Here is a 144,179-nt window from a genome sequence, read left to right as displayed (position 1 = left end):
GGAGGAGAGAGACCTAATATTTAATAATCCACATTTCACTGTTTTACTCTTTGGTTCAGATGTGGATACTGTACTGTTCTTTCTTTGTAATTGTTTATGTTTAAGTTGTTTGTTGCTGGTTTTTAGTTTGTTTTTTGTCTTTTTGGAAGCTGACACAGTCTCTATGGAGATGGGTTTTTGGGGGGGTAGCAGGAGGAGAGAAGCTGCAGAGAGGCGTGTAAGACTGCAACTCTGCTTCCTGGTCCCAACTCTGGATAGTCATATTTTGGGGGGTTTAATAAATTTGTCCATGTTTCTAGAAATGAGAGCTGCTCCATCCAAAGTGGGATGGATGCCGTCTCTCCTAACAAGACCAGGTTTCCTCCAGAAGGTTTGCCAATTATCTATGAAGCCCACATCGTTTCTGGGACACCACTCAGACAGCCAGCAATTTAAGGAGAACATGCGGCTAAACATGTCACTCCTGGTCTGATTGGGGAGGGGACCAGAGAAAACTACAGAGTCCGACATTGTTTTAGCAAAGTTGCACATCGATTCAATATTGATTTTAGTGACCTCCGATTGGCGTAACCGGGTGTCATTACTGCCGACGTGAATTATGATTTTACTGAATTTACGTTTACCCTTAGCCAGCAGTTTTAAATTTCCTTCAATGTCGCCTGCTCTGGCCCCTGGAAGACAATTGACTATGGTTGCCGGTGTCTCTAGCTTCACATGTCTGAGAACAGAATCACCAATTACCAGAGTTTGACCCCCGGCGGGTGTGTCACCAAGTGGGGAAAAACGGTTAGACACATGAACAGGTTGGTGGTGTACCAGGGGCTTCTGTTTAGGACTATGCTTCCTCCTCACCGTGACCCAGCCGCCCTCTTTCCCCAGCTGCTTGGGGTCTGCCGGGGAACAGCTAGCGGGGCCTACGCTATCTTCGGCTGCACCAGCTACAGGGGCCTGGCTAGCTACGGGTGAATGAAGGGTGCGAAGCCGAGTCTCCAATTCAGTAATCCTGGCCTCCAGAGCTGCAAATATGCTACATTTGTTGCAGATATCATTACTGCTAAAGGAGGCCGAGGAGTAACTAAACATCTGACACAATGAGCAAGAAAGTGCAGGAGGGACAGGTGAAGTAGCCATGGTGCTAACGAGTCGGCTACGAGCTAAGCTAAGCTAGCGAAACAGTACAGAGACAGTGAGTGAATAAATGGTTGGTGATATTAAAGTCCTGTTTGTGGCACATTAGTATATGTCAGGGGGCAAACTCCTCAAGATGGGTGGTGACCATGGTGGCCATTTAGAAGTTTGCCATCTTGGATACAACTCTATTTTTTTCAATAGGAAGAGGGCCATGTGACACATCAAACTTATTGGTAATGTCACAAGAAACACAATGGTGTGCTTGGTTTCAATGTAACTTTATTCTTTCATGAGTTATTTACAAGTTTCTCTTTGTTCACAACCATTGACATGTTGAAGAGGTTAACACGTGAGGAGCGGATCGAAATTGTGTTGATATCTGGTGAACGCAGTAACCGGGTCATTGCAGCAGATTTCAATGCAAGACACCCTACGAGACCACCCATCTCCCATGCTACAGTCAGCAAACTGCTTGCTAAGTTTCGTGAAACTGGTTCAGTGTTGGATTTGCCAAAATGTGGATGCAAGAAAACTGTCACTAATGAAGAAACATCAGTGGCTGTCCTAGCTTCATTCAGCAAGAGCCCACAGTGTAGCACTCGCCACATGTCACTGAAGAGTGGCATTAATCAAACATCCCTTCGGCGGATATTAGCTACTCACAAATGGCACGCTTACAAACTCCAGCTACTGCAGCATCTCAACGAGGATGACCCAGATCGGCGCACAGAATTGGCAGAATGGGCAAAACAAAAATTGGAACAGGACCCTCAGTTCACGCAGAAGATTTTGTTCAGTGATGAGGCAAACTTTTATGTGAATGGTGAAGTTAACAAACACAACCACCGCTATTGGTCTGACATTAACCCACATTGGATGGATCCCTCCAAGACTGTTGGAACAACAAAAGTGATGGTTTGGTATGGTATATGGGGTGCAACGTTAGTGGGTCCATTCTTCATCAATGGAAACCTCAAGGCCACTGGATATTTGAAATTGCTACATGATGATGTGTTTCCCTCTTTATGCACTGAAGCTGGCACGTTCCCTGAGTTTTTCCAGCAAGATGGTGCACCACCACATTATGGGTGCCAGGTCCGAGCATTCCTAGATGAACAGTTTCCTGGAAAGTGGATTGGTCGTCGTGGGCCAGTTGAATGGCCCCCAAGGTCTTCCGATCTGACCCCCTTAGACTTTTATCTTTGGGGTCATCTGAAGGCAATTGTCTATGGTGTGAAGATACGAGATGTGCAGCACCTGAAACTACGGATACTGGATGCCTGTGCTGGCATTTCTCCTGCGGTGTTGCTATCAGTGTGTGAAGAGTGGGAGAAGAGGGTTGCATTGACAATCCAACACAATGGGCAGCACATTGAACACATTTTATAAGTGGTCAGAAACTTGTAAATAACTCATGAAAGAATAAAGTTACCTTGAAACCAAGCACACCATTGTTTTTCTTGTGACATTACCAATAAGTTTGATGTGTCACATGGCCCTCTTCCTATTGAAAAAACAAAAGTTGTATCCAAGATGGCCAACTTCTAAATGGCCACCATGGTCACCACCCATCTTGAGGAGTTTGCCCCCTCACATATACTAATGTGCCACAAACAGGACTTTAATATCACCAACCATTCCCATTTTATTACGGTGTATGCATATAAATGGCCCACCCTGTAGATCTTGTTTTAACATATGGCATAGAAACTGAACATTTAACAATATTTCCTAAAAACCCTCTCTTGTCTGATCATTTCCTGAAAACATTTACATTTCCAATAATTGATTACACTGCAGTGGGGAGTAGACTTCACATCACAGTAGATGTCTTTCTGAAAGTGCTGTAACTAAGTTTAAGAATATAATCCACCCACTGTTATCGTCTTAGCTACTTTCAGTACCACTGATATTCATTTAGAGTCTTTTTCTCCAATTGATCTTTCTGAGTTAACTTCAATAATTACGTCATCCAAATCCTCATCTTTTAGACCCCATCCCTACAAGACTGCTCAAAGAAGTCCTGCCATTAATTAATTCTTCGATCTTAAATATGATCAATCTGTCTCTAAAAATCGGCTATGTACCACAGGCCTTCAAGCTGGCTGTAGTTACACTTCAGCTAATTATAGCTAAATAATAATAATTATAGCTAATCTTCTTTTCAATTCAGAAATTCTTGAAAGAGTAGTTGTCAAACAGCTAACAGATCATCTGCAGAGGAATGGCTTATTTGAAGAGTTTCAGTCAGGTTTCAGAGCTCATCACAGCACAGAAACAGCTTTAGTGAAGGTTACAAATGATCTTCGTATGGCCTCTGACAGTGGACTGATCTCTGTGCTTGTCCTGCTAGACCTTAGTGCAGCGTTCAATACTATTGACCATAATATTCTATTAGAGCGATTAGAACATGCTGTAGGTATTACAGGTACTGCGCTGCAGTGGTTTGTATCATATCTATCTAATAGACCCCAATTTGTTCATGTAAATGGAGAGTCCTCCTCACTACGGTTAATTATGGAGTTCCACAGGGTTCAGTGCTAGGACCAATTCAGTTTACATTATACATGCTTCTCTTAGGCAGTATCATCAGAAGTCATAGTGTACATTTTCACTGCTATTCAGATGACACCCAGCTCTATTTATCCATGAATCCAGATAACACACACCAATTAGTTAAACTGCAGGAATGTCTTAAAGACATAAAGACCTGGATGGCCTCTAATTTTCTGCTTCTAAATTCAGATAAAACTGAGATTATTGTAGTCGGCCCTGAAAATCTTAGAAATATGCTATCTAACCAGATTCTTACTCTGGATTCTAGGCTGGACTACTGTAATTCATGACTATCAGAACATCCTGATCCTGAAAAACTCCCTGAAAAGTCTTCAGTTAATCCAAAATCCTAGAGGGACTAGAAAAAGACAGCGTATTTCTCCTATATTAGCTTCTTCAATAATCCATGATGCATTGAGTATTTCTTCTTCAGTCACCTTTCTCAGTCACTGTTAATAGACATATCTGCACTGAATCTGCACTGTCATTAATCTCTGGCTCTCTTCCACAGCATGTCTTTTATACTGTTTTCCATCTGGTCGCGGCAGATGGCCCCGCCCCTCCCCGAGCCTGGTTCTGCCGGAGTTTTCTTCCTGTTAAAAGGGAGTTTTTCCTTCCCACTGTCGCAAAACTACTTGATTGTTGGGTATTTCTCTGTGTGCATCATTGTAGGGTCTACCTTACATTATAAAGAATTGAATTAAGATTAGGTGATTGATTTGGCCATCGAAAAAAAACTTCTTTACCCTGTTAAATTTTCTTTTCATGTATACTCTGGGTCATTATCCAATTACACTTGATTAGTTTTGAACTTACTGGTTTTGAGTGTAATCAATGGTTGCACCTTGCTGTAAACTCTTGATTCTAGACTTTGACAATGATACAGCTGCCTCCTCAAGACTGTTCTTGATTTTAGTATGTTGTGAAGTTAGAAACAATTTTGTCTTCTGTGGTCTTTCATGCCTTTTGGTTTTGCTGATACACATTCAACACTTTGAACCAACTTTAGATAACATGTCTGCTTCATTCATGACATAACAAGCGACCAGGCTTAACCTGGCTGTGAAACTGCTTGTCAGTCAGTTGTCCCATTAATTTTGTACATCTAAAGTGCTGTGATGGTGTATAAAAATTCACATATTGATTGTTTTTTTATTTGCAATTCACTGTGATGGTGTACAGATCCAAAATTTAAAAAATTGTGCCACTGTCCCAAACATTATGGAGAGCACTGATAAAAAAAATCAAGACAAAGACAGAAAATGTATAGCAAAGAAAAACTAAATAATAACTAATAAAATATAAACCCAGGACATTTCATTCAGTTCATGACTGCATTGTGAAGAGAAAAGAGAGCAAAAAAATGTAGTTGGTGAATGACACTTTACATGCAGTCAAACCCAGCACTGTTAAATCGCACGTGAAATTGTCAATTTTTCATCTGTTTGTACTCAGCTTATCCTCAAGCTCCTCAAGCCTCAAGCCTTGGGGGTGTTGGTAGGCATATGTTTGTGTCAGGGTTCCTGGGTCGTTGACCAAGTGTTTTCGGTTTTGTCATGTTCAGTTTATTTCCCACTCATTCTCATTGCCTGTGTATTGTGTTCCAGTTACCTCCATGTGTCTTTATTCAGATTAAGTTCAGCTGCTCACGCACCGGTTTTTAATCACTCATCATCCAGCCTGTATTTAAACCCTCAGCTTCTCTCTGTTCAGCGTCTTGTCGTTGATGTATTCACTGCCATCATACCCGTGTGTGTTTTCAGTTCAGCCAGCCTTTCAGTCATCCAGCCAGTCAGCGTTCATTCATGTTCTGTTCATCCACTCACTATAATAAACTTCTGTATCCTGCACCATGAGTCCTGCGTTTGGGTCATCTCTTCCTCGCATCCACACACGACCCCTGACAGTTTGCACTATGACTTAGTGTTTCTCCCCCATCTTCGAGTAGTTTCTATATTAACTTAAGTGAAGTTAGCTACTAACTAAAAGTCCTGTCTCAGAGGTATTAATTTATTCCTATAATGTAAATGAAATAATTACTAGTAGACTGCATTTTAAGGCATCCAACTTAAGCAACTGTGAAGGTCAGTGTTATGGAACTAGGGGCCCCCTTGCCAAATGTAGAGCACCATAATAAATTGTCAAAGAGTGCTCTTTAATTAACTGTATAAACAATATTTTTTTGATACAGACAAAGAATTTATAAATAGGTTTATATATTCAAATAAATGTGGCCTTTTAACACCCGCGTTGTTCTTTTTTTTTTTTTTTTTTACTGTAGCAAAAGCTTTTATTTATCAATTTTCACCATTGGCCTTTAAATTTGACCTAAAATGTTTTCTTCTTCCATCTTTAGAAAATCTACAGAAGAGGATTAGGGCCACTGAAAAAAAAAAAAAAGAATTCTGACTTTAATCTCAGAATTCAGACTTTTTTCTCAGAATTCTGACTTTAATCTCAGAATTCTGACTTTAATCTCAGAATTTTGAGGTGGGCACCTGCAGGCTTCCAGCTTCAGTGACAGCAATGTGTCCAGTTTGGCAGGTGGAGAACTAATTCACTAAATATGGTGGATATAAGTGATTTTTTTGCGTGGCCGAGGGGTCCCCGAAGATGCTATTTTATTAATGGAAGAGCAGAAGGTGAGTAACAAAAAGAGAAATAGTTTGGTGTCTCCTATTTCTACAGGAAAACAGTTAAGGTACAGTTACGGTTAGCATGCTTGTTAGCTTATAATGTTATATAGGAATGAACGTGTTTCACGATGTTACAGTATACTAGGTGAATTGACGTTTTAACTGTTGTTGATCGCAGGATCATCCCAGATGGGTTCGTTGCATTTTATTTTATTGTTCTACTATTTCAGAGTTTTTCAAGGCAGTTAAGCGGAGCTGTGTTACAGATGCTAGCCGCCTGCCAATATCACTGATATATTTGATGTGTACAAGTAAGTTACACTTAGTACAGCGGAGGGGAGAAACTGTAATGAATGTTTATGCGGATATTTCACTCAGAAAAATGGGTGGCGTTCATACACAGCCACCGACACAGCCCCGGTTGTTGTTCTGACGGTGGCCGACTGACGATCCCCTCACAACATGTTAGCTAACACAAACTAATGTTGTGCATGTAACTGTGTGTATACGTTAGTGGTACAGTGTCGGAAGAAATGAGCAAACTGTTAACTGTTTATAATGTCAGAATGACATCATCATCGCACTGTGTAATGTATGTCAGCTCAAGAAGGAAATCATATCTTATACTCTGAGCTGCCCAGTGCACTTAACGCCTACGTGTGGAAATGGTAGGCTACACTACAGTTAACTACCGGTAAAAAATAAACTTAATACAGTATTTGATTTTTTTTTATAGAACAATAAAATAAAAAGTGCTGGCTGAGGAGCGCTGCCGCGTTGAACTTTGACCTCGGAGTGACGTGACGTTTGTTCGCACAACCAATAGAAGTGCAGAAAGTCGCAAATCAGGCATATTGTTCGCATAAACACAAAAATAAATAAATAAATAACGAAATAATCCCGATATTGTGCCAAAGACTGATTTACAATGTTACTTTGTGTTCTATGTGTAATACCTTTGCTTAAATGACTAAATGGACTGTGTATTTATGACTCTGCGTTATAGTCCTGCATACATAAGTAACATTCATATGTACAGATAAAAATGTACAGAGATATGTACACAAGCGTGTACACAAAAGTCTACTGCTGATCGAGCTGCTCAGTGGTCGTACAGTCTCATGCAGAGAGCGTGGAGGTGTTGTCCGTTGCCATTCCACCACTCCAGCAGACCACAACATAAAAGACAGCAGACGCCACCACAGTGTCATAGAACATCCTTAGAAGACGTACTACCTACATCATAACCAATCAAGTTCTGCTTTTTTTAAATACAGAAGAAGATTTATTATTTACTGAAAGGCTATGCCTTAGTTTGCTTCTTTCATTATTGTGTTTCGCCCTGCATAAAATAGATAGCTTTTCTGATAACTACAGTCAGTACTCTCCTACTGGCATTAGCGGTGACCTAAGAGGCTTAACCGTAATATTGCTTTGCAGTGTAAATGTTGCAGAAAATGACTGTCTTTTCTTTCTTCTTGTGTGCAGATTGACTGTGACGTCATAGCACTGATGGATGATGCAACTTTGGCAAACTACATTCCCTCGTACGGAGACCGAATTGCCCTCTTCAATTTCTGCAAAAGCAAGCAACCACTGTCAAAAAGAAAACTAGGACTTCTGCAAAAAGTTCACCTCTCAAAGCGAGAGAAACAGTGGCTGACATGTCAGATTTGGATGACTTAATAAGACTGTATCTCAGACTTTCTTTCAGTAACAAAGAAATACTTTCAATTTTAGCACATAGTCATCAGACAATTATAAGTGTTCGAACTCTAAAGAGAATTTGTAAAAGACTTGGGCTTTTTAGAAGGAAGAATCAATCAAACTTGGAGGAAGTGCTAGCCTTTGTCCAACAAGAGATCATGACAAATGGACAGATGCAAGGTTATCGTTGGCTACATCTTCGTGCAATTCAACATGGATTTGTGGTGTCACAAGATACTGTAAGATGCATAATCAAATTGGTTGACCCTCAAGGTGTGGAACTGAGACGAGCTCGACGGTTGAGAAGACGACAGTACAGCTGCAGAAGGCCAAATGCTCTCTGGCACATGGATGGCTATGACAAGTTGAAACCATATGGTATTGCTATCAGTGGCTGCATAGATGGTTTTAGCCGCTATGTTTTATGGATGGAGGCTTATACCACAAACAATGACCCTAAATTGATTGCAAGTTATTTTCTGAAAACAGTTTCATGCATCAGTGGATGTCCAGAGAGGTTACGTGCTGACCGAGGTACCGAAAGTGGTTGTGTCGAACAAATGCAGATGTTTTTACAGAGAAACCACACAGACAGTTTTGCAGGTGAGAAAAGTTTCCTTTACGGAAGAAGTACGGCCAACCAACGTATAGAAGGATGGTGGGCTACCCTACGCAAACAGAGTGCACAATTTTGGATGAACTTATTTCAAACTTTTCAGGATGATGGCCACTTCACAGGGGATTTTTTGGACAAAAGTCTTATCCAATTCTGCTTTCTCAATCTTATTCAGGTAAAAGCATGTGCGCATGCTATGTAATGTCTTAGCTGCATAAATAGAAAATATAAATGTGGTTAGAACATTTTTTTTGTTTAAATTAAATATGAATTTTATTTCCATTTTAATATGTCTTGATGCATGCTCAATCAGCCAGGTAAGGAATGTTTTTTGACAAAACATTTCTCACACTGAAAACGCTACATCCAGATGAACAGAATCAACTTTTTGGGATTCCATTTTAATACTTTGATGGAATTGTACTCATGTTATCAGTGGAAGTAACTGCACCTTTCTCAGCACAGGTGCATGGAGCATTTTTTTTTTTTATTGCCACATGGTTTAAATTACTATGGAGTCTGTTACCTAGTGGGCCTAGGTAAAGCAATCTTATCATTTGGTTAATTCTCTATTGAAAATATATTGTAGAATCATTGCACACTGAGTATAAAGTGTTGGGCTATCTATTCAACAGTAGAATCATGCAGCACCATTCTGTGTCCATGTGCTGTTTAGTGAAAGTGCTATTTTGTTGTTGATGCTTGGTTTTACATTAATTAGAGGTCACTTTCTATGTCTGTTGATTAATGAGTTAATAAGCCTCAACTTTGGCTAAATCTACTGGTACATGGTCTGTTTCATATACTTATATTGTGTTGTTTTTCATGTAGGATGAACTTGAGGAAGTTGTGAACACATGGAACTCGCACAAAATCCGGCCAAGTGGTAGTGCAGCATCGGGTCGACCAGTAGAAATGTACTCATTTCCAGAGCTGCACAGTGCTGAGGATAGACTGAAACCTATTTCTATGGAGGATATATCTTTGTGTATGGAAGAGTGTAGCCCAAAAGGTCAACACCCCTGTGATGAAACAGTCTTTGAACTGTGTTGTCTGCTTATGGTAGAAAATGAATGGGATGCCCCAGGAGATCCACTTGGTGCTGCGGATCTGTATATTAGGTTAAGAGAAGAAATACTGCAAAGTATTTAAGGAACTTCAGTGTGTAAATGTACAAATAAATACAAAATATTTCTCTTTATCTTGATAACGTGATTTGATAGTAGGTGCCATGTCTTACAGGTACCTTTTATGCAGGTATTTCTGCACTGCATTAAATGAAAGACATCTTTTAGGTGTGACCGAACATGCCATTTTTCAGGTCATTCTCTCAGAATATTGCTGTTTATTTCTGCTGTAATGTAAATTCAGAGTGCTGATAGGTCAGCACCAACTAGTATCATTTTATGTTGATCATAGTAATAAATACAGTTTGGTTGGTATCTCTCCCCCCCCCCCCAAATTTGATTGTCTCTCTACATTCACACTACCATTAAACAGAAATGTTTATATATTACTTGAAAAAGCTGAATATTGTGATATTATCAATCAGTTATGAAACACATGTCAATCCTTTTAAAAGGCCATACATTAAACTGCATTTACAAATGTTATATTTTTGATTGAATCATAAGTGGTGTAAACCTGCCTACCAGTAAATTGCAATATAAATTTCTGTGTTTTGTTGCCAGACATGTGCATAGTATATAAAATATAAACTGACCAGCTCCCTGCTCATTGTTTTCTGTATCAACCTTTACTCTTAATATTCATGGCTGGAAACCCAGGCACCAGCATATGATATGCTAAGTGCCCGGGTTATCTGTGGTATGTTTCAGCAAACCATAGTAGCATTAACAATTCTAGGTCTTGACAACAGCATGTTTCTATAAAGTATCATTGTTAATATTTAAAGTCGTTATGCCTTTTGGGGAGCTTTTAGTGCAATTATATTAAAGCAAAGCTATTATAATCATTTACCCATATGAAGATCCATCACTTAATTATTATTGTATTTCACTTCTGTTAGTTGTAAGATATTTTAGCTGGTTTTCATGTAAAATGACCATGAGTCATTGCTATACTGATTCAGTGTGAGCTGTCGTACACAAGACTCCTTTATGTCATGAATCCTAAAATTATAAGAAACATACCAAAAATATTTTGACTTTTATTTGTAGTATCCCAGCAACAATGCAACAAAACAGTTCCTGCAAGTGGAACCAAGTTATTGTCACATTAAGTGCAACATGTTTTACATTTATATTTGTGTATCTTTATGAAATGTTTGAAATTAAAAATAAATGGTATTCTTCCATGTTACTGAGCTCATGTGTGGCAGTCTCTTGAATTCTGGCATGTTCAAATAGATAAGGAGCTTGATGAACATATTCAAAACAACAATACAAATGTACTGTGTACAGTAACATTTTATTGGAAAAAGTTTACAAGAAACCTGTTCTTGCCAATGCCAATAACATGGCTAAAACTCATAACCATATAAGCTGCCCTGTAACAAGAATTACTCAACTTTTAAAACAAACTTATAGATCTCATACAGTCTTGTTATGCATCAGTATACATCAGTGACTTACTGTAAAGATCATGAACACTGGCTATTGTGGTATCACATATTCCTTCAGTGTCATCTATGGTATAGAAATAAAAACAAGTGTGAATGGTTGAGAACATACATGCATACAAATAAAAATGCATAATTTCTGGCAGTAACGACATTTTTTCAGGTTGCTAAGATTAATACTATATCTGAGAACATGACAATTTGGCATTACAAAAGGATGCCTGAATAATCACAGCACTTGACCACTGCACTGAACTGTACAGTGTTTATTTATGATCTCATGGTCTTCAAAACAGACTGAATCCTTTAAGCAGCTTGAATCAATTGGATGGATGAATAACAGGTATGCTTAGAAACAATATGACATTAAGAAAATACTGGAATTTTAAAAAATATTTTCACCAACTTCAAATGGAACCTTTGTAATCAACAACAAATGCCAAACTTTGATACCTTAACCTACCTTAACTAAAAATTGCATATACTGTAAAGCAAAATATTTTCAGACATGACAAATGCTAAAGTATAAAATTTAGCTCTTTAGTAATCTTTCTTCATGCTTTTGCTGAAGGTTTCTGTCTTACAGCTGGAAAGCTTGGATTTGGTGAAGACAGCTCTGGATATGGTAGTAAACAGTGTACCCGTTCGTTTTGTTTTGTGACTGTATCATATAAAACTCAAAATGATAAAAGAAAATGAAATATTAGCCAAAACTGGACTTCTAACAGAGATGAGAAACTTCTAATTAAAAAAAGTATACTGTATAAGTTCAAAATACATAAAAATACATATTCCTAACATCTCTTTACAGTTATGCTCTAGTGTGCATGAGCAGTTCAAATGTAGCGCATTGCTGTGAGAGTCTAAACAATGTCCATCACCCAGACATTACTTTCAAGAACTGCATTAAATTCAGAACGAAAATCTGGGAAGTTTTCATAGCTGTTAGCTAGCTGCAGAACATTCCCACACGTGTGTCCGACTGGTCTCCTTGTAAACTCTGTCATATCTTGAAATTCCACATAAATACTGTTTGTTACTATAAGGTCAGATCCGGTGCAGAAACGCATAAATTTCTGAAGTTTAATGTTATCCAGCTCTCTGATGAATCTTTTGAGATGATTTTTCACTTCTTTTTGTTGTGGAGTCAAATCCACAGCAAATTTCAGTAGCTGGCACACTTTTTTTGAAGTTGGTTGCAGTTCAGAGAATAACTTGGTCAGTCCCTCCGGACTGAGGGAGATATGGGGGTCGATGATCTCCCTCCAGCAGTCAATAACAAACATTGGTTTTTGGACAAGCTCTTTGTGTGCTATTTCATTAAGGATTGTAGGAAGAGTCTCAGCAGTGATTCTTTTTCTACAGCCATAACTGTCAAGAACTTCCACAAGATCATCCAAGTCAACTGCAGAGAAATCTTTTACTGCTTCCATCAAAACATCACATTCTTGGCTGCTGACAAACTGTAGAAAGTGTGCTTTAAGATCACTGTAAACACCACTGAAAAGCACTTGTTCCAGAAAAGGGATTGCAAGTTTATTTGGAAAATACTGACATTCTTGGTAACCTTTCAAGAGTATTCACCCAACTGCCTTCCATTTTTCAGCAGGAAAATCATGGCGAATGAATGGCACTTTAACGGTTGCACCTAGGGTGCATCGCTCATAAAATTCATGCCAGAAGCATGTGAGTACATCTCTTAGTATTCCTGATCCAGTGCCTGGTTCTTCTGTGTTGTCTGGAAGTATGCGCTTCACATTCAGTGTTTTGCTCAAAATCTCCTCATCAGAGAAAGCAGTAATCATGTCATGTAAAGTGTCAGTATGACGTATGGTGATTGTTATTACGTTCTCTGAATTAGGTGGACTGAGGGGGACAAGAAAACCCTCATAGACTAATGTGTCTTCTGTATCTTCTTCAGCATCGAAAATTGGACCAAAAGTAATTTCTGGATCATCTAAAATTTCTGAACCAGCGATGACTTCATCAAAATTACCCCTGACTTCCCCCACTTGCAATGGATTAATGTCACTGCCACTGCTTTCTGAGACAAACACCACTTCAGATGTCTCGCTGGCATCTTCTTCAGGATCTTTTGGTTTTGTTGCAATGTAGAAGCGTAACATTGTCAGTCTCGCTGCCTCATACATATTGCCAATAGACTGGCAGGTATCATCAGTAAGGTGGTTCTGTTTAAAGTCCCAAACCTCAAACTCAAAATCTGTTTCACATCCCTTAGGAGATATGCCATCAGGAAAAAAAAGTTTCTTTCCTTCCTGAAGAATATCTTTTAATCCAGCATCAGTGGCCATTTGAATTTTTCTAGTGCCACCTCCCTGCTTCGCTCTCACCTGTTTGGCTATTTTTCCATCACAATGTATCCATCCTATCTCAACATTTCGTGTTGCTTTTTGCTTCTTTGTCTGTCTTATTCCTGCATCTGTATGTGAAGTGTTCTCCTTTGGACTTTCTTTTCTGGTTTTCATTTTCTCACGAAGTTTCTGCAGAAGTCCTAGTTTTCTTTTTGACAGTGGTTGCTTGCTTTTGCAGAAATTGAAGAGGGCAATTCGGTCTCCGTACGAGAGAATGTAGTTTGCCAAAGTTGCGTCATCCATCAGTGCTATGACGTCACAGTCAATCTGCACACAAGAAGAAAGAAAAGACAGTCATTTTCTGCAACATTTACACTGCAAAGCAATATTACGGTTAAGCCTCTCAGGTCACCGCTAATGCCAGTAGGAGAGTACTGACTGTAGTTATCAGAAAAGCTATCTATTTTATGCAGGGCGAAACACAATAATGAAAGAAGCAAACTAAGGCATAGCCTTTCAGTAAATAATAAATCTTCTTCTGTATTTAAAAAAAGCAGAACTTGATTGGTTATGATGTAGGTAGTACGTCTTCTAAGGATGTTCTATGACACTGTGGTGGCGTCTGCTGTCTTTTATGTTGTGGTCTGCTGGAGTGGTGGAATGGCAACGGACAACACCTCCACGCTCTCTGCATGAGACTGTACGACCACTGAGCAGCTCGATCAGCAGTAGACTTTTGTGTACACGCTTGTGTACATATCTCTGTACATTTTTATCTGTACATATGAATGTTACTTATGTATGCAGGACTATAACGCAGAGTCATAAATACACAGTCCATTTAGTCATTTAAGCAAAGGTATTACACATAGAACACAAAGTAACATTGTAAATCAGTCTTTGGCACAATATCGGGATTATTTCGTTATTTATTTATTTATTTTTGTGTTTATGCGAACAATATGCCTGATTTGCGACTTTCTGCACTTCTATTGGTTGTGCGAACAAACGTCACGTCACTCCGAGGTCAAAGTTCAACGCGGCAGCGCTCCTCAGCCAGCACTTTTTATTTTATTGTTCTATAAAAAAAAAATCAAATACTGTATTAAGTTTATTTTTTACCGGTAGTTAACTGTAGTGTAGCCTACCATTTCCACACGTAGGCGTTAAGTGCACTGGGCAGCTCAGAGTATAAGATATGATTTCCTTCTTGAGCTGACATACATTACACAGTGCGATGATGATGTCATTCTGACATTATAAACAGTTAACAGTTTGCTCATTTCTTCCGACACTGTACCACTAACGTATACACACAGTTACATGCACAACATTAGTTTGTGTTAGCTAACATGTTGTGAGGGGATCGTCAGTCGGCCACCGTCAGAACAACAACCGGGGCTGTGTCGGTGGCTGTGTATGAACGCCACCCATTTTTCTGAGTGAAATATCCGCATAAACATTCATTACAGTTTCTCCCCTCCGCTGTACTAAGTGTAACTTGTACACATCAAATATATCAGTGATATTGGCAGGCGGCTAGCATCTGTAACACAGCTCCGCTTAACTGCCTTGAAAAACTCTGAAATAGTAGAACAATAAAATAAAATGCAACGAACCCATCTGGGATGATCCTGCGATCAACAACAGTTAAAACGTCAATTCACCTAGTATACTGTAACATCGTGAAACACGTTCATTCCTATATAACATTATAAGCTAACAAGCATGCTAACCGTAACTGTACCGTAACTGTTTTCCTGTAGAAATAGGAGACACCAAACTATTTCTCTTTTTGTTACTCACCTTCTGCTCTTCCATTAATAAAATAGCATCTTCGGGGACCCCTCGGCCACGCAAAAAATCACTTATATCCACCATATTTAGTGAATTAGTTCTCCACCTGCCAAACTGGACACATCGCTGTCACTGAAGCTGGAAGCCTGCAGGTGCCCACCTCAAAATTCTGAGATTAAAGTCAGAATTCTGAGAAAAAAAAATCAGAATTCTGAGATTAAAGTCAGAATTCTGAGATTAAAGTCAGAATTCTGAGAAAAAAGTCAGAATTCTGAGATTAAAGTCAGAATTCTGTTTTTTTTTTTTCCAGTGGCCCTAATCCTCTTCCGTAAAAATCTCCTCTGTCTGTCAAGTTTAGGACTCTATTAACATATTACTGGCTATCAAAATGCTAATAATGTGTGGGGTCTCTTCAGTATAGTCATAATTTATTACATTTTCCATATCAGTTATAATAAATAAGAAAACAATGAAGAAAAAGATAAAATATATATTTGTATCTGCTTTGGTTTAGCTGATAATGATGAAAGATGCAAGAATATATACTATACCTGAATTTACCATATTTTACTATTTGATATGGTGAAATTTCAATCGTTAGGCTACCTCTGCAAAAGAGCTAAACCACAAGTGTTCTTTTTTGCATTTGTATGTTGTTGTGTTATTGTGTAGTGAGCCATGAGTGAGCAAGGGGTAAAAACTACAGCGAGAGAGTATTAATGGATTCTTGATTGGGCAAAAAACTCAACAGCAGCCCGGCTTATATTAATTTTGGAGGAGAAAGTGAGCGAGGGATAAGAGGAGGGAGGAATAAGAGATGTGTGATGATTTTGCAAGTCAGCTGTAGCAAAACCACACACACACACACACACACACACACACACACAAAGGGTATAGGTGTTTGTGAGGGTGTGACAGTTCTGGTTGTCCTGCTGCGTATTGTTGCTCTTTTCTTCCAACAAATAAACATCATCAAGATCCTGAAGTCTACAGAATGTGGCTGTTCAGAGATTATGGTCCCCATGGGAAAATATACACATCTAGTAGAAGAATTATCAGATTTCGGAACAAAAATAAGAACATCAACAACAACAACAAAGAAGAGCATAAATGCATAAATGACAGACCCACAGCCAGGATTTTCTGCAAAATCATGAATCATTGCTTTTTTATGGTTCACAATTGTTAGACTTTGCCGCTTAGGTTTGGGTCAAATAATGTTAACCAGCTGGACACAAGCAATGATTATCTATACACTCTATACTGAGTGTTATAGCTACTGGTTGAATCTTCAAAAAGAAAAAAAAGAAAACAAAAACTTCATGAACAATACCGGGATGTGATTGGCTGGCAGGTTTATAATGGAGCGACAAACACCTGAGCTGTGCTTTTAGCACAAACAGGGCGGGGTCTCGCCCAAACTCCCACGCTCATCCTTTATTGGTAAACAGCAGTGCTCTGTTCGCTCAATAGATTTTTTGAGTGGGAGTGATGCTGCATTTAAGAACACAGCAGCGGACTGACAAACAACAACAAGATGGGTTTAATGAAAGAGACATGAGGATGAGATGGGGGAGGGTATGGGGGTGTTTGAAGGGAGAGAGGGCTGTAATTGGTTGTTAAGATGTCAATCAGAGAAGAGACAGAGAGGCTGCAAAAGGAACGAAAAAGAGAATGAGTGGGGAGGGAAAAACAGAGGGGGGTCGTCATGGTAACTACGTAGTAATTGGTTGTTTGGATGTCAGTCAAAAAGAGTGTGATGAAAGCAGAAATAGAGAGATTTAGATGTACCTTTCATTATTTGTTCATCCATACATACGTCTTTATGTTTGCATGTATAGAAGGTAAGCTATGTTCAGGGTATAAAACTGCTCTGAATAGCTTGTTTCCCCCTTTTTTTTTTAAATGAAGTTGCACCTTGCAGTCTGTCTTTTATGCATAAGAGTAAGTGTGAGATAAATTTCAGAAGAAGGGAAAAGAATAAGTTTCTATTACAGCTGCGTTTTACCTCTAACTGATCATATACAAATACGTGTTCAAGAAGCCTTGGTGTTACAGTGGACCGTCTTTAGCATGAGAAACATAATGCTAAAAGCTGTTATGGAACAAATGGGCTTAGATTTTTTTGCATGTCACAGTATTTAAATATTGGAAAAATGTGACTTTAATTTAGTACAAAAATACAGATACACCATTTAAGTTTTAATAATCATTTCGTTATGGTTAATATCTACACCCCTTATTATTTTCAAAAGGTTTTGTAAAAGTACCAGCGATACACAGAACACAGCTATTGTGGACATCATTTGTTTTACAACATTTTAAATTTCTATGCTATGAAGAAAACCTGCTTTGTTAGTACTGTTACTAATTATGGTCAAGGCAGTAAAGTAAATTTGAATTTTAGAAAAACACGAGAGAGTGAGAGACGTAAACAAGGAGAAGAGAGAAGAGGATGAGTGAGCAGCAGTAATTGGTGTGAGGCTGTTTTGGAGGCAGATGAGGGTCGAGTTAACGAGCTGAGCCTCCAGCACCAATTAACCAACAACCTGCAAACATGAACAGAACAGAGCTGTTGCAATTAAACACGCACTCACAATTTAAGGTGAGGTGTGAGAAAGAAGAATCTGTTTTTCAGATGGTCAGATGGTTAGCATGTCACTAATATAACTAGAATAAAAATGAGAATTAAAAAAAAAAAACACCTGCCGCAGGAGCAGGAAAAATGTGTTACCCTTATGATAACTTTGGCAGAAAACAGACAAGAATAACAATTGGTCTTAATTGATTCTGTCACAGACATTATACCTAGTTAGATATATGTTAGGTTTTATTATTATAATCACAGTTTTGCAAATCAAGCATCCAAATCAGTTGCTTCATTCCATAATGGAATGCCACGTGACCACGTGCTGTGGTCACGTCCGAAGGGAGGTGGAAGAAAAAAGTTATCATATTTACAATTTAATCTTTTGTGGGAATGGCTCCACCCACTCATATTGTGTTCATTTTACAGGAACAAAGTACAAAGCACAAACATTAAGAGGAACGCAAACAGTCGGTTTTTCCCGGCACAACAATAGATGTTGAACAGTGCAAGTCCTGCTTAGACGACTTGGCATCACCCGGCAGTCCCCACAGTTCCAAAAATTTCAGCACCAATTTCGAAATATTTGGGTGCACTTGCCACCCACATATTTAAAATGTGAATGATAAAATTCTAACCTGAAAAATATCATAACCTAATTAGGGATGCTACGAAAAAACATACAGTAACAGCGAGTACAGCCAAGTACCAGTTTTTTTCTTTTGGCATGTGTTCTGTTTTTGTCATGTTTAACAAGGCAAATCATCTAAACCTTATTTAATTAAATATAAACAAGCAAAATATCAGATGCTGTTGCTGACTTGTTGGGTTTTTTGTTTTTCACACAGTGCTTTCTGCAACCCTGGAGATCGCCACCATTCAGTACTAGCTTCAGGCCTTTGGGCTTTTTTTGTGTGTGTGTGTACAACTTTATTCTGAACCTTTTAATGCTGTTACTTTTGCTGATATAAGAGCATAATCTTACTTTGATAAAACCTAAATTAGCTCTACCCCTACATGAGGATATTTGCTTTATTTTTAAAATATGTTTCACTTTTGTGTCTGCTTCAGCTTTAGGGTCACCATACCGTGACCAGGCTGATGGTCTCCTTCTTGGCTTTGGGAGACCACCAGCCTGGGTCAGAGCATGCATCAAGTGCATGAGCCAGACAAAAAGGAGCTACACATAATTGCATGCAATTTATTAAATCATTCCCAAAACAATATCCCAATAAAAAATGCAGAAACTCTTATCTCAATAAAAATATTGCATTAAACACATATATAACTTCAATTCATAATTAGTGTAAAAACAGCAGAAAGCATCTCGCACTGAAAAAACAAAGCAGACCATTAAATTCTAAATCATGTTTCACTGATCCTGCTGATTCACCTCTTCATCAACTCGACCCACAACAATTAGCTTGAATATTTAATATTTATCTTTTCCACTGTATTCTCTTTTATTTATTTTATCATGTGTTTTTATTTATCGTCCCGTCTTCTGTGAACACATAGAGTACAGACTGATTAACTGATCAAACACACACATCCACACATGTGCAATAACACTAATGTGCAATAATCTTTTCTGTCATCGTTGTATTTTTACTCAGTTGTATATAGCATTTGTATTTGTATTCTATTTTTATCTTATTGTATATTTATTTGATTTTATTCTACTGTATATAGTATTTTATTTTTATTCTATTCTGTACAGTTGTGTACTGTATTTATTCTTATTGTATCCTAATTTTTGCCTCATAACTTTTGCACTGTCCACTTCCTGCTGTGACAAAACAAATTTCCCACGTGTGGGACTAATAAAGGTTATCTTATCTTATCTTATCTTATCTTATCTTATCTTATCTTATCTTATCTTATCTTATCTTATCTTATCTTATCTTATCTGTCTGTCTACATCAATGACTGTCCTTCTGACCTGAGGAGGGCTGAAAGCTCTAATTATTAGTGCAGCAGTGTGACTCTCGTAGGTCTGTGTGTGTGTGTATGAGTATGTGTGTGCGTGTCTGTGTGTGTGAGAAACAATAAGGGCCTGTGGGAGAGATAACAGTTATTATAGCTCTCTGTGGACAACCCCCTCCACATACACACGGGTCAATTTACAGCTAGTAACTGTAGACTTACTTGTGTCCCAGTGGGCTCTATTACTGTGTGTGTTGAGCCATGGACTGATGGCCCACACACATATATGCACAAAAACAACATGGGCATTGTGGGTACAGAGGTGTGTAAACAGCATGCAAAAACATGCATGCTGCCAAGCACAAAAACATGCAGACTCTCATACAAACATGCTGTAATTTGTGTACACACTATGACAAACAATTTGTGTGTGTGTGTGTGTGTGAAGGTGCAGAGGTGAGTAAACAATCATAAAACACTCACACACAAACGCACAAAATTAAATGCATGTAAACCAGTGCAATGAACACATACACACCGCTGTAAACTGTAAATGAGACTGGTCTTTATTCACACCGCCTTGCACATAACAAACATGTTTTCTTATCACGCCGCTCAGCATCATGGGATGCTGCTCAACCTCACCATTCACCTGCCTCCTCACTGATTTGTTCAATCACTCCATGTTGCTTTCAGGAAAAAGCTGTGTCGGGTGAAGGTTTATTTTCAAAACAACGTGACAAGTGTGGAAAACGTGAGCAGCATTTTCATCAAGGTTTTTGTGTGAAGATGGAAAATGAGAAAGGCTTTACTAAACAAACAAATAATAGCAAGGTGAATGAGCTTTAAAACACTACACAGAAAGTATATACTGTAAGGTTTGATTACTGGGGCAATAAAACATTCATTTGATTCAATAAAACCTCAAATCATTTGCCTCTAGCAATAATCTTTGGGTTTTAATGAATGCACACTGACACTGGATTATACAACAAGCTGTTTTATCAGCTTTCCCTGAAGGACAGTTTCTGGGTTACACTCCTGAAAATTATGCTGTTGTTGATGAGCTATTGTATGTTGTGACATTCATATTCAGATCATATAAAAGCAGAGTCACAGTATAAAATCACAAAAATGTTCAAATATGTTGGATTACTGGTGAAGCTGTTATATTGTTGTTTTTTAGCCTTTCTATACCTCACATGAATAGTTTTTCTGGAAAATAATCAATACCTGAATCCAGAAGATCTTACAACATTGGCCTTCAGCTGCCAGACAGAAAGATGAGCCATAAATCATCGGTTTGGCCAGAATTAAAACTGATTCAACTAGCAGAAAAAAAGAGAAAAAATGCCTCATTTGTCCATCCATGGTTGACCCTGACAGAACAGTGGAGTGGCATAATGGTGCATCTTATAACCATGAGTGCTTGACTATGATTAGTCATTATTGTGCTGAATGATTTGGGTGTTTTAGGTGTCACTCTAAGAGACGTTACAGTAACTGGCACAAGAATTATACAGAAATATACAGTCATAATCAAAAATATTCATTGAGTTTGTTGTTGTCAATGACTTAATCTAGAGTGGTAACAGCAATATGAATCTTGAATTAGACCATGACTGTTTTTGTTCGGGAACAAATACATGATGGACAGACCAAAATGGCTGAATCAAAACTGAGAAAAACGTTTCATGGCACTAAAGGCTTGGTGAGTTGTGGAGTAATCTGCAGTATCTGTCAAGTAATCTTTAGAATACCTGAAAAACGAGGTTCTGGTGGTCCAAAAGAGTTTTGGAAAAGACAAGGATGTTGTCCATGTAGATGAAGATGTAGCGGTTGAAGAAATCCGAATGCGTGTGATTAACTAACACCTGGAAGTGGGAAATCACAACAGGACTCGCATCTTGTATTGTAAGGTAGAGAGCTTACAATAATAGAGAAAAAGGATCCAAAAATCAAAAGACCACCACTTGGCAACATAGGGAATGAACAACTCCCTTTTAACAGGAAGAAACCTCCAGCAGAACAAAGCTCAGGGAGTGGCTACCAGTTGGGGTGATGGGAGGAAGACAGGGCAAACTATTTAAAACTTGGATATAGACGGACAGATGAATGATCGGGCAAATGATCTGCAACTCCAATCAGCCAGTTATTAAAATACCACCAAAGATTGTGCTCCATTTCTGCCCTTGAAAGACGTAGGTTTGTCCCAAAGCTGCTGAATTTGCTGCTACATCCTGATAAAAGGTGCTTCATTTAGCTGTGAGTGGCTACAACTATTTAATTTGAAAGTCTTGACATATTTGTTTGCAAGGTCACATGAAGAATCTTCTACAGTTAAATGCTGTTCCAAGCTAACTTACCTTAAGATGAAATGAGTCATAAAGGCCTATAAACTGAGCTTGCAAAGGTGCATGTCTAAGCACACGACATTAAGGAATTAGGATCCTTTTTACAATTATTATTACTGATATTACTATTGTTTTATATATTTGATGTTTTAAATGTTGATGACAAAGAACTAGAAAAAGGAGGGATCTGATAGTAGCATAAATGAGAGAAATTGATGAAAGGTTCCCCTGTGAGAAAGGTGAGGGCATCCCAAAACGTGCTGCTGTGTTTATACCTGAATCCTTAATTAAGACACCCTTCATCAGTCGCAAATGCAACTCCACAGAGGCATACTCATCATAGAGTAGGAGAGTGTATGGACTGGATAAGAACTGTACCTGATGAGAACGAATAAGGTGCAGGTGTGTTGGCTGTTGAATGTCTGGGGATGTGGAAAGGTGGGAAGACAGTAGGGACAACTGCTGGACAATGAAATGGCAAGTCTGAAAGGGAACCACAGGTTAGAACTGACAAGTGTGAATAACTGGAAGAAAAGTACAGAAATATATGGTGAAGGCATCATGTTGCATGGTGGGTGAATTAATTCAATTAAGTTGATGGAAAGACTTGTTTGAACAGCACCTCAGGTTTTCAGAGCTGCTGCGAGTACCATAAAAACAGGTTACACTCTTACAACTATTACAGTTGGTTTCTTCATGCATAAACATTTTAGAGGTTAAATCAGCATCCTGCGTTATAATTAAAACAGGCCTCCAAAACCATCAGTTATTTACTTTATACTTTTTCATAAACGTTATTATGTAATAAATGAAATTGTGTTTCCATTCTCTTTTCAGTCAGTATCAGTATCACTGATATTAAACATGTTTGGCTTATACATTGTAGATAATGGACAGTCACCTTATTCACAGCTTGCTAATGATCATTGTTGGATTCTCTCTCTCGCTCACACACACACACACACACACACACACACACACACACACACACACACACACACACACACACACACAGAGAGAGAGAGAGCGAGAGAGAGAGAGCCAATTAAAGTTGTTTGTCAGAGTGGGAAAAAAAATTAAACATTTCTTGTTGCTCCTGTTGATGTCGCTGTGTGTTTACAGAACTGTGGCAGTGTGTGAGTAATTCTACCTTTTCTTCATTCATTTTTAAGCTCGGGGGACACACCTGGTCTTTAAAAATCACACATCTGATCTGTTACATGAATAAAACAATAATCCAAATCAGTAAATTTGGTTTATGCTTCTTAGAAGTAAAGATGACAATGAGCTTTCTGCTTTATTTATATTTCTTGTCAAATGCCTTGTGTGCTAGGCACTTCCAAGGTGGCATTGTTCTGTGACTTTACCTAACAAATGTACCAATAAACAAAAACTATTCATAATGTTTTCATAGAAGTGAAGTGACAATGTTGCTTAAGGAAAAGACAACTGCTTCTCATGTGAGCATGTTACCAACAATTTCTTTGATTGATTTATTAAAGTGCTCTCTGAGAATTCTTTCTAGCGAGACACATTAAAATTTGGGACACATTAAGGCAATGCTATAAAACCTTTCGGAAGATTTAATTATTCACAAGTTAAGGTGGTAACCAAAAATACAATAATCCCTCTAAAATAACTTTGTGGATATTAGAGAACCTGCTGGAAAAACAGCTTTATGACTAAAAAGCACCTCTACCTGGAGCAGAACTCCAAGCGCTGTTTCTGCTAAATGTCCTCCCAACAGTGAAGCATGGTGGTAGTATACTAACAATATAATGAAACAATTATCTTAATGTATGAATGCAGTAAAAGCTATAAATTAAAAGCCTACGACAGACTGGTGGCCCATCCCCAGCTGAGGTAGCTGTTGCTATCCTCATGGGGACATTTCATTGACATAATGCTTTCCCTAGTTGCTTACCCTAACCCTAACCATCAAAAACGAATGCCGAACCCTAACCCTTACCCTACACCTAACCATAACCCAATTGTAACTCTGACACTAAAACCACATTTTGAGTGTGAAAAATGCCTTCAACCCCATGGGGACCTGGATTTTGTTCCCCACTAGGGCTGTTGGTTCCAACCAATATAGTAAATTTCAGATTTTGGTCCCCACCAAGATAGGAAGAACCGGAATACTGTGGATGTAATAGTTCACATCTCACAAAGAAAAAAACGTAAAAACAATACTTAATAAATGTAGTTAAAAAACATATGATGCAAAAAGCATATGATGGGGACAAGTCTCTGAATGAGAAGTGCTTGAATGGTCTACCCCAGTGGTTCTCAAACTTTTCACAATGAGTACCACCTTATAAAATAGTTGGCTCTTGAAGTACCACCCTTATGACGGACGGACATTTTACATGAGACAATTTTATTTCTTATATGAATGTTATTTATTTTAACTGTAATAAATAGGATGTGACAAGTGATAATAATAACAACTGTACTGCATTAAAACATTCACAACAGGTGGAATATCCAATCTTTAAGTGATGACCTGATGACACCTGCTTTTGGGTCCAAAACAAAAATCATCAGGCAAAAAGAGCCCCAGTCCAAAACATTTCAAAAACCCAGCTGCACCTCCAGCAGCGGGGCACACAATCCCAAAAAGAAAAAACCGACTCACTGCAAGTCCGACGGTGGTACAACAAAGTTCTGCCAGCCGGCCCGATAGATGGTGACAGCAGGAAAACAGCTGGGGCAGCCTGGCACGGGTTCGGCGGCAGCGGCATAGCACCTCCGGCGGCCTGCAGACAACACTTATTGGTCGGCAGTTCAGAAATACAAAGTCCTCCTTTGCTCTAGACTGGTCTAGCCAAAGCCCAGACATAAACGCCAAAGAGCGTCCGTGAATGGGCCTAGAGATGATTTGGCTGATTAGTCAGGTGAGTGAGATAAACTGTTCAAACTTGGTGAGTAAACTCAAAAAAATAGCACCTTTAAACCACTGCCAAAGAAGAAATTTCTGAGAAGCGTTTTGAATATAAATAAAAGAACATGTTTTTTTTGTATAATTACCAACAAAATAAAATGAAGAATCAATCCACAGTAAGAATAACAGTAGCATTCAAATAAATTCATAAATCTTGCATTGATGAATTGTTTTGATGAATATCAACTGTTGTTTTTCTCCAGATGATTATTTCACATCATGTTTTCCTCAAATGTTTGTCTGTAAACAAGCAAAGTGTGTGTGCATAGTGGTATTGTTCATCTTGTGAGGACACAGATCTGTTTACGTAGTTAAACCGTCAAGTTTGAATTACCTTCTGAGGTCGCATCCTCAGGGTTAAGGCATTGTTTAAGGTAAGGCAAAGGGGATGTAAGGTTAGGCTTAGGTCAAGTCTTCAGGAAATGAATGTAAGCCTAAGTAATGTCCTCTGGAGTGAGGGAAACACAACGGCGTGTGTGTTTCCAGTGGGAGGTCTGTTTCTTAAACACAACACAATCACTAACAGGCTGATTAAAGCCTCACCTCCACTCTGCCTGCCTTTTCTTCTTTATTGATGTAGCATTTAAATGTTAAATATTCATTATATAGACAAAAAGCCTAATTCAACTTCGCTCTAATCACAGCAGGAAGCATACATTCATCTCACCATATGTCAGACTTTTTTTTTTCCAGTGCATTATTTCATTTTACTCTGAATAAATGCTTATTTTTGTTGGATGTTTGTGCCCTTTGGTTTGTGTATATCTGTGACATAAAATGTGTGTTGTCATTTGCAAATTGATAATTGATTCACAGCAGGATGGGTCACAGTCAGAAGCAGCCACAGCAGGATTTGCCACAGACTTGTGGTCGTCAAGTGAAATGCATAAGAAGCAAAGAGCATCTGCAGACTTTTCACAGAAGCCTTACGGTTCATATGTCAGCACTTTCACAACAAGCTGCAGCGCTGTTGTGATAATATTGACGTTTACATTGTACAAGTGAAAATGTATGAATTGACACCTGGCTTTCTCCTTACGTACTTTACTATTTTCAGAGTAAATGAGAAAAAGAGTAATGAAATGAAATAAAATAAAATAAAAATTAATAACATTTTAGTTGCATCAAAGTCAAGAGAGCAGGCTGGATTTGTTATTTTGAGTTCCTTTATAGGTTTTTTGGATGGAATTACATTTAGTAATTATTATCGAACATTATGGATGGATTGTGGATTTAAAAATGTATTTTGGTTAAGTGTAGTATTAGTTATACACTTAACCAAAATAAAAACAGAGTGCTCATTGTGAAACACACTGTCATTGCCCACATTTTAAAATTGACCTCACAGTTGGCGACAACAAAATTGAAAACATATTTTAAAAAACTGATTAGTATAAAAGTACAACAGCATCCAAATTTCCACCAGACCTGCACCCCCTCTCTATCCACTGTTCACACTGCTCTGCCTCAGTTTGCAGCCCTCAGCTCCTCATGTATCTTGTTTAGGACTGAAACCCATTCGATTTGGCTGCTGTGCTCCAGATTTTACTCTTTATTTCCTACGTTTAGTTCTACACACTTCTGCATAATTCAGCTATGGTTGCCTCATTGCTCTGCACACCCAGCATCTGAACCTGTTTTTCACCTATCAAAATAATCCCCTTGGCAGTTCTAGTGTACTGAAATCAAATGCCATCATGCCATGCTTTACTAAAATAGGTTCATTCAGAATATAGTGGGTTATACTTACTTATAAACACCAATGATGTAATTTTGACAACAGAAATGAATGAATAAAAGAAAAATAACAAAGCCTGCTAGTGAGAAGTGAACAAAATTGAGCCAAAATGCAGAAGTAGCATATGAAAAATACTACTGGTCAAAAGTTTTAGGACACCCCAATGTTTCTAGATTTTTTTTATTGGAAAAATATGCAGTTTAATGTCTCATTGCACTCTGAAATTAAAGCATAATACATATACGCAACTGGAGTTAACATTTAAAAAAAAAGAAAAAAAGAAATCATGGAATCAAATGTATTCTAAACCTTTGACTCATTAAAGTAGTCACCTTTGGCAGATATAACAGCTGAACACACCCATGGAATTGTTTCTACAATAGAAGTTATTCCTATATCTTTTGCAGAAGTTCCCATAAATGTGTGGTACTTGCTAGTTGCTTTGCTTTTTGTCATGGTCCTGGGTCATTTGACCCAGTGTTTTGTGTTCTTGTATTTTCACATCATCTTGTATTATGGTTTCTGGTTAAGTTCATTTGGTTAGTCTTGAGTTCATTTCTATATAAACTGAGACTTGTGTACTATGACCACTATGAAGCTTTGTCCTGTCAGCCGCCAATCATGCAAGCTTTTAACTTGTCCTCTGATTCACTTGTGGCTTTAGGTCTGTCAGACCTCTTCCTGTCAGTGTTTGCCCCAATTTCTGAGTGCTGTTTGATTGTGCAAGGAAACTGTGTACTGTGCACCTTGACTTTTCTCTGTAGCAAAGACATACATTTTTAAGTGTTATGATGGTCTCTCTCTTCCATTGTTAATTGCCTTTTTCTCACCATTAATTTTCAAGGCTTGATCAAACGCCACAGTGGCAGAACAGCTTTAAATTGTTAACCCATTTTGTGTTCCTTGAAAAAGGCCTTTTTTGTATAATCCTGAAACGTACATTATTTTCAGTTTGGGGGTAACCTTACCTTTTTTTTTTAACCTCTGGCAGATCACCACTGACCTTTGTAGCCATTTCAAGGTATTTGGATTTGAACAACCTAAATTGAAATAAATAATTGGGGTGTTCTAAAACTTTTGACCGGTATATAAAAAACAAGAATTCCCCTCTCGCCCCTGCAGGAGGTCTATCCTTCAAGCTTTTGTCATCTACCAGAGGCCTGGGCGCTTGAGGGTCCTTTGCAGTATTTTAGCTGTTCCTAGGACTGTGCTCTTCTGGACAGAGATCTCCAATGTTGTTCCAGGCATCTTCTGGAGCAACTCACCTAGCTTGGGAGTCACCGCACCACTGGCGTTCCAGGTATGCCCCACCTGCTAGCATCTTACACCCTGCTGTTATGTGCTGGATTGTCTCAGGGGCACTGTTACCTTCACTCTCCACATCTTCTTGAGCTCTTCTCTCCCTTAGTATTTCTCAAGCATCTTGTGTTCCTTCTTCCTGATTTTGCTGTCATTCAGTATCGCTACGTCAATAACTACAGCCGTCTTCTTCTACCTGTCTACCACCACTATGTCCGGTTGGTTAGCCACCACTATTTTGTCCGTCTGTATCTGGAAGTCCCACAGGATCTTAGCTCGGACTTTGTCATCCGACTACACTTCTCCAGCCCGAATGACATCCCGATGTCATTGCTGTATATCCTGGTAGTGTGGATCAGTGAATCGATGTCTCGTTCACTCTTGGCATACAGCTTGATGTCATCCATGTACAGGAGGTGGCTGACAACTGCTCCATTCCATAGTCGGTATGCGTAGCCAGTCTTGTTAATGATCTCACTGAGGGGGTTCAGGCCTATGCAGAACAGCAGTGGGGACAGAGCATCTCCTTGGTAGATCCCGCACTTGATGGTGACTTGTGCTATGGGCTTGGAGTTGGCCTCTAGTGTTGTACACCACATACCCATTGAGTTCCTGATGAAGGCTCTTATGGTCCTGTTGATCTTATATAGTTCTAGGCATTCCAGGATCCAGGTGTGGGGCATTGAGTCATAGGCCTTCTTGTAATCAATCCAGGCAGTGCACAGGTTGGTCAGTCTGGTCCTGCAGTCTCGGCTGACTGCTTGGTCTGCCAGTAGCTGGTGTTTTGCGCCTCTGGCATTCTTGCCCATCCCTTTCTGTGCCCCGCTCATGTATTGACCCATGTGCCTGTTCATCTTAGCTGCTATGATGCCTGACAGGAGCTTCCACGTGGTGCTGAGGCAGGTTATTGGTCGGTAGTTGGAGGGGACCGGTCCCTTCTGGGGGTCCTTGAGGATCAGGACTGTCCGGCCTTCGGTTAGCCATTCCGGGTGTCTCTCGTCAACTAGCAGCTGGTTCATTTGTGCTGCCAGGCGCTCATGGAGTGCAGTCAGCTTCTTCAGCCAGTAGGCGTGAACCATGTCAGGGCCTGGTGCTGTCCAACTCTTCATACTGGAGACCCTTTCTTGGATATCTGCCACTGTGATGGTTACTGGACCCTGTTCGGGGAGGTCGCTGTGGTCTGCCCTCAGATCCACTAGCCACTGAGCATTGCCGTTATGGGTTGCGTCCTTCTCCCATATGCTCTTCCAGTATTGCTCCGTCTCCAGCCTTGGTGGTGCTGTTCTCTTATTGTTCCCCTGCCACTGAGAGTACACCTTGCCTGGTTCTGTGGAGAACAGCTGGTTTATTCTCCTGCCTTCTATCTCTCTGGTGTACCTCCTCAAGCGGCTGGCCAAGGCTGTGAGTCGTTGCTTGGCAGTTTCCAAGGCCTCATGTATGGACAGCTTCCTGTACTTCTTAGGCACCTTCCTCATCGCGCCTTTCTGCAACTCTGATAGTTGGCTAACCTCCCTCCGTGCTACCTTGATCTTAGCCTCTAGCCTCCTTCTCCATGGAGGGTACTGCCCCTTGTGGCTGTTCAACTTGTAGCCAAGCATCTCACTGATCACTGCCGTATTGTAGATCAGCTTGTTAGTGTCGGTAATCGTGGCTGTAGGTATCGTCCGTAGTGCTGCATTAACATCATCTAGCAGACCTTCTGAGGGTACTTCGCGTAATCTTGGTAACCGGCTACGGGGGGTCCAGGTTTCAAGCTTGGCCATGATCTATGGCCATCCTATCTTTCAGGTTAGTTCCTCTCGCACTCAACGATTCTTCTCCTATCGCACTTATATATATACATATATATATATATATATATATATATATATATATATATATATATATATATATATATATATATATATATATATATATATAATTAGAAAGAGAGAGAGAGAGAGAGAGAGAGAGAGGGAAAGACAGAGCAATATATATAGAGACCAAAAATGTAGCTAAAAAATATTTTGATTATAAATTGTCAATTTGATGTGCTGTCTCTGATTCCCACAGAACACATTAACTTGTTGACAGAGGTGTAGAGTAGAGAGAATCAGTAACACGCCCATGCACATTCAAGCCATTTGTGTCTAAGGCATTTTCAGCAGTGACAAGCATACATTATTCAACCATAACTGAACAAAAGTGATCAAATGTCAAATTGAATTTGAGAACATAAAGTCATCTCCCTGACCAGCTTCATCTGTTCTTAAATGTTGCTCATAGCGCTCGCCTCCCTAGATGTGTCTTATATCTCTGTTTTTGTTCTTTGCTGTGGGATAATTGCCTGCTTTCTCTAACTTTAATTCCATCTCACTTCCTCACTTAATCTCTGGAGAATTTTTAAGTTCTACCAGCATTAATGTCAGAGTTATAGATATATCTGACAGTTCAGGTGGAGGCACAATTCATTCAGAACTGCCAAACTATTCCACCATGTCAGAATGAAATCTATGTTGCAGCTAAGACACTCGTTCTGTGTACCATTAATTACACAGAGATTTTAACTGAGATTTCAGTATTCTTTATTATAGATCTGAGAGAAGAAGAAATATAATCCACATTAAAAAAAACTATGTTCATTATGAACCAATTTCTGATTAAAAACACTACAAATCTGATGGCTTGCTTTAGACTTGTTCTTATATAGTGCTTTTCTACTCTACATGAGCACTTTATAAACCATGTGTCATTCACTTAAGCACTTTTTTTCTACACTTAAGTGCATTTTATCTAACATTAGGGATGGGTATCGAAAACCGGTTCTTGTTGAGAACCGGCTCCCACTGTTTCAATTCCTTGGAATTGTTTGCCATTTTTGCAAACGATTCCCTTATCGATTCCAGTCGCCCCAAATGACGTCACCACATTGCGGAGCGTCATTTACCTGGCAGGAAACATGGCGGCTCAAACGCTCAAAAGTTTGATTATACTTTACGAGAACGGATGACAACAGGGCAACTTGCAATACTTGCAAAGTAGATATTTCATTTAAGGGAGGAAACACTACGAATATGCAAAAGCATTTGCTCACAAAACACGCGATGACCTTAAATGAATGTCATGTTTTTAATTCCACTCCAGACTCGTGAATCTCAACCCAGCAGCAGCGGTAACGTTTGCACGTCCTCTCCCGTTAATGCGGCAGGTAAATAATCAACAACAGTGCATATTATGTTAGCGTGATCTGCCTTATTACAAAACCTGCCATTACTGTGCATTTAGGTGACCATGATGAGAGAGACAGACAGAGTCTGGCTGGCTCAGATGCTGGCAGTTCTCGCTGCAGTCTACCGGTAGAGTCTCCTTTCAGGCCAGGATAGACGAATGTCACCGAGCAGTGACTAAGTTTGTGGTAAGAGGCTTGCACCCATTTGCCACAGCAGATGATTTTCGGTAAGTGAATGTGTTTAATTGTAGGCAGGGACATTACTGGATATTCTTGTGTAATTGCTACAGAATAATTTATGTTATACTTTGTTATTGCTACAGAAGAATATTTATTTTATTGTTTTACAGTTACAATTTTTTTTCCTGGGGACCCTGTGACACCCCATTGAAGAGCCGCAGGCTGTGGATCTCTTAAGATGTCACTGTTGGGTTTGTAAGGCCATGTTACTCCTAAATTTCTATCTTGTTCAAAGAGAAGATATAAAACAAAGTTCTAAGCTTTTCGACCTTAGTGTTCTCCTTTTTTAAAAATAATCGATAAAGGATCAAATCGTTAAACAGAATCGAAAATGGAATCGGAATTGTGAAAATCTTATCAATACCCATCCCTATCTAACATTCACACTCCAGTGGATGAATTGTAGAACAGCGTGGGGTTCAGTATCTTGCTCACAGATATTTGGCATGCAGACTGGAACAGCCAGGGATCAAACCACAAACTTTCCAGTTACTTTATGACCAACTCTACCTCCTCACCTATAACCACCCCCACTTTGTAAAATACACTGATTGTCTGCGAGTCTTGTATTGTGGCTCCTTTGTGGGCTTTGAAAAGGAATCTAAATACATATTTAAAGACGTCATCTGCAATGATAACTGAGTTTATGTCCATATTAACTGTAATAAATTTACTGCTGGTCTCTGACAGCACTGAGCAGCTCCTTCAGTGGCAGGCTGCTGCACCCACGATGTGGGACGGAGAGATTTCGCAGGTCTTTCCATCCAGCTGCTGTCAGACTCCACAACATGGTCACTGCAGATGACCACACACACATCCCATACCCAATGGTAACTTTTCGTCCTGTTTCTCTGATGTGTAATAGTACCAAGTGTGCCAAGCATTTTGTTCTATTTTGTATAGTATGTTATTCTTTTCTTTTTCTTTTTTTTTTTTTTTAATCTTATTCTATTCTATTGGGACTAATAATGATCTGATAAATCTTATCTTAGGCCTATGTGAGCTAGCCATATGAACTTTTGACTCTGGTTACTTTGTATTATTTTATGTAACGTAATTTAAAACTGTTACTTGAATGAATTTTGGGCCTTATTTACTTAAAGTCTATTTAACTACATTGCTTTAAGACCTGCAGTTTTTCCCCAATTTTCCACAGAATGAAGTATTCTAATGTTTTATTTTCTCTCTCTAATAGTCCCAAACCAAAAAATTATTAATAGTGGTTTGTGGTCAAACATGGCTACCAGTTCTTTCTTCCCTTCATGCTAGAAGTATTGGAATTGTGATCTCTTCTAACATTGACATGTGACATCAGGTTGAGGACACTTGCAGGCTCTATAAAAGAGAAACAAGATGAAGAACAGAAATAATGAAAGGCACTTGACTATCTGTTATCAACAATGACTGAAGATTAGATCAAATAAATTGCAGGCATTGTCACTTTTTGCAGTGCCACGTCTACCCAGTTGTTCATCAACATATGTCAAAGGAAATGAAACATGAAAGCTGACGGCTCCTGCACAGCAGTTCAGCTGCAGGCATAGGCACTCATCAGTATTTACATAAAACTCACAGGGGAAACAGCTAGCATGGAAGAGGGGGTGGCACTGTCACCTTGATATTCACAATGATGAGTGTCTGTGTGTGTTTACATGCCCCTGTGTTAAGGTTGCAAATTGTGTTTGGTGAAACTTCAGGACTTGCTATTGTTGCTGCCTTTAGGGGGAAAAATAATGAAGCTGTTCATGCAAACACGTGATCATGAAAATGCCTCCGGAACATGATTAATTATCCTTTCATTTTCTGCATATGGATGGATAATTAAAATGACAGGGAATGAAATTAACAGAAGATCATTTCCACTTGCAGACAAAGTAAAGTATGATCATTTATACTATGTGGCTGATAGTTGTGAAAATATTAAAAAATGACGCATTGCAGATATTGCTGGGTTCATTTATAGTGAAAATACTCACCATGGGAAAATGCTTAGCAATAATAAGAACACAAAATCATGAAATATAAAACAAGTCTGATCAAGATGTCAGAAGTCCAAATAAAGAAATCTGACTATGGTGAACCACAAAGAGTTATTTATGAGGGTTTTGAACACATTCAAAGGCCTCATAAATATGTTATATTCATGTAATTTATTCATGTATATGAATTTCTTCCTGGTCATTTGCAGTTTTTCATGGTTATTTCTTCTGGTTTTCTTATTCTCTTTGCAGCCATTTTATATGTATTTGTTTTGTGCCTCTACATTAAGCACAGCCTTTTGGGGCCCTTTGTAGTCATCTTGCTTTTCAGTGTGGTAATTTTCACTTTCACTTTAGTCATTTTGCATCTTTTGTTTGTCCTTTTTGTGTGTTTCTTCAGTTGTCACATATTTTATAATAGTTGTCAGATGTCAGTCGATTTGTTTACGTAGCATACTTTTCAGTTACATAAACACATACAAGTTTAATGTGTTCATCTTGGAAACTGTCTTCATCATTCTGTTAAACATTTCTTAATTAGACCAGATATTATTATCATTTATATTTTCATTGCCTTTTAAAATTTGTGATATAATTGATGATTATAGTCATTCACAGAACACCTTGCAATCTTGCATCAGTCATTCCCAGGAAGCACTGTGGCTTACTATCCGATATACTTTTGCACACATGCGTCTTTTGCAAAACGATGAGTTTCCCCACATCTCTCCTGGGCCCCTGAAATGTGACAGTTCTTGTCTTGCAACAAGAACTTATGTCTCGTTACATGTTGCCATATAGCTATTGTGTATCAGTCATTGTGATCCACTCCACATAAGTGAAGTCATTCAAAATAAGTATTATAATCTTCTATTACTCATTTCCAGCAAGCATTGCGATCTTCTGTCAGTTATTCACAGGATGCTTTGTCTCTCGCATCATTCCCAATCGGTCATAGCAGATGGCCGCCCCTTCCCGAGCCTGGTTCTGCCGGAGGTTTCTTCCTGTTAAAAGGGATTTTTCCCTTCCATTGTCACCAGGTGTGTGCTCAAAGGGGCTTGTTTGATTGTTGGGGTTTCCTCTGTATTATTGTAAGGTTTCTACGTGATAATATAATGAGCCTTGAGGTGACTGCTGTTGCAATTTGGTGCGACATAAATAAAACTGAAAATCTACTGAAAACACATGTGATCTACATTCACAGGATGTGTCTCCCAAGTGCTTTATAACAACAAGTCTATTTGCCATTTACCATGTATTAACATAGTACACACTTGTTTTGATCTTATATTTGGCATTCCTACCATGGATTGTGATTTACTGTCAGTCCTTCACAGAAATGACCTAGAATATAAACAAGGAAGAAACACCTACTACAATCTACTAAGAGTTATTCGCAGCACACATTGTTATCTACTATCTCTCATTCATAACCTATAAACAAGAAGTTGGTTATTCACTGGTACTAGAATTGGGATCTACCACTAGTCATTAAAGATGATTTAATGTCAGTCCTTCACAGCAAATATCTAATGTATAAATAAAGAATAATCACCTGTTGTGATCTGCTAAGAGTCATTAAAGTAAAATGTCCATAAACAGTCATAGAAATACACCCGTTGAGATCTACTATCAGTTATTCACTGCATACATTGTGATTTACTGTGAACCATTTACCGAAAGCTTCCAGCACCTACGTAGAGACTAGACAGTTCTAATCTACTGTTAGGCATTCAAAGCACACACAAACATTTTCTATCAGTCAACAAAATCTGATTTCATTCTAATACGTAGCTCATAATCTCATGCTCGTGTCATCATTCCTTTTTAAAACATTCTAAGGGCATTTGATGACACAGTTGCTAGGCAACAGTTGCATGGTAACAGTAAACATCTTTTTTCTCTGATGTGGTTCCTTGATTGTCCATCTGTAGCAGAAACCTGATTTGTTTTAAACATGCAAAAATGGGCCTGCTTCCATCACTGTAACCGTTTAAAATGAGTCTTTTTCTTGCTGCTGTTGAATGGACTTTGTAAGATGAATGTTATCTTCATATTAGTATCAATTTTGCCATGAAATACATGTGACATGGTTTTGAATTTTTCTTCTTATAGGACCATTAATAGCTGATTTTTTTCTATTGCGGTACACTTTTGTTTTTCTTTGTTTGTATGTGGATGCGTGTCTGGGTGGTTATGCTTTTAAATATAGAAATGTATAAAGGATACTTGACTTAAAGTATACGTTTATTAATTAATTATAATTAATAAATATAATACATATAATTAATTATACAAATAATTAATTTAATTATTTGTATAAGTTTATTGTCACTTTTACTGTACCTCTGAAATGACTGGTTGGCAATAGTTCCTGGAAGGTGCTGTTTGGTGAAAAAACCTGAAAACACTAAAAACTTAAAAAGGTGCTCTTACCATTACTTCCATTCAAACCAAGCCTGCAGTAATATGGCAGTGGCCAAAGAAATCACAATATTTGGTTTGGAAATACACATTTTCCATAGCGACCAGTGGTTGCTGGGGGGGGGGGGGGGGGTCCACTGACCAGTATGTAGGTCTGTGTAACTAGGGATTTTGCAATCATTTTCCCCACTGACTGCCACAAATCTCCAGCAACCACTGGCAGGTTGTCAGGAATACTTATTTCTCCCAGATTACTAGCAGACACATGATTGTTCAGCAGTCTCTAGCTCTGTGTCACTGGGGCCTCCTTCACTTGTTACACGTCCAAAATGGTGGACACGATAATGCTGCATGTCTATTGGTCAAGTGGAAAGGACCAGACAATCGCTTGCATTGAAATAAAGCATTTTGTGATTTAACAATGAAATATGCCGTAAAATACAAATTAGCGTCTCCATTTAGCATTTCCATGACTCTTTTGGTCCTTGTAGAAAAAAAAGCAATGCAAATTAGTTATAGACACAAAGGCTAGCAGCCTGGATTTTGTTGCTTTTTAATCTGAACTGAACGGAATCGCCATTTTAATATGTTGGGGGAAAAAAAATCTGTATTCCTAATTTAGTTTTTGAATTCATTTACTTATTTCTTTTTAAAATATGTTGAAAATCTATTTTTTAAATCTGCATCTGAAAGTGGATTTTTTTTAGGTTTTTATTGAGTGTCTGTAAATCTTTTTTCATGTTTAATAGCTCATTAATTAATTAACAGTTGTTAGTTGATTAATAAGGTTAATTGATATTTCAAAATATTTATGTATAATCACTTTGTTTACCATCTAAAAAATGAATTATTTTACTAATTTCTAAATAAATAAGCACAATTAAACATTAATTTGTAAATGAATCACTAATGCATTAAAAGGTACACTGATGCCACAGCATAATATCGTTGCCATTTGTATAGATTGAAAAAAAAGGAAATTGGAACAAAAATATTTGTTTTTGCAACAGGCTGCTAGTAACAAAGTGCCTCAACATGTATTTTCAAACCTCAGTTTTCTGCAGTGTTGGGGAGCAACGGAGTACATGTACCGTATTTAAAATACAAAATATGAGTAACAGTATTCCCTTATCATGCGATGATAAGGTGGGGCCAGGTTTCACAATGAACACACCCGAAACTCTGGCTGATTGGGACCCACACCCAGTTTCACACCTTGGCTCAGGCGATTAGAGGATCATCAGGGGGTCCTTTTGTCCCTCTGTGGGGGGATACTCCCACTAGGTTTATATCTGGGACTCTCCACCATTTGACCTTAGAACTGAAGAAGCTTCTCGGATGAGAGGTGAAACGTCTTCAAGTAACTTAAAGAAGTCCAGACGCTTTTCTTTGCAAGCTCCTTTGACTACGATGACCTGGATGACTGAGAACCTTCACAGACACTCTTTGAAGAGAGCTAATCAAAATCATAGAGGTCATGTCCAAAATAAAAAGCAATAATGTTTCAAAAATAAACAATTATACTACCAAAAAGAAACAAAAGAAAACAAGTATTTATTAAGCACATTTTGAGAAACAGAAGAAGAAAATGGGTGATGTTCCCTTACAAAGGGATATGTAAGTAAGCATTTTAAGGTAACAACCCCCCCATTCCTAACTTTAAACAGGTCAGCAGCTATGGCAGATATTAAATGTTAACTGTGGTATATGACTGAGGTATATAAAATCTAATATTGAAGGATGCATGCACAAAAACATTTGGGACATTGTGGCTTAAGTTTTGCACAATGCTGAATAAAGAATGCGAGTACTTTGGGAGGAACAGAATATTACTGGGTGTAAGAAAACACACACACACACAAACAGGGTGTCTTATGTTTGTGTCTTTGTTTTGAATGTTTTGTGAAAGTGAAGTATGATTTCAGAAAATGTGAAAATAATTAAGACAAACTGTAACATTCAGGAGGCGTGCCCTGTGACCTGCACACTGACACGTGTGGACTTCCTGCGGAGTACTCCAATCCCCTCCTACTGCTGCCCTTTGACTACTGTTGTGCCTCGCCATGCGTCGGCATCAGCAAACTTCCTCTCAAAACATTTGCACAACAACATACAACAACGGCACCAAGTTTACTGGGAAAAGACGACAGCTTTTTAGCACTTTTTCCGCATCTCACACACCCCACGGTGACGGGAATAGCACCCATGGAGGGAGGAGGGGGCTGCAAAAATGTAACGACGGGTGGTGGGTGTCAAATCTGGCGAAGTGGAGTGTGTTCATTCTGACACAAGTGTATATGTGTGTACGCGTGTGAATAAGCGGTTTGTGTTCATTTTGCCACAATGGTGTGTGAATAACTGAGAGTAACCAAGTGGTGCGTGAGTGTGTTTTGAGGTGTTGCAGGAAGTCCAATCATCCTGAGGTTGCTCAGTGGAGCGAGGCAGACATCTACAACTTTGAAGGAGAGAGAGGGACAGGAAGGAGTCCCTGTCATGTAAAAGCAAAGACATTTACATTTCATTTTATTTGTTCAACAACTTGTGCACCCTGTTACCTTTTGTTTTTGACAATTTCATTTTGTTGGCACCTCCTGCTGAGTATTTGTTTGGGGTTTCACACATTGATGTACATCCTTAGTCTTTTGTTTTTCCAGGATGATTGCTTGTAGAGTCAGAGGGACTTAAAAAACAAGCAACTGCTGTTTGTGATGATGCAACACGGTTGTCTTATTCGTTTTGTCCATATTCTGTACATTTTTACACATCAGACTCAACTTAGTTTTGTTTGTTTCAGCCTCTTGGTATAGCTCCTCAGTTCATGGACTTCTAAACCATACTGCAGACTCTCTTTAAGCCAACTACTCAGTGGTTGCTCCCTCACGAAAAGAAAAGAAAAAAATATATATAACAAATAGGAGAGGTTTCGCTGCTCACAGCCAGAGGTACATAACTGAGAATAATGTTTTCACTGACATTATAAAAATTACTTTCATGTATGCTGATATAATGTAAAACTTTGTCCACATTTAATATGAGCTTCCATTATTTTAGCAGTGAAATAAGAAAGTGCACAGTTGCAATAGTATGACAACTTTTGCCAAGTAATTGTTTGTTTTTATCTGTGCATCCCTTCCATGATAGGAAGGTTACCTTATTTTCAACTATAACTATATGCAATTTTGTGTGTTATATAATGGGATATAATTAGCTTAGCACGAGCCTTACTTGAAGAAAAAAGGTGAGTGTGAGCAATGGTGTTTACATCAGGCAGTGCCCCTGAAATAAAATTCCTAGTGTAGTTAGCAAATGTCCAATCCATGTCAAGTTCCATGTTTATTTTTCTAAATTATAACAAACATTCAAAATGGTTCATTTAAAAATCACATCACTTTTTTGGGATGTAATTGAATGCAAAGCTAGTTCCAAAGAAAGTGCACCAACTAAACCAGAATTCTCCCATAACAGGCTTTATTTGGTCCTCTGTGCGGAATCAGGGAAATTCCCATCCCCTGCTGCTCTTCTTGTTCTCTTTCCAGCCTTTTGTTCAGTTTGTTTGATGCACTATAAAAACACCTTCAGAAACACATTTCGCTCAAACATGCACATCTCTCTGGTTTTTCATTCAATAAGGTAAGACCCCCTTGTGTCACATTCAGCTCCACACTAAATGAAACTTGCAGCGGGATTCTTGTATCGCTCCATGTGGTCCAGTTTCACCCTGGTGGCTCTAAGTTGTGACTCTCAGCCGACATGTTTTCACACCGTGGGCCTCAGCTGCTGATTTCAGGTCCTGTCAACTTTTTGGGCCCCCAGATGGACCGAGAGAACTCAAACAAACATATCTGCTCCGAGTTGTTAATGTCACAGTGTGCTTCACACATTATATGATAGTTACTATGAAGGAGACAGTTCAGTGTCCAGAGCTGCTACAGTGTTGATCTCACTTTACTATGGAAACAGTGGACAAATCTGAGATACTAGTGTAACTGATTTGTTGGTTGATTGGTTTTAATTGACTGACTGAGTTTTTCTTTAGCAGTTTTGTATACGAAACTGATTTATAAGCTGTTGAGGAAATGGCAAACAAATTATTAGCATATAAAGGTAACTGGAAGTAGATAGCTTTGCTGATGGGGAAGACACATTCTGTTGTGGGCATGCATGTATTAAGCTATTTTTATAACACACGCAAAAAGTGAGTGGGTCACTGAAGGCAAGTATTCAGGAAGAGCTGTCAGGCTTGGAGTGGGAGGATTTCCTAAAAGCAGACTGTCGAGCTGCTGACTCACCTCGTATTATGATTCAGTTAGAAAGATTCTTTCATTTGTCTCTAACTCAGAAAACAAATGTGTTGTCGAGTTCAGGGAATAAATCTATGGCTTTACAGTTAAAGACAGTTGGTAGGGCTTAGGAGATGGAAATTATGGAATGAATTTGGATCATATGGTTTATTTTCTGTGAATATCTAATTTCGAGTTGACTCTTGGTAAAATGCAAAATGTATATTTGTGCTGCTGGACATAAATGAACTGCCTCAAGAGAGAGCTGGATGGTCCAAGACAGAACCTCACATTATTAATGAACCTATTTCACATCATTCATGGACAGAGGTTACCCGCTCTGTCCATGAGTCTTCTCCTCATTACCCTTTGAGGAGTTGGTAGATCAGTAGCATACTACAAAACATTAAGAAATAACTTTATATTAACAGAAAATCACCATAGAAATGTTCAAAAAGGCCATAAAGAAACAATGTTTCTAACTTTTATATAAGTAGCCTACATTTTTGAATGCACAACTTTTAATTAGCTATTTTCATATTGTAATCAGCTTATTGCATATACCTTTTATTTATATACTGACCAAAATATAGAAAATGATCCAATTGTTGTCTGAAATACAGAATATTACCTTTAAAGGTAAAACTCTGGGAGTGGGGAGTGGGGGCAGACAGAAAGGCAAGCACACAGCACACAGAGAGGAATTTTAATGAAACGAACACAGAGAAGGGAAGCTACAGTTACACCATTTCTACCACCTTATAACAAATGTGAGAGACAAGCAATTTCAGCAGCCAACTTAAATAGAACATGGAAACTAGGAAATCCAGAGGTCAAACAAAAAAATATATTAATATTTTTAAACTAATCACAGTTTATTTGGGGGAGATTTTAAACGAAAAATGAATTCTTAAAAGTGAGTCAATGCTTTTTCTTATATTCTGTCAAATATAAATACATTGGTTAACGCTCATAATTAATAAGGCTGAAGTTTAAAATATTGAAATCAATGTGGATACAAGTACACCCTGAAGCCACACTGCTTCACAAACAAGGGTAACCACTGCAAACAAAGTATCCATATTTCACTGATAAAAGCTACTTTAGGCTTTCCCCTATTTATAAAGTGTCACCTGATATGTAAAGAGGAAAATTGCTCCAGGATGTTTAAAAGTCTGGGATTTTTTGTCATCAGAATTATTGTCTAAAGGCAAAGAAAGATGCCCAACGGATTTACTTTACCAACCCAGCCTTGCCGTATTGGTCTATTTGATTCGCCTTTTATTGTTTATTTTATTTTAACCTGCTAAATACGGGACAGACTTGACTGGGGAAAAGAAAGGGGAGAAAGAAAGACGGAAAGAAAAACAGCGGTGAAGAGGAATGGTGATAAAGAACAAAAACCAACAAAATAAGCAGACAAAAAATACATATATCAGTCACCTGGATCACCTGTTGAGAAAGAAAAAAGAGAAAAAAAAACAAATGATCTCAGTTCCTTTGATCTCAGCTGTCAGGCAAGTCAGCGTCAAGTCAGTTTAAATTCCAATTACGTTAGTTAGGCATAGTCTCTTCCTCTAGCACAGTGAAAACTCAGAGCAGCTCCTCGGGTAACGAGGTGACCAGGCTCCTGGGGTGGTTAGCCACCTGCTTCGTCATTGAGAATCGCAAAGCAATTTAGATAAGAAACTGAGCTTCAATGGAAATGCCACAACAAAGGAAGCCGCCTTTAAATCTGGTCACCTCCTTACTGTGAGGAGCTGCTCTGAGTTTTCATTGTGCTGGACAAGGAGACCATCCCTGCTTTGATCATTTCAGCTGAGTTTAATTCAGGAGCACTTTGGAACTAAACCAGACTGAACACTGACTTGTTTGACTAAAGCCAGCTATAATAAGTCGTTATAAAACCTCCACTAACACACTCACAAAAAAAGCTGATTTTGTAATCTGGATAGGTATAAATGTGCATCTAAAGACATTGTTGAACCATTAACAGCTCATAAATAAAGTTTTTTGCAATTTATATAATATTTTATTAAGAAATTGCTAAAGTATAAAAATACTGACATTAAAATGTAATATAAAAAGCAATACCAAACTATGTTTATATCCATTTATATCCATGTTTATAACTGACATACTGAGAAGGAGTCATGCTTTATAAATGATGAAGTATTACTAATACCTTATTAATGATTGTAGTTATCATAAAATGTTACCAACTTCTCCCATCGTGAAGTTTTCTGCCAAAGCATCATCTGCTACGAGTCATCAACATTGTCCTGCTTTAGCAAATGTTTCTAAAAATACGGATTCTTGCAAACTGTGCATTTTCAGCCTGGATGGATCCACGGGGAGATGAACTCTGGCACAGTGAATCGCTTGCAAGTAAATGCAGAGTGGAAAACAACATGCCAGAGCTGAGTATGATTTTAGAGATTTGTATTTATGACTGTTAAAGATGAAATGTTGTTGGATGTTACAAGCATTCTTAGCAGAACTTGTGATATAATCATAGCTGGACAGCACGTCCTCTCTGCCAGACTGAAAATGTAATCTAATCATTCCCTCTTAGTTCATTTGTCCTTCATAAGGGACACAGTGTACCTGGATCCGTTTACTTTTAAAAATGATTTATAACAAATACCCAATTCTGAAGCAAACTGTTTGCTTCTGTGAATTTGAATATGCTGTGTGAGTGTCATTGTTCTTTACTGTGCACAGAGCAAAGTTTGGCTGAAATTCCAAAACTGTCTGGGAAGTTGCTCCTGTATGGGCACGTTTCTCAGTGAGCCTGAGCCCTTGTCATGCCAGCTTCACCAAAACATTGACCTGCTCGGGGATGTTCTTGGAAACTCAGAGTGTGTTGGAGTTTCCCACAAACTCCAGCACCCCCTTGCTCTAAGAACTTACTTAATACTTTCCTGTTTTTATAGGCTCCGACACTAGTTTTTAGTGCTACGGGATGCAACATGATACCTATTTTTTAAATTGTGGTCCTTTTTAGGACAAACAATGATTGTAAAATTTACTTTGTGATTAAGAAAAAATCAGTAAATGTGCTGTGACTTTCAGTTTAGATCCAAGCTTGTCTTTTTACATCATTTAAAAACCTTTAAATGGTTTTCATGGCAGAGATGAAAACGCTCGGTTTAAGGATCACAATGGAACATTTCAGCAGGTTACATCACTGTGTCTACCTCCATCTTTTGGTATTGCTTACAGTGAGTGTATTTTTTCTCTTAACCCCTTACATACATTTAGACTTCTGGTTGTAGCTGGCATACTCAACTGCTGCCAATTATCAATTCAGGCCTACTGAATTCATAAATGACACTTGCCTCAGTTTTTTTTGACTTATTTTGTCTCCTATTGTGGTTTTCCTTGTGTTGTCATGTTCCTAGTGGTTGCTGTTTTCTTTCTGCCTGCCTCTAAGCCTGAATTTAGCATAGCACGACTTTTCCTGCCTCCCGGCTGTGCATGCATTAGACCATACTTTCAGCTCTCAAAACATGACAGTTTTTAGCTTGATTTTATAATTGGGTTATAAAACACTGTTACAGACTGCAAACATGCTCAGTAAAAATATTGGGTGTGTAACAGACTCTTATTACAGCACACGTTCTGACACGTCAGAGCAGAAAAAGGATAATCAACAAAATGAAACTAAAATTATGCAATTTAAGACTGCTGGCTACTTGTGGTTCCAAAGGCATTTAAAAATAGAATGGGAGGCAGAGCCTTCAGGCTAAAGGTTATTCAGCAAGAAACACATCCTTCCTGATTTTGTTTGTTTTTTGCACATTTGTCACATTTAAATCACCAGAAATTGCATATTAAACAAAGATAATCTGAATAAATACAAAATAAAGGGAATAATTTACAAAGGGAAAGGCTATACAAACCATCTTGGCCCTATCTGAAAAAGTAATGGTAATGGACTGATTCTTATATAGCGCTTTTCTACTCTCCCGGAGTACTCAACACGCTCTATAGAACATGCCAAATTCACCCAGTCTAACTTTCTTAGTGCTTCCTAACTACCATTCATACTCCGATGAATGCATCGGAGAGCAATTTGGGGTTAGTATCTTCCCCAAGGATACTTGGCATGCAGAGGAGCCAGGGATTGAACCACTAACCTTCTGATCTGTAGATGACCTGCTCTACCTTCTAAACTACAGCCACCTCAATTGCCCACTCTTTCTAAATAATGAATTAACTCTGATTAACCTCTGTTTTTTTTAAAGTTGAGTTAATTTTAATTGCCACAGCAAGGCCTCATTACTCCCAGAACTGTTGAAGACATCACTTAAATAAAGCGTGGAAAAATAGTATTTCAGTATTTCAAAGGCTAAAACCTGGAACAGAAGTGAACCTTTCCAGAAACCTACCAAATTAGTTCAGTGCAGGAGGTCGCAAAAAACCCTTGTAGATGACTCTAAAGAGCTGCAGGCCTCACGTTCCACAGTCAAGCTCAGAGTTTATGATTCAAGAATAAGAAAGTGACTGTGCAAACATGGGATCCACAGGAATCTATGGATGCCTGGATATAAAGTTCCAAACACTTCTAACTAAAAAGAACACAAGAACAGGCTCTTGACATCTTGATGATCCCCAAGGAAGGTTTTCACAAAGGCCAAGATAGAATTGAAAAGCTTTTTTCCCCTTTAATAAATGAAATGATAATTTAAAGAACTACATTTTGCATTTACATGAATATCTTGTCTAATATGAACATTTGTTTGATGATCTGAAAACATGTAAATGTGACAAATATCCAAATAAATAAATAAATCAGGAAGGGGGCAAATACTTTTCAAAATCACTTTGACTGCATTGGCACAGGGTCATAAAACTAACACCAATCCAAATTTTACAATCAGTTTTAGGAAATCCTTCTGACATCTCTTGTCTGATTATATTATTACAATTAAAATGATATTTTATAATAATAAGCTAATGTTCAGTGCTGCACAGACCCTAATGGCTCTACAGGCTCACTACATACAGAGGGAATTTTCATTTACCTTTATTTCTTACAGAAAGGCTTACGGTGTGTAATTATGTGCTTCCTGATAATTTAGAGGATGTTATCCATAACCAAACCAAAAGTAAAAGGAAACATATGTCAGCAAAACCTGGAAAAAAATACACAAAAAATACAGGGAAGTCCTGACGTTTTTGTAAGAGTAACAGTAATCCAATCATATGTGTTCACACATCTACAGTATGGATTCATTACATGTAACATTCATTACACTGGAGTTGCTAAAAATAAAATGTTGTACTTTTAACAGCAATATGACCAATATGAACAGCATGTTAACATGGATTTATTGTCTTTCCAGTTTCATATATGTGTTTTGTATATGTTTTTGTTAAAATGTCTGCATCTAACACATAAATGTACTGAATTTCACACTTTGCTGATAAAGTGCATGGAAAGAGAGGCAGAACCTTCACAGATGAAGATGAATAGGTAGATTTATTATTGTTGTTCAGGGGATTCAGAATCATTGAGCAGGGTTGGTAAACTTGAAATCAGACCACTTAATCCCCTATAGCCAAATTTCTTGCATGAATGTGGTCTCGCTATTTTATTTAATTACATTTCTGTATCCACTGAATCTTTTACAAGTTAATATTAATTATATTTAGTTGCTTTGACCCTGTTGGTTGTTTGCTAAGACTCTTCCTCTCTCTGGAGTCACACATTTGCACTTCCCTTTTTGGCACAATGCCTCTTATGCAAAGCTCAACTTTAAAACTCTAGCCTTAACCTAAACCTGATCCTTAGACTCAATTTGAACTCTCACCCAGCTTTTTGAACCTCTGTCCGCAAGCGAGGACCGGGATGTTCTCGTTTTCCAAAAATATCCTCCGCCTCATGCTCAGAAACTCAAATCGGTCCTCACAAAGATGGACACACAAGTACACACACATACCATATGCCACAATTCTGGCATCATCCTTGGTAATAAACGGGACTAAATGGAGGCAAGGTTGAAGCGTAGGAGGGCTGGCTGAAGTGTGTCTTTGTGTATATATATGTGCATGTCTCCTAGCAACCAGTACCCTTCACTCTCAGTCTGCAGTGAGCCGACAGAACATTATCAAGCTGCAGATGCAACAGGTGCACTGTAAAACATGCTGCTGGAATGAGGTAGAGAAGACTTTATTTATTGTCATGATTAATTTCAAGTTAATACAAATTGAATCCTTTAGTTTTAAAATTAAAATGAGCATATCTGCCTATTTTCTCTGAACCAGTCAGTCTCTGTCATCTATTTTCAAAATGTCACAAAAGAATTCCTACTGGATCAATTACTGAATGTCATTCGGTAATTGAGCTGTTAAGAGCATCATTACCTGGATTTGCTACAAATTCAAGTAAAATTCCCAACGATATCTGGCAAAGTTAAGGTGTCATGCTGCATCACATCCTCTGCCCACCAGTCCAACACAGTGCTTTACTGTAAAGTGACCCCAGTCCAACAAGCTCACCTGTTTGTTCTGCACTAAAATGTTGAGAGCTTGAATAACACAAAGTTAGTACTTAACTTTGTTTTGCAGTGAGCAGTACTGAGCTGAACATTATGCTCACTTCTCTTCTGTAATGCTAGCTAGATGCTGAAGCACCACAACCACAGCCTATGGGCATCTTCACCAAAAAATACTGTTCCAGCTCATTCCAGCCCAGTTAAACCCCTGAGCATAGAGCTATGAATGATGTATAAATTATATGGTTTTGCCTCTTTCATCACTTTACATGTGATAAGCCACCATGATGGATATGCCATCCCACCATTTAGGCTCAGTTTGATGTTCAAAGACATGCAGCGCTCTGAAATAAAAATGTCCTTCAAATGTATTAAACCTGAAATAAAGAGCCTGTTTGGGAAATGTAAGGAGTTGAAAGTACTGATATTTAAAAATAAAAATAAATACTGGAGTAAAGTGCAGATATCTGAAATTTTTATTTCAGTACAGTACTAAAGTATTTGTACTTCCTTAATTCCCACCTCTGTATTCCAGCATGTGCATATTTAGTAGATCAGCTACTACTCACCACCTGATCCTGTTGTAATTTACCTCGAACTGTAATGTTTGTTTAACCCCGAACAAGTGATTTTGATGCCAAAGTAAGACTCACACACCACTCTACAACTCCGACCTCTCTGTCATGGTTGAGGTAAGTAACTCCACAGTAGGACATTTACAATATTATTCATAGTCTAACAAACATAGACACTACTGTGGTTCTGTCCCCAGTCTGTTCTCAGACCTATTGTTTATTTAACTACTGGAAGTCCTACTTTCTATAGCTCATAAAATAAAAACAGGGGAAAAAGGTGACTAAAATGATCAAATTCATTTTTCACCTCATTTTCTTAGGTTCTGTTAATATTTTACAAATTCCTATTAAATACCATGTTTTTATGTTAATATTTTAGGTTTTTAAGCAGGAGGGTATCTCGCATTTTTATTAAATAGAGAAGTAAGAGTCTGTCAAAATTCAATAAAAAAAAATGATTATTTAGTCAGTCCATCCATCCTTTCTCCCATTCTCTTCCACTTCTCTTCCACTTATCCTTTTCGGGGGACGGGGGGGGGGGGGTTGTCTTAAGGCAAGAGGCAGGGTACACCCTGGACAGGTCGCCAGTCTGTCACAGGGCTTTTAGTCATTTAAATTCAGTTTTATTTATATAGCATGAAATCACACTAACCATCACACTTTATATTGTAAGGTAAAGACCCCACGATAATACAAAGAAAATGAATGCATCCTTACTTTGTTCTTCACCAAGTCTATTTTTTTTAATTGTATTCTATTTATTCCCTTCTGTCTGCGGAGACTGCAATCCATTAGATTTAGGTGGACAAAATTAAATTGTTTCCAGTGGCAATAATCTCTGTCTTGATTAAAGAAAATCACAGACAAAATTATGTTACATGAAAACAGATTAACTTTATTACAAATTCCATTTCTGGTACAGTCTGCCTATGCTTTTCTGCACTGCAAACCAAAAAAGAGGCTGCATACAAGAAGAAAGCAAAATTACCTTTAAAAAAAGAATCTGCACCTGAGTTAACTGCTTGACAACAACATTAAACATCCTACATAATTAATCTAATCGTAAAAAGCCATCTCAACATTACTGGGAATTAATGGGTCTACGACACTTACCCGAATCAAACCAAAGTGGGAAGAGTTTCAACCTGTGTTTTGCCTCCTCTGCACTTTACTAAAGTCACCCTAACCCCCCACCCCCCACCCCATATATCCATATTAGGGTAACAAATGCCATGTCAGCAAAAGACAAACTCAAGAGGTAATATTTCACTAGTTTTAGATTAGTATATCCAAAAATCAATTTCTCAGCCATAACTGCATATATTGTTAAGAAATTAGTAGTTGAATACAGTAATAATTACTGGGACAGTAGATGAAGAGAGGATAGACGGACTAGAGACAGAATTTGGGATTTTTGAAAATCTGCAAATATCTGGATTTACATATGTGAACAGAACGCACAGTCTCATCAGCTTCTGAAGTCTAAACCTCTCCATTCATCCATCATTCATCCACCATCCCTCAGTCCAGGACATTTCCCTCTCTCCTCTCCTTTCCTTACTCCCCTCCTCCTCCTCTCCAGCCACTGTTGACGTCCATGGCTCTGTCACCCGCATCACCGGTTTCCACGCTGCTCTCTGGTCCAGTCATGTAGTCATTATGGCTCTTCTAATTGCCTCTGTGTTCACACCCGCGCTGTTTGTCTTCTCGCGGCTCCCTTTCTTTTTTCAGTTAGTTTTATTTTAGTTAATCAGTCGTCTTTTTTGTCGGAAACTCTTTTTATCCTCTTGCACTTTTCTGACGCTTTGGGGAGTTCCGTGCGTCCGAGCCTCTCGCACCTCTCCACGGTTTAAATCCCTCCTCTGGCTGCTCCACCTGGACGTGTCGCTAATTTCCCTATTCATTCACCCGTGCGGTCGTTTCACGTCGTCGTGACTCCTAATTGTTTCTTGGCAGAGTTAGAAACCGGTGGTGAAAAGGCTCATATGAGTGCGCCTCCGCTGATCCGTGCGCCCAGCCCTCTCCCGTTCTCAGGGGGCACAAACAACACCAACACCGGCGCCGGGGGAGGGGGTGGTGGTGGTGTAGGAGGAGGAGGAGGTGGTGGTGGTGGTGTGATCTCCTTCCACATCCAGATCGGTCTGAGCCGGGAGCCCGTGCTGCTGGATGCCGCGGAGTTCAGCCTCAGTCAGGTCCGGGAGGTGGCGTGCTCCATCGTGGACCAAAAGGTAACTAAAGAGTTTAAACCAAGTTCTAAAATCAAGTTCTAAAATCCTCTAAGTCCTGGCAGAGTAATCATAATGTAAAGAAGTTACATTGGCGACATAAATCTTTCACCGGTTTAAAATTAATTAAATATAGACCATAAACACAGATATTTTCATTTCACGCTTTTCGTCTCTCTGATCTACTTTAAACGTGCCAAGTGTTTTGTTGAGGACCAAAGGAAGTGCAATAAGGAGTTTGGATTTTTCAGTGGGTTTCTTATTTGGGGGTTTCGTGACCTCACAGATGATGTCACAGTCCTCTCTGACCCAGTATATATTTTAGTTTTTTTTAAAAAAAGGGAAGTGGACACTGCACTGTATTTAAAACGAATGTGATCTACAGATCATAATTTTTTCTTGAATTTTTAAACACTTTCTGGTTTGGTTTTCTTCCCTCAATAAAACAAACAAACAAAAACATTTGAAGGTTAATGTTGTAGGTTATTGTTTGTTTTAGTTTATTTTTTAATTGGGGGTGTCAGACATATATTAATCAAATTGACCCACAACTGGGTACAAACCAGCCACTGGATTACTTTGCAAAATAGGAAGTCATCAATAATGAGTAGTCAGCCATCAATAGTGGGAAGACATCCATTTCTTAAATAAAATGCATTGCTATTCTTGGCACAGTGGTGCCAGCTTTAAGAACTACATAGAGGTCAGACTCAAAAGAGAGATTTATCTGACGTGTCAGATTTAAAAGGATTATTGAACAAGTTGTTGGATAGTTCTGGGAACTGGAGAGTAGTTCAGAAAGGGATACTGGTTATCAGAACACAAGTGGAGAATCTGTACAAGAGGAAAGAGAGTGTTATTTCTGGCCAATCTTAATATCGGAAGAATCTTGTGAAGCAATGGAATTGCCTTACTTGTGGATTATCCGGACATGAATCATAGAGGAGGTTATAAGTTACAGGCAAGTATCCAGCAAGAAGAGACAAGTGGTGGTGGAGAGTGGGAAGGCAGGTCAGTGGGGTTGGAGGCTTGAGTGGAACTCACTGGGAATACAGGTAAGTCAGAAATCACATCCACAGAGTGAGACTGTGGGTGGTGTAACAATCTGTTGTCCTTCCTGGATGATAAGGAAATTCAGAACAGGTGTAGAAGGCAGAGAGAGTCATGCCCAAGGGTAGACCAAGGGAAACATTTACTCATCAATCCTGTATCAAGAAAAAGGATTAAAAAGTGAGTGAGATGAGCAGGGAAGGGCATTAATAAGAATTTACCAATTCCAATTCCGTTATGGATATCACTTATTGATTTAATTCTTTTACTGATTCTCATTAGGTTCTCTTTGGCTTTAAGACTCACCACCATTGCTAAGCAGCATATCAAAGGCATTACAGTCATGCAGATTAATTGCGTGCTGTGTAGTCAAATGTTTGTGCATGTTGGAGGTATTTCTCATCTTTGTTGTGATCAGTGTTGGGCTCATTATTCAACAAAGTAATGTGTTACACATTACACAGACAGAGCATTCACATTCCCAACGCCTAACATACCGACGATTTGTCACGGCCCAAGGCGTGTCATAGTAACGCGAAAGCTACCCCTCCGTGTCCTTATGAAACGCTCCAGATTCCTGATTGAAGTGAATAGAAAGCTGCTCCGTGGCTTTCTATTTGCTTCCTTTTTATTCTCTTGCCAGCTTTCTATTGCAACCCTAACCCTAACCATAATCTTAAATTTATAGATTTATTCCAACCTGCTCTCATGCCTCAGAACGCGCAACATGCTGATGATTGGTCACATAGCATAGTGTTACGTGTTGGGATGAAAACGTGTTGACACAGAACAGTTTTCTTAAAAGTAATTCAAAATATTAATTCATTCCAGGAGAAAGTTGTTACACTACTGGTTACATTGAAATGAACTACAACACATTGTCTCATAATTACAATTAAACATAGTCTACAGTACCACATATCAGCACAAATCTCTATCCTAACAAGGACACACATACATGATTTTTCTCTTAGTATTTAGGTATGCAAATAAAACCAACAGCACAAAGCAAACATGAAAACCAGCACAAAGATACTTTAAAACAATCGTCATGGTGACTCTATATTAGAAACAAGAACAGGTAGAAATGGAGGCAGCAGTCTGACTGCTCATCACTTCTTGTTCTTTCTTTTTTTCCTGTAGAAGTTCAGGGTCTGGCTGCTGAGTTGGCTTTCACTCAGCTTCAACATAGCTCTTGGCTAGTTTAACAATACAGTAGCACGTTGTTTATGCTTGCAAAGAGCCAAAGTTATGTTAGCAGCATAATGCAATTGTTTCTGTCCTGGATGTAAAAATAAAAGTAATGTTCATATGCAGGTGTTTCACCTCACTGTTTTTGCACTTTTTGTAAAATAACTTTTTGAAACTGAGAACTCAGTTTTACCCTTTGAAAATACCTTCAACTTAGATGATGGTGCAACTGTGAAGGGCTTGAGAGAGTCAGAAAAAAATACAATGTCATCATAAAAAAACTTACTATGTACCAGTTATTCAGCAGCATAGACCAGAACCTTAAATCTGAGCCACAACCCTTACCTAATGAAACTGAATCAAGCAAATACCAAAAGACTGAATATTGAAAAGGCAATCTCTAAATGACGGAACAGGGGTTTTAATTTGAGAATAGACGCTGGAATTCTTGAACTGAGGATCAATGAGAAGAAATCATCCAAGAGGTGACACACAGCTGGAAGCTTAACTTTATTCAACACAATCCATCAGAGAGCTTCAAAGACTAGGTTGAAAATGACTTCTTTTACACCTGAACATTAAAGTAACAGCAAAGTAACATTTTGAATTCCAAAAGGATGCCACTGAGCCCAAGGAGCAACCTGGCTGAGTGGAAGAGATCAAAGGTGAGTGTACCCAGTTTGGGTTCTCCATCACTTGAAAGTGAAAGTCGACGGCATTTAGAAAAGGCATAACTGCGTCACATCCGTGTTGCTGGTAGATGGCCAAGGATCCGAGCTTCACGGAATTTTATGCTTTTCCTGTGGAAGGGGAGGTGATGCAGCAGACTTCCTGGTTCTATTTTGCTTGCACGTAATTGTTTTAGAAGGAGCAGAAACAGCAGGAATGGGGGTTCGTTGAGGAGGTGGACTGACTTGCAGTCCAGACTGAGTCATGTCTAATGCAGCAGCAAGCTCTCATATTTTCTCATGCACTATGATCAGGCAAGAAGATGCAGTGAAGAGTACTTCTGATGGGACACAATACAGGAGCTCCCTCTACTAGAATTTCACACAGATGAGGATTCAAATGGCTCTGGCTGATCTTGATCAGGAATAGGTTCGAGGATGTCACTAACAGAGGGACACATGATTAAAAATGTGATAGCATGACAAAAGAAAAAAATCATAAACACCACTGCATGAATGTATGAAAGGCAGAATGACAGAAGTGGTTTGTGATTTAAACCACACAGAAGTGAGTCTGATTGGCTCAGTCGAGGAAGAAGATGATTGGACTGGAACAATGATGTCAGTGTTGAGTTTGACAGTGTGGGAGAGCGGTAGTGATGTAAAGAAGCTGAACACCTAGGGAAGTGGGCAGATGATTGCAGAGCTTAATACTGAACTAACACATAGGCTTAGAATAGTAGAAAGGGGAATACTGTTGCTATGTCACTTTCCACACCTTCACAAATCAGTTTTTATACACTATACAGGTTTGTTTCCAGTACAGCAACTTTACCTCAGGAATGCTGACTAGTTGTGACAAAGCTTATATTATGATATATGCCAACAATAATAAGGATGGTGCTTTCCATTTGATTTTTTTCACCAGCAGATGAAACAAAATTTGGCACAAAAGAATTTAGTATATCACCGAGGGTAATTTGTTTAAGTTAATTGCTGTTAAAAAAAAGATTTATTGTTGACAAACAGTTTCATGAATTGTTTGTTTTAAAATAACTGTATTTACAATGTATCAGATGCTCAAATAAGGCATTCAAATGTATCCATCCTCTCAAACATGGCTGCATTTTTAGACTTTTGATACAGTGTTTTATATTTGTTACACGCAGCAGGAGATTTGAGGTGCAGCAGCAAGCCTTTGCTGCTGAACAGACTAACACATGAACACACAACATTTCTCTGATGGCATGCAGTGTGTTTAGCAGTTTTTCACTCTATGTGTAAAGCCTACAGTATGTGAGTCTGGAAAGGAGTGTTAGTCAGTTGGTGACTCACTCTGAGGCTTGTTTCTCATTGGAAACATGATTAATTCTGCCTTTGTTCACTCGCTCTGCAGGGGTTTTTCTGTTTTCCTGGCTTTTGCTTTATGAACTGAATTGAACTGCAAAGCTGTTACCGAGCACTCATAATTAAACCACGCTGACACACACACAGACAGTGTCGATGTCCTTATGAATGTGATAGATGTCCTATTTCTCACATAGGCAAGCAGAGAGAAATCTCAGAGGAGTTTATGAATGCAGGCGTGTTTTTATTCTCTTATTTCCACAAATAACAATAATGTTGTTGTAAATTACTTTTTCTCTTTCTCCAACACCTAATCAAACCAACGTCCACTCCATAAGCTACAATGTAAAACATCAAGCCCTTCAGTATCAATATAATTGCAATTAATGTCTATTATTTTATCTTAATTTTCATTTTATAAATGGGATTGGGTAATATATACCAGTGGCCCCTTAGCTGTTGTGCGTGTAATGCATTCCAACGTGTCGTGTATTGTAATCACATCACATTTTTTCAGTAATGCAGCACAAAGTTAAGTAATTACATTACAGTTAATTGTAACTGTTGACAAAAAAATTGTAACTGTTGACAGAAAGTTACAAAGTATTTTCTTCCTGTGCACTGGGTTGTATGAGCTGAGCTACAGTTTTTGGGGAGTAGAGATACAGACAGTACTTTTATTTTTATTGCACAAAAGAACAAGAATGCAATGGTAAAGTGCAAACTGCCTCTAGGACAAAAACAATTGCATTGTGTTCCTAACACAATTCTTTGCAAACATCTGCGCAGATAGCATGCTAACAAAAAGCTAGTGAAAAACCTACAGGGATGTTATAGCTGAATGTATGCTGGCCCCAGCACAGCAGCCAGGGCAAATCGAGTAATAAACACAGTGATGAGCAGTCAGGCTTGCAGCATTGTAGCCTCCATTTCTACCAGTAGAATCACTGTGGGTTTTTTGTTTTTAACTGTGCATTTTGTTGTCAGTTTTGTGTTCATAGATAACAAAAACTAAAAGAAAGATCATAAATATGTCCTCATTATTAATTATGTGACAATGGGTTGCAGGTCATTTTATGGAGTACTGTGGAAGTAATGTAACAGTAATAGACTTACTTTCACCAGTGAGACCCCAACACTCTGATCATTAGTAATATACGTCCATAATATGACAGTAATATGCCATGCACAATGACATTCTGTTGTGATAAAAATATGACTTGTGATAGAGGAACCAGTTGAATTTTGTGTTTTATTTCTATAGTGCATTTCATCATTTCAGCAGCAGAGTCACTTTATCAATTCAGTATTTACCAGGAATAATGTTAAAGTGGGAATACAATAATGGTCTTTTTATGTCTTAGGTTGATGTTAGAGTAAATAATATTTGTGGTGACTCAGGTCAAACGATTGCTTTTCTCTATTTTTAAGCTTGTTGAATGCGTGTTTTAAAGCACTCAGTTTATTTCAACTGACTAACAAAATGTTTAAGATGCTTAAGATGTGTAAGAAAAGTTAGGTTGCATTTTGCCATAGTTTTGGAATGTACTAGATGTTACCTTCCAGGTGTCTTAGAATGTACTTATGCCTTACAATTACATTACATTATATGTTCTGGCTATGTTAAATAGTAAAAATTCTGTAATAATTGACAGTGAAGATCTGATTTGTCTGCCAGCGCTTATTCAGATGAGTTCAGAAAGGGAAAGAGAATGTTGCTAGAACTAGGATCGGGATCAGAAAGGGAATAACACAGGTAGATCCTGACAGAATGATTAAAGAATCAACCAAGGAAAATTACAGAAAAAAACTGGGACATAATCTTGATGAAACTGGAATAGCGTCAGGATAGGTTTAGAAATTTTACCATTTCATGAAAAATATTAGCAGAAACCCCAATGGATTGAACAATTTAGAGCTTATTAGGTTAATTGGCAACTTCTGGTTTCTTAGAAGTAAACCTGGTCAGACATTCACAAATCTGCAAAAAAAATATAATAAAATAAAAAATTGTGGGACAAGAGATATGCAGAAATGTACGCAGAATGTTCCTCAATGTAAAACTGTAAAGACTTTGATAACCTCGTAATCAAAGTGTATAATATCATCAAAAGATTCCAAAAATCTGGAAAAATCTTTGTGTGCAGGCCTTAAAGAAAGAAAATCAAGATTTAATGCCTGTGATCTTTGGGCCACTGCATTAAAAAACAGGCATAATTCTGTCATGGAAATCACTGCATGCACTCACAGTTCATTTTGCTAGCCACAAAAATCTATTTTAAAATGGACTAAGACAGAGCTTTCACCAACTGAAAACATTTGGTTTATCATGAAATGAAAAATATGAGAAAAACACCTCGGACTGTTGAGCAGCTCTCTCAAAAGTCCAGCAACTGGTGTCAGATCCCAGACATCTATGTCCCACATAGCAAGTAGGTCTGGCCCGGATCTGGTATCAAGCCGGCACTGCTGGCTGACGTCTGGCATGGTAAGACGTATGTCATCCAGATATGGGCCAGGCCTGGCATAGATGGCAGTGTCTATGTGATGGCATGCCACATCTGGCTTGATTGTGGTTTGGGTTATGTGGCCCAGTCTCATAGAAAACAGGTCTGGCCCAGATCTGGCATCAAGCTGGCAGATCTGACTGACTGGTGTCATGGCAGGGTGTATGTCAGCCAGATTTGGGCCAGGTTTGGCAATGACGCCACTGTTTATGCAATGGCATGCTATATCTGGCCCGATTATGGTTTAGTTTATGTGGCCCAGGCTCATAGAAAACAGCTCTGGCCCGGATCTGGCATCAAGCTGGCAGATCTGACTGACTGGTGTCATGGCAGGGTGTATGTCAACCAGATGTGGGCCAGGTCTGGCAATGACCGCACTATTTATGTTCCTATTTTCCCTTTTTAGTTAGAAGACCCAAATGCCATGTTGCAATACTATACAGCTATGGTAGCCAACGTTTCAAATGCAGGTTTGACAGGTTTGTGAGTGTACACTTTATCCAAAACCTAGTGACGGTTTACCCATCTCTGCCAGTGGGTGGCTGTAACTCAGGAGGTAGAGCAGGTCACCTACTGATCGGAAGGTTAGTGGTTTGATCCCTGGCTCCTCCAGTCTGCATGTGTATGAATGTAGTTAGGAAGCACTCAGTTTAGAGAGATTGGGTGAATGTGGCATGTTGTATAGAGCACGTTCTGTAATCCAAGAGAGCAGAAAAGCGCTATAAAAGAATCAGTCCATTCCCTGTCTGAACAGAGTTTTGTCATGTTACTTTTGCACTGTTATGTTCCGGCACATTGTTATTACATGGCTTGATTAAGGTACACATTAGGCTGACATCTGGGCCAGCACAGGGCCAGCAGTGTGTCTGCAACTGGCCCGTGGCTGCACACAACTTACACATGGCCCACATACCGCAAAGAATGACGGCCCTTTGGTGGCCCAAATCAGGTTTGCCAGAGGTAGTCCACACATGGGCCGGCACAGGACCACCAGTGTGTCTGCAACTGGCCTTGTGCTGGCCCATGTGTAGGCCACCTCTGGTAAACCAGATCTGGGCCACCAAAGGGCCCTCATTCTTTGCGGTATGTGGGCCATGTGTAAGCACATTGTGTGGGCCAGATCTGGGCCATACCAATTTTGCTATGTGGGATTTTATACAGCATCCTAACTGGTTTGGATTTGGAGTTATAGCTATAGTGATCAAAGCTGCCAGCATTTTATTTCTGGGCTGAAAAGTGTGTAATTAACAAAAAGAAGTGGATTTGTTTTTTGTCACTTCTGCATGGGCTTTAATTTTCTGTCCCGGTTGTTGCTGCTTGGTTTGATGATATAAATCACCAAAACTAAACTAGCAACTACATTTTGCTCTATTCAGCGAGTAAGAAGAATGCTATTCTACATGTTCTAGACTCTGAAGGTTGATCAGAGCTACATTAATTTTTTTTTTCACATTCCTTGATACAAACACCCTTCCTTTTACATGATACAAGTAAAAACACGCAATATATACAGCTCATCATTCTGGCATTGAACATGTAGATGAAAAATGTGTCTTATTTGAACACATCTGTCCCAAATGTCTCACTAAGATATATAAATAATAATATAATAGATAATAATAATAGTATAAGGCATTTCTTTTAGTCATATGGGACATTCTTACCTTCTCAGCTTTATTATGTTATCATAATTTCTTCTTTTTTCACAATAATTGTCAAACTACTCCAAAATGGTATTTCAGTCTTTTCATCAGCTTTGGATTTCAGTAGGGATGCAGCTATGGATTTGCATATTTCTTTTTAGTCACATTTGACATTTGTAACAATGCTGATCCTTTTATGTGTATCAGCTATACTGTATAGTCTCAACTATACAAAATCTGTGTAGTTTGTGGCTTTTTGTTTCTGGCAAATTTCTTCACTGTCCAAAGCACTGGTAGCAAAAGGCGGATTAACCAGTAGTTGACTTCCACTAGATAAAAGCCAAATTTAAAGACAATCTGTCCCCTGCAAAAATGTGGCATATCATCCCAATATATTGGAAGGTACCAAATGAAATGTGACACCTGAGTGTGACGGCTAAGATGAAACATTCCTAAATTGGAAAGTCTGTTGATGACATAACCCACATAGCAAAATTGGTATGGTCCGGATCTGGCCCACACAATGTGCTTACACATGGCCCACATACCGCAAAGGATGACGGCCCTTTGGGGGCCCAGATCTGGTTTGCGAAAGGTGGCCCACACAAGGCCAGTTGCAGGCACACTGGTGGCCCTGTGCTGGCCCATGTGTGGATTACCTCTGTCAAACCTGGTCTGGGTCGCCAAAGGGGCCGTCATTCTTTGCGGTATGTGGGTCATGTGTAAGTTGTGTGCAGCCACGGGCCAGTTGCAGACACACTGCTGGCCCTGTACTGGCCCAGAACAGTTTCAGCTCTGGCCCCAAATGTCAGCATAATGTGTACCTTAATTAAGCCATGTAATAACAACATGCGTAATAGTGCAAAAGTAACATGACAAAACTCTGTTCAGACAGTGAATGGACTGATATAGCATTTTTTGAGTCTCCCAGATTACTCAAAGTGCTCTATACAACATACCACATTCACCCAAACACACACTTTCTCTTAACTGAGTGATTCCTAACTACATTCACACTCACGACATGCAGACTGGAGAAGCCAGGGATCGAACCACTAACCTTCCGATCAGCAGGTGACCTGCTCTACCTCCTGAGTTACAGCCACCCACTGGCAAAGATGAGTAAACCCTCACTAGGTTTTGGATAAAGTGTACACTCACAAACCTGTCAAATCTGCATTTGAAACGTTGGCTACCATAGCAGTATAGTATTGCAACATGGCATTTGGGTCTTCTAACTAAAATAGGAAAATAGGAACATAAATAGTGCATCATTGCCAGACCTGGCCCACATCTGGGCAAACACCCTGCCATGACTCTAGTCAGTCAGAGGTGACAGCTTGATGCCAGATCCCGGCCAGAGCTGTTTACTATGGGCCTGGGCCACATAAACCAAACCATAATCAGGCCAGATATGGCATGCCATTGCATAAACAGTGGCGTCATTGCCAGACCTGGCCCACATCTGGCTGACATACACTCTGCCATGACACCAGTCAGTCAGAAGTGCCAGCTTGATGCCAGAGGCCTGTTTTCTATGAGACTGGGCCACATAACCCAAACCACAATTGAGCCAGATGTGGCATGCCATCACATAGACAGTGCCATCTATGCCAGGCCTGGCCCATATCTGGATGACATACGTCTTATCATGCCAGAAGTCAGCCAGCAGTGCCAGCTTGATACCAGATCCGGGCCAGACCTACTTGCTATGTGGGAAGTTGTTATATTAGCATCAGCATAGCACCACAGTCTGCACAGTTTAAAAGTGATGTTGGTGTGAAAGTTTTTTTCAGTCTTGTTCAAAAACATACCATGCACTGTGGTCAATGGTAATGTAATGAACAGCTCTATGAACATTATGATATAGCATGTCAGAAAAGCCTTTGGGTTTCACCAAGGATTGGTTTTCTTACTATATACCACAGACACACACACATGCACACACACACAATGCACGCACACACACGCGCCTCTGCCACTCTGTAACAATAATAATGAAGCTGAGTGTGCTGTGTTTCTGTCGGTAGTGGTTTCTCCTTGTTGCCTGGCAACTGATGATGATTGCAGCTGTGAAGTGTCCTTCTGAAGGCCATTATGAGACACACACACTTTGAATGAGACAGAAGATGAACAGATGTATGTGTGTTTTCTGTCCATGTCATTGTCCTCGCTCTTATTTCTTTTTCATCTCCTTACTTTTTAATTATCCATTCATGCCTCTTTGTTCTTCCTTCTTCTCTTCATCTCATTTTCTCTTCCATTATTTTAAAAAATGTTTTTTTTTTTCACATTTGTAACCGATCGTTCTTGTGTTTTGTAAAATTTAATTTTCACTATCAAGTTGGAATTTTTTAAAAAGCTGTTGGACAAAGTTTAACCTGATAATGTGCATATGCACACTGCCATGGGTCTGGTCTGATGCCCTTTTATAAAATATAAATATTTTGTTTTTTGTTTTGTTTTTTAAATGAAAATCATGCAGTGATGCATAATCTGATTAACATATATTATTCATATTATTTATAGGCACGTAAGCAACCAAATTACACGTTAGACTATTTAGATGTCTTATACTTATTTGCTATTAAGTTTCAACTTTAAATTGTTTACAAAATTTACAAATAGTAATGCATTTAGACTGAGACTTTAAATCATTTTTGATAACAGTCTTGTTGTGTTGTTAAGGAGCTGATTGTAGATTTTACTCACCTTTGCAGGCACATTAATTTTTATAAATACCACACATGCAGTTTTCTGCATTGGGTTGACTTTGAAGTCGAGTTCTACATATGGATTCAAGTTCCTACAAGTAAAACAAGTGCATGCACATTTGAAGATTATTTCATGTTCTGTTTTTATAGTGACAGCCTACTCTTGTCCTCATTATGTTATAAGGATGGATTGCTGTGTTTATGTTCAAATGTAACAGCATCCATGGGCTCTTTTAACACCCCCTTGTTCCTTAGCAGCACCATCATAAATAATATAACTAAATAATATCAGTGATGGCTCAGTGACAGCAGGTCCTTAGAATTAGCTAACCTAACAGGATTCAGTTGGTATTAATGTCACTGATCATTCTTGTGCTTTTTTCTTGTGCTGAGATAAAAATAGATACGTATTTCTATATTTAATTAAGTACATGCTGGACTAAAGGGTTTGCCCCTTTCTGGTACGGCTTTTTAAGCCCGTCTGCCTAATCATAAAATCTTTACAGCACAGAGGCACGGTGGTTAGCACTGTTGCCTCACAGCAAGTAAGTCCTGAGTTTGACTTCACCGTGTGACTGGGATCTTTCTCTGTGGAGTGTGCATGTTCTTCCCATACTCTGACTTCCTCCCACAGTCCAAAGAGCTGCAGTACGTGGGGATAGGTAATTGGTGATTCTACATTGTCCATAGGTGTGATTGTGAGTGTGAATGGTTGTCTGTGTTATCCCTGGGTCACACTGGTTACCTGTTTAGGATATACCCTGCCTCTTGCCTTATGGGCTTATGTCAATAACCCTGATGAGGATAAACTGAAGAGAATGGATGGGTTAACTGACCTCAGTTAAAATATATAACTGTTATTTTTAAGTAGACATTATATATTGATATATTGATTAGACAAGATGCACACAGTTTCCATTAAAAAAAAGATCTATCCATGGGTCCATGGATCGGATCCATGAGTTATTGTTTTTTTAACCACTTATCCAATTTAGTCATGAGGGTCCTGGGCCCTTTTTCTTCTGTCATAGGGAAAAAGGTGGGGTACATCCTGGATAGGTAACCAGCTTATTATGGGGCATAGCTGAACCTAACTTACTAAAGTACTACATTCAGTATTTGTAGATTAATCTTTGACAACTCTAAAACCTGCTTGTTTCACAACAAACTGTAGATGATGAAGTAAGATGTTAAGAGGATCAGTGTTTAAGGTAAAGCAAATTAAAAATTAATGTTTGTGTTTCAAGGAAAGGTCTGGTGAGATTGGATCTCTCTAGTTAAAGAAATGTTATCAAGGTATATTAACAACATATATAAAGAATACAAAGAATAATGAAGTGCCAAGCAATTGAGCGCTTGGTGACAAATTTTGGCCTATTGATTGATAAAACTTTTTGGTTTGGTTTTATTTTTCCTTTTTTGTTTAAACAGTTGAACCTACAACGGCTGTGAAAAACATGTCAGTTGCTGAAAAAGAACAGGTAGCACACTGCAGTGTTTGTTCCTCAAACACATCCAGCCTTTGTTTATAAAGTTATGAATGCAGTTGGGTTATTCAGGGTTACTGCTGCCAATGTGGACCAAGCTATGGGGTTGTATAGGGACTGAATGGATTGTAACAACAACCAAGACATCTGATTGTCCTGAAGTATCTCTCACAGGATCCCCTGAGAGATGCAGTCATATGCCCACAAAACACATGCGGATTGGTTGGGCAAACGCCCACAAACACTCGAGAGGACACAGAGCTGGATCAGCATTTGACGGCCAGGATAAAAGTTGTATTGCTCTTCCTGAGTTCAAGGTTCAGCTAAGAGATGGACTCTCCTTTCCGGTACTGTGATAAACACCTTCTTGAGGCTGAGTAGTGTGGTTTGGCAGAGCACACCCTCCAGTCCCTCTTCTTAAAAATGGGAACCATGACCTCAGTCTGCCAATCCAGAGGCACTGCCCCAGATCTCCATGTAATATCACAAAGGGGTATCAACCAAGAAAACCCTAAAACATCCAGGACCTTTATGAACTCTTTAGAGTGAGCCTTATCCACCCAAGGGGTTCTGCTACCAAGGAGTTAACGATTTCAGTGACCTCGCCTCCAGTGATGGGCAAATCACCCACCTCATCTCCAGACTCTGCCTCTGCTACAGAAGAATTGAGGAGATCCTCAAAGTATCCCTTTGACCTTCCTGAGTTGAAGTTAACAGCACCCTGCACACATTATATACTGTGTGATTAGAGAACTGTATTCCCCTTCGGAATAACCTGATAATTTCCCTGAATTGCTTGGAGACCAGGGGAACACGCTGCTGTGGTGGTTAGCACTGTTGCCTCACACAAAGAAGGCCCTAGTTTTAAATCTATCATCTTGCTGGGCTTTTCTGTTTCCTCTTGGTACTCTGATTTCATCATATGGGCGTAGGTTAATTGGTGATTCTAAATACCCCATAGGTGTGAATGTGAGTGAAAATGGTTTTTTATTTATTTTTTTATTTATTTAAGTATTTATTGTCATTGTCAGAGAACAATGAAATTGCGTTTGGAGCTTCCGTACAACCCATAAATACAATAATAAAGAAAATAATAAATACCCCTTAAAACCCAAGTGTAAATATTTAACCCAGTGTGACTCCAGTGCGATAAGACAATCCTTAGCAACAACATAAGAACATGACAAGTAATGTTCATAAGAAATTCAGACAAAGACCTGAGAAACATGACAAAGTACAACAATGCAACCCATTCAATATTATTGTACTGTGAGATATGATGTCAGATATGATAGTTATCTATTTAAGAAAGAGGGGGGGGGGACAGGAGGGGGAAAGAGAATAAAAATATGATGCACCAATGCAGACCAGTTCAGTGCTATTAAAAAGTTGGATATGGTTATTGTCCGTGAGAGGGGGGCAGAGAGTTCAGAAGCCTCACAGCCTGTGGATACAGGCTGTTGGCCAATCTGGATGTTCTGGCCTGTATAGACCTGTACCTTCTCCCTGAGGGCAGCAGGTGGAAAAGGTGGCGCGCAGGGTGATGTTGTCTGTCTCTCTGTGTTAGCCCTGTGACAGACTAGCGACCTGTCCAGGGTGTACCCTGCCTTTCACCCTATGGCATCTGCGATAGGCTCCAGCCCCCCACCAACTCTGAATTTGATAAGTAAAAGAGAATGGATGGATGGGTGCTTCAAGATTGACCGAAAGTCTTGTTCCATGGGTCTGTGAAGGTTCTCAGTCATCCAGGTCATCGTAGTCAAAGGAGCTTGCAAAGAAAAGCGTCTGGACTTCTTTAAGTTACTTGAAGACGTTTCACCTCTCATCCGAGAAGCTTCTTCAGTTCTAAGGTCAAATGGTGGAGAGTCCCAGATATAAACCTAGTGGGAGTATCCCCCCACAGAGGGACAAAAGGACCCCCTGATGATCCTCTAATCGCCTGAGCCAAGGTGTGAAACTGGGTGTGGGTCCCAATCAGCCAGAGTTTCGGGTGTGTTCATTGGGGGCCAGGTTTCACAGTGAACACACCCGAAACTCTGGCTGATTGGGACCCACACCCACACCCAGTTTTACCTTCACTTCTGTTGTCTGCCTACTGGTTTGACAATTACTACGCGGGCGCCAGCAAGAATGTCTGCAGCCTTTCACTGACGGAAAATTCAGACTAGAACAAAGTCCAGCCCCTCCTCTAGGAGACTGGTTCTAAAACCCATGCTGTGTGTTGAGGTAAATCCAACTCTTAACCTCACACACTACCTAAGACTCCTTCCTTCTCAGCTGGGGATTGTATTGCCAAAGTTTGACCCTCAATGGCTGCAACCAAACACTGCACCCAACCCTTATGATTCCTCCTGCAGGTGGTGAGCCCATATCCTGTAAAACCAAAATATTGAATCATTTTTTCATTCATAAAAATATATTTTTTCTGCTAAGTTTAATTCACTGTCAAATTAGCATTTTTCAGTATATACAAACACTAACTTCTACTTCAGAATCTGATAGTGAGGAGTACTTTAACCCCAATACATCAGTAGTCCTAAAAATTGGAACAATGATTCAGGGAATGGTCTGGAGTAAAGAGATTAGAAAAATGAGAATACATGCCTTAAAAATTTGGGGAAATAAAATAAGCTCATGGGGAAAATTATAGAGGAAGTGACATCAGGACCTTTATCACATGTTCTTAATTTAAGAAATTTTATTTTGCTTTAGAGATATTTGTTGGGCAACAAGATGTTAAGAGAACGGTCAGTCAGGCTCCAGCATCCACGATGCTGTAGTTCAACATATTCAGCACAGGAAGTCTTGAACTGAGCTGAATTGGATAAAGAGAGCTGGAGGAGATGGAAAGGAATCGGCCCTGAATTCCTGTTGCCATGACAACAACGGCGACACCGCTGCTATGGTGACACCACACACACATAATGATGCAAGCGTGCTGATCGAAAGGAAGGTTCAGGGCAGTATGATAAAGCGTCTCCGCTTTTTTGTTCTATTATGTTCTTGCTCTTATGTACCTCATTTTCAACTTCTTTTCTCTCTGTTTCCTCTCCTCACCCTTCTCTCTCCTACAGCTATCCTTGAAATTCATCATTTAGGGTGACAGAAACTGCTAATTTCTTGCATTTCAGCTTCAAGGAGTGATGCTAATGTGGGCAAAATATCTTGTTGATGGTAGAAGTCAAACAATAATGACTAGAATGTTAACAGTAATTCAGGTACAAGGGACACTAAAGATGGACTACTGTAGAAGAAGAACACACTCGGCCAAGAAGAAGATACTGAGGGCAGTGGCTCATCAAAACTGGATAATTTGGTGTAAATGATATGAATGCAGGGAATCCTCCCCACCTTTATTCATTCTGACCGCTGCTGCTGCTGTAATGGTGCGCCGATATTGTTTTGACACACTCTGAGTCACTCTATAGACTGAGGCTCATGTTAACAGCAGCGCCTGAGCGCATGACCATGTCCATATCAGAGTGTTTTTCTGGGAATGACAGTAACTTCTCTGTACTCCCATAGCCTCCACCATAGGTGGAAATTTCAGAGTAAAATCAGGGGGACACAACTTTCCAGTATTTTTAGTAACTGTATTGGTCCCAAGCATAGAGCTTATTTAGAAAAAATAAAAACTAACATTGCTTACCAAGGTAATAGTGCCGCTGTGTGACTTTATTTTCACTCCCCAAATGTAAATATGGATAATGAGTTCATACCATTGCCAAATCCTTACTGTCACTGCTACTCAAAATCTAGTGCACAAAAAACACACAAATATACAGTGGCTGTCCTTCTCTGATATTTGCTCACACAGACAAGTTTCTGATCATGAAGGAGCCAGAAAGAAAAGGCAGAAAAATAGCTGTAGCTGCAGTGACACACTAACTGTAGGTTACTCCAATAAAACTTCCATGTCGTACATCAAATATTCAGTTTTCTGACTACCAGACAGATCCAAGAGTAGAAGAGAATGAATACTACAAGGTGTATGGCACTCGTGGGGAATTCTTATACATATGCTGAATTCATAATTGTATAATTTATAAGGAGAAAGAAAGAAAAAAAAGAAAGAAAACAATGACTTCCTAACCACATAACTGGAAAAAATTGATGCTTTCAATCACATTTCCGTGCTGTGGTATCTTAAAAAAATGTGATTTGGTCTGGCCACATATATGTAGCAATGGAAGTGACGTATGTAAAAAAAAAAATAGAAGTTTGATATAAATCTTTGTTTTCATGTATGCTATGGTGTGTGTGTCTTCTTCTACCTTGGAAGAGTGTTTGTGTGTTTTTGTGGTCGATAACAATCTCAGTGGTGTTCTACACTTGGTCAATGTGTTGCTCCTTTCAGCAGTGCCTCATCGATCTTCAACATAACAGCGAACTGCACCTTTAACTTCCTGTGGTTACACTCGGCTGCGTTTGTGCGTTTGCTCACATACACCTGTCTTTGTGGGGACTAGTTTGAGCAATTAATCTTCTGTTTGTGTTTTTAAAGTGACAACTCCATGTAGAGTCGAGGCTTGAAGTCTTACTGATTTTAACACCTTTTAGCACCTTGGCAACTCCAACACTTTTAGCGATTTAAGTGAAACATCTGAAACTTCTCCTGCAGTGTTATCGTCTTCTGTATCCAGTGATTATGAGACAGATAGTCCCTGGGCACAGACCTGTGAATTGCCCCCCACCCACCAGAGAGGAACCAAAGACTGAAATAGAAAGAACAGCTACAGATTCTAGAGTTGGGTTTCATATCTATTCCACTTTGTTGTGTGTTTCTCTGTGGTTACTTTACATCTCTTACTCATACCTTTGTGCCCCTAGTCTCTCGTTGCTTTGGTTTTTCTTATAATTTGTTTATTTGGTATTTCTTTGATTTGGTTTCCATCTCATAAACTTTTTTATTTATTTTATTATTAATTATTATTATTATTAATTTTTTCAATTTCATGGCCTGCATGGTTTCCAGCAGAACTGGTAGCAGTACAGTTAGTGGGAATAGCACTTTAAGGCAGTACAGTTGGAGTTTGATCTGACAATGGAAACAGCCAAATGCCATCCATCACTACCACAACGTCACATGATATGTAAAAGAGACGATAGTTAGCAGAAACTAAACTTTCAAAATAAAAGTAACATTGTTGTCCAGTAATAGATTATGTTGATATAATATAATATATGCAGCTTTAATACAGTTTTTGTATTCCTGAAATGGAAGCATGTCAAAAATGTAGCAGTTTGAATTAAAAGTAGTAGATTTGAATCAAATTTACTGTCAGATAGTAGGAGGACTATCAGGCTGCTGTTTGTTATTATATCATCATAACACAATTAGGAACATGAATATCTTTGATAAATTTACAACATCATTGTATTTGTGTTAATTTATTTGGTGAGATCGGTCTGTCCATCTCCTTCTGATGATAATCTCAGTCTATTATTAATCTGTTGATAGAGATCAAAGCTCGTCTCTTTCTCTGCGTCACTACTCTTCATTTTTTTGTCTCTTTTCATCAGCTCTCTCAAATTTGAATTTACTTTGACGTGATCGCAGTAGAAAGACAGGCTCGTGCTATTTTAAAAGTCTGTGTGTAAAATGTTTGATTTTCAGAGCAGTCAACTGATGACATTGTCCTGATTCACAGCTTTGTGCAGGAACCGGTTGTGCACAGATAAAAAGCTCGTACAGAGACACAAAATACCCACATGAAATGACCATAAGGAGAAAATAACAGAAAACTGTCATAAAGAGAAAAAGTGGACATACTAGATCAAATGCAGATATGCAATGACTACAAAGTTACTCAAAACTATGATAAAGAATGGTTATACAATCAACAAATCCCCATATTAGCAATTATAAAAAAGACGTAGTTACAACTAACATAACTTTTTTTGAAATACAGATTTTGCTGAGATAATATGCCTTTCTGTCTCTGTTAGTTACCAGAGTGCGGCTTCTATGGGATGTACGAGAAGATCCTCCTATTCCGTCATGATCCTACATCAGACAACGTGCTGCAGCTACTGCGCTCTGCTTCTCAGATCCAGGAGGGTGACTTGGTGGAAGCCATACTGTCAGGTAAAAGCAAGGAGGGGTACCCATGTCAGACCATTGATGTATAAAAAATAAACTGAATCCGTGCTCTGTACTTGTTTCCTTCGTAGCTTTAGTTTTTCTCCAGCCTTAAAGTCTTCTGTTATTGTTCCAGAAAACATGTTTTTTATCATTCTAAAATTAGAAGTGTGAAGGAGCTTAAGAGTCATGTGTGCACGGTAACAATGAGCTTAGGACAGACAGATAAATGACTGTACCCCTGGGAATTTTGTCCCATGTAACTGTCACTCTGTATTATATGATGGCAATATTTAGGTCATGAGGTGAGGAACAAGATCACTGGCTGTTTTCTGAGCACATCCAACTAGAAGCTCATGGCCCAAACCTTGAAGGGTTACCACAAATCAACACAAATTTTAATCAGCTTTATGCTATAATGAAATGTTTCTAGAATTTATGTAACACAGTGCTTCTACCATCACACCAGAGTTGGAGAATCAAATCGAATTCAGCCAAGTCCACACTAGCCCGGATAAATTTGAAAACAGCGTTTTCGTCTGAAAACGCTCCGCGTCCACATTATCGTTTTAGCCAATTTCACAGAGTTGTGCGTCCACATTGAAACAGCCGAAAACGCTTACATTCCAGTACTGCGCATGCGTGAAGCGCAAGATGATTCGACCTGCCTCATTTCTGTCTGCTGTTTATTTACTTTCTGGCTCTTTGAAACGTCGCTGCAAAACTTTGAGGAAAAGCACCGAGTGTTTTAAATGGACTAAGAACGAGGTGGAGTTGTCGCTGCGAGTAACACAAAAGTACAAAGTTGCAAAAACGAGTGAGAATTAAATAATTTGAAGAAAAGCTATCTGGAGCATGTACAGACTGATATTAATCTTTAATAGGGCTGTCAAAATTGAGAGCAAATAAACCAACTGCTGTATAATGCCCTCCGCCATCATTTTCGAAAAGGCTCCGGGGTTGCTGTCCACACTGCGACACGAAAACAGCATTTTCAAATGTATCCGCTTTGGAGAGCGTTTTCAATGCGCTGCATTTTCCTTGACCGAAAACGCCATCTGTGTGGACGGAAGGCCAAAATGTAGAGAAAACGATGCGTTTTCAAACGAAAACATATTAGTGTGGACAGATGTGTGATTAAAAAAAAATGCAAGCTTCATGTTCATTGGACAACAGCATGTACTGTTAGTGTAATCTGGTTGCCTGAAATGAATTAAAAAATGTCCAGATGTGTGTAATGATGATCTCATTTTGGAGAATTCTTTATTAGGCTTGTTTTTCTGGCTGTCATCCAGCTCAGGACTCAGGTGTTCACACGATGCTATGCTAATGGCCCGACAGCTGCTTCTCCCTAATTTCCTGCTTTTCTTTCACCGTCAACTGTAGTATGTGTGAAAATTTGCATATCGTTTGTCTACATTTGTGTGTGTTTGTTTTAATTAATATGTTTACATTTTTCTCTTTGTCTACAATTTTAGCTTCTCTTTAACATTTGAATAAATTTTAATGGTGATAACAAATTATATATTGTGTACTATAACACTGTACTTAGCATACTATATGTGCACAAACTTTTGAAGATAAAAAACCTCCAAAAAGCCAAAGAAGTGCAAAACAGGTGTTAGCAACATTGTTAAAAGTAATAGAGGAAATGTATGCACTAAAAAAATGGCATCCAAAGTTAAACAAGACAAACATAGAGAAAGTAACAGAGAAAGAAAAGGAATGAAAAAAAAAAATCAAATCTACACTGTAAAAAATGAATGCAAATCCATGACTGGCACCACAATCTGTTAACAGTTGGGAGCAGGTTCAAATAGTTTTTGGTTATCAAGGAAAGATTGGCGACCAGCTCCCTACTGGAAGTGTTTTCCCCCTTTCCCATTTTTCATCCATGGTTGTGATTTATCTTGAAGGAACATCTATAAAAAAAAATGTAATAAGTAATTAAATATGCTCTCCACTGTCACATAGGGTTTTTTTTCTTATATTATCAATCAAAGTCGGAAAATGCTGGTTTTTAGGTGGGAGTCTGCATGTTATTCCTCCTGGGTACATTCTCGTTGAGGGTTTAGGTATCCTACCGGAAGGAAACCCTGAGGTAGACCCAGGATTCACTAGAGAGATTAGATCTCTTAGCTGGGATGGGAATGTGTCACCATTTCCCCAGATAACCTGGAGATGTGTAGGAGGAAGGAAGTCTCAGCTTCTCTGATTAGCCTGCTGTTGTCATGACTGGTAAGTGGGGGGGAAAAAAGAAATGGATGGGATGGATGGGAATTAAAAAAAAAACTTATTCTGTGGAAAAGTATTCCCCATCAGTCTTAGCATCAGTATTCTGAGTATTTTAAGATTAGGTTTTAAGTTTCCTTTTTGATAAAGATACATTATTAAGTTACGTTGCAATAGGTGTAGGCTGCGGAAGCTTCCCAAGAGTGTTTCTCTCTTACCTTTTTCGCTCAATATGTGTTTTTACACCACTCTACATTTAATCATTAATTATTATTCATCTCAAGCTCTCTTCCACACTGTCTTTGTTCTGTCTTCCTCCCATGATCCCCAACTTTTGGCAGCAGATTGCCCCAAATGGCCTGGTTCTGCCGGAGCTTCTTCCTGTTCCCCTGGAGTTTTTCCTTCCCACAGTCACCAAAGCTTGCTTATAGGGTGTCATATGATTGTTGACTGTTTTTGTCTCTATTATTGTAGGGCCTTTACCTTACAGCATAAATCACCTGCAGGCAACAGTTGTGTCATTTAGGGTCAGTCTTTTTAAAGGGGCATGGACAAGAAGGAAATCAAACATGCTTCCAAGGATAATATCCTACCCTGGCAACAATATGGAAGCAGTTTAAAGGATGGATGCAAAGTGAGAAAATATATTTGTCTGAGAAGCGATCTCTTTATAGTTAGTGGCCAGCTGATTGTGCCACTGGGATCTGTGGTCGGTCTGGTGAACTACAAAAGCATCTGACTTAAACAGGCTCCTCTTCACACAGTACTTGTGGCCAACAGGTAGATTGTGCCATTTCAATGCTGCTAGCCAACAATGAAGAATCACTTACTGTTTAAGGGACAGAGTGAGGGTGGACAGTATGGCATTGCTTTTTAATATAAAACTCATTGCAGCACGGGCAAGTACCAGCAGTGTTGGGTCTAACACGTTATTAAGTAATGCGTTACAGTAACTACATTATTATTGTGGTAACGAGCACGGTAACTAGTTATTATGCCAAAATCAGGAACGCGTTAATTGTTATTGGGATTTAGATAGGGTCGTTATTCGTTACTTCAGGTGGTGGCTATCGCGGAGCTTCCACAGATTCAGTAACATTAGCAAGTGGTGGAGGCCAGCAGGTGGATGAGAGAAAGGGGACGCAGGAGGAAGAGAGACCCGAGGCAGCCGCTGGTCCGAGTGTGAACTGAACTTCAGGTAAGAAGTTAGGACCTGCAGTCTATCTGGGTCAGATATAAACCAAGTTTAGGTGTAGTTTATTTTCGTTGTGCTGACTTTTTCCGTACTGCGTACTAGCTAGCATGACGGAGTTTCTATACAGCTGGGTGGGTGCTATGATGTTAATGATGAACTGTTGAACGTTATTTTGTTCATAAGGTTAATTATTAGAGTTGCCAACCGTCTCGTATTCAGAGAAAATATCACGCGTTTCGTATTGAGGTGAAAAGGAACACAGTTTGCCGGTACTTCAGCTACAATGAAAAAGACACAAAGCTGGAGCTGCACAGCTGTCTCTTCTTCGCTCATTCTCTCCCCTCTCTCTCCTGTTTCTACTTCAATCATGAAAACTGATCAATGATCAGCTGATCACTTTGCGCCAGGAAGAGGAAACCAGTGGATGTCGCGTTAAACAACAGCAGCACGTTTAAGCTTGATCAGCTGTTGTTAGAGTTTATTTAATATTAATTTCTACTATCAGCTGATGTTTGCTGGAGCCACAGCTGTAAAAGCTGCTGGTCATGATATCGGTTTGGATATCTGGTGAGAGGGAAACATGAAGATGAAACCAGGAGATGTCCTTACTGAATCATCAGAGCTGAACAGGTGATGAAGAAACAGGTTTACCTTTTAGGTGACATGAATGAGTTGAAGGGAAGTTATGAACTGTTTCTGAGAGACAAATAACACCAGGATCCTTTTTTTATGTAGCTGACAGCTGGTAACTGTGCAGGGGCGGGTCTAGCAAAGTTTTGCCAGGGGGGCCAAGTAGGGCATTAACAGAGAGAGGTGGGCACAAGGAAATACTTTTCTTTCTTATTCTCATTTAAAATGTCTCGCTTTTAAAAAATAATTATCTGAATCTTACAACAAATGATTGATAGATTAATGCATATATACCATCAAAACAGTAAACTGTCACAACAGCGTTTGTTTTCATTCAAAGGCTTTATGATTTTTCCTATAATGGCGGGCCGGTCTCTAGTCAAAATGCCCGGGCCAATTTTTTGTCCCAAACCAGCCCTGTATGCAGCCCATCTTCAGTCTGGTGTTACCTACATCTTCCTATTCGGAAGGCAGAATTTCCGAGTACAATCGAAAGCACCACGACTGCAGTTTTTGTGTTGGATGTAAAAAGCGCACATGATGCTGTGACGTAGGCTAGAGTCATGGCAGCGGTCAATGACAGTCCAGGCGTGGGATTTCTCTCGTGGAAATATGCACATTATTTTTTTCTTTCTATTGTTAGGTGGCACAGTGCACTTGTGGCAAGTAAGCAAGCTAGAAGACTGGCAAAGTTATGGAAGCAACACATTAACAAGAGAATTCTGAGTAAAACCAAATTTACTTTCCCTAGTAACTAGTTACTTTGAAAGTAACGAGTAACTTGAAGTAACGGAGTTACTTTTGATAGAAGTAACTAGTAATGTAACTAAGTTACTTATTTAAAGTAACTTACCCAACACTGAGTACCAGTGACCCCCTTAGACTGCTTTTTAGTTTTATTTTCCTTGTTTTGCATTGAATTATCACTTCTGTCACTAGTTAGCTAGCATAAAAGAAAGTAAGTCTATTAGCAGCAACCAGCCAACCAACCAGGGAAATCACACTTTGTACTCACACAACAGACATGGACTGAAAAACGGAAACTTTAAACGTTTACCTTTTAAATCCAGCTTCACAGACAGTGTTAACTCTGTGACAGTTTTTCAGAGTAGGGCTTGTGTAAATTAGCTTTAATACTTGTAGTGTAGTGTAATATCCATTTCAATGGTAAATAATTATGTTATATTTGTACCAGATTTAAAGGACTGACACAAAGGAACTGCTTGCTGAAACAGAAGCAATGAAAGAACTTTAGGTGCTGAAAGTGTCAGTTACAACAAAAGGTCTAAAGCTTGGTGACATGCAGTTCAGCTGAAAATAAGAAATTGGAACTGGAAAAGGTCCTAAAGTGTAACAAATACATACACGCAACAGATGACATTCAAGCATTTAAAGACACGGAAGCGCCGAAAGTTGTGCTCAGTGGCTAGAGGTGCCAGCTGAATTAAGCACTAATGATGTGAAATCATCATTTTCTTTTTGTATCTTTTAGCATTCACGCCTGGTATTTTCCATCTTGTTTACAACACCCTACATGTTTGACTAATCCTTCGTACCTTCCTCTTCTCTGACTCAGTCCTCTTTAACTTGTCTCTCTCTCTCTCCTCCTCCGTCAGGATGCTGCCACTCAGTTAAAAACACATTTGTTAACAGCTCCGTGCCAGTCTCAGCAACAGCTGAAAATGTGGTGGAAACAAACAGGAAATTAACACAAAACAGAGATGCAAACTCCAACAGAATGCATGTTCTGTCATATAGTAAGCAGGGGTGGACTAAAACAATAATAAAGGCTCGGGTGGTACACGAAGCGAAGCAAAAAACCTTAAATGACCTCACATCTAACCCAAAATTAGCCCCCAGTCGTGCCATAGTTCAAGCCTAAGGAACTGTGTTTCATACCAGGTCACAGAACAGGGAGTAACTGTTCTTTTAATATAATGGTACCATTATGTTTGTCCATTATATTAATCTACAGTAAACAAAAGCTCTAAAGCTTGGTGAGCAAGATCTCCATAGTTGTCCACCCAGACACTTAAGCTTATTGTCCAGCATTTAGCTGCATTTGTGGTAAAGCTGTTTCACATTTTTTAAATTATTTTCTTAACTTGCCAAGTCATGGTACATTCAAGGGCCTATAATACTGTAAGTCATTACATTTTTTTCTGATTTCAATCTGGCTCATCTTTCATTCCACATCAGCTTCTCATGGACATCTGGACCATTTTCAGTATAGCTGCTATTAATAGATCACTTCATGGAAATCCTGTTATGTCCCCTTGTAATTGCGCATCTGTAATATGTGCTGGATTTTTTCCAGTGTGTGAAAACTGTAATCTTTCCACTTGATTAATTTTTGGTATGTTTACAAAGTTGCATGGAGCCAAGTGTGGAAAGAAAATGAATGAAAATGCTCACTGTGCTATCACATGCTGGCACGTACAACAGTTCAGACATTTCTGCTGACCTGTAGGAGCCGGCATTTTCAGTCTCTAATCCTTGAACAGTTGCAACAATCATGAGCCCGGTTTTCTGCCTTACCTGGAGCCTGCCGGCCTTTCAGGTTTTGAAACTGTGAAAAGCAGCTCTTATTGCTACAGATAAGAGCAGTTTTTTAGCTGCTTGCTAATCAATATCTTGTCATGTTGACTCTTAGCAGGCAAAACATTCCTGGGTCATTTTCATGACATATTTCTTCTGTGAGCAGTAACAGCATCAAAAGTAGAACACAGCACCAGCAAAAGTTATTGAATGAAATGTCTCCACATCTTTTTTTTTAATTTATTTGTTTTATTTGCAGGGTGCTGAAATGTTTATTTTACTGTACATACAGCCTATTTTGACATATGAAAGCAAACACATAAAAGTAAACTTAACACACCACACCTGCTTATGCCACCGCCGCTGGTCTACACTTTCTTCCCCTGCAGTGTTTGTTTTCTAGTTGTAGGATAACAAGTTAGCAACGAGCACTCCTAATTCTACCACACAGCCATAAACACAGGCATTTATATCCAAACAAGGGCTACCTAGGAAACCTCACTCAAACACACAAATACATGCACACACATTCACATAAGTCATTTTCTGAAGCATATAATAACAGTTTGGGAGCTTGTTCACACATCCAAACGTATGTTGGCCCTCCAAACAAAAGCCATAAACAATAATTTGAATAAATGGAGGTAATTTCCTACAGCAGAATGTCTAATCAGAGCTGTATTCTACTGGAGGACCGCGACACAGGCCGAGTGCGCATGTGTGTGTGTGCAGGGTTGTGTGTGTGGGTGTGTGTGTTAATGTGTGTGTATGTAAACGAAAACGAAAAGGCGATAGAGAATCGGAAATACATGCAGAGAGAGAGAGAGAGAAAAAGAAAGAAAATGACCGAAAACTGTGTACTATAAACTACCCATCCTGCCTTGCCAAGCCTGCTGGCCAACTTAAAAGACATTCAGTCCATCTGTGCCCACTAAGAGCCTCTCCTACCTCCAAAACATTTACAAAATACCCACTAACAACCCATTCATTAGTCTTTGTCTCTGTTGTTCTGTTTATCTCCCTCCCTTCTTCTCTCTTCCTCTATCTCCGGCTAGTTGAATATATTCTGTAGTTTTCCTTTTTTTTCCAACAAATCCCATGTGGTGCTCCAAGTATCTACTAACAAATGTGTGTGTTTATCAGAACCTGATACTGACTATTCCTTTTAGCTCCACTGTTATCCCGAAAAATCTCAGTGAGCCACACAGTTCCTTTAACTAACTCCTACTAGCAAAAGTTTGCATTACAGCAGTTATGATTTTCATCAAGGTGAAATAATTTGGGAGAAAAGAGTAAGCTCTGACATCCAAGTATTTTTGGCAATTACGCCAAGGAGAAGCAACATTATGGAGACACCATAGTAAGTGGGCCCCCTCCCCCGACACTAAACGTTGGTGGCAGTGTAGCAGAGTAAGCAGATGGTTCATGGAGAGTTTGGATGAGATGTTCTAGACAACATGGATGAGGAGGAGCTGGTGTAAAGGAGCGACAGATCACAATGAATTAGAAACAGCATGGAGTGGAAACCAACTGGCTCTGGGAACCCAGGAAGGTTGATTATTGGACAATTGTAGTGATGCTGAAATGTTGAATGATGTCCATTTAACAGCATGGGGAAAAGGAAGTGATCAGAGAACAGATCTTTGGTGAAATTGTTAATTGACAACTCACTTCTTGATCAGACTGCAGGCAAAGGTGGCTTAACTCAAAATGTGTTAGAAAACCGTGTGAAAACCATGAGTCACCTTTTCCATTTAGATTTGGTTCACTTCCATCCGTAGTCTTAGGTCTGACAGATCTGACTGTCTTGCAGTACAAACAGGTTGAACACTCACATCGGTAATAATGCTACTCCACCTATATCTGTATAATCAGCACCTGTTGCCAGCCATTACAAGCCAGTTCAGTTCCTACACACTTTCTCTGGGAGATGGATCACCTTAGTAGACTGTCTTTACAGGAAAGTCCTTTGAAGAGGTGCTGACAGATGTATGTGGTTAAGTGTCCTGTCATATTTTGGAATTTTGAACAAAATCTGCTTCAGTCAGGCCATTCAAGTCAGGATCCAAACACCCTTGTCTCCAACTCTACATCCACCCACACCCCTATACAGGAGAAGCATCCAATGCTCTACAAAATGTGCCTTCTTCCTCTATGTATTCGTCATCATGTAATCAATTAGGTGTGTTTGATGCACTTCATCTTTACAAGCATCCTCCGTGTTTACTTCTTTCTCAAATTCACAACATTTTTAAAAAGAATTCAGGCAGAAAAAAAGCAAATCAATTAATAAACAATAAGTAAGGTTATTACATATAACATATATGTGGCACATTTCAACAATAATTTTCTTACAGAATTACATCTGACTGAATCAGTCTCAGCAGACAGAATACATGATATATCCAAACCCATGCACTGGCAGTATTGAAAATTTGTATGCAGTGTGTTAATAATGTAGAAAAAAAAGATAATTTCATAATTGGTTCTGATTTGCTGCCAATTTACACTGATAGTATTAAAACTAATAGACAACAGATCAGAAAATAGATTATTGGAGTTTACTATGATAACACCATAATACTATTATCTCATCAACTTAAAGTAGGAATTTGTTGAATTTGGTTTGTACAAACATTGAGAAAGTCAAGCAAGAAGACACAATTAAGTTGGTTACGTTTTTTCATCTTTTACCACAGCCCCCTATATATTTACTTATGGCTCCTGTTATATCATGTTTTGCTACACTATCAGGGGTGCATGTTAAACCCAGCATTTTACATGGATTTCAATCAGGGTCGCATTGACTGCCTCAGTGTTTCTAGGTTTAAATGTATTCTTTTTTTCCCCCAGTCAGTGTGGTAAATGCAACGCTATTATTATCATATTAATTTGACACATCTAGAATAAATAAATATCTATTTTATCAACTACGTTATTTACAGGAAAATTTAATTTTCTTAGTTGGGAATCTGACTTGTATAACAAGTTTCAAAAATATGTGTTAACTTTTTGTAAAATACAATCTAATACGAAAATGTCAAAATTCCTATACTCTTTGAGCCAATAGGCGTTAATAATCTAAATAACGATAAACATATTTCCACCCTAACAGGTGTAATGGGAAATGTTAATCAAGCACAGGCTTTACACACCCACTCAATCCTTAAAAAAAGGTTTAATGTGAAGATATGTGAATAAGGTCTAGCATGAAACAAGCTTTAGAAATTTGGCTTGTCTTTTTCTCAAATGTATAAGAACACTAAAAGTAAAACTTTGTACATGCTCCAAAATCAAAAAATATCAGCTGTCAAAAGAAATCAAAGAAACAAGAAATTTAATGGAGTCTAAACTATAAGTAACTATTAATCCCAGTTCATGGGTAATCTCAGTTACCCATGAAGCTCTGACAGAAGTACAAAAGTAAAATAAAATAAAATCGGAGTGGTAAATGTTTCTGGTTTATCTGGTTTATCTTTTTTCAGTATTTCTTTTTTCTTTATTTCTGAGATTTTCTTTTCACATTTCTCACCCACATATTTAATCCAATAAATCGGCAAAAACAAGTTGTAAATATTACAATTACACTTTTCTAGTTCTTATGTTGAGCTGATTGGCCAAAGTTGGCTGTTTGTAGACTCAGCAGCTACTGACCAAAGTTTTCATTCCTTAAATTGCGCTCTGTTTTAATTTCTTTTTTGAATTACTACTAAACTCCTTTGGAGCTACACATGCCAGTTCTAAGTCTGAATCAGTAGTTTGGTGCCAATGACTGTAGTACAAAGTGAGCTTTAATGCTTTCTATTTAAAAACTTTAAATGTAAAGCTGCAGAGTCAGTAGCTGTTTCTACCAGAAATCCCATTCACTTTGCCCCTGTTTTCATTGTCTTTTTTTTTTTGTTTTTGCAATATCATAAAAACAGCAAAAACTGATTCTTTGTTTGACATTATGAGTGTCACAGCAGGGGTTACCGGCACTGCCTGTACACCCAACTGGGTTTTTGTCAAAACAGCTGGAGGATATTTGGGCTCAGATGGCTGCTGTGGCCAAGAGCCCAGTCACCCCAGATAAGCAGCTGCTCATCTCTGAAATAAAATTAAAAGCATGGAGAAACACTGGAAAATGTGGAGGAAAATATGGTGCCACAGATTGGTTTGTCAGCAGTGATTAAAAGTCTAACATTCAGGATTGCTATTATGTTGGAATGTTCTTATTTTTCACTTTCAGTTTTCCTTGATTTGAATATTGATATCCTTTAAGTGGGAAAATTGCTCATAACTTTATGGAGTGTTCTCAAGTCGGAAAAACTAATGTTTTGGTGACAGTTCAGATGCACTGCAACGCCATCAAATAGAAATGCTGTAGAAGGACATTAAAGAAAATGGAAGTTGAATAAAATCATTGGAAATAAGAAAAAAACACCACATAGTTTAAAAAAAAAAAAAACCCTTAAAAAAACACAACAGAAGTGTTTTAGGTGAGACAATAACATGACGAAACAGTTGTGGAAATGACAAGCTAATACTAAACAGCTTCTTACAACACTGATGAAGCCTCTGCTTTTCTTAACCATGTATCAGTGCAATCTTTCGTCACTTTCTTTAAGTTGTGTTTTGTGAGATTTTGCTTAAAGTTACTTTTATTGATCCAACTTTTTGATTCAACTTTTGTTGTGATTTGTGTGCTTTTGCAGCATTTTTCTATTTGCTGGTGTTTTCCTAAGTTGCAGTGCATTTGAACTCTCAAGTACACCATAGAGCAATGTGTATAAAAAGGGTTTCATCTGTTTATTGAAATGTGGAATGACTCATATGTATAATGTCAGAAATGGAGTTTCAAAATGTACTGTAACTGCTCCCAGTCCTTACACTAAACCACTGAACATAATTTTACTACGTATCATGAGTACTGATAGTTACGGTACAATACAGTAGTAAGTTCATCGCTAAAATTCATCACTAAATACTGCAACATGTTTGTTAAAGAACAGTACACTTTTTCATTTCATGCAACACTTCAGCTGCTTTCACTGCTGATATGTTTAATGACACTTCGGCAGACAACACATTTAGTGTGTGTATAATGTATAATGTCCACTTACACTGACTCAGGTACATCTCAGGTCGTTATCGTAGAAATCCCTTTAAAAAATTATGCTTATCCTTCATTTGAAGTGACACTTTCTCTTCAACTGCAAACTTCATAGCTGACATATGAAAATGGATTTCAGGTGATGTAACAGCATACAGTCCAGCTCACATTTCAGCTTCTTATGATTAAACCCCATTAATTTCACTGCATTCACATACCTTTTGTCTTCACTTTTCCACATCTCCAAGTTTTACATTTTATGTTGTGTTATATGTTTTCAAGTGACTCTTAACCCATGTTTTAATGAATTTCCAGGTTTATCTGCAGTTCTTTTTTTAACTGCCACTTTTACTTCCTTAGTTAATACACAAAGAAGTAAACAATGTTTAAGAAAGAATATATTTATTCTTTCTTTTAACCTTTATTTTTAACTGAAACAGTTCAACACAAATATGAAAGTACAGTGTGTACTGACATTTCAATCTCTTAAGCACTTACATTTCACGTAATGTTTTTGTTTTGCAAATATTTGAAAAACTTTTGTAATATGATTTCTGATGCATATGTACAGTCATTCATTAGTGTGTAATGTGTTACCCTCACAACAAGTGCAATTTGAGGTTCTACTTGCCTGAGGACAATTTGATGTGTGCACTGTAAGTGTCAGGGACTAAAACCACCGATCTTCTGAATAGTGAACAACTTTTGCCACCTCCTGAGCACCAGCTGCCCTAAAGTTTTGTCATGTTTACACTTTACTAGTGATGGGGAACGAAACACTTTGACATGAACAACACGAGCCGACTCCTTATTGGGAGCCGTGGGTTTTTTTTTTTTTCCCTTTCTTTCACCCTTTCTCTCTCACACTTTTTTCCTGCTTCACTCAGCACAACAGCCTTGTGCTTTGCGCTGGGCAGAGGGGGGAGGGGCGGTAGTTACACTCGCAGTAGCACAGGAACAGAGCGGGAGGGAGAGAGAGAGAAAGAGAGCCAGGGACAACAACGTCACATTAGAAAGGTATAGTAATCATCCACAACTATTTTCAGTTGCGGATGATAAAGGATTCAGAAAGTTTATTCATGTAGGCCCATATGACAGAGAATGTGCATCTTCTTTTTGTTTTCATATTTTTTCATATTTATATTTAATTGTGTTGTGGTTTGCAGTGTTTTGTGTTGTTTCACTTTAAATTTGTTTAAAAGGAAAAAGCTGAAAATTTAAATAGTTAAAGTTGAAATGTAAATAGTTGGTTTTTGTATTATATGATTTATTTATTAAATGTTATGTGGAGTGAATAAATAAAAGTATATTTACGGTGGCCCCTCGAGACAAAGAACATACAAACTTCAAAACACGTACAAACTCCAAAACACATAAAAACTCCGAAGCACGTACAAACCCCGAAGCATGTAAAACTCCGAAGCACGTACAAACCCCGAAGCACGTAAAAACTCCAAAACACAACAGAAGTGCTCCAGGATGCTAGGGGCAGTGTTGAGCTTTGTTACCTAGTGGCCACACAAGCCAGGAAGTACCAACGACCGGATTTGGTGTGTGGTAGTAACAAAAATTAACATTTTTTTTAAATTATCTGAATACATATGAGTGCTTGTGTATAAATACACAAACCATACACATATGCTTTCAATTGTGTAATTTAAGTGATCTAGGTAGCTCTGTTTTGGAAGTTCAGTTAACGCTAGAAATGTGCTTTGGAGTTTGTACGTGTTTTGTCTCTGGGGGCCACCGTATATATTTATATATAAACATATATAAATAAAACCACTTTTTTTTACATTAGTAATTCCTTTTGTGCATAATTTTATATTGTTGTCAATAATAAATTAATTAAAGCAACAAAACAACCTGAAGAGCCAGTTGGGAGCCGAAAGAGCCGGCTCTTTTTAGTGAGCCGAGCCGAAAGAGCCGGTTCTCTAAAAAGATCCGGAAATCCCATCACTACACTTTACCTGAAATTTAAGCTCAAGTCATTGCTTTTATTTTAGATTTACATTTCAGCTGACCCTTCTATACTTCTATGTTATTACTTACACTTAAACTTTTTTCAGTTTTCCATAAATGCAACTACAACTCTTTTAAGTGCATCAACCACTAGGGGGTTGATGCCCTTAAAAGAGTTGTAGTTGAATTGTAGTTGTAGTTGAATTCCAACTACAAGTTTTTGTGTCTGTCAAGTAAGCTTATATGTGTACTAGGGACACATATAAGCTTACTTGACAGACACAAAAACTTGTAGTTGGAATTCATTTATATCTTATAATTTTCTACAGCTTCAGCCACAGTAGAGGACTTCCAGATTCGTCCACACTGCCTGTTTGTCCATTCGTACCGAGCTCCAGCCTTCTGCGACCACTGTGGGGAAATGCTGTGGGGACTTGTACGCCAAGGACTTAAATGTGAAGGTAAAATATCCTACTCCCATAAGATGAAATCATGAGAACATTATGGCTGAGGTAAAATTTTAAAAAGAGACACTATCCTTTTCTCCAGGTTGTGGTCTGAATTACCACAAGCGCTGTGCCTTTAAGATCCCCAACAACTGCAGCGGGGTGAGGAGGCGTCGTCCCTCCAATGTCTCATTGACAGGCGGGATAATCAACATCGGGCGTCCACTCTCTGCTGAGCCTTCACCTCCCCACTACAGTGATGATGCTTTATTGGTCAGTACAAAAGCACAGACCTGTGGAACACAGTTTTTCAGAAATGTTGAAGTAACTTTTTTTGTTCTTTTTTTGTTGTCCAGTCTCCAGTCAGTCCTAGCATGGAGGTAAGTCCTCCCATCTTTTTACATAGAAATACTTCTCTAGGGTCACTTTTACTTATTGCATAATAGTGAACAGGCAGCCAAGTTAAATTATACTGTGCAATTCATTCTCCCATCTGTTAGTCTATTTATCATATAGTTCTTGCAGGCAACGGTAACCCCAGAGCTAAGAAACCAAACTCTAAATCTGCTGCCATAAAAAATCATTTTAAGTGTGACTTATCATGGAAAACAGGTCCACAGGCAAAAACTAGAAACTCATGAAAAACTTTGAAATGCTTTGCTTGTTTCTCCCAACAGCAGAAGAACCAGTTAGATTACTTTCCTGGTAGAGAGCGGCGATCCAGCTCACAATCATATGTTGGTCGTCCCATTGAGCTTGACAAGATCTTACTGTCAAAAGTCAAAGTTCCCCACACATTCCTGATTCACTCTTACACCCGGCCTACTGTCTGCCAGCACTGCAAGAAGCTGCTCAAAGGCCTCTTCAGGCAGGGCCTGCAGTGCAAAGGTGAGCTGTTGTTCTGAAAACCTGCTGTAGATGTTTTTCAAAGCTCTAGATGTCAAACTTAAAACTGTCTCTGCTTGTAGCACAGCTTGTCCAGTGTCCAAAACATTTTGCATTAAGATGCTTAAAGAAACCTTGTCCTTTCAGAATCATTGAGACATTTCTTTAGCTCAACCATGTAAAAACTACCAGTAGGTTTACTGTTTACTTGTTAATGTAACCATTAGATACTGTAATACAGTATAATACAGAATAATGGGATTGATGATTCGCCATGGTGCTGCATGTAATGTTGCTGTAAAAGGACTAGTAGAGAGACTGAATACTGAATGTGTGAAAACATTACCTGGATAAATAAAGACTCTACTGGTTCTACTATTAAAATATAGAGTTTAGATAATGTAGGTAGATTATTTTAAGTACCTGGGATAAATTCCAGGCAACAGAAGCAGTGTTAAGGAGAGGTGAAGAAGAGTGTGCAAATGGGGGGAGCTGTTAGAGACAAATGTCAGGGCTGATTTGTGACAGAAGGATAGTGAATGGGAAGTTTATGAGATGTTAGCGAGACTTGCTATGTATGGTTAAGACACGGTGACAAACAGATAGGAGGCCAAGCTGGTAGTGGTAGAGTAATGAAGATGTTAAGATTTTCACTGGGACTGACCAGGACAGACAAGATTAGAAATTAGTAAATTCTAGGGACAGCTCAGGTTGAGTGGTTTGTAGACAAAGTGACACAGTGCAAAGGAGGAATAGCAGATATATTCCACAATCAGTGATGGGAAGGTTACTTTTACAATGTATTCCACTACACTGTAAACCCGAATTAGTTGACTGAACTCAAAACTTTTGTGGAAACTGATTACCTCAAAAGATTTAAGTACACAAACTCATCTCTTCTAAGTATGGGGGTACTCAAAATTTGTATTTATTGTTAACCTAAAAATTTAAAATTATATTTTATTAATTGAGCTTTACTCAAAGACTGTATACTTTAATTTCAATATTTTTGTATTTCTTGTAGTTTATTATTTTGATGCAACACAATGCAATTATATTACAACCTAAACTCAAATTATATGATTATTAATTAAAAGATATTTATGTTTCAATGTTTGAGTGTAGACTACTAAAAAAAAAGTACAGAAATTCAGTTACTTTACATTTTGTTTATTTAACATTTTTTCATGAAAATTTAAAAACATCACAAATGTTTTTATAAACCCACTAACATGGACATGGGCACCATAAAGTGAGCATTATAAATTCAGTGTAGAACATTTATCTTTTTATAAAATCACAAAGGACGACATCAGTCCTAATTGCAACTTTCACAAAATACACAAAAATGCAAAACAAAAAGTCAAATACTAATCACTTTTTTTTAAATAGAAATGAAAAACAATTTTTTAAAATGGGTACAAAGACGATCAGCTTCCAAATAACCAGATAGGCAGTCAAGTATAGGAAAATTAGATAAACTGATGGAGTTAAATCCACCCAAAGCCTGTAGTAAACTTAGAGTGCTTTAAATAAAGTGCTTCAAACAAAGTGCTCAGTAACAGAGTGCATGTCCTAACAAACATTGCCTTATATTCTTTAAGAGCATGTAGGCAGGGGTTTCAGGGGTTTGCCGTCATCAAGCCCCATGAAGATATTTTGGACAAAGGCAAATGTGTGAACCAGCTTCCTGGGGTCGTCTAAATGCAGAGCATAGATCAAGCCAAACAATAAAGCAAATGCATCTGCAAATCTGGGAATATCACGCATCACCTAGTCGCCTTTCACCACAACAGCCATGCTTGAGGAAGTAAAATGGACTGGACTGGCCGTCGGTAACCACAGCGAGAAGGGCAACTGGAGTGTCAATTAGGGTCGACTCATCCAATGCGTCCGCCTGGAATAGACACAGTATCAATGGTAAATGGCCTGTATTTGTATAGCGCTTTACACATTCAGTCATCCACCCATTCACACACACATTCACACACTGGTGATGACAAGCTACATTGTAGCCACAGCCGCCCTGAGGCGCACTGACAGAGGCGAGGCTGCCGGACACTGCGGCCAGCGGGCACTCTGACCACCACCAGTATGCAACGGGTGAAGTTTCTTGCCCTACGACACAAAGACCGAAACTGTCGGAGCCAGGGCTCGAACCGGCAACCTTCCAATTACAAGACAAACTGCCAACTCTTGAGCCACGATCGCCCCAATTAAATAAGTAAGGTTGGTTTGAGAGAATGAGACAAGTGTTGCAAAAATACACTTACATTACATGTCTTAAAGAATTCTGGGTCCTCCTCCCGCAGGTATACAGGAAAGGCACGAAGCACTGCAGTGCGTTTCACGTTGATATCAGGCGCCTCCTAAAAAGGGAAAAGAAAAGTTCATTTAACGCAAAGTTTTCAGGTGTCATTCTTTGGGGAGAATACATGTTTATGAAACTGCATGACATCGGACTCTACTAAATTTTGGAGACATTTCTTTTAAGATACAACCTTTCTGTCTCTTGTGACAAAGAGTCTGTTTCTTAATCATTTGACAAAAACCCTACACAGTATTTTAAAATAGTGTTCTCCAGATCTATATAGAACATGGGGTTCAAAGCAAGGAAAAATTGTGTGTTTATCAGTGAAACTTTTAATTTGTGTTAATTTTATCATTATCAATATATGAAATCTGCACCTTAAGGGACTTAATGAATGGTTTCTTCTAAAAATTAGAAATGATTGAGTCATTTCACATCATATGAAAATATTAATTTTTAATACAAATTTGGCCCTACAAAAATGGAAACTCAGTAACAAAGATAATGGAGATTCTCTAAACACGAGCGAATATCACAGTAAAATTGTTGATTGGGATTTACACATTGGATGTATCCTCAGTGATTTGGTACAATTATACAACATTATTTTATAAGAACTGAACAACTGATGAAACAACTTACTTATGTGACCACATATGAAGTGTTATAACTTACCACAAAAGGTGAACTGTGCCACTGACCCTTGGTAGATCTGCACATGATAAAAAAAAAATGCATTATAAATACTAACACAGCTATTAATAATTAAACTGGTGGGGTACATTTAAGATGTTAATGTCACAAAATAAAATAGACTGGTAGAAAGAAGTACAAGGTAATGGTAATGGGGGGAGCCATGAAAATATATCTTTTCAACATGATTCAGTGTGACAAAGCAGGGGCATGATTAAAAAAACCCAAAAAAACAGGTCTTTTAACCTTTTTCTTTAACCGAAGAAAAAATAAAAATATTGAAAACCTTATCAGCACACTAAATATACAACACCTTGCTATATTTCAATTGTTTTAGATAGAAGTTGCCACTGCTAGCTAAGTCACTTTTGAACGATGCTAATGAGAAGAAAAACAAAAACCTGCCGAACAATGAGGCTGCTGTTGTAAAAACGACAACTTTCTTGCGTTGGCAATGGGTCGTTAAAATATCACTAAGACACTTTCTTTATGTGCAATTCTTATTAAAACTGTGTTTTAATCGGTTAAAACTGTAAAACTAACGACATCATCGGTTTGAAAAAGAGCGCGAACAACAGCGAACAACTACTCACCACCTGGGTCTGTGCTTTTTAAAACAACAGCGCATTTGAAAACAAGTTATTGGCTGCAACATATTAATATACTTGCTTTTTTTACGGAAAAAATAAACATAACGAAGGTTCCGTTTTATTTACAAGTTTCTCCAAATGTGCTCTCCAGTCGCTCGAGAAGGGCAGCCATATTGAACAGAATTTTCTGTCAACGTCGTTCAGGTTAGAAAGAAAACGTCATGACGTAGTTGACGTACACATGCGGAGCTCGGAAAAAAAAACATTTACTCAAAAATCATAATTAAGAAAGCAGTATTTACTCTTAACTTCTAAGCCATGTACAATTATAACTGTTTGAATCGTTAACAGAACAGAAAAGTTTTAAGTTCTTTCAACTTTGTGAGGAATTTCAATTGTTATATCCACAAACTTTATAAGTCAGGTAGACTGTTGGGGTTTACAGTGTACTGATTACAGAATACATGCCCCAAAATGTATTTTGTAACCTATTCTGTTACGTTACTCAATTAGAGTAACGTATTCTGAATAATTTGGATTACTTAATATATTATCAGGCAATTATGTAGGCAACTACATGAATGTGCTATTGCAGTGTGATCTTTTACTATTACTGAAGAATACTCGCCATACCAATACCAACTAGATTTTTAAATCTTAATATAAATGAGTAACAGTAGGGTGGACATTAGGTAAGGCTGCACTTTTTGCAGCAATATATTTTCAGGTCCGCGGCTCCGAACTGTTGTAAAGGGACCTCTGGCTAATACGTCGGGTTCCGTGTCGGGCTCGTAACTGGAAACTAGCTTTACTTTGTCGTCTGGGTCAACTTTGCTAGCGAGAGACAGAGAGAGGCGTTGAAAGGCTGCTCCAACGGAACTTATTGTTTCGGAGGAAAACACGAACACAGTGTACAGTCGAGTCTTAACAGCTTACTTACAACTGGGCTACACTGCCCATGAGGCTACATTCTCCAGGGCTATGCCTGTAACACTCTGCTCTGCTTCGTAATAAATAATTTGTTGAAAAATAATTTTTAAAAATATTTCTTCACATCATTATGCGGGCGCAAGTACAGGTAACATGGGCTGTGAGATTGAGACACATGCATTAGAGCCTCTTATTGTGTGTTTTGTTTGAGTTTCCACCGGTGTGGAATTACCAGAAATAGAGAGGGCATAGCCTAACATATGAAACAGGAAAAGACCGTTGTGTAATCCCTTTAATTCAAAAAACTATTCTGAATACCACCTTTTTAAACGGTAACTGTAACGGAATACAGTTACTCATATTTTGTATTTTAAATACGTAACGTCGGTACATGTATTCCGTTACTCCCCAACACTGTCCACTTTGTGATGTTGACTGGCTTTTGCTGGGAGGTTACTTAGCATTGGTGTTGTGTGACACATCTTTTTCCCAGATGTTCTTCCAATATTGCTCAGTTTCAGCTCTGGGTAGGTCTGCTCCTGTGCTATTTTTCTCTTGTAGCTTAGAGCAGCGGTTCCCAACCTTTTTTGCGCCACGGACCGGTTTATGCCCGACAATATTTTCACGGACCGGCCTTTAAGGTGTCGCGGATAAATACAACAAAATAAAACTAGTACCGGTACCGAAAAAAAGATGATTTATTCATAACACACGTGAAAAGACCCAGGAAAACCGAGTTAACGATAAAAACGATAACAAAATAATGCCGAAAACCGATAAAAACCCTGAAAACCATACATTTCACACCTGAGCCTCAACTCTCGCGGCCCGGTACCAAACGACTCATGGACCGGTACCGGTCCGAGGCCCGGGGGTTGGGGACCGCTGGCTTAGAGTACAGCCTGGATGGATCTTTGGAGAAAATCCACCCTAGTCACCAGAGCTTTGTTTAACAGTTTCTAGAACCTTGGTTATAGACATCATGTTGTACGTCCTTTCATTTAAGACGTCTGATGATGCAGTTCTATATCTCCCTGTTCCAACATAATTGCACACCAGTGCACAAATCAAGTACCATAAAGACATGGACAGTCTTGACCTCAACATGATAGAACACCTTCAGTATAAATGAGTGGGGACTGTGAGCCAAGGTGTAAGGTTGCAAAGGTTGGGCCAACATTAAACCCTATGGATTAAGAATAGGATGTCCCTCAAGTTCATAAAGGCATACGAGGAAATGCTTTTAGCAATATAGTGTGGCCTGGCCGTTTTGGAGTTTTAACTGCATCATGTCTTCATCTGTATTAAGATTTTGAACAGTTACTGTGGAGCTGATGTCAAAGCCTCTTCCTGAGCCTTGTGTTCCTCTTTCTTGTTTCTCTCTCAGACTGTAAATTTAATTGTCATAAACGATGTGCGCAAAAAGTGCCAAACAACTGCCTGGGAGAAGTATCAAAAAATGGAGGTACCTACCAACACACAAACACATTTCTTTGTTTTTGTACTATATGAACACAGAGCGTTACTTTAGCCACCGCTACAACATCCATAAACCCCATCATAACTTAAAATTTTATTTTAAAATCAGGCTTGAGACTGAATAAAAATGATGCTTTAATTTTTTTTTCATATATATATATATATATATATATATATATATTAGGGGTGCAACGATACACAAAATTCACGGTTCGGTTCGATACTTTGGTGTCACGGTTCGATATTTTTTCGATACAAAAAAAAATGTTCATGCCTTTTTAATTTGTCATTTATTAAAATTATAAATATATATTTTAACTCAAAAGTACAGTTTTTAAATTTAATGTTGCTGAAACAACAAAGTAATAAAAAAAATAAATCTATCTGATCGAGAAATCACTCATCTTTGGAAAAGAGAGTTTATTACAGAGAAATGGCTCTTACCAAAATAAAAGCTATACTATACGCTTCTTCTGGGCTATATTCTCAGCAGCATATTAAACATATCAGGTCCCCATAAGGAGAATCATGTGCTAACGGCTGTCTAAATGACTCGGGTAAAGTTTGTAGCATGCGTGCTTGTTGTTTTTGTCTGCTTCCACTTGTCTTTGCACTAGGATGCTGTCGGAGTAAATGTGCAGTCATATTCGTTGTGTTCCCACTAGTGCTGTCAGCGTTAATCTCATTGAAATGACGTTAACGCCACAACACGGCAAATCTCCGTTAACGAGCTACCGCGGATCGCCCCGTGCGTGGGGCTGGACGGCCAACACGTTAACGAGCAAACTGCGCTAACACACTAGTTCCCACCAATGTAATTGAGCATTGCGTGGCACATCCAACATACTGTTTTACTTTTGTCCATGACGCGCTTACCTTCAGGGTCATACGTCACATGAAAACCAAAATAGTTCCAAACGCCAGATCTGAATTAGGGTGGGGGAGGTTCAATTTGCCATGTTGCAACGAGAGCTTAACTTCTGTCTCGCTAGCTTGCCCTGCGCTCAGTGAATCTGCGTTCGACTACTCCGCCTAGGCTGCACTGTCGAGCGCTGATCCATTGAGCGCTCAACACAGACAGCATCGTCAGAAGGAAAGTTGATAAAATAAATTAAAAATTTTGCATTGTTCGATACATATGCGTACCGAACCGAAAGCACTGTACCGAACGGTTCAATATCGATACGAGTATCGTTGCACCCCTAATATATATATATATATATATTAAACAAAAAAAAGCTGAAGCCAAACATGCCTGAAAAGTAACTGCCTCTCAACCTAAGCCTTCCTTGGCCAAAAAAGCTGCAATCAAGTATTTGCAATAACTGGCAAACAGTCTTTAAATTGCTGTGGAAAGGTTTTAGCCCACACATCTTTGTAGAATTGTTTTAAATCAGCCATGTTGGAAGGTTTTGAGCATGAATGATTTAAAGTCATGTCAAAGCATCTGGTGAAAACTTGGACCAGTCGTGAACTTTCCCAAAAGTGGCTGGCCTACCAAAATTCTTCTAAGACTGCATCAATGATTCATGTAAGAGGTGCCAGAAGAACCCAAGATATCTAAAGAACTGCTGACATAGAAAGAATCTTCCACTGTTTTCAGCTGCTTCCTTCAGGGGTTCTCCCAGTGTTTCATCTGGCTCAGTCTCTTGCTATCCCTAGTATCCTTCTCACAACCAACCCTCTGTATATGCACTTTCACTACATTCATGTATCTTTTCTGTGCTTATCCTATTTCCCTCCTGCCTCCATGTTCAACACCCTTTGCGCAATGTAGTCACTATCCCACCACTGCACACGTCTAACATGTCTAAACCTTGCCTCTCTAGCTTTGTCTCCAAACAACTCAACCTAAGCTATCACTCTGTTGCTTTATTAATTCTTATTCCTAATTTTGTCCATTCTGTCCATTCAACCCTGACACTCATCTCCACCAACACCTTTGTGCACTGACCAATGCTCTGGATGATTGATCCCTGGTAATGGACCAGTCATGTACTTTCACTCCCTTTGCCCCGGTTTCACTGTTACTCCTACCTGTCTCTCATTCGCACATGTATTCAGTGTAAAGGGGCCAGAGCAAGAAGTGGCTCTAGACAAAATACTTTCTTGGCAGTTTCCCTAACCACGTCAGCTGTACTTTTCCCAGTCATCTGGCAGTTCTTCCCTACAACCCAGAGCCTGCCTTAACTCCTTCCTAAATGCTGCATAACATTCTTCCTTCAACTTCCATAACTTGGTCCTTTCCTCATTCCCTTACTCTTCTTGAGTTCCAAAGTCATCCTGCAGACTACCATCCAATGCTGCCTAGCTAGAATTCTGATACTACCTTGCAGTCTCCAATCTTTGTCATGGTCCTTCACCGGTCTGTTTGCTGTTTTGGGTTTATGCTGGGTTGGGCAGATCTTGGTATGACCAGATCCAGGGTTCACTCTCCACCAGATTTTATGCCTCCTTTAACTGGTAATCTGGCTCCTCCGTGTCTCCTGTGGTGACACAAGCTTTCAAGTGTAACACCTTCATTGCCATGTGTCCCAGTGGTCCCCTGCCTTAAGAGCAGCTCCACCTCCAGTGTCCCCTAACTGTCTCTGTCAAACTGGTCTTCTCCTCCTGAAATCCTTGATCAAGAAACTCTCAATTTCAACTCACCTGCCTCTTCACCTTCCTACAACTCTGTCCCCCTGCAAGTATCTCTTCCAGACCAACCAAGTAGGCAGTCAAATTCACTCTAAACAACACTCTCTGGAGTTATTCTGTGGATTATCCAAGGCTAACTCTCTCAGTGACTCAGTGACAGGTCCTCCTACCTGCTTTGTTTTGTCAGGAATCCGGGTGTTTACCTCCCCTTTTAACTTCTCACTTACTTTAACTCAATAAACCTGTTGAACTTTAGACTTGTCAGTGTTGGGTCCTGTTTTACAGCCTTGTTAGCTGTATTGCCAATTTAGCATATGACGCCTTCTACAAAAATCAACCTCTGTGCACCTTTCTCCACTCTTATACGTCACCTTTTGTTTTGTTTTTTCTTAAAGCATGTGTTCACCACTACTACCTGCTCTTCTGCAATTCCTTACATCATACTTTCCCAACACCTCATCAGCTCTCTACTCTTCACATACATTTCTACTGAGGTCTAATCACTACTGTCTCATCTCTGGGATACTCTCTAGAGGTTGTTGAATATATTCTAAAATTGATAACATTCAACGTCACTCCTTCGATCTAGTTTCAAACTCATGATAGTGTCTGACACTCTTGACCTCCACAACACCACTTGTGGGCTGACAAGACAGCTGAACTTTTTGGAAAGTTTGTGTCCCGTTACTTCTGGCATGAAAGTAAAACAGGAAGCCATAAAAAGACCAACAGTCAAAGGTGGTGGTAGTAGAGTGAGGATCTGAATTACTTTATGTAATTGATGGAATCTTGAATTCTGCTCTCAACCTAAAATTCTGAAGGAGAATTTCTGGCCATCATTTCCTGTCCTGAAGCTAAGCACACTCGGATTATGTATCAATACAAGGGTTTGAAACACATTAGCATAACACATAAGTCCACCTCTGAATGGTTTAGAAACACAAAATGAAGGTCCTGAATTCTATTGTTGCATAGAACTTCTGAGCCCAGGTGCAGAATCGGATGCCCTCATGGTGGAGGGTTGCCTTGATGACCATGATATTGACAGAGGGGGTAGCCTCTTGGATGACATGGATGAAGCGCTGGCCTCAGAGAGTGGCTTGCTGCTAGAGGCAGGACCCAGCGATCTCTGTGACATGCACGACCCTGACCTAGATGAGTCCAACCGAGCCATCAGGTACTCACATAACAATTACACACAAAGAAAAATATATAGTACTGAGATGTTTCTGAGGCTGTGTTTTTTCGTGCCCCTTAAAGCCCCTCCACCAGCAACAACATTCCTTTGATGCGAGTCGTCCAGTCTGTCAAACACACAAAGAGGAAGAGCAGCAATGTGATGAAAGAGGGCTGGATGGTCCACTACACCAGCAAGGACACTCTGGTACATCTTTCTTTTTATGTTTAACAGTCTATTTACCTCACCACATTCATGTTGTGGATGTTGTCTTACATGAAGCAAACAGCTAGCGCCCTTAGGGTTTTTTGTTTGTTTATTTTGTTTTCGTTCTGTTCACTGGTTCGGAAGGTATCAGGCTTTGCCTCAGTCTTAGCTTTGTCATCTACTCCTTTAATTTCACCGATTCCTCTGTCTTTGTGACATGAAACAGTGGCTTCTCAGTCTAATGATTAGTCAATCAGCACCCTGGAGAAAATTCGTGTAATTGTTAAATTTTTCCCAATTATTTAAACATGGTACACTTTAGAATTATAATTTAATTCATAATTAAATTATAAAAAAAGACCTGAACCATGTGGAAAAACACAGTTTATTCTCATTACATTTCAAGAACAAGCAAAGAATCCAGTTGTGATGCTGTTTCTGAAGTCTTTGAGTGAAGGATAAGAGGACTCAGAAACAGGACAGAACGCGTTGCAGATATTTCACTATTTGTAATCAAAGTGCTGCTTCCAACTTTGTTTGACACATTATTATAAATATACACTTTGAATCGTACAAAGATTGTCTTAAGTGTTTGTGCTTCTTCCTATTTAAATAACGGAGATGGTAGGAAATATCGAAGAAACAAATAGTGAGAAATAATAAATGTTAAACTCATTCCTAATAGAAGCAAGAGTTATTTCTGAGAAAACTGCTACTTGTGGTTTGACGATGTGTCGCTGTTCTGAAATTCTTCAGCTGCGTGAGTGTTAAAAACAAGTTGAGAGGCATTTACAGGTTGTCATTGTTTGTCTGCTTCATACTTATTTGCTCTCTTTTCTTTCCTCAGTTGTTTTGCTCTTTAATGTCACTCTTTTTTCTTTGTGGTATTCCCTTATTTTTCTTCCTCTTCTCTCTTGCAATGTTTCAGAGGAAAAGACATTACTGGAGGCTAGACAGTAAATGCATTACGCTGTTTCAGAACGACACAGGAAGTAAATATTACAAGGTAAGACCACTACCTTCCAGCAGTTTATTTGTTGCTGCAAAGTCATCACTGCAGGTGTGCCTGTCTTTTAAAGACTAACTGCTAAGTTTACAGTAGTAGTCTTTTTTGAACTTGAGTCTGCTGAGAGAGGCCTGATATTCCTATTCTACTTTCTAAACTCAGCAGTCTGAGAGCAATGTGATCTACTGGTATGAGATATATGTTAATTCATATTTGAATGTAAATTACTTGCAACACAGCACACCCTTCAACTACAGATTCAGGAGGTACATCATGTATGGTGTACTGGTGCTGATACTGTAAACTGTATTCCACCCAGACCCCTTTACTTCATCCTCTCTGCAGGAAATCCCTCTGTCTGAAATCTTGTCTCTGGAGCCTGCTCAGAATTTTTCTCTGCTTCCTGATGGAGCCAATCCTCATTGCTTTGAGATCGCCACGGCATCACTGGTTTATTATGTTGGAGAGAACCTGCAGAGACCTGAATCATCTGTGACAGGCAGCAGCATTCTGGTGAGATGCAGATTTAATCTGATATGATGCAAGATAGGTTCTCTAAGATCATAATAATCATAATCATTTGATATTATTGATAGATTTGATATCATGCTTAATGTGCTTGCATGATATCATGCAAACACTTTAAGGAGAAATGTTTTTCAACAAAGTCTTAAATCGGATACGTCAGAGCTGGCAAAATAAAGACATTTGTCACATTTGTTTTTCAAAATTTTGAAAAACTCACATTTACATGAAAGATTTAAATTCACAGTTTAGCAAATGTCACTGAGTAGTCCTTACTAAAATCTCTCTTTCTCCAGCCCTGTTCTTTCTTACATCTTTCTTCATTCAGTTCAGTTCAGTTCAAATGTGATGATTATTTGCAGCTAGCAGGTTGTAGCCATCAGTAATAGTAATAAATCACACAGCAATAGTACATCGAAGATACTGAAGTGGGACATAACTACCATAGCTATGGTAGCTACCATAACTCAAACAAGGTAGTTGCAGTAGGCTAATGTTAGTTTTTAAATAAAGAACTTACTTCCAAATGTTTCTTTAGGTTGGAGTCTTTTGATGCTGAGAGCAGCTTGGTTGCTGGCAAACAAAGTTTGCATTGCACGGTCAGATTTTGCCCATCCCGTTCTTCTCATGAAGTGGTGTCAGAATTTCCAAGTAAGAAATGCATTCCTGCCCGTTCACTGCTGGCTCTGTTGTGCTGGCTCTGGGTTCATTGTGTAGCTGACACCACCAACATTAACTGGACGCTCACATTAGAGCCTCTTATTGTGTGTTTTGTTTGGGTTTCCGGCAATGCGTGGAATTACCAAAATTAGAGAGGGGATAGCGTAACATATGAAACAGGAAAAGAACGCCGTGTAATCCGTTTATTTCAACAAAGTAACTGTATTCTAATTATCACCTATTTAAGCAGTAACTGTAACAGAATACAGTTGCTCATATTTTGTATTTTAAATACGTAACGCCGGTACATGTATTCTGTTACTCCCCAACACTGGTGACATGAAATAATAACACCCCTCAAATGCAATCATGTTAAGAAAGATATTTGAGAGATATTTGTGTAAAAATTAAGGGGGTGAAAGTTCAAAAAATGTCAGCTATAAAAATATTAAACTAAAAGACAGAAATCGAAAAAGTGACGTTTCCCCTCTTTGGTACATGGATTACATTCTTCTTCTACCATTCATACTTAGTTATTTCTGCAATAAGAAATACTTTCAAGTTAAAATTTTATTTTTAAAGTTTGTTTAAAGTGATGAAGTGCGATTTTAAAAAACTTTTCAGATAGAATTAGATCAAAGTACAGTACTAATAATTCCTATGTGTCTCATTCAGGATTCAGACTGCTCTCAAGACTTGTTTTTTAAACTCTTTGCATTTGTGAATTTATGTTTTTCTGATAGGAACTAAATAACTAAATATTTAAAATAAATATATAAAAACAAAAGACAAAATAAAAGCATGAATTCTCCAATCAATTAGCCATGAGGGCTCCCCTTGTCTTCCTCTGTGGCCGAGGACAAGCCCCTTAACCCCAGACCTGGGCCCACTGAAGGTTGCCAGGGATTGGCAGATGCAAGTGGACTTGGATCCCACAGAGATCGTAGGACCTACTCTGCGACCAGACCTCGTCCTTTGGTCTAACTCCCAAAAACTTGCGTATGTCATTGAGCTGACGGTACCATGGGAGGAAGCAATTGAGGAAGCATTTGAGCGTAAGAAGCTGTGGTATGCCAACTTGTCAGCTGAGGCAGAGGACAGAGGCTGGAAGATCAAGGTGCGCCCAGTGGAAGTGGGGTGCAGGGGCTTTGTTGCCAGTACAACAGCAAAACTGCTTAGAGAGATTGGGATCAGAGGACAGGCGCAATGGCAGGCTATAAGAGAATTGGCTAACACTGCTGAGAGGACCAGTCACTGGCTATGGCTAAAAAGTAGGGGTGGGTTTTAATAATCGATTCATCGATTAAAATCGATTCTGGCTTGGATAACGTGATATCGACTCATTAAAATCCTGAATCGATTTTATCGAACAGCTAAAAACAGTAAATGAGAGCAGGTACACGGCTTCTGCACAAAGACGTAAACACAAAGCGCGGACCCGCGGATCAGAATCAGTGAGATGTGACTTTCTCATCCGACGGCACGGACACGGTCGGGGCTGAAAGCCAACAGCTTGCTGATTCTGATGTTTCGGCGGGTCCGCGCTTTGTGTTTACGCCCTTTTTGCGCTGATTCTAAAGCTGTTAGTTTTCTCTCTCTCCAAACAATATTGACCGAACCAGCAGCAAAAGAAGATCCAAACTACGCTTCACATAAACATCGTCATGAATTCACTCTGACTTTTGCTGTTTTGCCTCCACCACAATAAAATCACACTTCATGCACAGCTCTCTCTCTCTCTCTCTCTCAGTGTACTTCAAGAACAGTTTCCCGTCTATCCCCGAAATCTGTTTTCTTCATTATTCGCTTGCTTGTTACGCACAAGACTACCGTTGTTTATAGCGCTGTCGCCGATGTTTTTTTTCCCTTTTACTTACTTCCGAAAAGAAAACCTAATTTCTGCCGTTCAATAGGCTTCTGAACAAATTTAAACTTTTTAAAATTATGCAAAATGCAAAACGCTCAGCTGTGTCTGTAATAAAACCGCTGTAATTTCAGAGGTAATGTTCATATGCTTGTTAATGGTTTTCTTTCGTTTTTGATGTACTGTGGAATATTTTTCTAAAATCCCAGGCCAGGAAAATAACCTTCATGTTTTTCTGTGTTTTATCTTCAGCTACTTTGACACAAAGGCATCTGCTGTGACGCTCACACCTTTGATAAAGTCTCGAAAGTGTCAGCTTCCTTTTTATAGATACAAAAATATGTAAATGTACTGATCTGAATTATAATATTTCTGACTGTCTGAGGCAAAATTTCCCAGATTCAAATCCAATTGAATCGAATCAAATCGTGGATCGAATCGATTCAGGACCTTGTGAATCGGAATTGAATCGATTCTAGAAATCAGTGACGATACCCAGCCCTACTAAAAAGGGCTGCCTTGGGCAGCTAAGGCAGTCAGCTAACCGCGAGACACAAGCCCAGGATTGATCAACCCGTGGTGGGCCTACCTCAACAGGGGGCGTCAAAAGGGTAAAATATAACATTAGAAATTTTGCTGGTTGACTGATACAGCTGTCTCAGGGCCTCCTGGGGACTGTGCAGTTAACCTCATGGTAGTGAAACCAAAAGGAGGAATGAAAGAAAAGAGAAGAAAAGAAAAATATTCTGCTCTTCTCCCCTCTGCTCTTCTTCCCAGTGGGGAGGTAAAGCGTACAGCCCGATCTGGCAGGGAGGTGTGGGAAGCCAGATTGGGCGCCCCCCTTCCGGCTATCCTCTCTGCTCTCTCCTATCTTGTCCCTTTTGTCTTACTTCTCTCTATCACCTTTTCTATCCCTTTGAAGAAGTGAGGTTCCATAAATGTTAAAGAGGTAAGTATTATTTCTCAGTTTCAGTGATGAGATAGAAGAAAATAAACTGTAGAAAACTAAACAGAAGAAAGAAGAAGAAAAATAACATAAACCAGTGACACACTGGCAGGGCCTCCTTAGATGAGGGTGTCTAGTGATAAGGGCCGAAACACCCGATGAATCTAAGGTCCACTATAAGATCCCTAATCCCTAAACCTAACCAAGGAAGAAAAAAATGGCAGATTAGCCTGGGTAAAAGACTGAAAGCTCAGGCACACAACGCTGTATGCCGCTGATAAAGTTTCTGGGCTGCCTTTCCTCATAACAGCCATCCTTCAAGATTTTCTCCATTTGAAGCAATGTATTATCAGGGATTGTAACATCTAGTCCTTTTACTGAATCAAATTGTGAGTACCAGAATTGTGATTTCAGGTCAGCGGTGTTGGGCAGGATGTGGCTCGAATGTGGGAAATGGCCATCCAGCATGCTCTGATGCCAGCGGTTTCTACAGGAATTTGCCACAGTTCCCACCGCAGTGGACACAGTACGTTGTTGTAATATTATTGGCCTGTTAATATTACATGTATAAGTTAGCATTTTTTGAAGATTTTTTCTTTTTAACAAAAAGCTTAAAGGGAGTTCAAATAAAAATGTGCTTGCATAGCTGTTACAACCACTTGATTTCAACAAATTAAGTGATGAACTAGTAGTAGACAATCTCAGTCACTCATTGAAAAAATGAGTTGAAGTCTCAAAGCTGTATACATGTACAGGGTCACACCTATCTCAACCACATTAAAGTATTTCCAGTACAGTTTTCACTTTGTCTCCAGCCAGAGACTATTTGGAACAGATAAATCACAAATTCAATGTATGATTTCTTTCAACTCAGGTATTTGTATCCATGTTGCTACTGAATTCTCCCAGAGAGTCTCAGATCCATTCAGGGCCAACAACACCCACACAAAACCCATCAGAGATATTTCAGGCATTTCACTGACGTCAAACCATCATGACTAACACTTCAGTGTGGTCGTAGTACCTTTTATGACTAAAGAAATGTGTCTCAACTAGCAGATTGCTAACTGGTTCACATTTATCACATATTTATTTCTAATTCACACCAAAAGTGTGGCTTACAGTAAACAAGTTAATATCCTTTTACAGATGCCCTGTTTTTATTGTTTTTGCTTCACAGAGAGATGTGCATCTGCTCAAATCTGTCCTTTTGATGTTGATGAAAAAAAATCTCATTACAACTGAAAGACTGTGTTTCAGAATGTATATTATCTCAGATGCTTTTTTAATCATACAAAATCACAACAACAGTCAAATTCACATTGATAGGTAAAGACCCCAGAATGACAGGAGGATGCTAATTCACTGTTTTTTGTCATCCTGTTTTTTTTATTCTAATCTTGCTTGTGTCTCTCATTAACAGAGGAGATTTCAATCAGTATTTCAGTTTCCAACTGCCAGATCCAGGAGAATGTGGTAAGAGAAAAAATACAAATACACACACACACACACATTTTTGGATTGCTTTTGCATAAAGTCTGTGGCTCCATAATGTAGTCGATAACATATTTGCTTATTAAGCCAAAGCTTTGTGGTTTGAGTCCAGCTGGAAAGCCAGATCAGGAAGTAAGGCTATCCATTGCAGTGGTGACCCCTTGTAACAAGGGTGTAGCTTAAGGAAGCTTCTTCTTCGTGCACCATATTACAAGGTTTAATTCTCTTGTAAAGTCTTTTCTGGCATTTGAGGACAAAATGAAATCTCTATGCGAATAAAAACTGTTCAGTGGAATTTCTTAAAATTTGGTTCAGACATTCATGCACCCATGACACCGACGACATCAGAATACCAAGAGCCTCTAAAACTACTGACATGGCCGTCTATCTCTGGTCTATACCCGCTGGTTAGTAAAGTCCTTATGTTATATCATGAAGCCTTGTGCTGAGCATTTTCACCTTTGCTGTCTTGGTGTTTTGAGACTTGAGGGTAATGACTTTTCTCTGACAATTTCTTAACCAATGAGGATTCCTTAACTAATCTCAAACTAGCCTATAAAATATCAGGAAAGTGATGTCACAAAGTAAGGGAACCAACCAATTTTTATTTGAGATCAAAGTAATAAAGCTGAGAAACACTGAATTGCAGAATGTCACTGGCAAATAAACTTCCTTGCAGATACCTGCTCTGTAAATAAGAGTTAAAGAAAGTGTTCTTTCAAGATCTACAAGTTCACAGGGCAAACAACGCATGTCACAATCTTCATCAGGCAAGAGTGCATATTGTGTTTTTCTCTCATTTTAAATGAGACACTGACTTGCTTTGACTGAACATTTGAGATTTTCGGGTAGACATTTTTGCACTGAGGTTTCACCCAACCTTCCACTAACGGTCAGTCAGTTAAGTCATGTGGTAGGATGTGTCCCCCTAGACATGATGATATTGGACAGCTAATGTTTTACATGGATGACCCAAATCTGGATTAGATGTTACATCAGCACCATGCTTTCATTCATGCTTTGTTTCCTGGCACTCCAACTGACACTGCACTCAAACCAGCATCAGGACATGTTGTTTGTATACCCACACTTATAAACAGAGTCCCCATCTTCAACCTCTGACAGACAACACAACATCCTGTTCATACTCAAATCACCTCCATCCAGTTCTTTTTTTCCTGCTTTCTGTCACTTTCTTCTTAATTTGCATTTGAAGACTCCTGGGTCATGTTGCAGAGATTCCCAGAGCGTGTCACTATGCTTGAAACACTACATTTACATCAAAAAGATTTACATCAGGCTCCAATATCTGCAAATTCTATTCATTTTTCTATTCATTGCATTGCATATAAATGCAACTGCAGAGAACATCAAGTCCCATTTCTATGCAGACGTGCACCTCGCCGTCTCCAAGGTGAGCACGTCTTCAAACACCTCAAATGGAGATTACTGTGATTACTCACTCAGCCAAACGGTTTCCATGGTGACGATGGTAATTACGCAGTGAGCTCGGGGAAGGGGGAGGAAGTTTATAATATTGTATTTCTGTTCTCTTTGCTTGAGGTGTGATATTAGGCTGTCAGCTAACAGGGGAGAAAAAGGAGACGTAATTACAGACAAATGAAGGAGAAAATATTTTGCAGCTTTGGTGTCAAAGCTGTGGAGGATCACTGACGTTGTGTAGTTACACTGAGAGAGGTGCACAGTAGGCTTTCTCTACCAAAAAAATAATTCCGGAAATCTTCTCTGCCAGGTGATGAATTGATGCATTCACTTTTTTTTGTTGAACCCACTTTCTGTGAGCCTCCCTTGCTTTCCTTCATTGCAGTTTTCCATTCAAGGAACTTAACCATGACCTGAAACTTTAATTACAGAAACTTGCAGTTTCAGTCTATTTTAAACCCGAGAAAGGTATGTTTTATGGCCCAGAGTGCATAAGAATGTTTTACAACTTGTTGTCATAGACTTTATATAAAAAAGGACCTACAGTGTCTCCTGTGTGTGAAAATGTAAGTCAAGTCAAGTTAATGTTTATTTCTGTAGCACATGTAAAACAAAAAACTTAATAGAGCAAAGTACTATACAAGCTATACAAATGATGACTAAATTAGCAACAAATATGTGCTAAAATACACAGTCTCAGTAAGACATAATCAAAACAACAAACAGGGTTTACACAGTAAAAGCTATGATATACAGCTCAGCTAGAGCTGAAAGCCAGAGAGAATACGCAGGTTTTTAACTGCATTTTACAAATCACAGAGTGACTGGGTTAGCTCTTACGTGCAATGGTAGGTGGTTCCAAAGATTAGAGGCAGACACCAAAAACGCTCTGTCACCTGTATTTAAGCCTGGCTCAGAGAACATCCAACTTAGTTGGTTTGTAGACCTAAGTGCTGTGGTCGGAGTGTAGGGCTATAAATGTTTAGTTAAGCTGGGTGGGACCAGTTCATTGAGACTGAGACATTGTTTCTTTCCCAGTAGGTGGGGGGGAAACTTCTCAATTTTAAAATGAGTTGTATTGGCACTTAATTTGATCTATGACCTCAGGAAACAATAAGGAGAATGAGGTTATGGTCTCAATCAGTAGTTTCAAGATTTTTATTTTTTATTATCCTTTTTATTATTAGTCTTTTGTAGGTTGTTGTCCCCGTTATAGTCAAACAGAATCCCAAAGAAGGTCATGCTTCAGGATGGACCTATTCTGTATTCCAATTGGTAAAAGTCACTTGTGATGTTAACACCAGAGCACCTCAGTAAAAGCACCAATGGGTGACGTCATAGGGGACGGTGTTTGCTCTGCTAACTTGACTAAAGGATTTTTTTTAGTTCCCATCCTCTCATTTTGGATCTGCATATGTTATGCTTGGTTTCAAAACTTCTGCCATCGCCCAACAAGCATTTCCTAATGCGTCCATTTGTAAAAAGACTGAGGACAAAACGTTAAACTTAAGTTCCATCCTCAGGGTGGCATGCCCCTGCAACCAGCTCTTTTATCTCCATGGGCTGATAGATTTGGACACCCTGAACTTCAGCCTCTCCCTGCATCCATTATCCTTTGGCAGGGGGTTTAGGCTTCGCTACACTGGTCTCAGTCATTTATTTCACTTTCATTTGACCCTTTTCTTGGACCCCATCTGATGATTTATGAATTGCTACTCAGACTGTGTTTTGTGTTTTCCAGGACATCAACTCAGTGTATCAAATCTTCCCAGACGAGGTTCTTGGTTCAGGACAGTTTGGCATTGTGTATGGAGGTAAAACCTGAATTTGAGACACGCTGTCATTGCACCAAATGCATAATGTTTTCTTTATCAGCACAAAAAAACGAATCTTCTATTTCCAATACATGTAAATGTATTTTTTAAATTTCTGTGACTTTATTCTCCTGTGGAACACATTCTTCGTCTATGAGACTCTGCACAGCTAAAAACACAGGAAATACTACTTGGTTTTAACTTAGAGAGAGAGAGACAAAAAATCAGTTGGGCAACATGAAACTTAATCACAATTCGTTTCTGTTGTTTGTCATTAATAAGTAATAAAAAATATTACATCCCTATTTTCACGAAAGCGAGGAAATGTAAATAGAAATAATAATTTCAAAACCATGTTCATTTTACGTAGCTGTTTCAAGTTACGTAGTTGAAACAGTGAAAAATATCAGCACATTTTGAAATTGATGCCAGCAACACATTTCAGAAAAAGGTTTTGTAAAACGTGCCACAAAGAGCCCGATTCATTAAGATGAAATGTAACCTCTGTGAAACACAGTGCAGGGAATTTGATTTTCCCTTATTTGATTTTGTTTGTCGACATAAAACTGCAAAAAAATTGGGAATTTCATCTGTGGTGCCCGATGTTTAAAAAGTTCAATAATCCTGAGAAATATCTTTAAGCATGGGATAAGATCAGGGAGTAATTGTGACCGCCAGGTCCACATGCAACAAAAAGACACGATTCTGTAGTAGAAATCACTGCAGCTTTATCTCAGGGCACCAGCTTCACTTACTACAGTTATTTAATTCTGCTCTCTTCTTCCAATCCAGTATCACAGATAAATTATACGCACACACACAAGCACACAAGCTCAAAACTCCTTAGCTGAGGCTTGGCTGTTGATGTGTTTGCCAACACCATACCCATATCACAGATATGTGGTTAGATTTTGAGGATACTAAAAGTAAGACCATAAGGATGTAGAACACAGTAGTGCTTAAACACATATATTAATAATGATTATGTTGGTAAAGAAAAGCTCCCATTAAAAGGGGATCCTGGAGGACATAAGGTAAGATAAACTTTGGAAACATTCTTCAGATGTCAAAGTTTATCTAACCAACGCTTCAGAAATCGAGAATATTGAAGAATATTACATTTACAGTGTTTAAACCCATGAAAACCAATTCTCACATTCAGGTTCTTCAACTTGTTGCTTTGATTACATTCTGGAACAGCTGAGTGTGTTTGTGACTCAGATTGGGGTTTTATTCCATGCAGGTAAGCACAGGAAGTCCGGCCGAGACGTTGCCATCAAAATCATCGACAAACTCCGCTTCCCCACCAAACAGGAGAGTCAGCTGCGCAATGAGGTGGCCATCCTGCAGGTAAACACACACACACACACACACACACACATCCATGCTGCTCAGGATACTGTTGGCAGGGAGTAAAATTTCCTGTTGTGAACGACTTCATTACCGTGGCAACACTGTAGGGGTGTGACATCTGAAAATATTCCTGCTCTGCCGCCGCTGCTGCTACACACACCTGCACATAAAACACACTTGAGTTCACCTCAGCTGATATCTGTTCTGCTTGGCTGCTCAGCAGACTGGAGCTGTTTGGGAAATGGCTTCCTGCTACCTTTGGGGTCCATATCAGCTTTTTTGGCATTTTATTTGAATGATTGTTGTAGCCGTTAGGGAAATGGGTGAGGATGCTTTCAGATCTTTGAATCTTTAATCATTAATATCGTTTCTATAAGAGGCAAAGTACAGTGGATACAATTTGACATTCTTCATATTAGAGAGAGAGTTGTGGTCAGTGTACACTGGCACATTTACTTAAGCTTATTGTATAAAGTCATATCATGTTCACCCAAAACAGATTTATCCTCGCTGAAGTGACATAAAGTAATGTCTATGAGCTTGGAACAACCAGAGCTCTTCACAGATTGGCTGGATGGGATCATTGAACCAAACAAGCACGCTCATTTATACAACTGCAGCGTCTACATAAACCACCCACACATATTACAGTATGACAGTGTTTTTTTCAAAATATAAGCCGTGGCATTCCTTTATATTAACACTCTCAGAACTGCGTGTTTCATGCCTTTCACTTAGCAAAGTCATGCCAGCACTGCTTAAGTTCAACATCCTGGCGCTATACCCATCCTGCTCTCTCTTCTTCATCTTATGAGCATCATGTTTTTGCTTTGGTTTGCTAAATATAAATTATAATGTGAGCCAGGACAGGAAGTACAAGTAAAGAAGTAATATATTTGCCACCGTACCTCCCAGGGAGAGAAGCAGGCGCACTTGTTCTTGATCAAATACATCTACGATAACATGATATTATGCTCTCTGTTTCCCAAAAATGACAACATAAAAGCCATAATAATTTAAATATTAGTTTATTGAAAGTGAAAATAGCAAAAACAGCGCTATCCATCCTCCGAGGCCATTAAAAATACTCGCAAGTGCCATCGTGATTGTTAATATTCCATATCAGTGGCTTATTGCAAACCAGTCAGTGCATTCAAAGCAATGGTGGGAAACCTTGCATCTGTGGGATTAGGGACTTCGACATGTATTTCCCACGTTTGAAGCACGCTGTCCCTGTTTCGCAGTCATCTATTGCAGAGCAGAAGTTGCATCTCTTTCCCTTCTGTCTCCTTGTGTTGGCTTCTTGTTTGACGTGTTGATCGGGGCCAGGCTCAGATTGCTGTGCTGCCATTGCCACTGCTGCTAAAGCTCCCACGCAGGGAAGATGGTGTCATTTTTGCATGCAAAGAGTCATGAGGGCCTTTGACATAAATGTTTCCTTTGCTGCCTCAGAGCTATCTTCATCTTTCATCTTGGAAGATTAGGTGAAGCGTTTCTTGAACAGAAAATCTTGATGTTATAACTTTCCCACTCTTAAATTCACAGCTCAGATGAATTTATTTTATACTAATATTTACTTATATGTAAAACCCCTCATTAGATCTCTGTCTTAATCTCAGATTAGGATAAAAGACTGTAACGCGTTAGATTATTTTGTTACATATTGTGTTTGTGTCATGGCAGTCTCTGACTTCTGTTCCTCATGTGCATCATATGTGATCAGTCCTGTGCTGTTTTACTATTTCACTCACCCATAACACTTCAAAGACCTTTAGGTGCCTGTCATTGGAACCTAGACACATGCAGTGAGAACACAGACAGTTCTTGTGACAGCGTCAAGGTAACTCTTGAACTCTGTTATCACTGTCCCTTAAAAATGTTACAAAGACATGGCATGTACAGTTTTCAGAGTTTATCCACTCATGCTGTGCATCCTACCATGGAAGCACAGCATGAGTGGAGGTCTCTTTTTTTCCTCTTGTACCCTCCCGTTGTTGTGTACATTTCAGTGTTCTTTTCTGTAACGCTACCGATCTCCGACTTGTAACCCCATGTGATGTCTGTGCTATGTGTGTAAGGTCGGGGGGGGGGTCCCATTTCACTGCAGGGCAACCTGCTTGTGACAAATACAGCTGATTCTGATTCTGATTCTGATTCAAGAATCCTCAAACTCGTTGATTTTCGTTCAGTCAAACTGAAACAGCCTCAGTGTACAAATATTTTTACCACCTTTAAAACTATATAAAATGTTTTATTAATATCATATTTGAGTTTTAAGCCATCAAATTTCAGAATAAAAGAAGTACACCTAGTTCTTCTGGTGTCAAAAAACAAAACAGGTCCAATTTGTCCCAAAAAGCATGCAAAGGTTAAAATGAAGAAGCCGCTTGTGTCGTTAAATTTAGATGTGGACATAACTCTATTCACAATTCATCTTAATCTGTATTCCAGTTTAATTAAACCATCACTGCATACAAATAACATAAATGCTAAAAAAGTATGCAATTCGTAGTAAATACTTAGGATTAAAGCATTTTTATTACCAAATATGGTAGGTTCACCTGAAGAAATCCAATTTAAAAAATCTTTAACTGAAAAAAACAAAAAAAAAACAAAAAAACTCCCACCCAGAAGATTGTAAACTGTTCTTAAACTGTCTAAACTGATCTCTCTTGTCCTTTCAGAGCCTGCATCATCCAGGGGTGGTCAACCTGGACTGTATGTTTGAGACACCAGAGCGAGTGTTCGTGGTCATGGAGAAGCTTCATGGAGACATGTTGGAGATGATCCTGTCCAGTGAGAAAGGCCGACTTCCTGAGAGGATCACAAAGTTCCTGGTGACACAGGTGATACTTTGCCTCAATTATAACATCACCCTGTCTGACCCTAACTGTAAAAACAAAGTCACAAAGGTTTGGGTCCATAAATTTAGCCTTTGTTAAGAAAAATCCAGTGACAACATCCAGGACAAATGGTAAATGGACTGATTCTTTTCTACTCTCCCGGAGTACTCAAAGCACTCTGTACAACGCCTTCGATGCTTGTTCCCTCCTGGGAACACGGCGGGTCTGAGCCCGCGCTGGAATGGTAGCGCTGGGCAGGATGGCTGCTGTGTTTGCTTCGGATTACTCCTCACCCCCCACCCGACCCTGTGGCTTGACACGTGTTCCATAATGTTGTGCTGTGGACATTTATGTGCTTTTTTGTGCAGAGGAGTTTTTTTGTTTCCTGTTCTCATGCTGTTCTCCCAGGAGCCCAGCATGAGTAGAGGTCTCTTTTTTTCCTCTTGTACTTTCCCATTGTAGTGTATATTTCAGTGTTTTTTTTCTGTAACACTACCGATCTCCGACCTGTATCCCCATGTGATGTCTGTGTTGTGTGTGTAAGGTCGGGGGGGGGGGCTTGATTGATTGATTGATTGATTGACCCAATCACACCCATTCTCACCAGCACTTTCTCTGAACTTAGTGCTTTCTCAGTACATTTATACACATTCATACTCCGATGGATGCATCGGAGAGCAACTTGGGGTTAGTATCTTGCCCAAGGATACTTGACATGCAGATTGGAGGAGCCAAGGATCGAACCACCAACCTTCCGATCAGTAGGTGACCTGCTCTACCTCCTGAGCTACAGCCACCCCCAAATGGCACTAGTGTTTAATAATCATGTTACTGCTGCTAGGAATTACTGGAAAAATTCTGATTGTATAGGTCTATAATCTCTGCTCACATTCAGCCAAATGATGCAAAACTGATCAGACACTTCACTGTGCACATGAACAATGGGTAAGAAAATGAATAGAACATAACTGAAGGCAGAGACTCGCAAACCAGCAGTAACTGAAGATGGATTCAGTAAAGGCCTGGCAGAGCATCTCAAAGGGAGAGACACATCATTGGGTTGTAAAGTTCAGACAGTAAGTGAGTCTCATTTGTGTTATGTTGCATTGTGCTTTTGTCAGTTATGTTTGTACTTTTGACTGGGGACTAAAATTGAAATTAAAATTGAATTGAATTATGGCCTGATCATAGTATTTTAGTGTTCCCCTTGCATAGATTTACTGCCTGACCGGTGCCATTAGCATTGAGTGTTTGACAAGATGTCCAACATCATTATAGCAAATGCAATCTGTGTTTTTCTGTCTCACTGTCAGATCTTGGTGGCGTTGCGTCATCTCCACTTCAAGAACATTGTCCACTGTGATCTGAAACCTGAAAATGTCCTGCTGGCTTCTGCAGACTCTTTCCCCCAGGTAGTATGTTTATGTGTTTATTTGTTACGCTTGGACAATATCTGTTTTTCAAATGGAGATGTGTCTCCACCCTAAGTGGAGGAGTTTAAGTATCTCGGGGTCTTGTTCACGAGTGAGGGAAATGGGAGATCAGCAGACAGATTGGGGCTGCGGCTGCAGTGATGTGGATGTTGTACCACTGCATCGTGGTGAAGGGAGAGCTGAGAGTATACGCTCTGGATTTACCCGTTGATCTACGTTCTCACCCTCAACTATGCACACGAACTCTGGGTAATGACCAGAACAACAAGATCATGGATACAAGCTACCTCTCCCTTAAAGAGCTTCGCAATCAGCGATGGGGTTAGAGTAGACTTGCTACTCCTCTACATCGAAAGGAGCCAGGTGATTAAAGCGTCTGTGACGCCATTTTTCAGTGGAAAAATGCAAGCGCTTGCAAAAGAAGTCAGTTGATTGGATGGGCTATTTGTCAGTTATCTTAGGTAAACCTCAAACAATCAGATCAACAGAGCAAGCATGTTCTGAACTTGCTGAAGCCATTTGGGAAAGCAAGGCACAAAACTTATCTTTCAGGCATTGTATGGTGGACTGAAATGGAGTATTACTATCTTAATGTTTTAAACATTAAACCCAATATCCTCATCAGTACTCACTGTTTTTCTCAATTCAGCTGCTGGCGTGTTGCTGCAGGTGCTCTATCATGATTCAGCCTTGGTTCTGCATATTATTCATGACAATATGTAATAGTAATAGAACTGCTCTGTCAAGTAGATGTTTTTCCTAAGGCTGAAGATGATATTTGTGAGACTGTTAAATAGATGTTGTGTTTCCACCCAGGTCCTGCACCGTTTAGATAATATTGACTACCTTTATTCAGTCTTATGCAAATAATCTGTTAAAGGTTTCAAATTCTCAGTTATTAATATCTTGTAACTTTTAGTATAGCTGTTTAAAAGTTATGTCAGAATTCTTCTAATTTCTAATTTTATCTGAATTATCTACAGAAAAATTTACATGTCTTGACAACACTGGCAAACAACAGTAGTAAAAAAAATGATGTGTGTTGAGTTCCGAGCTGCAGAAAGAGTGAAGTTATGCAGTGATAGAAACAGAAAATACAAAACACGCACATGTATTAGTATTTGTGGATGCAAGCAATAAAAGTTGGACATAGACACTCCATTAGCTGTCAGTGTAACTATTAGCAGCTTCCTTCAGTGTTCGGTCTTTAGAAATAGCTGTTAGTGTCAGACAGACTAACTGTTAACTCTAGTGATGCATCATTTAGCTGTTTGGCTCATAAATCCTCACATGATACTTAGTGTGTATCATCTGCACAGCCTGTTCCTCTGAAATATCATGAAACAAACAAAATGCAAATATCTAGCTCCGTTTGGAAGAGATGTGTTAACGTTCGCGTGTCAGCCGGTTGCGATAAACAAGTAAAATCAATAATTTTAAAGAATAATATGACATTTATCAAAATCCTCTTTTTTATCTTTCTCAGAATCAGTTGAGGTAATTGGCATCAGATTTATGTCTGTGTCAGTAAAGAGAAAGTATGTAAACTAGTTTAATACGACTGGGAGACAAGAGAGATATTGTTGGCATAGCTGAATAAAACTGTCAGTTACAGTTCTGTTTAGTCTATATAACTAATGTACACAGTTAGTTTGTGCTACAGGTAGCTAGAAAGCTAACAATATATTTAGCATATGTTAAGAAAGGAATATTAAGTAGGTCAAAAAGTTTGAACTCAGGTTTGATATTTTTAAATCATATAGAGAGAAAACACATTCCTAGCCTGACAATGGAAAAATACTCACTCAGCTTTATTGTTATGACACAACATTTATGTGACAAATGAATACTATAGGAACTTCTCTGGTTCTACACTATAAAAGTGCAAGTCAGCAAATGTCAAAATGAAAGATTTACGTGTCTATGTAGCGCTTACCTTTATTTGAACGCTGAACAATTGCCACATGGCGGCATAATTTACCTATCCAGAAAAATACACAAAGAATATTTAAAAATACATGTAATTGTCTGTACTTTGAAATAAAGTCGCTTGGGGGGGGGTATGGATCACAAGTCTGCAAAATTCATAGTTTCTCTGTATATTATTGTTTTTCCTCCACGGATAGATGATCCAAGACCTCCCAAAACATTTTTGTCCAGTTTTGTCTGTCATAATGGAGTAAATTTTTGTCAGCTAGAAAATAATAGTCAATTCAGTCAATAATGTGACTGAAAACTATGAACATATGATATTTCTTTTTGGGGGGGAAGTACTATAAGGTCATAAAACACGGTAAAATCACATTATTTATAGTTTGAAAAGCTCTAAAAATGAGGTAAACTACTACTAGAAGATCTGCTAGATCACTGTGGCTCTGTGACTGCTAAAAGTTATAAGTTAAGTTTTAATGTGTTATATCCAATATAGAAATAAATTAAAAACACAAGTATGACTTAGTTGATGCATCTGATGTATGCCTAAAAATAATTTGTATCACTTGAGATAGTTTCAGGTGACTAGAGCACCTCAAATTTCCAGGCATCAAATTTAATTTTTAGAAACCAAAGCCAAGCAATGCATATGTCAACATTTAGTATAACTATTCACTCATATAATGTGCCAATTTCATCAGCCTACCATTTTTAGTTATGACCACAGGTGTGGGAATAGGTTAGGGTGAAAAACTGAATTTCCTGAATTCTGGAAGAACACTAAAGTTTGAAAATGCTCTGCCCAGATGCTGATTGATGAGATGCAACAATGTCACTATATCACATAACCTGATAAATCCATGTGGTTCTACAACCTTACAGAGAGACAATTTTGATATCCATTGAAACCACCTCGTGTGGTTCATTGCTCGATAAAGAGTTATTGATTTTTCCTACATTAAGACTCCAAAACTAAGTCTCCATATTTGAATATCAGGATGGAGAGACAGCCCGTGAAACAACTCGAAATACATTTAGACAACGATATGAGATTGCATGTTTAGGTCTGCAAAAGAGAAATGATTCATCACAACCTTGAAAAGAGCCAACATATCCATAATAATTTCCATCTTCCTCCTGAGTGTGAGTGAATCATCCAGCAAGCTAACAGCCAACAGTTGTTTTTTTTTTACTTTTAGTAGCTTCATTACACTTAGAATCAATCCACATGTCCATTTAAATACTAACACCAGGTTCTGGCTACATGATATTTCTTTCTGGCTAGATGGTTACTATGTTAGATCAGGTGGTTAAAGAGTAATAAATTCCTGTCCAAGACACTGATAAGCCTCACATTATAAAGACAAATGAATGTCAAATGTGTCACACTACACAGAAAAATTGACTGTTTTAGACATTTTTTGTGACAAACCCCATGTTTTTACTACATATCACTGCTATAGTCTAGTATTACCAGTCTGACAGTTGTGTAGGTTAAGACCATAGATATAATGCTGTGAAATGACCAGCCAGCTTTTACATTGTTTTACTTTTACCTCCACTACTAACAGCTTTAGTAATTTATATTGCTCCTGCTGCAGGTGAAGCTGTGTGATTTTGGGTTTGCTCGAATCATTGGTGAGAAGTCATTCAGGCGTTCAGTGGTCGGAACACCAGCATATCTTGCTCCTGAAGTTCTGAGAAATAAAGGCTACAACCGCTCTCTGGACATGTGGTCTGTTGGAGTCATCATCTATGTCAGGTAGGATGAGACCTTTACTGATAAACATAATAGTCTGAGTAGATTTTGGTTTAAAATCTTATTCTTCTTTCTGCTTGTCTATTTCTGAGTTTTTCCTTTATCTCATCCTTCTCCTTTTTTAGTTGTGTTTCTGTAAACACAATGTAACATCTATAGGATACTATCTATACTTTAATGAATTTCTATTATTATGAAATGATTAGTGATAAATGTGCAAAAACTAAAAGTATTTATGTTTTTGCAGTCTCAGTGGGACATTCCCTTTCAATGAAGATGAAGATATTAATGATCAGATCCAGAATGCAGCCTTCATGTACCCCCCTCACCCCTGGAAAAAAATCTCCCAAGAAGGTGTGGCATGTTGCTGAGCCTCTCAACCAGAAGTCTACAAGACCTAAAGCTAACCCACAGAAAACCTACTTCATTCAAAAAAGATCTGACATGATGAGTAACATCTATTTGTGACATAATTGGTGTATATATATATCTCTCCACAAAAATGTCCAAACTATCCTGGACGAGCCCCCATTTATGTTTTACGGCCTGGCTCAAGCCCTGTGTTTTCTTCTGCTTGTTACTGGTCCATCTGTGTTACCTCTGCGTGTCTTCCCTATGTTGCCTCAGCGTTATCTCTGTCAGCTTTCCCTGTGTTTCCCAGTTCCTCATCCCTCGGTTCTGCGCCACCCTCAGGTTACATGTTATGCTTAGTTTTCCCAAGTTTAGGTGTTGTTAGTTTTCTCTGTTCCACCGGTTTGCAGTATTGTTCAGCCGAAGCCTCGCTGTCCGTTCAAAACATTCTCCTGCATCCGTGTCTGCATTTGGGTCCTCATTCTTCTATCATTCCACATGTCTGTTGCCACAGCCATGACAAATATGGAGACTAATACCAGAATTTAAATGAGAAGAGGTTTTATTATTATATATATCACCTTTTATTATTTATGTAACACATTTATGTAACACATTAGCTAAAATAGCTGGTACTACTAAGTGTACTCAGTGCGCCCCAGGGTCGCTGTGGTTACAATGTAGCTTGCCATCACCAGTGTGTGAATGTGTGTGTGAATGGGTGGATGACTGGATATGTAAAGCGCTTTGGGGTCCTTAGGGACTAGTAAAGCGCTATATAAATACAGGCCATTTACCATTTACCATTTAAGACAGAGACTACCGTGCCTCCATGAAAGCCTGCCTCAGATATGCCTTAACAGCTGAACACTCCTTCACTGCCACTGCAAAGAGGTTAGGGGCTGCAGAGGGGCGCAACAAGCTAGGTTAATACATGCATCACTAATAAAGAAGTAGAGTCTTCAACCTATTCTTTCAGCCAGCAGAGGATAGCTTCCCTGGTTTCAAAGATGAGCTGAACATTGCTGGTGTCAATTTCTTCTAAAGCATTTTTACTGGAATTATCTGAGAAAAATAGTTGCAAGGTTCAGACTGTCAAAGAAATCAGTGCTCTAGTTTTGGTATTTTACTAGCCTGTCATTAGCCTTGTATGTTATGGACACTAGTTGCTAACAGAGCTTGCTAGCCTTAGCTTATGACATGGCACTCTGGAATTTTATCCAAATATAGTCACTTCTGACCAGTGTTGGGGAGTAATGGAATACATGTACCGCCGTTACGTATTTAAAATACAAAATATGAGTAACTGTATTCCGTTACAGGTACCGTTTAAAAAGGTGGTATTTAGAATACAGGTACTTTGTTGAAATAAATGGATTACACGGCGGTACTTGCCTGTTTCATATTGTGGCGGGTCAGGACTGTTTCGGTTTTGTTTGACAGCTACGTCCTGTAGTTCCAGGCGGCAGCGTTGCGGTTGCCATGGTTACAGGGTGACGCTTTCGCTCTGCGTGTTTCCTGGGTGAGAGAGCGCCTTTTTGTTGTTGTTGTTGTGCTAAGCTAATAGGCAGAATGCAGAATGTAGCATCATGGGCAGTGTAGTCCGTGCTGCAGGGAGAATGGACTGCCATACTCGTTATGTGTCTGTGAGCGCGAGGTGGGAGAAAAAGGAGAGTCGAAAAGTACGAGTTGTCATCGAGCAAAAACGGGAGCTGGAAGCATGTAAATATAATAATAACCACTGCAGCCAAGAAGAGTGCCTGACGAGCCCAGTTGTAAGTAAGCTATTAAAACTCGACTGTACGCTTTGTTCGTGTTTTCCTCCGAAACAATAAGTTCCGTTGGAGCAACCTTTCAACGCCTCTCTCTGTCTCTCGCAAGCAGAGTTGACCCAGACAACAAAGTAAAGCTATTTTTCGGCTACGAGCCCGACACGGAACCCATATTAGCCAGAGGTCCCTTTACTACGGTTCGGAGCCGCGGACCTTCAGTAATAGTAATAAATCACACAGCAATAGTACATTCACGTAGTTGTAAAATGCATGATAATATGTTAAGTAATCCAAAGTATTCAGAATACGTTACTCTCATTGAGTAACGTAACGGAATACGTTACAGAATACATTTTAGGGCATGTATTCTGTATTCTGTAATGGAATACATTTTAAAAGTAACCTTCCCAACACTGCTTCTGACACTAAAACTAACAAAACAGCAGCCAAAGCATTAATACCAAAGCTTCAAAATTTAGAGACCAATACCTGTTTATTTCTATGTCTGGATTTTTAAATTAGAACATATTAAACAGGCAGATTCATGTCTGCGAGACTGACTGAAATGTTGAATGTGTGATCAAAGATGAATTGCTTGTTTCATCTTTCTGTATGACACCATGTATGACAGCATACAAGCACAGGTAATTATGTTTTATGTTGCAGTATAATAACGCCAACATTTCCTTGAAATCAGTTCAAGCCATTCTCTGCTGCTGTATGACTCATGTTGTTGCCGTCATTGTGTCTAAATGTGTCTGCCGTGTGTGTTGGCTGGAATTGTCCTGTTGACTATGAGACAGATTTAAATTTGCCTGACTCACTCACTCCTAAACCGGATCCCCGAAGTGCTCTTAACCTTCCCTCCACCTCCTCATGCTGCCAGAATGACTTGAGCTGTGCTTCAAAATAAATACAAGCCATTTCTGTTGGCTACAGGAGGATTAAATGTCAGGGAATAAACTCTAAGTGCGCCAAGAAATGTGCGTTTGCAAAGATCAGTTTTAAATAAGACCCTTTTGCCTACAAGCATACACAATTCAAGTTTTTAAATGGAGATGAAATAAAGTTTTGAAAGTCTACCACATTTATGATCATGCAGAGGTAGTCTTCCTCCCCCAGGAAAAAAGTATTTTGTTTTACCTTTAAAGGTATAATGGCACATCACTGTGCCATTATATACCAGGCAATACCTTAGTGGTACCCTCTAAGGTATTGCCATTGAGCCCTTTATGGGGCAAAACCTTTGTATGCTTCTTTTTTGTAGCTGGTGGCGCAGTCATGAAACTCTGACTACAATTCTGCACCTTAATAAAGGGGACACATGGTACCCATTCATTGATGAAGGTGCTATTCTTTAACTGCCATGACCTGAGACTCAATAAGATTGCATTAGCCAACCTTCTTGCACATCCCAAATAATACAAGTTGTTTTAAAGCATGCTGGGGCTTCAGATGATATTATACTAGTACATTTATGAAATATAATTGATATAAAAATTTTATACAGCATTGTGACAAAGAAGCAGCCAAAATTAACAGAAGTATACACTAATAACCTTTTTAATATCTGCAGCTTTTAATGATGATGCAATCCTCATTTCTAAATCGTAAATTGCAAAGAGAAAAGACCGAGCTCTCTAGTAGCAGGTCTATTTGTGATAAACGGAAAAGAAAGACCAAAGACAGAGCACTGTGGTCACACATTAGTGCAAGGATATTTTGTACACTGCTCAAAAAAGGTTAAGGGAACACTTGAGAATTACAGTATAGCACAAAGTCTGGTAAACTTCAGGTATATCCATCTACCCAGTTAGAAGGCATAATCTATTGATCCAAATAAAAGTGATAATGGATTCCTTGGAGAGGCAACAGCAGGGAAAATATTAATTAAAGTTGATTTAATTATTGACAATTATTTAAATTGTTTGCATTTTACAATTCATTCATTTGTTTTAAAAAAAAAAGTTTAATTCCTACATATGCATATCACACTACATGAGAGATACATGTTGTATAACTTATCATTTACAGTTATATACAGTTCATATCCTCTCTTTCACTGGGATTGCACTACTTCATATTTAGGTTTATTTAGGACCATAAATATTTGACACAGATTTTGTTATTCTCTGCACATCACCATAGAGTGCAGCTTTTAAATATTTAATTTAAGGCATTTAACAAAATGTTGCAGATATTATTTCAGGGATTATAGTTATTTTCATTTTAGCTATTTTATAGGGCTCAAAATGACAATCTAAGATAGCTTTAAACATGAGAATTGTTTTTAATACTGTGATGAAAAGCCTTTGCAGTCAGTGACTGATTGAAGTCTAGAATCCATAGATATCAACAAATGTTGTTGCTCTTTTGAAATGCTCTACCAGGTCTGTCAGCAGAGTATCGGCCTTAACACTTCGGAAGTCACTCTGCTACTTTTATCAGGATTAACAAATACTAATGACCTAGTTCCAATGGCAGTCATACATGACCATGACATAGCATTGGCTCCACCATGTTTGACAGATGATCTGGTATGCTTGACGGCATGAGAAGTTCCTTTTCTTCTCCATACCTTTCTCTTTATATAATTCTGGTTAATCTTAGTTTCAAAACTTTTGATCTCTTTAATATGATTTGATTTTGTTTTTCTTTGTTTGTTTTGGGGCCCTTCTGACTTCTTTAAGTTTTGTGGAAAAAAGTCCAGTTGCTTTCTTTCCAACCTCCTTAGATATAACCATAACCTGGATGACTGAGAACTTTATAGATGTTTTTCCAAATGTCACCAAGAAATTCACACATCCATGCCCTTCTCTTCCCCACTGCCCTCTCCACTCTTCTCTGAACCCCTTGTCAACACAGGAATCAAATATTCTATATCTACATGACAGTGTATAAAAGGCGTCCATCAACAAAACTTTACTTTTATACCCCTGGGATGTCGATCTGGTCAAGTAATAACAATAAACTATTTCTCATTATTTATTCACAGTTGTGTGTATGTCTTTAAATCAGGTTTCTTGTGAGACTAAACACTGCAGTTCAATAACTGTTTAGAATGACTGTAAACTAACATTGACATTCTTTGGCCTTTGGTTTGGATTATCCAAATTATGAGGTCATGAGACAGGTCTGTGAAACAGGAGAGAGCCAGTGCTGCTGAGGAGTTAAGGAGAGGTGAATGTATGTGGTAAAGAAACTTGAAGAACTAGGAGAGTCCATCAGTTTGTGGAATGAGGATCTTAGGTTTGTAGGGGGGGTGGGTTCATACGGTAGTCCATTCATGTGCATAATACCAAGTGATGGAGGCCTCTGTAGACCTGAGGGGCCTTGGGGTCCCAGAGCTGTTCAGACCACTGACCCCTAAAGAGAGGTTAACATCATGTTAGCTTTGCTCATTAGCCCTGACTGGCCCCTGACCATGGGTGGGCCTCAACCCCAAATTCTCCTCCTACTAATACTCTGCACTTCCATTCTCCCCCTGTGTTCCCTATGTTCTTTCTTTCTTACATTCTTGTATTCCTCCATGCAGCGATTGACCTGATCAACAACTTGCTGCAAGTGAAGATGAGAAAGAGATATAGTGTTGACAAGACACTAAGCCATCCCTGGTTGCAGGTAGGAAATCAGTCATTTGAATAACTCCATTAAAATCAATTTGGGAGCATTTTTCAAGTTCAATACAAATCTGTAACATAACAATCAAGAATCAGTCAATAATACATTTCAGATTAATATAGCATCATCCAAATCATATAAAGCAGGGGTGGCCAACCAGTCAGAGACCAAGAGCCACTTTTTTTTTACTGTGTTATTGCAAAGAGCCACATCATACGCATGGGCACACATGAACATCACCCATCCTTTCCTCTCTCTCTCTCTCTCTCTCTCTCTCTCACACACACACACACACACACACACACACACACACACACACACACACACACACACACAAAATACACACATCTCTGCTCAGCCAGATTTATTGTAAATGTCACACACCAACATGATAATGACAGAAATGGACTCTTACAGTACTAAAACCACAGGCCAGTCATTTTCAACAATGAACATTGTGTGCACTGTCTCACACACACAAACTCTCAGTTCAACCAAGTCCACAAACAAAAGTATAATAATCTACAATAGCATTTACTTTTACAATGCATGTTGTTTAGTGGGACTTCTGGCATTCCTTGCCTTGAACAATCCTCTTTAAATCTGGCTTGTATTCCGTTGTTGCCACTCGAAGCAATTCTTTCACATGTGTGTCAGTCAGAACAGATCGATGCTTTGATTTCACATGTTTTAGGGTAGAAAACACAGACTCGCAGACGTATGTTGACCCAAACATTGACAGTATCTTAAGCGCAGCCCGTTTGACATTGGGGTATTTTTCCATTGGCACACTTTTCCAGAACTCAATGGTCCCTTCCCTTAAAGCAGGTTTCAATTGGTCCTCTTCACAAAGATCGATCATCTCCAACTCAGCCGCAGCTTCATCTGTGACTAGCAGGACTTTCAAACAGCCGGTCTCTGCATTAAATGGGTTGACGAGGAAAGTAATCTGTGGCCTTTTCAATTGTAGATCATGGAACGGGGTCACGAAGCTTTCGTGCAAGTTTTCAATCAGCATTGCATATCTGGCTCTTTGCTTACTCAGGGCGGCGCTGGCGACTTGCCCGCTGGCTTTTAGCAGAGTGGGAAAATGCGTTAAATCTCCCTTTTGAATATGTGTCTTGAACAGCTTCAGTTTGTTGACAAACGCAAACACACTTTGCACCAGGTCAGGCAGCATTTTTAGCTTACCCTGCAGGGTCAGGTTCAGTCTGTCCAAGTGACACAGCATGTCGACCAAAAAGGCCAGATCCATAATCCGCTTGAGGTCCGAGAGCTCGGGATAGTCCTTGTCCTTCTTTTCCATAAACAGTTTCACGGCATCCAAAAGCTCAAAGAAGCGAGAGAGTACCTGGCCTTTTGACAGCCACCTCACAGTGCAGTGCAGCGGCAGGTCACCTGGAAGCCCTTGGTCCAGCTCAGCGATGAGATTCTTGAATTGCCTGTGGTTAAGCGCATGTGTGTGGATATAGTTGACGATTTCCATCACAGGCTTCATGACGTTATCTAAATTCAATGATTTAGACACGAGTTGCTCCATGTGGATGATGCAGTGGAAATTCCAAAAGTCAGGAATAGTTTGATCAGCTTTGCACAGCCCCACAAGCCCGTTCACAGATCCCATCATGGCTGGTGCTCCATCCGTGGCTATTGCAGTTAATTTCGTTATGGGCAGATTTGCTTTTTCAAATGCAGCCATCATGGTTTCTTTCACATCTATGCCACGGTTCTGTCTTTGCACAATATCCAGGAGTTCTTCTTTGATCACACAATCGTTTGACACAGACCGTGCAAATATTGCCAACTGAGGCTTGTCTTGTATATCACAACTCTCATCCAATGCCACACTAAAATACTCACATGCTTGAAGGTCAGAGTGCAACTGTGATTCAATAGCCGTGTTAATGTCCGATATTCTGTGTTCAACAGTGTGGCGGGACAGTTGGACGTCTGATACCATGCGTTTTAATTTGTCATTTTCAGGAGACAAGATTTCAACAACGTCACTGAGGCATTTTTTAACGAACTCCCCTTCATTGTATGCCTTTTTAGCCCGTGCAATGTTCCAAGCCAGCTGATAGGATGCGAGCGTTATGGTCTCTGACCGCTTCGTAAATTTTTGGAAAAACTGTATCTGCTTTTCTGCCTGACTTTTCAAAGTGGCCAACTCGTGCTTGCGAAGTTCAGTCCCTTTTGGAAATTCCTGGTCGATGTTAGCATGGAGTGAGCTGAAGTGGCGCTGAAGATTTGAAGCTTTGAAATGCGCTAATGACGTCTGACATATAAGGCAGAATGGCTTGCCATTGCGTTCAACAAAAAAATATAAACTCTCCCACTCTGTTAAAAACGTCCTGTGTTCATCTTCATATTTTCTTTTTGCTGTGCATTTTTTTCCTGCCATTTTAAGGGCGAACTTGCTCCTACTGGGAAACTTTGCGGTATTTTCATCTCACACACATGCGCATTTGATGAAAATACCGTATTGAACTCAAGCGAAGCGAACACGCACATTTTAAAACAACAACATAAAAAAACCCAAAACACAAACACAAACTTTGATATGAACGTAAGAGCCGCATGAAACCAGGCAAAGAGCCGCATGCGGCTTGAGAGCCGCGGGTTGGCCACCCCTGATATAAAGGGTTCACTTTATATGATTACTGTTTCAGTTAACATTTAGAGCTTTCATTAACCCCATATGTGTAGCATGTAAAAACATTTTGGAGTTTTGGGAATTTTTTTCTTTTTGTTTATTTAACATTAGCAACATTAATCCATCTTGTTTAAATAAACTTTATTGTCTGCGGGCAAAGTAAGTGGGGCCACAATAAGGCCACAGCTTCTGCAGTAATCAGGAAATGCTGTATTGTGTAACACTGCTAGCAGGCTGAACTGAAAAGGATTTCATTCTGGTATAGCAACCCGACTAGACTTCTGACACACATGAAGTTCCAAACTGAATTAACTGAATGAGTTGAGAACATGTAATCTCACATTCTTTGAATGATATGTAGTGAATAAGAATTAAACATCTAGTTGTTGAATCACAATGCATTTCACTTTGGTATGGGATAAAAACCAGAGGCACAATTCCACAATAATGCTAATGTTGCATTTTATTTGCTATCTGTTAGATTTATATCTTATGTTGATGACAATCAGAAAATATAGTGTAGGTAAAAAAACAAACAATTTTTGTGTTTACAGCCAGTTTTGCTCCCCCCACTGAGCCAGAAAATCTGTTCATGTAGTTATGGACCAGTTTAGGCGTGAAGTTGTAGTGCCTAAACTGTTCGAAAGTTTAGGTGCTACAACCTCAGAAGCGTGGTCACCTCTGGTTTAGAGTGTGGAACAGTTAGGAGATCCTGATCTGATGATTGGAGAAGTATGATGATTGGAGAAGATTGGAGAAGTATGATAAAAAACTATTTTAAAGGAGTGCCGGATATACCAAACTAATTCCACAATCTGTCAGTGAAAATGGTATGATTAGTGGTGTCGAAGACCGCAGATAAGTCAAGTAGTACAAAATTCAAAGACATCTAATGATATTCATATGCGCTTCATCGAAGTGCATAAGAATCCATCTATCCATCTTCTTCCACTTATCTGAGGTCAAGTCGCGGGGGCAGCAGCCTAAGCTGAGAAGCCCAGATCTCCCTCTCTCTGGCCACCTACTCCAGCTTGTCTGGGGGAACACCAAGGAAAGATATAATCTCTCCAGCGTGTTCTGGGTTTGCCCCGGGGCCTCCTCCCAGTGGGATGTACCTAGAACACCTCACCCAGGAGGCATCCTTGTCAGATGCCCGAACCACCTCAGCTGGCTCCTTTTGATGTGGAGGATCAGCTGCTATATTCTGAACGCCTCCCAAATGGCTGAACTCCTTACCCTATCTCTAAGGGAGAGGCCAGCCATCCTTCGGTGTAAGCTCATTTGCACTGCTTGTATCCACGATCTCGTTCTTTCAATCACTACCCACAGCTTGTGACTATAGATGAGGGTAGGGACGTAGATCGACTGGTAAACTGAGAGCTTCACTTTTACACTCAGCTCTCTCTTCACCACAACAAACCAAATATCACTGTTAATTTTTAGTAATGCTGTTTCAGTGCGATGATTCTGTCGGAAAAAATATTAGAATTTATCAAATATATTGATATTAAATATATTATTACCATCAACCATATACCTAGATGATAGAAGCCAAGCAATAATGAGATGAGAGGTAGAACATCATTAAGACAATAAGACAATTGTGAGGAATAAAATCCATTAAGTGTACATATGAGAAAATATATCCAGCAGATCTGTCATTGAAATTGAGTAAAAGTGAGAAAACAGGATAGGCTGTGACAATTGCACAGAGTGACAGGTTCCAGGCTTGAACTTTGATCTGATTCCACTGATTTTTGCCAGGAAAACAATTAAGAAATTTCCACAATCATCAGATGATGTCGCAGGAAAACTGCACAGAGCAGGCGTAAAAAGTCTGTTGATAGTGCTAAAGAGGAAGCTTGCATTGCGCTTATTATTGTTAGTCAAGCCAAACAAGTAGCAACTTGTTTGGCTTAACCAACTTGCATATTTTACAAGTTGAGTGAATATGGTTAGTAGGTCCTTTATGTGCTGCTAGTGCACATAGAAGGTTGTATTTCGTTCAGCTTTTCTGCAGTCTGTTCTGTGATGATGAATATAACCACTCATCCAAGGGGAGGAAATTACAGCATGAGCTAATTTGGATTTTTACATTATCAAGGGCTGATGTACACAGATTATTAAATCAATTCAGAGTTGAAAATCTAGCTGCCAAAATCTCATTAAAGATAATTTGCGTCTACCTCTGTGAAGACAAACTGGTTGTAGAACAGACATGAAGAGCGAGTTTAAGGATAGGACAGGAGCAAAAACAAGGTCCAGGATGTGTCCAACATCATGAGTTGGACCATTAACCATGATGGACCTAATAAAACAATTTTGCAGTATTAACATATCTGGTGGCATGCAAAGAGATTTGAATACTCTTTAAGGAATTCAGTAGGGGATTTAGGAGGTCACTAGATAACAATATATCCATCCATTCATTCTCTTCCAACTATCACAGGATCACAGGACCCTGAACAGGTCGCCAGGCTGTTGCAGGGCTAACACAGAGAAACAGACAACTTTTCACATGCAAATCCAAATACAGGCATTTTGGAACAAACAGTTAACCTGACCTTACTAACTGCCTATGGCCTGTTTGAGGAAACTGAAGTAACTGGAGCAAACCTGGGCAACCATTAGGAGAACATGGAAGCTCTATAAAGGAAGTCCCTGGTTAGATGGTGGATTTGAACCCAAAACCTTGCTGCAAGGCAAAAGTGCTAACCACTGTCCCAACTGAAAGTACACTTGCTTTGTACACTTATAAATGATAGTATTTTGAATGACACTAATCAGAAGTAAATGGAACACAATTATCTATATATTATGTATTTGTCACCACAACCAAAGTTTGTGGTTTTCAGACTTTCACCACAAAGTTTTCAGACAAAAGCAGACAATGAGAAAATACGACCAGCCACCCATTATCTGATTTCAAAAATGTTAGCTATTTGTGTTTTTTGTAAAAGACAAAAGACAAGATAATGGTGTTATTAAATTATTTAGGCTATGGGTGTGTTCATTTTCTCCGCCAGGACTACCAGATGTGGCTGGATCTAAGAAACCTTGAGTCTCGGATAAACGAGCGCTATATCACCCATGAGAGTGATGACCTGCGATGGCATCATCACGCCCAGCTCAGCGGCCTAGACTACCCCATGCACCTAACCAACAGCCCCTGTGGTGAAGTTGGACAGGGGATGAAGCGTTACAAGGAAAAGGAGGAAGAGCTGGAGACCCTCAGTGAGAGGGTGAGTGAACTATGAGGAAGTAAGAAGACTTATTTTCCAAACAACATGAGAAACAATGACTATCACAAAATGAAAAAAGCACAAAATGAAAACTTACAAAATATTAGATCCTTATTTTACTTCCATAAATCATAACGAATCTTATTCTAATTAATCTAATTAACAAGTACTTGTTTCGTATTTGCAAGATAAGGCTCTTAAAACTGCTTACATCTGTAATGCTAGAGTCACTGCATAATTAGGAGTTAACAATTTTGTATTTAATTAGGTCCTTGTGTTATTTATCCCATAGTTTTTTTCAATAGGGTTGTAAAGCTCAAACTATTTATTACCTTTACAAGGCACAGAACTTTCAAATATATTTGAGATTATTGTTATATGTAAGGATCTTGTAATTATTTTTATGTAATTACAAGTCTTTTGTTTCCTAATTTCAAAGAATTATTCTCACAATTTACAAATGCAACATTTGCTCCTTTTAAATCTCCTAGATGAATAAGCACCTTGATAAACTCACCCTATCCCAGAATACCAAAACAAAAATCCTATGTTAAGGCAATATTTATTTTTGATTAAGAGGTGTGAATTTTTCAAATGACTTCTTAATTTTGACTTTAAAAAAGTTAACGTCATGCAAGATAGTATAATCACGAAATATACAGTGGAGACATATATGATCCACTGTTGTAATTACTGGATCATTATTTCATGCAATTTTTTTCCCTTTGTAATCTTTATCCTTATTAAATGTAGTAAAATAAATTTAAAACAACATAATCGTTCCATCCTTACTTTGTTGCTATGAAACAAAAATGTCATTTCTCCATGAAGAGCTACAAATTACAGTACTGGGCAGAAATCTTGAGACATCTCTCATTTCTTTATGTTTTGCTTGGAAAATGGCAGATCCGTGCAGTGATTTATAGAACAGAATTCTGTTCCCATTATAAACAGAATGGGAACAGAATGTAAGGTAAAAACACCTGTGCGCCCACTGCTTCAGTAATGTTGAGGTCTGGGTTGTGGCTAGGCCAATTCATGGCAGGTGGGGCTTTTTCTACCAAAGTATGCTTTACTATACTGACTATGTGTTTAGGATCATTGTCGTCCTGGATGATGACGCCACTGGCAAGTATAATGCATGGTGCATCAAAATCTGATGCAACCATATTTTCATAAATTTTGGTAAGATCCCAAAAACCACAGGATGCACAGCAGCCCAAAATCAGCTTGTTTCACAGATGACCTCTCTCTTGACTACGTTTTGAAGCAATACATTTAAATTGGGATTTTGCTTCCCACTGTTGCCAACTGCTTGCTCATAGAGGGTCATCTGACTGACTGATCTTTTCCTATTTCTTAATGACATGACTTTCATATACTGTTGATCTGCTGTAGATAGTTTTTAGGTCTGCCACTTCTTCTTTTGTACTCCACATGTCCTGTTTCCTCCGATTTCTTAAGGGAACACTGAACACTGTATGCCAAGATTTGCCAAGTTTTCTGTGAATTTTTCTTTACGAATCGCCTCGTTGGTGCACAAGTACTGTTTTATGCCTGCAAGCCTGTGCAATCTTCGCCATTTTCATAGAACAAACTAATGACATAGGGAAAATGACAACAAAGTGCTAAGGATAAAGTGTAAAATTGGTTCTGTACTAAGTTGTGTTTAATGTGAAGATACAACACCGGTTCATGTGTTACGGTCTATGCCTTTTCTGTGATTCGTGGGTCATTGTTAAATGGCTCATCAAACAAAAGAATATTCTTCTGAAAATGATCTGGACTGGACTGAAAATGAGTGAACAAGCAGCCATTGTCCAAAGAAAAACTTTGAAACTCCTTCAGAAATCCTGGAGAAAAACAAAAGACCAATTACAATCAAGTTTGGGTCCTTGGAAGCAATATATAAAGAAATGAGGGGTGGCTCAGGAAATTTGCACAGTAGCGTATATGAGTTATACTAGAAAATAAAAAGATGAATGTGAATTGTTAGGAACCACTACATTTTTTTCACCATAAATCATACTAAATCACTGAAAATCTCACATCAGAAAGTGTGTCAGAAGGCGATCATAAACTAATATTTAATTTATACTGTACAAACATGAAACGTGCTATTTAGGGCTTGTCACATATTCACAAGTTTCCTGCAGCTTGCACAAGATTTTGCAGATGTGGAAATAAGCCATGGCTTCCTTCACAACAAATCCAAAACAAAACACAGAGCTCATTCACTATCAAAACTTACCAAGTGTTTACACTCATATCGTCAGATTAAAGTAAATCAGTATTCACTTTGGATCTTGTGTAGATTAAATCCTTACAATTCTTTAAAAATGTATATACATTATTCATTATAAAAAAAAACTTCTAAACTTGATTTTAAAAAAAGGAAACAGCATTTTTTTTCAACCTTGACAAAAGTCTTTTCTTTTGCTCGTCATGTAAAATTATTTAAGGTAACGTGTGTCTTCTGTTTGATAAACACAAAGTAGAAGGACAGTTGATCTTCACAACTGAAACATAATTCCTAATTTTCCTTTGTAGCAATGAAAAGTCACGAGTTCGGGTTTCATTCCAAAAAGAGATATCCAAGGTACTGTCATTAAGTCATTTACAGATAAAGTGACTGCTCAGTGAAAAGTAATTTACTATGATTTGAGACGTTTTTACTTTCCCCATGTTTTCCAAAAAATGGATATGTAGCATTTTGGAATGAAAATCCTCAGTTGCTAAAAACACACTGCCAGTGACATACCAAAAACAACAAGATAAATGTTTTAATGTGTCAGTATTTTTTTTTAACAGTGGAGCCACAAATATCTAATTCAAATGGGAATATATGATTACTTTGATACATTTGCATTGCTGTGGTTTTCTTTCTTTTCCTATAAGATGAGATACAAGGTGATGTGTCTGGTCTAGTTTGACAGGAAGTTCACTTGAATGCTATGTTTTGCCTTCTGTAAACAGTATAAATGTTAGTGTCTCAGCACAATCTAGGACCCAAATACATGCTCTTTTGATTTTGTAAGGGACAACATCAAGGCCATGTTTTCACCTAAGCTTTTCAGGAAATGCTCCATCTTTAGCTCAACATTTAGTTAACCTTCTGAATCTTTTTGAAACATTCATAGAAAATAACACGCAAACTAGTTTTCATCTCCCTGTTTATGGTGTTGACTGTCCACCTCTGCCTTGCTTACTAGTAAACATATGAAAATAAAATAATATTTAAAATTTTGGAATTTGAATAAAGCTTTAATCAGCAGGTTTCATGTCTTCTTTCTATACAGTTGAGAGACTGGAGCTGATGCATTCCTGGTAATATGCTATATGTTAATACTTAGCAAATACCAATTTATCCAAAAATACTTGTATGTAGAAACTTTTTTAAGACTGAGGATTAAAGGCTTATACCATCTTATGGACAAAACACAAGCCAGTCCCTGTGTCAAGATTCCATTTCCTATCTCTGTTTATTAACTAAATTACTAGCAGAGGATAAGACATGTGCGGAGCATACTTTGAATCAGGTGCGAAAGATATTGTGTATCTTCCAGAGGCCAAGGACAAGATTTTGTTGACAATGTGTCAGAGATCCTGTTCATACGACGACCTTTTTGAAGTACCAGTGTGTTGTACTTCTCATTCAAAATTTCTCTCAACGGACCCTCCACAGTCATTAAAGCAGTTTTGTCACCAGTTTGCTTAACTCAGGCACCCAGTTCGGCCTCAATCCTCGTATCTCCTCTCCTAGCCACCTCCACTTCCCATTTCAGTTCTTCCTAGTAGAAAGTCAAGCCAAAGGAATTAAAAAGCTACCTTTGTAGCATAATTGTTTCCTTCTACTTTTGTTTCCTTCTACTTTTTGAAGCACTTCCTCAGATCCATGAAGCTCCTTATCATCTTCATCAGTGCAGGTCGCTCTGGGTCATCTGGCAATAACTTATTTAGCTGAAACAGCAGAATGTCATCCAGCCAAAACATCTGGATATTTGTTAGTTAAAAATGCTGCTGTTCTCTTGATCCCATACTAAATAAATACTCCATAAAATTAGGACAAGTTTGCATTTATCCAGCTTATTAATATTCACACCAGCAAGTAAAAAAAATTACCTTAACTTGATGTTTTTACATCAACCACTCTTCCTGGGTTTAAATACTCAATCTTGCCATTCAGTCACTTCGGAAAGGCATTTCCATACTCACATATTCGATGAGGGACCAGTCGCTTGTGATCAGCTTAGTCTGTAAGGATGGATATGTTGGACATCTTTCAGCTTTCAGAATTCAGGAGAGAGCAACTGTGGTACATGGGTACTATCGCTACTACCAACTGTTTACAGAACAAGCCCTTTGTGCGCAAGGTGGTTTGTGCCACTGTACTGAAATAACTATCTATTGTTATTGTAGTGTAGAGGTTAGCAGCAACCAACGTTATCGCTGTACCTCAGAATTCATCCCTGAAAAGGAATTTACTTGTTTGAGACACCACCTTCAAATGAACATACATTGATAAAACAACTAACCTCTTCTCAATTGATTAACCATTAATTTTTGGACTTTAATGAATGAGTAAAATAATCAAATCAAGAAAAGTTATTAATTTATCAGACCCACGAAATATACTAAATTACTTATTTGAAACTGGTTAATAATTAAATTTAAAATTACATTTAAAGTTATATCTGAATAGTCACGATAACGATGAGGGATTTGAGAATTGTGTATACCAGCCGTGGTCAACATCCTCCTATACAACATTAATTACACCAGGATATGTATTAATGAGAATTTATTTACAAAAGTAATGACTGCAAACATGCAAAGATCTAACTAAGGACTAAGACTAAGAGAACAAAGTATATGTGTGTTTGGGGGACACGGACAGAGTGTTTGTTGACTATGTCCCTGCAGTTCTGTAAGGTGGTTGAACATGTGGTCAAAGCCAAATAAAAGGTGTGATCCTGCTTACATGTGTTGCTCTTGTTGCCTGTGGTAAAATTAGCTGCTGTGGCTAACTTGAACCTTTTTTTTAACTTGGTTATGGTGGATACCAGCTAACCTTCTGTAGGACATGCATCGCTGCAGTCAGAAGACTGTTTGCAGAGCATGTGATAGAGAGGTTGGGGGAGTGAAGCAAAGCTCTCAGGTCCACACATACACCCATGGCAATCTTTTCCATAATCGATAATTAATGATGACAATACCTTTTTTTAAGCTTGGTTTTGTTTTGCTTTGCTTTGTTTTGTTGTTTTATTTGTTTTTCTCCCCTGCAGAAAAAATGGTGGCCAGCAATTACTGCAAGTTGATTTTAGAAGGTTATAGTTTATCGGCCTGAGTTCTGCCCAGACAATAAATAATAGTTTAGGAGAGGGCTCCTACCAGGCTCTGCAAGATACTTGTTTACTGATAAGCAAGGCAAAGTTGAACACCGGTTATTTTAACCTGTCCCATACAGAAACAAAGGAGAACAGTATGCATTGGGTTTTTTTATATCATGATACTGCCATTGATCTTAAACATAAGGGCTGTTTCTCTCAAGACTCTATGGCATCATCTTCTTTGTGCCTCTTTCATACAGATCAAACTTCTGTACACTCCAAAATTGGCATTCCAGCTTTAACTGGAATTGAAATGTTAAGTGTCTTGTGTCTTGTCTCTGTAAAGGGTTGACTTATAAAGCATTCAATTAAGTATTTTGTTTATAACATGCTTAAACCATTGTACATGTTTTATTGTGAAGAATCTGTAGATGACTGCAAGCAGAAGTAGAGCTCTAGGTTATGTACACTTTTTAACTAAGCGAAAGTTTGATACAGAAAGCAAAGACTGTTAAACCTGATGATTTTCTTACAGGTATTAAGCCTTTCTCAGAAATTAGATATTAGATATTTGTACTTGTGTCTCTGGGAATTTCAGAAGTTTAACTTGGTTTAAAAAATAAAACTGTTAGTTTTCATGTTACAGAATCCAAAAATCTTTTATTGCTAGTGTTTTCAGTGCTTGAACAAATTAAAGAAACACTTAAATCAGTGATCGCATGGATCTTAATTACTGATTCTTACTATCAGTAAGTAATTCTTACAGATATATAACGTAATTTGTTGAGAACAACGGGAAAATCATAGGAAATCAAAATCATCAACTCATTTAGGGCTGGATTTAAAATAACACCAAAAATCCAAGTTTAAAATTGAAATCATTTACTGATCCGACTTGCCTTGTAATATGGCTTAATAGTGTTCATGGCCCCTGTGGCCCTTTCCAGCTCTTTTTGTGGAATGGCAAATCTAGTGTTGCAGTAGATGTGCCATTTCACAAACTTAAGACTGTGCTGGGAGACACAGAAATACTTGTATGGGCTGCAGGTACTGTCTCATGGTACCGGCAGTGACAAGGACACTAGAAAAAAGCAAAACAGGAGAAAAATCAGTCAGGAGGGATAAGAAGATGTGAATGGTGTGCGGCCGCCATCTGCAAAACAATTCCCCTTTTGGAGGTTGTCTTGTTGTTGGCTCTCCAGAGCACCTGTTAACACTTTCATTTGCACCAGATCAGGTGAAACCAGTTTATGCTTCCTAATTATGATTCCTAATATGAAGCGCCTTGAGGCGACTTTTGTTGTGATTTGGCGCTATATAAATAAAATTGAATTGAATTGAATTGAATTAATTGGACAGACTGATATATCTGTAGTTAATATTACCACATATAATGCTTGGAGAAAAAAAAGACAAATTCATGTTTTTACACTGTAGTATTTTTGTGGATTTAAAAAAATGTATATGATGTGAGAATTCATTGTTTTGTTTTTTCAACCATTCCACAAAGATATGCTAGCTGTTTGCTCCTGCGTTCTGCTAAGCTAAGTTAGTCATTGCTGTGCTTCAGCTTTGTATTACAGACCGAAATAAGATCCCTATCCATTATTATCTAACTCAGTGAGAACAAACACGAGTATATACTTTACCTGACTTTACATAAACTGTCTACTTTTAGTACAATCTACTTAACTAGCTTATTTTCATTTTATGAACAATCACTGAAGATTTTGATATTCACCAGCAGTGGATATTGGATGAAGTGTAGTTATATTAAAATATAATGAAGAACTATTGCCTGGCCTGTTGGTCAGAAAACATGAAATGTATTAGTAGAAGAAGGTCTAAAGGTTTTCTCTGAATGTGTTTCGCTTTGAGCTGTTGAAGTGTCTGTCAATGTGCAGAACGTTCAGCTGTTTCCTGATGCTGTATGGCTTCATCCCTTTGCTGTCTGCGCTCTGAACAGCCTGCCTGAAGTGCTCACAAAGCATTTGCTATCTACAGAAACTTTAAAGATGTATTTTTTCGGACCATGTTCAAATAAAGATATTTTAAAATCTTCTTGGTAGTGTGTTGAGTTTTTTTTTTTCATTAACTCAAATCCAAATATATTCTGCTTCAGATAGCCAACTAACATTTCTACAAGTCAATCATTGGATGAGATTTTTATGACCAATACGTAAGGATGGCAAATGCCATAATGTATGAGTTTGTACAAATGAAAATTTAAGGTTAAATACAAAGGCAATTGGATTTTATGTGTATATTAGGTTCCATTTAGTTTCTGGGATTACCTAAATCTCACATTTCATCATCATTAGTGGTTTCTACTACGTTATGCAATGAACCCAAGGTCTGGCACATGGTAGCAGGATCTCAGTTGCAAGCTGTAAAAGCATAAACTGAGAGTTACAACCAAGTGGTTAGGATCCTGTATGAGAACATCTTTGCCGCATATGAGTTAGAAGTCCCCAGTTCTTGATGGGAGATACAGCCAAATATGGCTGGAACAACAGGGCTATGGCCCTGAGGGATTCACCAACCAACCAGACATAGTGGTTGTCATCAAGCAGAAAACCACAGTTATGGGAGATGTGATGTTGCCAGAAGACTTGCGTAGCTCAGGAGGTGGAGCAGGTCATCTACTGATCAGCAGATTAGTGGTTTGATCCCTGGCTCCCCCAGTCTGCATGCCAAATATCCCAAGTTCTTTGATGCATCCATGGGAGTAGGAATGGTAAGCAGTTAAAAGCATAGAAGTTCAATTTAATTCAATTCAATTCAATTTTATTTATATAGCGCCAAATCACAACAAAAGTCGCCTCAAGGCAAGTTAATGCTTGTGTGAATGTGGCATGTTGTATAGAGCGCTGCTACTAGGTTTAAGGAAGTGATTCATCTACTGTTTAATCACAATGGAGGGCAGCTACCTAAACTCTTCTCACACAGAGGCAGATGTTAAAAATGTTACATCCTCCTGGATACTGTGGCTCCTCTGAAAGTATTTGATAAAACACATTGATAAAAATCTAATTTCTAATTTCCAGACTGACTGGAAAACAATCAGTCATAGTTGTGTAGCAACAAACTTGTAGAGTTGCAGAAATAATTTCCAAAGCTAGGAGCTTCCTCCTACTTCCAGCTGTTCTGCTAAGCATATAGATGCTAAGTATTAACTACTCTTTATATAACTTTTCACAACATTGTTTTTATTTTTGATTATGATTAGACAATGCTCAAATATTCCTTATTTTGCCTTTTCCACACTTATGCTGGATGAAGCATAAGAGGCTGCCGAACTAGAGCGCCCTGTCAGCAGACGTTTTGAAGCCTCCTGGTTTTTTTCCCTGTTTTCTGAGTTTGATGGTAATGGCTGGTGGCAGAAATGAGGCCTCGGGGAGGCATAAGGGGTACGAGGAGGAAACAGCTTTTTAGAGAGACAAGTTGAGAGGGTCAACAACACTGACACCAAGTAATCCCTCTGTCTGACACAGAGAGGAGAAACCAGAAGTCAAGAGTACTGACAGGATTGTGGCATGAAAATCCATTTTAATTTGTAACGTACATTTTAAAATAGAAATAAAAAACATTAAATCTATTTTATTCTGCCTGAAGTAGAAACACAGTGGAAATGTAGAATAGAGCAGCAGCAAGAGTAGTCCTGCTGCTGCCGCTGCTGTTAGGAACTGTTTTACTTGCTGATGGTGCCAAACCAGTCAAATGATGCTATTGATGATGCCAGAGACAAATAATAATATAACAAGGTAACCCAGTACCTACAGTAGTACTCTTGTAGAGTACTTTAAAAGTGATTTGAAAGGGTCATGTTAATATTGTCCCATTACAGCTATTGTAACTACCATGGTGTAAATACACTGTACTGTACATGCTGTTGACACCCTTACTGCAACATCTATTAGTAGTAACAGGCACTAATAAAATACTCTAAATGCTAGTATTAGTACTATATGTACTTTTACAAATGCCAGTAATTTATTACATTAAAACACAGTATTACTTATTTTTGTGGATGTGGACAATCATCTGATGTGAAGGTCAAGGGGCAGAAGCTCTCATTTGGTGCCCAGACAATGAAGCACCCATTTGATTTGTGGTTAGACCTGACTTTGTGAAGCCTTTTTTCTTCTGATGCTCTATGTCTTTGTGTAAGTTCTCAGACAGATACATGAGAAATAAACACATTCCTTAGATGAATTCACACACTTCACAATTAAAGCTGATTTTGATACAACAACTTGAGTGCCTCAAATGCATGTATGTTGCTGCAAAGAACCAAGAAAATATGCTTAGACATACTTTTTTTTTTTTTTTTTTTTTTTTTGTGTCCCGTTTGGATCTTTAGCCATCAGAATTGTTGTCTTAAGGCCAAGAAAGATTCCAAGCGGATTTATTTGACCAAGTGGATCATCATGGCCTTGCCATATTGGTCCATTTGATTGACCTTTATTATAATTATGAATTTATTTTATTTTCGGTTGCTACAAACGGGACAGACATGACTGGGGGATAGGACAGGGAGAAAGAATGAAAGAAAGAGAGGGAGAGAAAGAAAACCAAAGGGGAGAAGAGACGGTGAGAAGGGGGGGGAAGAAAGGAAAAAACAAACAAACAAACAAACAAAACACCTGGATCACCTGTATGGAGAAAAAAAACAGAAGAGAAAGCAAACAACAAAGAGCAACATAATAAAAACAGCACCATCACAATAAACTAGCTAGCAGTAGATAACAGTAGATACTAAATAATAAACGATATTGTGCAGCACGCAAGATAGACAGCGCACAATGTGCTTTGAGGCAGCAGCCAAGAAAGGTGTAGTCCGCGTCTGTGAACACCCGTGTGTACACCTGTGTGCATACCTGTGTGGATCAGCATGCTTGTATTCCAAAGGTTTCTCCATGTAACGATCTGCTAGGGAGTGTGGGGAGCCATAGCCCCGTCCACCAGGGTATGAAGCAGGTATGGAGGAGATCCAGGCCCCAGATATCCAGAGGCCCCAGAGTACAAGGACCCGAGGAGGACCACCAAAGGGGGGGGAATCGTGCCACCCTCCTGGGAAGAGCTGAGTAGAGCCCCAAAGGAGAGGTCACCCCGCAGCTACGGAGCAGAGGCCAGAGGGGGTTGCAGTGGCGTGCCCGCGGGCTCTGCCGGCAGCCAGCTGTGCCAGAGAGGACCGAGCTTCAGGCCCAGAGGCCAGAGGCCTGAGGGCATCCCACCCCCCGGAAGGAGCCCAGCCGGGCCACAGGCGCCCGGCCCCGCCAATCGGCCACCAGGAGTGAGCCGGTACATGCATGAGCGCCCAGCCCCAGACGACAAGGACCACCAACACACCAACGTCTGAGGGCATCAGCCACCGGCAGGGAGTGTGGTGAGGGGAGATAGGCCTCCGTACTTTAGAGGGCCTGAGATGTACCCAGAGAGGTTGAGTCTAAGACCCAACCTGACATATAGACACAGACAAACAGGCACACGCGGACACAGACGTGCATTCCCACCCCCATATGCACAACCAAATACTCGGCACTCACCCAACGTGTAGACAGACACAAATAGACACTGCACAGACAGTCGCACTCCCCAAACATACTCTATATCCCAGGTCCAGGTACCCCCACCCCCAGAGGGGCAAGCCGCACCTAGACCCAGGAGATGTAACCCTTCTCTCTGGGGTGGAGGCAAGCGGACCACCTCCTTATCTGCAGTAGCAGGGAGGCCCCGCATCCCAGACCCCAGTCTGACGGCCAGCACCTCCTCCCAGCCCCCCAGCCCTGACGGCTAACAGAACCGGGGTGAGTGAAGACCTCAAACCTCCCTACGCCCGCTCATATGTAGTGTTGCTGTGTGCTGTTCTAAAGTGCATTTAAAACTCAGGAGAGCATGGTACTAGCTTCCTCTCAGAGAGCAGCACGGCTCCTCCCGAAAACCCTTAGTGTCTAAATGCATTTAAAATTGAGGGTAGGGCACCAGTGCCAGAGGTGGGTTGGAGTACAACGACCATCCTCTGGATGCTGTAAAACGTGCCCACCCCCAAGGCCCTATATGTATGTGTTATGTGAGAGTGTGAGTAATGTGGATGTCTAGGTTGCAGAATAAAATTGAGGCACAGGCGGCCAGAAGGGGACAGAGGGGGAGTGCCTCCCCTGCACCCTGGTGACATACCTGCACCCCAAGCCCTGCGTGTGTGGGTGGGTGTGGTAGAGCGGGAATAGGGAGGCAACTGAGGATGGGGAGGGAAGAAAGGGAGGGGCAAGCGGCCCCTCCCTGGGGCCAGCTCCCCCGCTGACCCCAGTAGGCACCCCCACGCTCTGGAACCCACCAGGGCAAGGGGGCCCAGGCCCATCCGGACCGGGGCCCGCAGCAGCAGCACCGCCCAGCCCCACAGAGTCCGGGGCAGCCCACCCGACTCCACCCCAGAGAAAACTGCACCCACCCCATCATCCAATCATCTCCCAAACTACACAAGACAATAGACACCCAGGTTGAGTTCATTCTCCCCCTCTCCTATATCTCTCCCCCCACCTGCAGAGTGAGCTCCTGTAGTGAGGAGACCACCTGCAAAGATATAACAACCTCCCCACCAGTTAGAGAGCCCCCTAGTTGGGCCGATGCACCAGAGGTCCCCTGCACTGGGGCTGAGCCCCCCTGCACCTACCCGCCCACTGCTCCGGCGACACAACAGCCAGGACCCAAGCCCCCAAGGCCCGGCCAGCACCCCAGACCGGTGGGCGGAGCACCCCCAGACCCCTAAGCCTCCACGCCCGTCCCGGACCCTCCCAGGGGCAGCCAGGCTACCAGGCCAGTAACCAACGTTTAGACATACTTTAAAGTTGCTTAGACACAACTTCAGTCCAGCAGCACAGAAGCACACAATAGTTTCATAGTGGGAACATATTCAGTGTCTGAGCATATAAGAAGGATATTCACAGAGATGTGAAAGTGATATAAAATGTTTATGATACAAAATGTGTGATCTTTGAACTTTTGGAAATAATAGGTCATTATAATTTAATCCTATTACATATTTGCATGGCTTTTTGTCACAATTTATACATGAATTATTGAGTTATCTGCAATGAAATTACTGTCCCTTGTGAACACCAAATTCTGATTGGTTTATCCACAAGTCCATGGGAGCATTTTTGCTGTTTGGAGAAAAATTGCTAATGGTGCTACTGAGTTAGTGTCTTCAGAGGAATGGGACAATGAAAAACACACAAACATAAAGCCTTATCTCACAGAAGGAGCAGCTTAAAGATGTGAACATAGATACATGTTAAACACTGGTTTAACACTGATTAATGAATATATTTCTATTTGTAACTGACTTTCAATCCTTTGTCTACCAGCTGAATGTATATATATGAGAAGTAGTGTGTCTATCTTTATGTACACAAAGTTTGTACATGTTTTACAGTGAAAAATGTGAAAAATATGTTATTTTACATATCACTGTTACAAATGAAACTTTAATCTTATTCAGTTTAAAACTGTCTTACAAACAGACAAAGCACACAACTCCCCATCTTACCTTAGCTATGCTGCAATACTCTGAAAAAAGCAATACATAAATGCAAAAACACATAACAAAACTAACTAGTAACACATGTCATAAATAATGATATTTTTCTGAGACAATGTTTACAGCAGTAACATCATGAATTAATTTAGTTTGCAGCTTCAAAAATATGAAATTGTATTTTTCTTTGTCAAATATCTGCATAAAGTGTTTAATTTGAGGATTTTTAAATGTCAAATGTTTTTCAAACAAAAATTAAAACAGTTCTCATATATAAAGATTTATCCAATAGTGTGTTGTATTTAATAATCTTTATGTGTTACAAAATGTATCAGAATCCTTCTAACGATTAAAGTTTGAATTTCTTCTCCTTTTTGTATTTTCAAAGTGGCACATTTGCATTTTCACAAAAAGCCTTTCTACAAGTGTCTGTTGGTTCTTCTATCGCCACAAGATGGCGCCCCATGAGAGGCAACAGAAGTGTGTGCGTTTGTGTGTGTGTGCGTGTCACTGTCTCCATTTACTGTTTATGTGTTTTTCAGTGTTTCTGTGAGGATGTGCACATTTGTGTGTGTGTGTGTGTGTGTGTGTTTGTGTGTTTTATGCTTTCGTGTGTTTTAACAGGTTTTTGTGTCTGAGCGGTGTGTGTCTGTCTATGTCTATGTGTTTGTTATGTATTTTGCTGTGTGTATTCCTGCGTGTGTTTTCTGTGTTGTTTTGTTGTTGCCGCCGAAAGCGCCTCCCAACACCTACCGCGGTGCTTGTTGGGACACTGGGGGCCACATGAACACGAACACACACATTTAAGAAACAGCAGACAACAAAAACAAACAAGCCTCCCTATATGCCAATTAAAAAAACACAGGGACAGAGAGAGAGAGTGGGAGAGAGGGAGGCGTGTTTAAGACAAAAAACTGAATTATTTTTGAGAGTCTGTGAGCAATTAAAGAAAAACGACAGTCATCAGGCTGAAAGTTTACTTGAAAATGACCAACAAGCAAACCTTGAGACTTGTGGATTTTAGCTTGAGAGTGAAGTGCAAACAGCCCACATGTGGTTCAGTTTGGTTTCTGTTTTTTAGGGTTTTGTGACTTTGTTTTTTATTTTTAATGCAGCAAAACATCCGTTGATAGCTAGGCTTCATGATTCTACTCTCTCGCTCTCTCTCCCTGCACACACACACACACACACACACACACACACACATTGAAAGCTGTCACATGTGTGTCAATGAGGCGAGTAAAAGCAGCTGCAGGAAAACAGAACTGAATTCCTTACTTGATGTCTGAATCCTCTTTGTCTTCAGAAAGAGTGCGTGTGTGTGTGTGTCTGTGTTTGGATTTCATTCTCAAAATCTCAAAGTAAAGTCCAGTAGTAGTTAGTATTAATTTCCAACACTGAACCATATTAAATCACATCTTGTGTAACAAACATAGATTTTCTAAGCCAAACAAGTCAATCAGGTTGAACTTCCGTTCACTTTGTTTATATAAATATATATGTGTGTGTGTGTGTGTGTGTGTGTAAACTTTTTTTTATTGATTGTGTGGTTTGAGATGATTCAAACTGCCTTGCATTAGTGAATTTACTTAAAACTCTTTTTTTCTGATGTCATGTTGTCTGCTTCTAGGTTTATATCTATTAAGTGTTTTTTATTTAAAAGATTCATATTATATATATTTATAAACTGCTAAATTTATATAAATATATCTCACTATATATGTAAACTGTTTAACAACGAAAATGTTTTTTATTCTAAAAGAAATGTCAAAAAAATAAGTGTAATCGCATAATCATGTTAAAAGAAGTGGTTTGTATCATTCTATTTTCACATGTTGTTTTTTAGGGACTAATTTGATTTTTTAAAGCTTTTTTAGTTTGTTTATTTCATTTAAATAAAAAAGAAATCAAGGTATCAGAATCTATATCCACCATAGTCACACAGTGTTGTAGGCTTGGTTGTTCTTAAATCTCAAAGTAAATAAATAAAAACTGGATGATGAAAAACTATGAAAAACATCAGACAGTTGAAAAAATAATTACACCCAACCTGTTAATATTGTGATCAGCAAGACCAATTATATTAGGAAATCAAATGGACCTGTATGATCACACGGTGTATTATAAGTGTTACTAAATTCACTGAAATAGTCTTTACACTGAACTGAATTTCTCTGTCCTTCTCTTGCTCATTCAGTCCCTTCTGCTTCTGTTTTCTGTCTGCCGATTTGTTTCTTGCAGCAGAAAGAACCTTCAGTCCGTTCTCCACATTCTTTGTGCTGTGGCTCTCTGTGTTAAATATTTGCCTGCTGAGATGGCAACCAAATCAGAAAGAAAGCTACATGTAGCTCGTCATCGATGATTCTATATGTACAGTGCATTACAGGGAATTCAAAAACTCAGGAAGGTTTAAACAAGGAATAAAATTTTGTTAATCAAAAGAAAAATGCATGTTTATTATTTATTATTGTTTTATTATGAAAGAAAGGTTTAAATTATTTACAATGGTGAAATAGAAAATATATTTTAGGAATAATTATTATTTGTGTAAAAGTTTATTTGTGTGTGTGTGTTTTCTCAAATCTTATTTTATTAATATTGTATTTAATTTAGCAGAGACTGGTACACACCACATTTATAATTAATTTGCAAAATATATATGTATATAAATATATAAAAATAATAAAATATTTCCTTCTTTTTAATAAATCGTATAGATAAACACCATATATCTGTATTTATTTGCAACATATCAAAATGTTTTAATAGATAATCATTTCTTAGATTATTATTTAACAGATTATGCTTTTTTAGGTTATTTTTCTTTTTGTCTTTATTTTAAGATTTTGTTACAAAGCTGCTTACAAGGATAAACTTTACATTTGGGAAGAAATGCAGCACATTATTTAATGATGATAATAATAATAAATATTTAATAAATTATTACTTTAAGTATTTAAAGTGATAATATTGTAAACCACTGAATTGAACTGAACTGTATTTATTTGATTTCTCTACAGTTTGAGCTATTAAAAATGTCCTGTAAATTCTTTTTTTTCCTGTAAATTATTCAAAGTTTATATTTCAGAGTACATTTCTGAGTAAAAATAACCTTGCTTTCTGTACAAGTGTTTTTTACATTTTTATTTTATTCTAGCCTTTATTTATAATTGAATCTAATTCGTATGTTTTCTTTTATTTTCCTTTCCTTCTTCATTTAACTGACATTACATTCTGCACACACAGCCTTGCACGTACATTCGCTTTCTACTCTTTCATCTCCATTTGCTGCTGCTGCTGCTTTTAGTTTGGCGCTCCTGCCTCGTTCTATTGTCTCTACCTTTTCTTTCTATTTTTACATGTTGTGTTCTCATGTTATTCGGAGCGGTGAGGCGAGCTGTCAGCTCAACGCCGCCAGGCAGAAAAGTCTGCAAACCACAAGCCACCATATGTCTCTTCCTCGCTCTCTGTCGTTTTCTCGCTTCATTACTCTCTTTTCGTTCCCTTCAATCGTTCATGCTCTTACCTCTTTATTATATATTATTTTAGATCTCTCTTCATAGAAAACAGAACAAGACAAACACTTTTGCTGTACATTTAAATGCATTAATAATAAAACAATACATGGATATTAATTATTCTGCTGTGGTTTAATTTTTTTTTGTCAGCTAATCAGAGATATAAACCCGACTGACTGTCAGCATGACGGTATCTGCTGTTTCTGCATACACCTCACTAAAACAACAACTGTGGATCGGTCCGCTGCTCAAAATAGTCCCCCTAAATCTAGTACTATTCAGTCATTACTTTATGATAATTTGCACTCCACATATTTATCAAGTAAAATATAAACTAAACTAATAAAGCTCTTCAAATCTGATTCTGATGCAAGATCACTAGGTGAACTAATAATGCAGGACCCCCCTTGTTAATATAATACTTAAGAGATGCAAATTCCCCAGTAAGTTTGCAATTAATCAAATTACCAAAACTAACTGACAAGCAGTGAACCCAGAGCTTCTAGGACCCCAGGGAGTCTCACACAGTTGCCCACTTTGTTTAATATCAGGCTCTGTATACACAACCATGCTGTGGTGTGACTTTAAATTAAAAAAAAAAAAAAAAATTAAATAAATAAATAAATGACAACCTCCTATTAAACATCTTGAGTTGAGCACTTTGATGTTGTAAACACATCTAATGTGATGAAAAAGTGCACACACAACATGAGACAATTTGTCCACATTTTCATTTTTTAAAACATAAGGTGACTGTTGACTGCAGATTATTTGTGGTTAAATGTTAGCCATATTGTGGATAATTTACAGTCATGTTTCATTATATAATAGCTCTATTTTGTTTTAAAAAATAAACATTTGAATATTTAATGGGAAGAAAAAGATGCACACTTCCCAAATCTCAACAATGCCTAGTGCACACTTACAAGTCTCAAACACAGAGGAACAGCTAGGTGGCTAGAGAATGGTCACCTGTACAGTATACTTTTAATTTATGTGTATGTTTGACAACCACACACTCATGTCCTGAGACTTACTACACCAGTTGTCTGAGCAAATTCCACCTCACACCAAAAAATCCCCCCCCCCCCCCCCCCCAAAAAAATGCAGAAAAATGCATTTACATTTACAATTCTGCATTATTGATGATTCCCTTTTTTAGATTTACAGATTTCAAGTTGTGAATTGTGCTTCCAAATACTTCAGATGCTTCAGGGTGGCCTCATATACTATAGCTGATGTTTCATTTGTTTCAGTTAGATCTGCAATAGTAAACTCAAGGCTTGAATGTTTATTGTCAGCGTTTACCTGGCTGGTCACCCTGACTCAAACCTTTGTGGAGGTCACTAAATTATGCTACTTAGATCCAAGACATCTTATTTTTTTTAAATTAGAATTATAAAATCTCAGTATCTTCAATAGATCTGTGTGTTTTTGTAAAGCATGAATAATCCATGAATTAAAACACTTTTTAAATGTAGCTGCAATAGCACTTTTATTGTTTTCTTGCCTCTTTTTTCCTTGCAAAATATGTAACAAACATTTGCAATACAAAGGAAGAGAGAAACAGGAGAGAACTGTTCTCTCTCTGGCTCTTTATCTCAGTTTTCAGCACCTTTCAGCCTCTTCATTTCTCTGTTTTTTATTCCGCTACTGTCTCGCACAATTTTTCTCTTCCACTGTCTCTTTGTCTTCATCTTTCACTCTTTTATTCACTCCCTCCTCTTCATCTGATCACCGTCTTTCACTTTTCTTTCTCTCTCTCTCTGACTCTCCAGCTCCTTGCATTTGTCTATTCTCTCTCTGTCTCTCTCTCTCTCGATCTGGCAGACAGAGGGATGATGGGTTTGTTGCCGTAGTAACTCCTTCATTCAGCCTCTCTCTGTTGGCACCAGCAGCATCACCCAGTGACGACATACAAATACAACAGTTTTCCCACGTCAAATTGATTTAGTTGTGTCTGTTAGGAAACAAAATGAGACTAGACAACATGAACACCCCTCCCTCACTCTATCCATCCCTCCATCTTTCCCTCATCCATCCATCTGTCCGCTATACTCGCTCACATGTTGATTACACACAGCACAAGCAAAGACAACAGAAGAATAAAAACAAATGAACTGAGCCTCACAATTATCACCCCACCATCAACTCATTTTTCCTCTCAGAGTGCCTGCTTCTCCTCTCAGATGTTTATTGTTTCATCGAGATGAGATGAGACATTATTGACTGATACTCAGAGACAAAGAAAATTACCTGATGCACATACTGAAAATAAACAGGAACAAGGCATGATACGACACGCTGAAAGGCAAACTCTTCCCCCAACACATGGACACATAATAAAGTGAGACAGTGCTGATTTTTTTTCCATATATGTTTTCATTTCTGGTTAATGTTTCCAGACAATCTTCAGCACAAGTACACAACAGATAATATTTTGAGCTGACAGATGCATGATAATCTTTGCTATTTATTTCATCTATGTATCCATCCAGCCGTTTTCTTCATGCATTTTAACAACATTCAAATTTCAAACAATAAAAAAAAAAATACAGAAACATGAGAAATCCAACACCTCTGTTAAGGCAGTGGCAACATGTCACAATTCTGACCTTAGTTTATGATATTTTCCTGAGACTATCGAGATTATATGCCCCATTTTATAAACATTAATATATGTGATATATTAAAGATTTCTTCACAAACGTCTTGGATCCAGATGTGGCAACAGAAAGACTCCCACCAACATCCCACTATTTTCTTCTACATTTGAAAGTTAGGGTGCGTGTAGGATGCAAATTCAGGACCTTCTTGCTATAAGGCAACAATGCATCACCACCATGTTATCCATCCATGCATCCATTCTTTTCTGCTTATCCTTGTCAGGGGCGCAGCGGAGCTGGAGCCTATCCCAGCTGCCATAGGGTGAGAGGTGGGGTACACTCTAAACAGATCGCCATCTTGACGCAGGGCTAACACACACAGACAACCATTCGCACTCACATTCACACCTATGGGCAATTTAGATTCACCAGTTAAACTAACCCAGACAGCTATCTGTCTTTGGATTGTAGGAGGAACCTATGGAATCTCCTTGGTTTAGATTCCTTGGGGTTAAGCATACTGGGACAGTTCTAGAAGAAGGCAAGCTGGGACTGAAGAGACGATTACACTGACTGTCCAGTGCACTGCCATTAGCTTCTCAGTTCAACTGTCTAATTGATGGGGAATGTGGATTAATTAAATTAAGTCTATCTTACACCGTCTTTTCATTTCTAGATAGTTTAGTTATGGATCTCGTCACTACCAAAGATCGTCCAACTGTTGGTCAAAGCATTTACATAAATGCCCATAGAAAAGCCTAAGATTTCAAACTTAGTTTCCAGATCTCCTTGACACCAACTATGTGAAATTAAAAAAAACAAAACAATTAAGATATTAGAAAAAGACAATATATGCTCTAAAAACCAAATGTGTCAAAAAATACCTACTGAAGACAAAAAACGGAGAATAGACACCCCTATTACGTCAGTTTAATCAAACTACAGGATACACAACCATGATTTCAATCTAGTTGAATGTCAGGAACATCCTGATCATGCCTAGAATATCTTCCACCAAATAAATACCCTGAGATAGATGTTATGGAAGGAGATGTCCTCCACTGAAAACAGGAATCATGAGTCAGTGAAAAAACACCACGCATGAGGAGCATAGATTTCCAGTCCTGATTAGACAAAGTCCTTTTAAAAGCATGAGGAAAGTT

At 38.9% G+C, this 144,179-nt stretch overlaps 2 protein-coding genes and 2 long non-coding RNA genes across 4 annotated transcripts; 2 read left to right on the top strand and 2 right to left on the bottom strand.

Annotated features, from left to right (window-relative positions):
- The first annotated feature begins 6,242 nt into the window (after window positions 1–6,242).
- LOC146365218 (uncharacterized) lies at window positions 6,243–9,600 on the top strand. The gene is made up of 3 exons (XR_014798692.1): window positions 6,243–6,329; window positions 7,812–8,821; window positions 9,478–9,600. It is a non-coding gene; the product is annotated as an uncharacterized LOC146365218 (long non-coding RNA).
- A 3,029-nt stretch (window positions 9,601–12,629) lies between these two features.
- Window positions 12,630–15,521, bottom strand: LOC146365217 (uncharacterized). Its single transcript, XM_084915770.1, has 2 exons — window positions 15,346–15,521; window positions 12,630–13,866 (listed from the first exon to the last, which is right to left on the bottom strand). Exons 1-2 carry the CDS (start codon window positions 15,418–15,420, stop codon window positions 12,808–12,810), a joined length of 1,134 nt encoding a protein of 377 aa, XP_084771896.1. The 5' UTR covers window positions 15,421–15,521; the 3' UTR covers window positions 12,630–12,807.
- A 33,241-nt stretch (window positions 15,522–48,762) lies between these two features.
- Window positions 48,763–131,416, top strand: prkd1 (protein kinase D1). Its single transcript, XM_084914032.1, has 21 exons — window positions 48,763–49,624; window positions 68,178–68,316; window positions 82,289–82,420; window positions 82,509–82,678; window positions 82,762–82,785; window positions 83,083–83,293; window positions 89,202–89,279; window positions 92,906–93,107; window positions 93,191–93,314; window positions 94,243–94,320; window positions 94,666–94,833; window positions 98,730–98,841; window positions 99,739–99,791; window positions 102,994–103,066; window positions 104,310–104,416; window positions 107,104–107,265; window positions 108,576–108,674; window positions 112,229–112,389; window positions 112,634–112,740; window positions 118,045–118,130; window positions 123,810–131,416. The coding sequence occupies exons 1-21, from the start codon at window positions 49,382–49,384 to the stop codon at window positions 124,038–124,040; spliced, it is 2,760 nt and encodes a 919-aa protein (XP_084770158.1). The 5' UTR covers window positions 48,763–49,381; the 3' UTR covers window positions 124,041–131,416.
- LOC146365216 (uncharacterized) lies at window positions 84,522–86,316 on the bottom strand. The gene is made up of 3 exons (XR_014798529.1): window positions 86,277–86,316; window positions 85,564–85,659; window positions 84,522–85,187 (listed from the first exon to the last, which is right to left on the bottom strand). It is a non-coding gene; the product is annotated as an uncharacterized LOC146365216 (long non-coding RNA).
- Window positions 131,417–144,179: the final 12,763 nt, after the last annotated feature.

The sequence above is a fragment of the Perissodus microlepis genome, chromosome 19, assembly GCF_051167445.1.
Source record: "Perissodus microlepis isolate ML-2025 ecotype Zambia chromosome 19, ASM5116744v1, whole genome shotgun sequence".
In the NCBI taxonomy this organism is placed as follows: domain Eukaryota; kingdom Metazoa; phylum Chordata; class Actinopteri; order Cichliformes; family Cichlidae; genus Perissodus; species Perissodus microlepis.
Note: the sequence above shows the minus strand (reverse complement) of the source record. Positions and strands in the feature narration are given on the sequence as shown.

Coding starts and splice junctions, on each gene's coding strand:
- LOC146365217 (XM_084915770.1), bottom strand. CDS start 15,420: ATGGTGGATATAAGTGATTTTTTGCGTGGCCGAGGGGTCCCCGAAGAT. Junction 13,867..15,345: donor TATTAATGGAAGAGCAGAAG/GTGAGTAACAAA, acceptor TCTTGTGTGCAG/ATTGACTGTGACGTCATAGC.
- prkd1 (XM_084914032.1), top strand. CDS start 49,382: ATGAGTGCGCCTCCGCTGATCCGTGCGCCCAGCCCTCTCCCGTTCTCA. Junction 89,280..92,905: donor AGAAGTATCAAAAAATGGAG/GTACCTACCAAC, acceptor ATTGTTGCATAG/AACTTCTGAGCCCAGGTGCA. Junction 93,315..94,242: donor ACACCAGCAAGGACACTCTG/GTACATCTTTCT, acceptor GCAATGTTTCAG/AGGAAAAGACATTACTGGAG.